At 43.1% G+C, this 121,896-nt stretch overlaps 1 protein-coding gene across 1 annotated transcript; it reads left to right on the forward strand.

Moving 5' to 3' along the window:
• Positions 1–23,832: 23,832 nt before the first annotated feature.
• npas2 (neuronal PAS domain protein 2) lies at positions 23,833–121,029 on the forward strand. The gene is made up of 19 exons (XM_072269775.1): positions 23,833–23,861; positions 24,299–24,355; positions 34,209–34,274; positions 34,401–34,549; positions 39,270–39,361; positions 42,776–42,865; positions 45,954–46,074; positions 55,312–55,425; positions 57,975–58,093; positions 60,600–60,682; positions 66,603–66,709; positions 75,182–75,329; positions 91,311–91,395; positions 93,267–93,408; positions 97,353–97,459; positions 110,385–110,543; positions 116,591–116,790; positions 119,075–119,264; positions 120,865–121,029. Exons 1-19 carry the CDS (start codon positions 23,833–23,835, stop codon positions 121,027–121,029), a joined length of 2,223 nt encoding a protein of 740 aa, XP_072125876.1.
• The last annotated feature ends 867 nt before the right edge of the window (positions 121,030–121,896 follow it).

A 121,896-nucleotide genomic window follows, 5' to 3' on the forward strand; every position in this document is an offset into this window, starting at 1 on the left:
TTCTATTTATGATTTATAACTTAAATTTTTAATACTTACTATCGATTTGTGCTCCAGGGAACGCAAAGCGCAGAATCAAATATCGCTGTGATGATTGTATGTTCTAGTATCAATTGTTTGGCAACAATGAAGTATAAAGTATATAAAGTATGAAGTATAATTAGACTCCATGTCCTGTCGTTATTCCCCTGAACGACTGGTGCTTCTTGGAGAGACCATTAGGCAATCGAGGTCAGGTGACCAAGCAGTTTGAAAAGCTCAAACAAATAAATAGAGGGGTAGCTCAAGCAGAGCGGCCAGCGAGTGAGTGGGCCAGTGAAGGAGTGGAGCTTTGAGGCTTTGACTCGAGAGGCTTCGACGAGAAGAGGCGGAGGACGAGCATGCTCCCAGTTAGGCTTTACGATGCCTCCTGAGATGGTGATGTGCCTCTCATGTGAGATGTGGCAGCTTTGGGGGAACTCGCCTCTCCCGCAGAGTCACATCTGCCAGAAGTGCATGCGGCTGGGCGATCTGGAAGACCATGTAAGGAATATGGAGCAGCAGCTGGATGATCTTCGACTCATAAGGGAGAATGAGGCAGCCATAGATGAGAGCTACGGGGAGGTAGTCACACCTAGACTGCTGGAAGCAGGTCGCTGGGTGACAGTCAGAGGGGGGAAAGGAAAGGTGAGTAGATAGGTAGTGCACAGCACCCCTGTAGCCATTCCCCTGAATAATAAGTATACCGTCCTAGATACTGTTGGCAGGGACGACCAACCAGGGGTGAGCCACGGTGGCAGGGCCTCCAGCATTGTGTCTGACCCTGTGGTGCAGAAGGGTGGGACGGAGAAGAGTTTAAGAGTCGTGAGGTAATGATGCAGCTCTATAAAACTCTGCTTCGTAAGGCCAGTGATGTTGTGGGGATGGAACTGGACTCTCTGATGGTGGTGTCTGAAAAGAGGATGCTGTCCAAGTTGCATGCCATCTTGGACAATGTCTCCCATCCACTACATAATGTACTGGGTGGGCACAGGGGTACATTTAGCCAGAGACTCATTCCACCGAGATGCAACACTGAGCGTCATAGGAAGTCATTCCTGCCTGTGGCTATCAAACTTTACAACTCCTCCCTTGGAAGGTCAGACACCCTGAGCCAATAGGCTGGTCCTGGACTTATTTCCATCTGGCATAATTTACATATCATTATTTAATTATTTATGGTTTTATATTGCTATATTTATACTCTATTCTTGGTTGGTGCAACTGTAACGAAATCCAATTTCTCTCGGGATCAATAAAGTATGACTATTAGGCCACACTTGGAGTACTGTCTCCAGTTCTGGTTGCCTCACTATAGGAAGGATGTGAAGCATTGGAAAGGGTACAGAGGAGATTTACCAGGATGCTGCCTGGTTTAGAGAGTGTGCATTATGATCAGAGATTAAGGGAGCTAGGGCTTTACTCTTTAGAGAGAAGGAGGATGAGAGGGGACATGATAGAGGTACACAAGATATTAAGAGGAATAGATAGAGTGGACAGCCAGCATCTCTTCCCCAGGGCACCACTGCTCAATACAAGAGGACATGGCTTTAAGGTAAGGGGTGGGAAGTTCAAGGGGGATATTAGAAGAAGGTTTTTTTACTCAGAGAGTGGTTGGTGCGTGGAATTCACAGCCTGAGTCAGTGGTGGAGGCAGATACACTAGTGAAATTTAAGAGACTATTAGACAGGTATATGGAGGAATTTAAGGTGGGGGGTTATATTGGAGGCGGTGTTTAAGGGTCGTCACAACATTGTGGGCCGAAGGGCCTGTACTGTGCTGTACTATTCTATGTTCTATGAGAAATAGGATAGCTATGCTACAAAAGGATGCCGTTGAGTCTGTGGTGGTCGGGAACCAGCTACCCAGCTAAATCCCACTTCACACAATGGATCTGTAGCCCTGCAGGTCAGAGCTCAACAAATACACAATCAAACACTTTAACTGTGATGGGGCTTTCTGCCTCAGCGAGTTCTAGATTTCCACTACACTGTTTGTAAAATAAGTTTTTCTTATCTCCCCTTCAATTAGACAATAAGGCATAGGAGCCGAATTAGGCCATTCGGCCCATCGAGTTTGCTCCACTATCTCATAACGGCTGATCTATTATCCCCCTCAACCCCATTTTTCTGCCTTCTCCCCATAACTTTTGACACCCTTACTCATTAACCGCTGCTTTACAAATACCCAACAGCCACCTCTAGCAATAAATTCCACAGGTTCACTACATTCTGGCTAAAGAAACTCCTCCTCATCTCCATTTTGGAGGAACATCCTTATATTCTGAGGCTGTGCACACTAGTCCTACATTCCCCTATGACAGGAAACTTCCTCTCCGTCAATTTTTCCATATATTACTTTAAACCCATACCTCTGTCAGTATCTGCAGTTGAATTCTGTCCTTCTGTGTGTTTCCCCCTAGCTGTCAGTCTGTGATTTTGTATTACCATGTGCTCCTGTCCCTGCTCCTGCTCTACTCTGGCCCCTGTATTACTGAGTACTCCGTCTCTCTTCTGTTTCTCATTATTACCTGTATTGCTGTCACCTGTGTCTCATTGTGCTCCACCTATCATCTGCCTCTCTGTTTATTGCTCAGTGTATTTCAGTCCTGTGTTTTCACCTATTTGTTGCCAGATTGTGTTAGTGAATTTTCCTGAGCCTTTCCAGCATTTCTGTCTGTCTGTCTGTCTGTCTGTCTGTCTGTCTGTCTGTATATTGACTCTGCCTGTTCCCTGATTCTGGTTTTTGGATTTCTCTGCATGTTTTGATCTCTGCCTGAACTTTGACACTGACTTTGTTTGTACCCTGGGATTTGTTACTCAATTAAAATCACTGTGTGCACAGTACTGGGTCTGCAATTAGATCCCTGCTCCAGTGTCCTGACAGTATAATCTGGCCAGAATGGATCCAGCAGACCCCAGTTGTCTGAGAGCTGTCCTGGAACAACAGGGAGTGATGCTGGGGAGACACCAGATCCAGCTGCACTCTGTGTTCAGGGCAGTGGAGTTGCTTTCTGCCAATGTCGCTGATCTTGTGGCCCAGACTCGGTCACTCCAGCTGCCCCAGAGCGCCCATCAACATTCTGTGACCGCACCTTCTGCCCTGCCCTCCATGTCCTCACATGCTCCTCCCGTCCAGGAGCCCCGTCTGTCTCCTCCAGAGAAGTACTCAGGTGAGCCCTGTACGTGCTGCTCTTTTCTTTCTCAGTGCACCCTCGTTTTTGAATTGCAACCAACAATATTTCTAACTGATCGAGCCAAGGTAGCCTACGTCATCACCCAACTGTCTGGTCAGGTGAGAGAATGGGGAATAGCTGTCTGGGAGGCAGGCTCCCCTTTCTGCAGTAGTTTTCAGTTATTTTCTGAGGCAATGAGAAAAGTGCTTGATCACTCCAAACAGGGGAGGGAGGCTGCCCATGGAAATGCTGCATGTGCACCAGGGGCACAGATCTGTGTCAGATTATGCCATAGAGTTCCGGACCCTAGCCACCTCCAGCGGCTGGAACTCAGAAGCACAGTACGACAGCTTCCTGAACAGCCTCTCCAAAGACATCAAAGATGAACTTGTCACCCAGGACCTTTCTGCCACCTTTGAAGCCCTGGTGAATTTGGCCATCTGTGTCCTGACATTTTTTTTTCTTTTTTCCCCTCCTTCCCCCTCAACTAAGGGAAATAAATCCTTTTTATTCCCTCAATAGTAAATAGTGTAATTACAGTAAATTCAGTTGTTTGCATCAATGCCCGACAAGTTCCAAGAATGCGCTGGAGGCAGCCTTTAAGTATTGCCATGTTTCCAGTGCCAAAATAACAAGCCCACACCTCGTTAAGCCTAACCGCCACATATTTGGTAAGAAGACGTGGAGGAAACCCACACTGTCACAGGGGGAATATGAAAATCGCTTACAGAAGGCAGTAGGAACTGAACGCTAGAAAGTGTGATGCTAACTGCTGCCGTGTCCCGCTCATTATTTCAGTTATGTTTTTATTCAGGCTCTTCTGCTCGAAAGAAAGGAGCTGATTTTTATCCAGTCCTTTCCCAAGATGAAAAAATTTTCAATAGGTCAGTAGTACTGAAGTCAGAGTGGAGAGATTGATGGAAGAATTAAAAGAAATGGAGAAAGATTAAATTTTATGAACCATGTGATCACTTTTTAAAAAAAAAAAATTCAGTTAAATGGTGAGCAGCTCGGCCTTTACAATGAGAATTTGAGCAATGTTGAGAGAACTTTGAACAGAATTTCAATCTGATTTTTCAATTGTTACTACGGCAACAAGTTTCTATCACGCAATAACCTTGCTTGTTAGTCTTTGTGTGTGGTTTTTCATAGACTGTATTGTATTTCTTTGTTCTACTGTGAATGCCTGCAAGAAAATAAATCTCAGGGTACCATATGGTGACACGTGTACTTTGATAATAAATTTACTTTGAACTTTGTACCTGTGACTTCTCTAATGAATAACAGTTCGATAGTGTAATTCTCAGCATTTCTTTCAAATCACTGCCTGATCTTCTCCTCCCCCTTACCTTTGTGACATCTGCAATCCTCTAAGGTATTTGTGCTCTAATTCTGTCCTCTTGACCATACTGAAAATTAATGACTCTAGTGCATCCAATGGTGTCAGTATTCAAAATGGTGGAGTTCCTTCTCTCGGCCTCTCTGCTCGTCTCCTTCATTGAGATGCATCCAAAGGTCTACCTCTCCAGTGATGGTCTTGATCATCAGCTTATGTGAGCCCGCCACACACTTTATGTGACAGCAACACACACAAAATGCTGGAGGAACTCAGCAGGCCAGGCAGCATCTATGGAAAAGAGTAAACGGTTGACATTTCGGGCCAAAACCCTTTGGCAGGACCTTTGTGTGCCAGCTCATTTGTGAAGTGCTCTCAGATGGTTTACAACTTTCTCTAAAGCCTTCGTCAGTCAGGGCTTTCTGTTTTTGCACATTTTTTAATAATCTATTCAATATACATAATTAATTTACTTGTTTATTATGTTTTTATTTTATTTATTATATTTTTTCTCTCTCTGCTGTTATGTATTGCATTGAACTGCTGCTGATAAATTAACAAATTTCACGTCACCTGCCAGTGATAATAAACCTGATTCTGATTCTGGATAAGTGCCTAAGTTGCAACAAAGCTCTCTGCGGTCCACTCTGCAATGTTATCTGTCCATTTTTTTCCTCTGCCTGCCCCTTTTTCTTTTTACTGCACTGCTCCCTGAAGAATAGTCTTTGAGAGTCCACTTCATCTTGTGAAGTGGCCATTACAATTTCCTCTCCTTTTCTGTGGACAGTAGATCTTCAAAGTGTCTCGTGCTGGGTGATGGTTCTTCACTCTTTGTCATTTGAGACATGGTCTGTATAGGAGATGCCGAGGAACCTTCTAAAGCATCTCATTTCAACTGCCTGGACATTTTTTTTTTTGCGGTTCTGCTGTCAAAGTCCGTGACTCGCATGCGTACAGGAAGATGGAGAGCACAGGTACATGCAGGAGTTTCAACTTGGATCTGAGAGTGTTGTTATTGTCTCTCCAGATCGGTTTTAGTTTAACCAGCGTTGCTGTTGTTTGGACTGTCCTTGCGAGGACTTCAGGCTTTGATCCTTAGGAACCTTTGCAACTTTAAAACTGCAATATAAATGCAATTTGCTGATGTTAACAATCTGAAATAATTAAAACAATCTTAACTTCTATTTTTTTCAAAGTGATTCCTGAATTTACATATTACGCTTGCTGTATGGTTACAGTTTCAGAGAAAGTGCAGACCAGTTAGACAAATACAGTGAAAAGACCTTAATGAGGTAGACTGAGGCTCAAGTCTTCACCTTCTTTGTATCAGAGCTCGGAAATCTGTTGTAGATAGAAGTTCTCTTTGAACCTGGTGGTATTTGTTCGCAAGCTTTTGTATCTTCTGCCCAATGATCTACGACTTTAAAACTATCATGCGAATGTGATTTACTGCAGTTATTAAGAACCTAAAATATCAAAAAGTCTGAAATATTTAAAACCACCTTAAATTCAAATTTTCAAAGCGATTCACGAATTTACTTAGATTGCACTTACAACACTGCTCTTCATAAAAGGCTGTCAGTCAAAGCCTCACAGAATAACGTGGAATCGATAAACAGCAGCAGATCCATGATTTAACAGCAGCGGCTTATTTTGTGTCAATGCTAATTAACAGAATAAATGAGCAAAATTTTTGTTTGCACTATCACAGGACTCAATTTGTGCGACCCCATGTTAAGTGAGCAGATACTGGATGTCTAAAATCAAAGCAGAAAATCCCAGAAACATTCAACAGGTTAGTGAGCATCCGTGGAGGGAGAAAGATCGCCTGAAACAACAGCCCAGTTTCTCCGTCCAGGCTGCAGTTGAGCTGTAGGTTGTGTCCAATGTTTTCATATTAATTAACTTGAATACAGGATCCAAGTGGTACTGCAGTGCAGCAATGAACAAGTGCTGTGGATAAGCTTTTCCACAGCTCTGGGCCTGCACTCAGTACAGTTCATAAGGATGCGAGGGGATCCCCTGCAGACCTAATGAACACTGAAAGGCCTGGATAGAGTAAATACAGAGAGGATGATTCCATTGGCAGGATGGTAGAGAATCCAAAGACACAACTTCAGAATAATAAGGCACCCTTTTAGGACTGAGATGACAAAAAAAATTCAGAGATTCACAATACAGTGCATCCCTGAATCCCTCTGTCACTACTAGTGTATTGTGAATCTCTGAACCCCTCTGTCATTACTATATTGTAAATTTCTCAATCCCTCTGCATTACTATTGTATTGTGAATCTCTCAGTCCCTCTGTCAGTACTACTTGGACCCTGTATAGATTACAGGGCAGGAGGTGTTTGCTACCCTAAGGCAAATCAGGGTGGATAAATCCACAGGGCCTGACAAAATGTTCCCTCAGATTCTATGGGAGGCAAGTGCAGAAATTTCCGTGGCCCTGGTAAATCTACTTAAAACATCCTTAGTGACAGGTGAGGTACCAGAGGACTGGAGGATAGCCAATGTTGTTCCACTCTAAGAAAGGCTCTAAACATAAACAGGAAATTATAGGCTAGTCGGTTGTGGGAAAGTTATTGGAAGTTATTCGAAGGGACCAGATATATCAGGATTTGGATAGACATGGACTGATTAAGGATAGTCAGCGTAGCTTCATGCATGGTAGGTCAAAGAAGTTACTAGAAAAGTGAATGAAGGAAAGGCAGTGGATGGAAACATAGAAAACTTGCAGCGCAGTACAGGCCCTTTGGCCCACAATGCTGTGCCAAACGTGTACTTACCTTAAAAATTACCAAGGGTCACCCATAGCCCTCCATTTTTCTAAGCTCCATGTACCTATCCAGGAGCCTCTTAAAAGACCCTATTGTATTCGCTTCCACCAGCGTTGCCGGCAGCCCATTCCACGCACTCACCATTACTACTATATTCTGCCATCATATTTGACCTACCAAAATGAACCACCTCACACCTATCTGGGTTGAACTTATCTGCCACTTCTTCTCTGCCCAGTTTTGCATTCTATCGATGCCCCATCTTAATCTCTGACAGCCCTCCACACTATCCACAACAGCTCCAACCTTTGTGTCATCAGCAAATTTACTAACCCATCCCTCCACTTCCTCATCCAAGTCACTTATAAAAATCACGAAGAGAAGGGGTCCCAGAACAGATCCCTGAAGCACACCACTGGTCACTGACCTGCATGCAGAATATGACCTGTCTACAACCAACCTTTGCCTTCTGTGAGCAAGCCAGTTCTGGATCAACAGAGCAATGTCCCCTTGGATCCCATGCCTCCTTACTTTCTCAATAAGCCTTGCATGGGGTACCTTATCAAATGCCTTGCTGAAATCCATATACACTACACCTACTGCTCTTCCTTCATCAATGTGTTTAGTCACATCCTCAAAAAATTCAGTCAGGCTTGTAAGGCACGACCTACCCTTGACAAAGCCATGCTGACTATTCCTAATTATATTATGTCTCTCCAAATGTTCATAAATCCTGCTTCGCAGGATCTTCTCCATCAACTTACCAACCACTGAAGTAAGACTCACTAGTCTATAATTTCCTGGGCTATCTCTACCCCCTTTCTTGATCAAGGGAACAACACCTGCAACCCTCCAATCCTCCGAAACCTCTCCCATCCCCATTGATGCAAAGATCATTGCCAGAGGCTTAGCAATCTCCTCCCTCGCGCCTCCCACAGTAGCCTGGGGTATATCTCGTCTGGTCCCAGTGACTTATCCAACTTGATGCTTTCCAAAAGCTCCAGCACATCCTCTTTCTTAATGTCTATATGCCCAAGCTTTTCAGTCTGCTGTAAGTCATCCCTACAATTGCCAAGGTCCTTTTCCATAGTGAATACTAAGGCAAAGTATTCATTAAGTACCACTGTAACCTCCTCCGGTTCCATACGCACTTTTCCACTGTCACACTTGATTGGTCCTATTCTCTCACGTCTTATGGAATGCACTGCCTGAGTCAGTGGTGGAGGCAGATACACTAGTGAAGTTTAAGAGACTACTAGACAGGTATATGGAGGAATCTAAGGTGGGGGCTTATATGGGAGGCAGGGTTTGAGGGTCGGCACAACATTGTGGGCCGAAGGGCCTGTACTGTGCTGTACTATTCTATGTTCTATGTATCCTCTTGCTCTTCACATACTTGTAGAATGCCTTGGGTTTTTCCTTAATCCTGCCCACCAAGGCCTTCTCATGGCCCCTTCTGGCTCTCCTAATTGCATTCTTAAGCTACTTCCTGCTAGCCTTATAATTTTCTAGATCTCTGTCATTATCTAGTTTTTTGAACCTTTTGTAAACTTTTCTCTTCTTCCTGATTAGATTTTCAACTGCCTTTGTAACACTATGGTTCCTGTACCCTACCATCCTTTCCGTCTCATGGGAATATACCTATGCAGAACGCCCTGCAAATATCCCCTGAACATTTGCCACATTTCTTCCTCACATTTCCCTGAGAATATCTGTTCCCAATTTATGCTTCCAAGTTCTTGCCTGAGAGCGTCATATTTCCCCTTCCTCCAATTAAATATTTCCCTAACTGGTCTGTTCTTATCCCTCTCCAATGTTATGGTAAAGGAAATAGAATTATGATTACTATCTTCAAAATGCTCTCCCACTGAGAGACCTGACACCTGACCAGGTTCATTTCCCAATACCAGATCAAGTGTAACCTCTCCTTCTGTAGGCTTATCTACATATTGTGTCAAGAAACCTTCTTGAACACACCTAACAAACTCCACCCCTCGCTCTGATGCAGTATTGGGGAAATTAAAATCCCCCATCACAACAACCCTGTTATTACTGCACCGTTCCAGATTCTGTCTCCCTATCTGCTCCTCAATATCCCCTTTTCTGTTGGGTGGTCTCTAAAAAAAAAAAACATCCATTAGAGTTATTGATCCCTTCCTGTTTCTAACTTCCACCCACAGATACTCAGTAGACAATCCCTCCATGTCTTCCTCCTTTCCTGCAGCCGTGACACTATCCTTGATAGCAGTGCCTCGCCCCCACCTCTTTTGCCTCCCTCCCTGTCCTTTCTGAAACATCTAAAGCCTGGCACTCTAAGTAGCCATTCCTGCCCCTGAGCCATCTAAGTCTCTGTAATGGCCACAACATCATAGCTCCAAGTACTGATCCACACTTTAAGCTCATCTGCTCTGTTCATGATGCTTCTTGCATTAAAATAGATGCATCTCAAACCATTGGTCTGAGTGCATCCCTTCTCCATCACCTGCCTATCCTCCCTCTCACACTGTCTACAAGCTTTCTCTATTTGTGCGCTAACTGCCCTTTCCTCCATCTCTTCAGTTCTGTTCCCATCCCCCAGCAATTCTAGTTTAAACTCTCCCTAACAGCGTTAGAAAACCTTCCTGCCAGGATATTGGTCCCCTTTGGATTCAGGTGCAACCTGTCCTTTTTGTACAGGTCGCGCCTACCCCAAAAGAGGTCCCAATGATGCGGAAATTTGAATCCCTGCCCCCTGCTCCAACCCCTCAACCATACATTTATCCTTCACCTCACTCTATTCCTATACTCACTGTCATGTGGCACAGGCAGTAATCGCGAGATTACTACTTTTGAGGTCCTGCTTCTCAGCATCTTTCCTAACTCCCTGTAGTCTGTTTTCAAGATCTCCTCACTTTTCTTGCCTATGTCGTTGGTACCAATATGTACTATGACCTCTGGCTATTCATCTTCCCACTTCAGGATATCATGGATGCGATCAGAAACATCCAGGATCCTGGCACCTGGGAGGCGAACTACCATCTGTGTTTCTTTCGTGCAGAATTACTATAGAGTCCCCTATCACTGCTGCCTTCCTCCTTTCCCTACCCTTCTGAGCCACAGGGCCAGACTCTGTGCCAGAGGCGTAGCCACTGTTGCTTCCCCCAATTAGGTCGTTCCCCCCAAACAAGAATACTTATTGTTAAGGGGGACAGCCACAAGGGTACTCTCTAGTATCTGACTCTTGCCCTTCTCTCTCCTGACTATTACCTACTTGTCTGTCTCCCGAGGCCCCGGTGTAGCTACTTGTCTATAGCTCCTCTCTATCACCTCCTCACTTGCCCTGACCAGATGAAGGTCATCTACCTGCATCTCCAGTGCCCTAACCCGGTCCTTTAGGATCTGCAGCTTGACGCACCTGGCACAGATGTGGCCATCCGTGAAGCTGGGAGTCTCTCGGGCATCCCACATCTGACACCCAGTACAGAACATCGTCCTCACAGACATACTTCCTATTCCTATTCTTCACAAGTAATTTACCTCGTCTCGACACGTTATTGCCAAAGCCCAGTTGAGCCAAAACCATCCTACTCTGACTCCCTCTACTCTGTTGCCTGCTCTATAAAGCTGTCTTCTTTTTAAGTCTTTCCTATAGGTCTAACTCGCTGACGTCCAAGCGCTTGTCCACATGGACTTTAGTAAGGCCTTTGACAAGGTCCCGCATGGGGGGGGGGCTGGTCAAGAAGATTCAGCCACTTAGCAGTCAGGATGAGGCAGTAAATTCAATTAGACATTGGCTTTGTGCGGGAAGCCAAAGAGTGATAGTAGAGGGTTGCCTCTCTGACTGGAGGCCTGTAACTAGTGGAGTGCCGCAGGGATCGGTGCTGGGTCCTTTGTTGTTTGTCATCTATATCAATGATCTGGATGATAATTGGATCAACGAATTTGCAGATGACACCAAGATTGTGGGTGTAGTGAACAGTGATGAAGGCTATCATGACTTGCAGAGGGATCTGCAACAGGGCTGAAAAATGGCAGATGGAATTTCATGCAGACAGATGTGAGGTTTTGCACTTCAGTAGGGCCAAGCAAGGTAGGTCTTATGGAGTGATCGGTAGGGCACTGAGGAGTGCAGTAGAACAAGGGGATCTGGGAATATAGGTATATAATTCTTTGAAAGTGTTATCACGGGTAGATAAGGTTGTAAAGAAAGCTTTTGGCACATTGGCCTTCATAAATCAATGTATTGAGTACAGAAGATGGGATATTATGTTGAAGTTGTGTAAGATGTTAGTGAAGCCTAATCTGGAGAACTGTGTGTAGCTTTGGTCATCTTCCTACAGGAAAGATGTAAACAAGGTTAAAAGAGTGCTGAGAAGATTTACAAAGATGTCGCGGAGTCTGGAGGACCTGAGTTAAAAGGAAAGATTTTATAAGTAAAATCTTATAAGTAAAAGATTTTATAAGTAAAATCTGTTTTCTTTTGAACGTAGAATATTAAGAGGAGATTTGATCAAAGTACACAAAATTATGAGGGGTACAGATAGGGTAAATGCAAGCAGGCTTTTTCCACTGAGGCAGAGTGGGACTACAACCAGAGGTCATGGGTTAAAGGTGAAAAGGGAAAAGTTTTAGGGGAACATTAGGGGAAACTTCTTCAATGAGAGGGACATGAGAGTGTGGAATGAGCTGAAAGCACAAGTGCCATGTGATTTCTACATTTAAGAGAAGTTAGGATAGATATACGGATAGTAGAGATATGGAGGGTTATAGTCCCACTGCAGGTCGAAAGCACTATGCAGTTTAAATGGGTTTTGACAAGGACTAGATGGGCTGAAGGGCCTTTTTTCTTTCGTACTTCTCTGTGGCTCCCTAACTACTGTGCTATGAATCTCTGAGTCCCTCTGTCATAACAGTGAATCTCTCAGTCCTGACAAAGGGTTCCGACCCGAAACGTTGACTGATCATATCCACGGATGCTGCCCGACCTGCTGAGTTCCTCCAGCGTGTTGTGAGTGTTGCCTCAATCTCTCAGTCCCTCTGTCACTACAGCCAATCTCTCAGTCCGTCTGTCACTACAGCCAATCTCTCAGTCCCGCTGTCACTACAGCCAATCTCTCAGTCCCTCTGTCACTACAGCCAATCTCTCAGTCCCTCTCTCATTCTTTACCTATTCTTATTCACAAATACAATCATACTTGTGTTGGTGTCCAAAACTCCAGTGTCTAAACTCTGCAATTCCGTCCTTAAACCTTTCAATGTCTGTTTTAAGATTTTGTTAAAATAACTGTTTGATCAAACTTATGGTCAGCTTTAGGTAGTTTGGTTGACATGTTCTAATTTTTGTATAGCGAAGGTAACAATTCATAACATGGCTCAGAACTGTATTCTATTTGGTAACTTTACAGTGAAGTGTTGGGGTGTTAAAGGGATAACTGTAAATAAAAAAATGGTCAAAAAAAGAGTAAAGTGAAAGGGAGAGAGAAGAGAAGGGATTAAGGGGAAGGGAGGAAGTGGAGGAGGGGTGAGAGCAAGGGACCGAGGCAGAGGGAGTGGGTAGAGGAGGGTAGAGAGAGAGAGTGTGTGTGAGAGAGAAAATGTTATGAATTACAAAATAAATACATAGTGTAAAGAAAAGGAATAACAAAGTAGTGCTCATGGGTTTATAGACTGTTCAGAAGTCTGATGTTGGAAGGGATGAAGCTGTTCCTGAATTAAGAAATATGAGTCTTCAGGCTCCTGCACTTCCTCCCTAATAGTAGTAACAAAAAGAGGGCATGTCCCAGACGGTGAGGGTCCTTAATGATGGATACAGCTTTCTTGAGTGAAGATGAAAATCTTTTGAAGGTGTCCCTGATGGTGGAAATGGTTATGCTCGTGATTCAGCTGAGTCTACAATTTCTGCAGCCTTTTGCAATCCTGTGCATTGGATACAACGATCAGAAAAATCTACGCTTAGGGAAATCTGCAGGAGTCTTTGGCGACATATCAATCTCTTCCAACTCGTAACAAAGTAGAGCTGTGAACATGCCTTCTTCACTGCATCAATGTGTTGGACCCTGGACAGATCATTAGAGATGTTGACGCTCAGGAACATAAAGCCACTCAGCCATTGACCTATCCATCCCTCAAAGAGCATCTCAGCAACTTAAACTTTTTGCATCTCTTTCCCAGTTCTGAGGAAGGGTCTTTCTCTGCTGAATGTTTGCAGTATACTTGGTCTTGTCTCCAGATTTGCAGCATCTGCAAGTTTTTTGGGGTTTTTATTCAAAATAAATGCACAATGTTGACACAAGAGACTGTGGAGACTAAAATGTGGAACTAAACAATTTTAAACTGCTGGAGAGAATCTGCAGGTCAGGCCACACTTGTGGAGGCAAAGGGGTCATCGACATCTTGGGTCATGATCTTTATCAGAAATGAGGCTGTGTAGGGTAGATAAGTGGTTTAATGAGGTTAGCGGGAGGTAAGGATAAGTCTAGCAGGTGATCAGTAACATGTTCCTGGCAGTCTGCATCTCTGAAGATCTATACTGGGCCAACATATTGAAGCAGTTCCAAAGACATGACAGTGGATATATTTAATTAAGAGCTTGAGGAGAATTAGTGTGCCACTAAAGACACTCCAAATTTCTACAGGAGAGCATTCTAACTGGTTGCATCACCATCTGGTCAGGAGGGGCCACTGCACAGGACTGGAAAAAGCTGCAGGCTGTTGTAAGCTCAGCCAGCTCCATTCTGATTCTGATTCGAACTGTGCTATGAAATCATCTTGTTGTTCAACTGTTTAGTCGAGTCCGACTCTACGTGACCTCATGGACCATAGGGTCCAAAGAGTTTTCATGGCAAGGTACAGAAGTAGATTGCCAGGCCTTTTTTCTGCGCAAATACTGCTGCTGCCCAGGTTGGGACCTGGCTGGGTTTGAACTCAGCACCATTAGCCTTGAAGTCCAGTGCTGATGCCACTACACCACCAGCCAGCCCACAAGATCATCTACCTGTTCCATATATATTGTGTGCATTCAAATATAACACCTTCAGTCCTGTATTCATCACCCTTTTCGATTTTGCCCCCATGTTACGCTTCAATTCATCCCACTGACTGAAATTTTGCCCGACCATCTGCCTATCCTCCCTCACAGTCTCACTACACATTGCATCTACTTGTATGCTAACTTCCCCATCCTCAGCCCTGCCACACTGGTTCCCATCCTCCTGTCAAGTTAGTTTAAACCACCCTCAACAGTTCTAGCAAAACTGTCTGCAAGAATATTGTTCCCCCTTGGGTTCTGGTGTAACCTGCCCTTCTTGTTCAGGTCAGACTTTCTCTAAAAAAGATCCCAATGATCCAGAAATCTGAAATCCTGCCCCCTGCACCAGTTCTTCAGTCACTCATTCATCCGCTGTATCATCCTATTTTTACCCCCACTGGCACCTGGCACAGGCAGCAATCCAGAGATTACTACCCTGGAGGTCCTGCTTTTCAGTTTTCTACATAACTCCCTACATTCTCTGTTCAGGACCTCCTCCCTTTTCCTACCAATGTTATTGGTACCAATATGTATCATGATGTTCACCCTTCTGCTTCAGAATGCTATGGATCTGATCTGAGACATCCCTGGCCCTGGTACCTGGAAGGCAGTATACCAGCCGGACACCTTTTTCACATCCACAGATCTGCCATCTGCTCCTCTTAATTATGGAATCCCCTAGCACTACGCCATTCATCTTGTCCCCCCTTCGATCTGAGCCATAGAGACAGAGTCAGTGTCAGAGATCAGGTGACTGATGCCTCCCCCTAGTAGGTTGTTTTCTCCAACAGTATCCAAAGCAGTGTACTTATTATTGAGGGGAACATCCATAGTGGTACTCTGTATTGGCTACCTATTCCTTTTCCCTTTCCCTTTCATGCAGATGTAGTTATCTGGGAGAATGGCGATCTCCCAGAGTTCCCATATCTCATACAAGGAACACACCACTAACTCTGGACCCATTCTCAGCACACTTACAATGTACTAACAGGGAAAAGAAACTTACTAGAAAAAATATCTCCTTCAGTGCTAGCCCAAGCCTGTTCTCACCGACACCTGTTGAGCTAAATCCTGACCACTCTACCAATGACCAGTCACACAATAGCCGCTCCCCTTACACCTTGCTTCTTTTTATTGGTCCCAGCTAAGTGCCTGATCAATCATTATGATTGCAGCCCAGCGAGAAGTCCCGAAAGCACCCGAGATCTTTTGAAGCTTACGCTGCATCACCACTGACAATCTCTGGTGCTGATTGCAGCCCAATGATTTAGGTACAATGTATTTGATACTGATTCCTAATAGGATTGTAAACACAACCTCCCTGCTATATCATAGTCACAATGTAACACAGCACAGAAACAGGCCATTTGGCCCAACTCATCCATACTGGGCAAAATGTTAACCTAAGATAATCCCATTTTGCCCATACCCCTCTAAACCAGGAGTTCCAAACCTGGGGTCTATAAACCACTCAGTTAATGGTAGGGGTCCATGGCATAAAAAATGTTGGGACCCCCCGCTCTAAACCTTTCCTATCCATGCTACCTGTCCTACTTACTTACTGCCCGTTTCGCCGCTGGGATTTAGGGCAGCAGTGAAGGTCATTGGAGAGAGTCCAGAGGAGGTTCATGAGGACAATTCTGGGAATGGAGGAGTTAACATATGAGTAGCGTTTGGCAGCTTTGGGCCTGTACTCACTGGAATTTAGAAGAATGCGTGGCAATCTCATTGGAACCTACCAAATGTTAAAAGGAGCAGATAACGTGGATGTGGAGAGGTTGTTTCCCCTGGTGAGGGTATCCAGAAAAAGAAGGCACAGCCTCAGAATTGAAGGATGACCTTTTGGAACAGAAGTAACGGGGAGTTTTTTCAGCGAAAGAGTAGTGAATCGGTGGAAGCCAAGTCCATGGTATATTCAAAGCGGAAGTTGATGGATTCTTGATTGGTTGGATCATCAAGGGAAATGGTGAGAGGGCAGGTGTATGGGTTTGAATGGGATCTGGGACCAGCCATGATGAAATGGTCCAGCAGACTCAATGAGTTGAATGGCCTAATTCTGCTTCTATGTCTTATGGCCTTATGGTTAAGGATTGACATCTTAAGCTTTTAAAATCATAGTTGAAATCACCTTATTTCAGGGAAGGATCTACTGAGAAAGGAAACATGCCCTCAGCCTGGTTTCAGCTGTCTGTAAGGTAACATGTTCCGTGTCTGATTTAATCACTTAGAACATCTATTTTTAAAAGTCTGAGAAGCATTTAAGGATGTTCTAACCAATTGAAGTGCCACATTTAAATTTTTTTTTTGAGCAACCATGTAATCTCACAGGACAAGAAAGCTCCCAGGCATAAGGTGGTTGAAATACTAATTGAATGTTCTTTTCCCCGCTGTTTGAGTAATGTTCAATTTGTCAGCTCTTTGCATTAACTGGAAAAAAATGTTTCACATTCATTAAAACTCTCTAAAAAGCACCTGAGAATATGAAGCAAAATTGTTGAAATAAGAGCAGAGAATACTGGAAACACTCAGCAGGTCAGGCAGCATCTGTGGGGGAAGAGAAACAGAGCTAATGTTACACATAAAGCAGAAGACATAGGAGCCCAATTAGGGCATTTGACCCATTGAATCTGCTCCATCATTCCATCATGTCTGATTTATTTATTTTTTAATTTTTTTGGTAATTGGTTTATTAATGTGACATATACCTTGATGCTGTATAAAATCTTGTTTTGTACGCCATCCATACAGATCATTTCAAAACATTAAGTACATCAAGGTTGTACAAGAAGAAAGCAATTGCAGAATGCATAATATAGTTTTACATTTACAATTACAGAGAAAATGCAGTGCAGATAAGCAATAAGACTCATTATGAGGTCAATTTTGAGGTCAAGAGTTCACCTTGAACTTTAACGTTGAAGCTTTACAAAATTGTGGTTAGATCACACTTAGAGTATTGTGTTCAAGTTATCTCAATAAGGTTCGTCCATCGTCATCAATGAAGACCTCAACACCATTAGTACTTCTTTTTTACGAGGTCGAGTTGCTAGCTCGATGCTCAACCCAGCACAGATGGAGACCGTGCAAGAGAGCCGGCCGGATTCAAACTCGGGACCTCTCACCCCGAAGTCCAGCACTGATGCCACTACGCCACCAGCTGGCTATTGATGGTGTCGAGACTAGCACTTGATTTGGATTTAAGTGAGGGAGAGTTGCGCAGCGTCAGCCTCACCCTCTTTTCACAATTCCCATCTGGATCCAGTGGCAAGCCAGGAGTCGAGACGGCTGGAGATGGGACTAGGTTCAGTAGATGACCAGGATGTCTTCTGTGTCTTGTCCTGTTCTATGTATTCCACGACACTTGCAGAGACCGTCTTCTTGCCCGTTGGACCTTCCATTGGTCTCGTCCACTCAGTCAGCCACAGTCTGGTCTTCATATGCTGGGATAGACAACTCCCTATCTCACCGAGGGTTTGAGACCTGTCGGCTACCCTCACCTGGTTTAGCCAGCTTGTCGAAGCTGTTGCCCAGGGTGTGGCCGCTGTCACATGCAAACAGCTACAGGGAGCCACAGGTGAGAGCTGAGTTCCAGCTGGGGACCAAAGGTGGACAAACCACCTTGAAAAGGACGCGACATGTTCCCCCACCAGAGATGCTACCCCTCCCCGACACCCCATATACCCCAAATCTCAATATAGAAAGGATGTGGACAATGTAGAGAGGGTGCAGAGGGTATTTGCCTGGATGCTGCCTGGATTAGAGATCATTTTTGTGTGGAAAGTTTGAGCAAGATAGAGCTTTTCTCTTTGGAGTGAAGGAGGATGAGAGAGGACTTGGTAGAATTGTACAAGATGATAAGAGGCATAAGTAGAGTGCACAGCTAGAGTCTGTTTTGATCTTCGGGCCTCAACGTCCTGACTCACTGACTTCAGTCTTTGACCTTTAATTTTGACATCCAGACTTGCCACTCCTTGGACGTCAACCTCTGGTTTACAAGCTACAGGCGGTACAAGCATCATGTACTTACCCCTCCCACCACACCCTAGCCTAACCCTTGTGGCTTTTCTCATTTCATTTCCCAAGGAGCAGCACCCTGCCTGGGCAGTGCAAAATAAGCATGGTAATGATGATGGAGATGATGTGTCGTCAACTGATTTCAAACTTACTGGGTAATTCACAGGCTAGCATAGAGCCATGATGGTGATGGGATGTCAGGAGCACAATTCCTGTGGCAGGTTCGAGGAAAGAAAAGGAGAAGTTAAAGAATAGCTTTATTTCTCAAAACATAGAGTGAAGTATATTATTTGCATCAACTACCAACATAGTTCGAGGATGTGCTGGGGGCCACCTGCATTTACTATCCCTCACCCATATGTCTTTGGAATGTGGGAGGAAACCCACACAATCATGGAAAGATCATACAAACTCCCTATAGACTATGGCGAAAATTGATCCCGGATCTTCCATGCACTGGTGCTGTAAAGCATGATGCTAAATACTGTGCCACATTAGCTTGTAAGTCTGAGCAAGCTCACAGGTTTTGCCGAAGCAACAATTAGATAATCCATCTCTGTTTCCTCCTGTAATCTCTGCCGTCTCCAGGCAATCAGTGCCACCCCGATGATACCAAGAATGGGCTAAGGGCACAAGATTCTGTAAAAGGTTCAGGAGCAGCCAACAATACGGCTGTGGTAATGTCGTTACAACACTGGCAATCTCTTGAACAATGTGGCAAATTGCCCAGAAACGCCCAGTTCACAAAATTCAGATCAAATCCAATCTGGTTAATTATTGCCCAATCATTCACAAAATGCTGGATGAACTCAACAGGTCAGACAGCGTCCATGGAGATGAATAAATAATCGATGTTTTGGGCTGAGACCCTTTATTAGGACTGAAAAAGGAGGAAGAAGCCAGAATATGAGGGTGGGTGGAGGGGAAAACACATCCCCACTTCCACCGGCAACTCGTTCCACCTTCTGAGTGAAGAAGTTCCCCTTAAATATCTCACCTTTCACCCTTAACCTATGACCTCTGGTTTTCATTATTTCCAAGTGATAGCTTAGTGATGGACGGTATAATTGGCATGGTAGCATAGTGGTTAACACATTTCCTTTACAGCGCCAGTGATCAGCGATTGGGGTTCAATTCCCACTGCTGTCTGTGAGGAGTTTGTATGTTCTCGCCATGATTGCATGGGTTTCTGGTTTCCTCTCACATTATGGTTAATAGTTAGTAAGTTGTGGGCATTCTATGTTGGCAGCAAATGCATGGCAACACTTACAGCGGCACCACCCCCTCCAGCACAATACTTGCTGATTTGATTTGACTTGACGCAAACGATGCATTTAATTGTAGGTCTCAATATTCCAATGTTCTTTTGACAAAGAAAGCTAATCTTTAATTGACATATAGGTCAATGGCATCTCACACACCATGAGCCTGTTCAGCAACATGCTAATTGGATCTCTCCAGTTCATTCAGTTTAACACCTCATCTTGGCCTTGATCCAGACAAGGACAAAGGGGCCGAATTCCATGGTGAGGTGAGGTTTTCTCCACCTGACTTCAAGGCAACATTTAACCAGGTGCGACGTCAAAGTCTGAGAAACAACAAATGTGCAAAAGGGGACAAATTGTACAAATAAAAAATAAATAATACTGAGAAGCATACACTCCGTGACCACTTTACTGGGTACACCTGTTCACCTGCTCATTAATGCAAATATATAATCACCAATCATGTGGCACTTTACTAGGTGCAGGAGGTAGCTCATAATGTGGCCACTGAGCACAAGTTATAGAGCCCTTGAAAGTGAGGCATTGATTGTGTGGATAGCCAGAGGCTTCTTCCCAGGGCTGAAATGGCTAATGTGAGGGGGCATAGTTTTAAGGTGCTTGGAAGTAGGTACAGAGGGGATGTCACAGATAAGTTGTCCACACAGAGAGTGGTGAGTGTGTGGAATGCACTACCGGTGACGGTGGTGGAGGCGGATACGATAGGATCTCTTAAGAGACTCCTAGATAGATACATGGAGCTTAGCAAGCTAGAGGACTATGCGGTAGGATAATTCTTGGCAGTTTTTAGAGTAGGTTACATGGTCGACACAACATTGTGGGCCAAAGGGCCTGTAATGTACTGTAGATTTCTATGTTCTTATGGAATCAGTTCAGAATTGAGATGAGTGAAGTTATCCACGTGAGAAGAGACCGTGACCTGCGTGATGGGGGTCCTTAATGATGGAAGTTGCTTTCTTGTGGCAGCGCTCAAAGTAAATGAGCTTCATGATGGGGAGGGTTTGCTTGTGATGGATTGAGCTGTATCCATAACGTTCTGTAGACTTTTCCGTTCCTGGGGATTGTGGTTTTCATATCAGACCATGATGCAGCCAGCTCGGATACTGTTATTCTATAGAAGTTTGTCAAGTGTTTGCTGCCATTGTGGCTGTGGCTTAGAGATTGAACCTCCAATGCTTCCCCAATCTCCCTCCCCTGATCTTGCTGTCCTAACAAGGTGGTGGTGTGGGGTTCTAAGTACTGCTTCCAAATCTTTAACCAACTGTTATCATGGGATACCCTCCATGTTGACTTCTGCAACTTGAAAGAGCTCTAAAAGGCAAAAAAAAAAACACTTGTGGCTTTCTAAGTCAAGGGAAACTATCCTGCAACTGATCTGTGAACTGTGGTGATCCCAGTCACCGCTCGGTGTGGGTGAGCACTGATCTGTGAACTGTGGTGATCCCAGTCACCGCTCGGTGTGGGTGAGCACTGAACTGTGAACTGTGGTGATCCCAGTCACCGCTCGGTGTGGATGAGCACTGAACTGTGAACTGTGGTGATCCCAGTCACCGCTCGGTGTGGGTGAGCACTGATCTGTGAACTGTGGTGATCCCAGTCACCGCTCGGTGTGGGTGAGCACTGATCTGTGAACTGTGGTGATCCCAGTCACCGCTCGGTGTGGGTGAGCTCTGATCTGTGAACTGTGGTGATCCCAGTCACCGCTCGGTGTGGGTGAGCTCTGATCTGTGAACTGTGGTGATCCCAGTCACCGCTCGGTGTGGGTGAGCTCTGATCTGTGAACTGTGGTGATCCCAGTCACCGCTCGGTGTGGGTGAGCTCTGATCTGTGAACTGTGGTGATCCCAGTCACCGCTCGGTGTGGGTGAGCTCTGATCCGTGAACTGTGGTGATCCCAGTCACCGCTCGGTGTGGGTGAGCACTGATCTGTGAACTGTGGTGATCCCAGTCACCGCTCGGTGTGGGTGAGCTCTGATCTGTGAACTGTGGGTGATATCAATCACTCCTTCTCTTTCACCAATCAACTTCCTAGCTCTTTGCTTCATTCCTCTCCCTCCAAGTTTCACCTATCGCTTGCCGGTTCTCTCTCCCCTCCTGTTACCTTTCAAATCTAATCCTCAGCTTTTACTCTTCAGTCCTGCTGAAGGATCTCGGCCCGAAACGTAGACTGTACTTTCTTCCATAGATGCTGCCTGTCCTGCTGACTTCCTCCAGCGTTTTGTGTTTGTTGCTCAAGGAAGCTTGAGATTGTTGTTTACATGCACTGGGCATTAATTTCGTTTGTTAGTATTGTTACTATGATGTACTGCTGTTATACCCATACACGTGTGCTATTAATCCATTGAACTGCTTCCACACTCTCATCCACAAGACCATAAGATATAGCGGCAGAATTAGGCCGTTCAGTCCACTGAGTCTTCTCTGCCATTCCATCATGGCTGATGTATTATCCCTCGGAACCCATTGTCCTGCCTTCTCCCCATAAACTTTGACATTCTAACTAATCAAGTACCTCCACTCTAAAATGTTCGCAATGACTTGGCCCTCACAGCTGTACGTGGCAATGAATTCCACAGATTCACCACCCTCTCACTAAAGGAATTCCACCTTATTTCTGTTCTAAAGGGACATCCTTCTATTCAGAGGCTGTGCCCTCTGGTGCTAGATTCCCCTACTATAGGAAACATCGTCTCCATGTCCACTCTGTTTAGCTCTTGCAGTATTCAATGGATTTCAATGAGATCACCCCTTCTTCTTCTAGACTCCAGTTTCCAAGAGATCAAACCCGCCTTGTATGTTAACCCTTTCATTTCTGGGATCGTTCCCGTGAGCCTCCTCTGGACCTTCTCCTGTGCCAGCATTCTTTCTCAGATGAGCCCCCAAAACTGCTCACAATACTCCAAATATGGTCTGATCAACACCTTACAAAACCTCAGCATTACCTCATTGCTCTTGTATTCTAGTCCTCTCAAAATGAATGCTGACATTTCATTTGCCTTCCTTACCATTGACTCATCCTGCAAGATAACCTTTAGGGAATCCTGCCCAAGAACTCCCAAATCCCTCTGCACCTCTGATTTCAGAATTTGTTCCCCATTTAGAAAATAGTCCACACCTTATCCAACTAATTAATGCCAACAATGTATTGTTATTTAGATTAGATTAGATTGAACTTTATTGTCATTGTGCTGAGTACAGATACAAAGCCAATGAAATGCAGTTAGCATCCCACCAGAACTGCAAAGAATAGTGTTATTTACAAAATAACTGCAAATAAAAAGTAAGTGCTACAGCACACAAATATAAAAGTACTGAGACAGTACAATATGGGTGCAATACTGCTTAGCACTGTGATGTGAGGTTCAGCAGGGTCACAGCCTCAGGGAAGAAGCTCTTCCTGAGCCTGCTGGTGCGGGAGTGGAGGCTCCTGTAGCACCTACCGAATGGGAGGAGAGTGAAAAGTCCATGGTTAGGGTGAGATGCATCCTTGATAATGCTTTTCGCCCTGCCCAGGCAGCTTTTATGGTAGATGTTCTCGATGGTGGACAGTTGGGTGCCGATAATCCACTGGGCAATTTTCACCACATGCTGGAGTGCTTTGCGGTCCAATACGGGACAATTGCCATACCACACTGAGATGCAGTTGGTGAGTATGCTCTCAGTGGTACAGCGGTAAAAGTCCGTCAGTATCCTGGGACAGAGGTGAGCTTTCTTCGTGCGCCACAGGAAATAACGGTGCTGTTGTGCCTTTTTGACCAGGATGGAGGAGTTCAGGGACCAGGTGAGATCCTTGGAAATGTGGTCACCAAGGAATTTGAAGCTTGATACATACTCTGCTACAGCTCCATTGATGTAGATGGGGACGTGAGTTGTGGCTCCTGGCATGCCTGAAGTCCACAACTGTAGTTGTTGAGTGGAACAGGCCCTTCCAGACCTTCCGTCCAGGCCACCATCAACCCCCGATTTAACCTCAGCTTAATCAGGGGAAACTTACAATGACCTACTTATCAGTACATCTTTGGACTGAGAGAGGAAACTAGAGCATCCAGAGGAAATCCACACAGACACAGGGAGAACATACAAGCTCCTTAAAGGCAGAGGCAGGAATTGAACCTGAGTTGCTGGTACTGTAAAGCCTTGTGCTAGCCACTATGCTACCAAGCCACCCCGAAACTAATATTTAAATCTTCAGCCAAAGGAAACCCACTCATTAGGGGAACATGCGGACTCCACACCAGCAACACCCAAGGTCAGGATTCAACCAGAATCTCTTGCAACTGTGCAACAGCACCTCTGCTAGCTGCACCACTGTGCCATTTTTGCAGGAATATGATTGCAATTTACACTCATGCATTATCCTGCTACACACAAACTGATAAAGGTAATTGAATGAAGTATCTTGATAAAACCATAAATCACTTTGAACCCTTGCACAAGGGTTGATCGTAAACCAATATTTCATTCTACTATCCAGGAACATCACTTATCAAGAAACAGCAATATCTAATTGACAATTGACACCCTTTCCCACTCTATCTGTAACAGTAATTAAGAACATATCATCCTTCTTCCTATCATTGGCTATCCCAGACCCAAATTCCAGATTATCAATGATTGTCTCTTTTCTCGGAACATTGATCCAGTGATGTAAATTTTGTTTACGCTTATTTCTGTTTTTTTTTGTAGAAATAGCAACTGTGGAGGTGATCTGATGGATGAGGATGAGAAGGACAGGGCAAAGAGGTGAGATGATTGAAAATGCAATAGTTCCAGCAACTGGGCCAATTAATCTAAAATGAGTCCACTTGCATCATGTTTGGAAAGGCCACAGAAGAAGCCAGAGAAAAGTCTTTATTTACTGTTGTTGATTGGGGAAGTCTAAAATCATGGTGCAGAGGTTGGAGGCCATCCTGTTCAGTGTGGTTGCAATGAGCAACTCCATCAGCTCTGAACCCAAACTTGCAGCACCAGCATGTTGCATCTTCCATTGTAGCTGGGTGTGAGCGCCACAGTCCTATAAACTCAGCCATTTACAGCAATGATGATGTGAACCGTGATCTATAACTTGAATACCATCAGCATTATGTGCTGTGTCATGTAGCATAGGTGATCATGGCCTCACAACCGCAATTGTTCTTTGCAATTTTTTTTTACAGAAGTGTTTTGCCATTGTCTTCTTCTGGGCAGTGTCTTTATAAGACGGGTGACCCCAGCCATTATAAATACTCTTCAGAGATTGTTTGCCTGGGGTCACATAACCAGGACTCATGATGTGCACCAGCTGCTCATATGACCATCCACCACCTTCTCCCGTGGCTTCATGCGACCCTGATTAGGGGGCTTAGGGGGGCTATACCCTGCAGGCTAGTGGAGGGAAGGAGTGCCTTTACTTCCTTTGGTAGGGATGTTTCTCCACTCTGCCACCCAAACTTGAATACCACCTGGGTCAAAGGATGTGTAACTACACCACATTTTCCAGAGGTTTGCAGGTTACATCCCCAGAGTTTGCTGAGTTCCTTAATTTTTTCCAAAAAGGAATTGCAGTGGCACAGTAGCAAAGCAGTTAGCATAGCATGAATACAGCAACAGTGACCTGTCTTCAAGTCCACCACTGCTTGTAAGAAGTTTGTACCTTCTCTCCATGACTGCATGTGTTTCCTCCGGGTGCTCTGATTTCCTCCCATATTCACAAAACATACGGTTTAGTAGGTTAATTGATCACTTAAGTGTACTTGGGCCATTAGGGCCTGTAACTGTGCTGTATCTCTAAATTTGCATCAAATTGCAGGATTCTAACAGGTTTGTCAGGTCTGAGAGTCTCGTTCTTGGAACCTTGGTGAGACATCCTTGTCCTAAGTTTAATAACTCACCATCTGCCATGGATAGTATGTTAACTAATATTTTTAACATAAAGACCACAAGATATTGGAGTAGAATTAGGCTATTCAGCCCATTGCGTCTGTTCCACCATTCCATCATAGCTTATTTATTATTCTAGTCAACCCCCTTCTCCTGCCTTCTCACCGTAACATTTGATGCCCTTATTAATCAAGAACTCACCAACCTCTGCATCAAATGTACCCAATGACTTGATCTCCGCAGCCATCTGTAGCAATGAATTCCATAGATTTATCATCCTCTGGCTAAAGAAATTCCTCCTCATCTCTGTTCTAAAGGGATGTCCTCGTACTCTGAGATTGTGCCCTCTGGTCCTAGACTCCCCCATTATAGGAAACATCCTCTCCACATCCACTCTACCTAGGCCTTTCAATATTTGATATGTTTCAGTAAGATCCCCTCATACTTCTCAAACATGTACAGGCTAGAGCCATCAGACGCTTCTTGCATATTAACCATTTCATACCGAGCCTATTCCCATGAACCTTCTCCAATGCAAGCACATCCTTTTTTAGATAAGGGGCCCACAGCTGTTCACCATATTCCAAGTGTGGTCTCACCAATGCTTTATAAATCTCACTTGGGATAATTGGTTGGGTAATTACCGAGGCCGCTGGCAGTTGGTACAGAATAACTAATGTGTAAAGGATATCAGCAGTTATTTATGATAATCCAGAAGTTTCATCCTCACCATCAATGATACCAGATTTTAATTCCAGGTAGTTAAATTTGAAGTCCCCAGTTGCTATGGTGGGATTTGAGCCTTTAATTGTGAATCATCACTAAGTAGCTGATCATGAATAGAATCACTATGCCACTGTGTCAAGTGAGGAAGTACAACGTTTGTATTATTGCACATTGCAAGGCAATCGCCTTCAGTGTAAATGGTAGGGGAGTTCCCGCAGTGAGGGAGTCTAGGACCAGAGGGCACAGCCTCAGAGTCGTAAGACATCCATTTAGAACAGAGATGAGAAGGAATTTCTTTAGCCAGAAGGTCATGAATCTGTGGAATTCATTGCCCCAGATGGCTGTGGAGTCCATATCATTGGATATATTTAAAGCAGAGGTTGATAGGTTTTTGATTAGTCAAGACATCAAGGTATATGAGGGCAAGGTGTTGAGAGGGATAATAAATCAGCCATGTTGGAATGGCAGACAAGAATTGCCTAATTCTGCTCCTACGTCTTATAATCTTAAAAAGAACTTTTCAAATAGGGAAAGGAATGCACCTAACACAGGAGTGTGTTGGTTCCTGCTCAAGACCCAGAGATGTCATCCAATCTTAAGTAGCATAGTTAAGAACTTTGACACCTGTCCAAGAAAATCTAAACTTGTATATGAAGCTGGTGGGAAATCAGTCCGTAATTTACCCCGATGTCTAACTGCCTGCCTTATTATTTGGTAAATTGGTTATATACTGAGTTACAGTGAAAAACCTTGCCTGTCATCTACACAGATCAACTCAGCACATCATGGATGAAGTACAAAGGAAAACAATAGAATGCAGAATCGTTACAGATTCAGTGAAAGTGCACTGCAGGTTAGCAATAAGCTGCAAGGCAAGGGGGTTAAGAGTCTATCATTGTATTCTGAATCAGAATCAGGTTTATAATCACTGACTTGTAAGACACAAAATTTGTCCTACAGCAGCAGAACAGTGGAAAGGCATGAAAAATACTTAATATACTAAGTCCAATGGTTTTTAAAACAGTCTTAAAACAATAACAATGCAGAATAAAGTGTAAAAGCTCCAGAGAAAGCGCAGTGCAAGTAAAAGGTAAAGTTGCAGAATCATAACCAGGTAGATTGTGAGGTCGAGTCCACCCTATTGTACAGGAGGTCATTTGAGATTCCGATAACAGAGGAATAGAAGCTGCCCTTAAGCCTGGTGATACATGCTTTCTTATCTTCTACCAAAACCTCTGAAGGAAACTTAGCTCTCGCAATTCTCTCTTGAAAAAATTAGCAGGCACGAAATGGGGAGCTAATGCTCACACACTTAGATCAACTGCCCTAGCACTCTGCTATGCACCTGCAGAATACTGTGCACCTGTGTGGGGCAGATCAGCCCGTGCAAAGAAAATAGACCCGTTGCTTAACGAACCCTGCCGAATAATCACGGGCACACTGAGCCCCAGATCCACTGACATCATTTACAGATTTGCAGGCATTGCTCCCCCAGAGATCCGAAGACACACTACAACAAAAATTGAAAAAGGTAAACAGAGCTCAGATTCACGACACCCACTACATCATCATGTGCCAGTTTCCAACCGCCTAAAATCGAGGAAAGGCTTTGCTACAGTGCAGGAACTACCGCACGGAACATCCCCCCAAACATACGGGATTGACCTCTGGCAACACACAGAAGCCAGAACCCCACCAAACAATACAGTGCCAGACCCCACAGAAATGTTACCAGACGGGGCACTGCTTGACAGACAGAAGTGGTGCACTCTCAACAGAGCGAGAGTGGGTGTTTGTAGGACGGGAGACAACATGGTGAAGTGGGGTTTAAAGACCAGCGAATCCCGTGAGTGTGGCGTAAGGGTGCAGAACATTGAACACGTTCTGCGCAACTGCCCACTCTCACCTGATTTCGCTGACGCCGACCTGCTCAACGTCAACCAAACAACGCTAGAGTGGTTGGCTGTCTGCTGTGACAAGCTACGATGATGATCTTCTACCAAATGGGAAAGGAAAGAGGAAAGAATGCCCGGGGTAGGTGGGACTGTATTAGTGCAATACCCAGGGCGTCAGCATTTGTAGTTTAATTCTGGTATCCTCTGTAAGCAAGTTTGTGTGCGTGGGTTTCTTTCGAGTGCTTCAGTTTCCTCCCACAGTCCAAAAACGTACTGGCTGGTAGGTTAATTAGTCATTGCAATTTGTCCTGTGATGGGTTAGGGTGGGTTTCTGGGTGGCACTGCTCGAAGGGCTGGAAGGAACTGTTCCATGCTGTATCTCTAAATAGATAAAAATGAAATTATGCTAGCTGCTTTACTGAAGCAGTGAGAAGTGCAGGCAGAGTCCATAGTGAGGAGGCTGGTTTCTTTGATGTGCTGAGCTGTGTCCATACTTCTCTGCATTTCTTTGCCGTTTTGGGCAGAGCAATTGCTTTATCAAGCTGTGATGCATCCGGATTGGATGCTTTCTATGGTGCATCCATAAAAATCAATGAGGGTCAACAGTATACAGTACAAGATGTAAAATTTACTATAGGTTACAAAAAAAATTACAAAAGAGGAATAGTGAGGTACTGTGGATAGGTTCATAGATTATTCAGAATTCTGCTGGCGGAGGGGAAGATAAAAGATTCTAAAGATTAGCTTTACTTGTCACATGTACACCGAAAAGTACAGTGAAATTGTTACTTGCGTCAAATCAAATCAGCAGGGATTGTGCTCAGCAGCCCACAAGTGTCGCCACACTTCTGGAGCCATCGTAGCATGCCCACAACTCACGGAACCCTAACAGGATGTCTTTGGAGGACACCCACAGAGTCACAGGGAGAAACTACTAACTCCTTAAAGATAATGGCGGGAATTGAATCTCAATCTTAATATAAAGCAATGGGGACTAACGTACCAACCACACTAGAGACCAGTTATTTCTGAATCATTGAGTATGGGTCTTCAAGCTCCTGTACCTCTCCCTGATGGTCCAAAGAGAAAAGGGCATGTCCTGAGTGGAGAAGGTCATTCATGTGTCGTACTTAAATAGTTGTATACCTGTTGAGAATAATACAGTTTATATCTTCATCTTTGTGTATTTTGGGGGGATAAATTGTATTGTATTTTTTGGGGGGATAAATGGCACTTGGTGCCTTTCCTCACAGATAAAGAGTAAACGGAACATTTTCTTTTCAATATTTTTATTAGTTTCTACATAGAAGAATACAGAGTAAAAGAAAGTATATATAAAGGTTGAAAAAAAAACAACATTATATCTAATCATAATAACAATCTCATTACCCCATATTCATGTAGGTTAGTCAAAGTTATACTGAAATGTACTAACTTATTACAAAAAAAAAAGAATCTAACCCCTACCAAGATCGAAGCTGTTTATTAAGGAGGAAAAAAAGGTAAAATACCTTCTCGTATAATAAAAATTAATAATAGCCAACATCTATATTTAAACAATGAATTGAGGGTTTTGAAAGTTTTGAAAATAAGTCAGAAAGGGTCCCCACAATGTTTGAAGGTCTTGAGATTCAGAAATTGAACAACAAATCTTCTCTAAATCTAAGCATGACATAACATCGCATAACCATTGAGCATGAGTAGGAGGAGAAATATCCTTCCATTTAAACAAAAGCACCCTCCCAGCTATAAGAGAGCTAAAGGCCAAAATATGTAAATCTGATTACTTCAACTTGATATCTTGTCCTGCAACAATACCAAGTAGGGCCATCAGAGGATTAGGCTTAAAATTGGCTTTTAAAAAGTTTGAAAAACTTCCCTCCAATATGTTTCAAGATATGGACAAGTCCAAAACATATGAATTAATGAAGCTTCTCCATTATTGCATCTGTCACAGTAGGGAGATATATCTGAATAAAAACGAGATAGCTTATCTTTAGTCATATGGACTCTATGTACCACCTTAAATTGTATGAAGGAATGGCGAGCACATAGCGATGACGTATTAACCAGTTTAAAAATTTCATTCCAAGTTTCCTCAGGTATTGACGTCTGTAAGTCTCGTTCCCAGAGATTCTTAATTTTGTCTAATGGAACATTCCTTGTCTCCAGTAAAATACCATAAATATTAGATACTGAACCATTATAAAAAGGTGTCAAATTAAAAATTACATCTAGTAAGTTCTTATCTGAGCTTATAGGAAATGTGCATAATTGAGATCTTAGAATGTCTCTAATTTGTAGATATCTAAAGAAGTGAGTTTTGGGTAAGCTATATTTAGCTGACTCTTGCTCAAATGAAAAAAAGATTTCCTCCAGCAAACAGATCCCAAAAACATTTAATACCCAACCTGCCCCATTCTTTAAAAACTAAATCAGTCATGGAGGGTTAAAAAAATAGAATAAATGGGACTAGGAAGGGAAAATCTAAATAAACCAAAATGTTTTCTAAACTGTATCCTGATCCTCAGTGTATGTTTAACTATTGAATTATCAGTTAGTTTACTTACAAATAAAGGAAGTGAGGATCCAAGAAGAGAAATAATAGAACACTTATTAACAGAATTAGCTTCTAAAGAAATATTTTAATTTAAACTCTCATATTTTATGGAGAACAAGATTTAGGAAGAAGAGGGTGGCAAATTGGTGCAGCTTGTAGAGAACCTGATGCACACTGCCAGCAACCCAGGTTCACTTCTGACTTTGGGTGTAGTGCATGTAGTTTGCTTATTCTTCATTTCACTATGAGTTCCCTCTGAGTGCTCTAGTTTCCTACCACAGCTCACAGGTTAATTGGCCATTATAATTGTCTCTAGTGTATAGGGGAGCGGTGGAATCTGAGTTGATCAGTGTGTGGGGTGAATAAAGAAACAGAATGAATGCAGGATTAGTGTAAATCGGTCAGTACAGACTCGATGGGCCAAAGGGCCTGCATCTATGTCAGTGATTCTTTGATCTTTGACATTTTTGCTGAGCTATAATGAGCAATTTCAAATTCCTGGATGCCAACATTTCGGATGATCTATCCTGGGTCCAACGTATTGATGAAAACTTGCCAGCGGCTATATTTCATTAGGAGTTTGAGAAGATTTAGTATGGCAGCAAGGACTGCAGCAAATTTCTACAGATTATCTGTAGAGAGCATTCTGACTGGTTATGTCACTGTAAAGTGGCCTATATGGAGGGACCACAACAGGATCGGAAAAAACTACAGAGAGTTGTAAACACGTTCAGCTCCATCATGGGTACTACCCTCCCCATGGTTAAGGGCATCTTTAAAAGGCAATGCATCAAAAAGGCAGCAGCCATTGTTAAGGATCCTTACCATCCAGGACATGTCCACTTCTCATGATTACCATCAGGAGCCTGAAGGCAAACACACAACATTTTACAAACAGCTTCTTCCCCTCCATGTTGAGATTTCTGAACGATCCATAAACCTATGAAGACTAACTCACTATTTTGCATTACTAATTTATAATATACAGTACTCTGCAAAAGTCTTAGGTGTGTGTATATGTATATATCTATATATACATACACACACACATATACGTAGATAGATATAGATATTTAATGTAACTTATTGTAATTGTGAGAACAAACAAAACAACAAATTTCACGACATATATCAGTGATGATAAATCTGATTCTGACACACTCTTAAATGTTGAAATCAGCTAGAATCCAACATGATTCAGCCCTCTCTGGATTCGATGTAATTCTTTTCCTCCTTGAAATTTTTGACTTGATGCATTTCTGTCCAGACACAATGGTACACTGGTAACGTTAATGGACAGGTAATTAAGAAGGATTCACAGGCACTTTTGTAATCTACTCAGAGCAGTTGAGAATTTAAATTTAGTTAATTAAATGATTTGCAATTAAAATAAAAGCTGGCAACATTGATGCTGAGTGTGAAGCTGATGGATTATCAAAAAAAAGACAACTTGGTTATTCCTATTCCTTTGACATGAGTTAGTGCATAATGGAGTGGATTTGGAGAGGATGGGGAAGTTGAGAACCAGAGGACAGAACCTCAGAATAAAAGGACATCCCTTTAGAACAGAGATGAGGGGTCATTTCTTTAGCCAGAGGATGGTGAATCTCTGCAATTTGTTGCCACAGACAGCTGTGGAGACAATTCATTGGGTATATTAAACCAGATGCTGATAGGTTCTTGATTAGTTAGGGTGTGAAAGGTTATCTGGATTATTGCATATAGTTCTGGTTACTCCATTATAGGAAGGATGTTGAGGCTTCGTAGAGGGTGCAACAAGAGGTTTACAAGGAAACTGCCTGGATTAGAGGGCATGTACAATAGCAACAGGTTGGACAAACTAGGGTTGTTTTCTCTGTAGTGGCAGAGGCTGACGGGAGATTTGATGGAGGTTTATAAGATTATGAGAGGCATAGACAGAATAGACAGGCAATATCTTTTTCCCCAGGGTTGAAATGTCTAATATCAGAGGGCATGCATTTAAGGTAAAAGCAGGCAATTTCAAAGGAGATGTGAGAGAGGTTTTTACACAGCGAGTGGTGGGTGCCTGGAATGCACTGCCTGGGGTGGTGATAGAGGCAGATACATTGGAGACTTTTAAGAGATGTTTAGATAGGCACTTGAGTGTGAGGAAAATGGAAAATTATGGACATTGTGTAGACAGAAGAGATTAGTTTAGTTAGCCATTTAATTGGTTCGGCATAACACGGGGCTGAAGTGCCAGTTCCTGCTGCGTATTATTCTACGTTCTATGTTGTGAGGAGGAGGTAGGTAACAGTGTTGAGAGGGATAGCAAATGAGCCATGATGGAATGGCAGAGCAGACTAGATGTGCTGAATGGCCTAGTTCTGCTCCTGTGTCTTAAGGTCTTACAAGTTAGCTATTCCAAGCCCATTGTGACTTTTTTGATTCCAAAAGAGGTTAATGAATGTGGAATAAAATGTGCATACATATAAAAATACTACTAAAATGGACCCTTTCCAGTTCACTCGTCTCTCAAATCAGTCCTCGGATGATGCCATAACATTTGTACTATACTCCATCCTGTCTCACCCGGAAAATGATGCCTGAAACGCCAAGATGCTGTTTATTGATATAAGCTCAGTATTTAATACGATCATCCCTCTGAAGCTGGTGGGTGAGCTGTCCCCATTGAGTCTCAACTCAGAAAGATCACTGTCTCTCCACGACGGCAGCAGCATCTCTAGGTTATCGACCATGTGCGCCGGTGGCCCCCAGAACTGTGTGCTCAGCCCACTGCTGTCCACACAGCAAATGCATGTCTGCACTGCTAGATCCATCTCAGAGCAAATAGTCAGGTTCGCTGGTGACACAATAGTGGTTGTCACATCGGCGACAATGTCAAGGTGGCTTACAGAGAGGAGGTTTAACAGCTGGTAGAACAGTGTGACCACAACAACTTGAACCTTACCATGGACAAGACCAATGAGAGTATTGTGAACTATAGAAAGTGCAGGCTGACCACTCCTCATTGCACATAAATGATCCTTTGTGGAGAGTTAAGATCACCAAGTTTCCAGGAGTGCACATAATGTTTGATCTCACCTGGTCTCTCAACTCCACCTCTCTAGTTGAGAAAGCACAGCAATTTCTCCACTTCCTGAAAAGTTTGAGGCCAGTGATGCTCCCCCACCCCCACCCTAACCAATTTTCACAGGAGTACCATCAAGATCGTCCTGACCAGCTGCATCACCGTCTGGTACAGGAATTGCAAGGCACCTGAACCCAGGTCCCTACAAAGGATTGTATGGACTTTTAAGAGGATCATTGGGGTATCTCCTCCAACAATCCAAGATATTTACCAGGAGCACTTCATATGCAGGGCCATAGCATTTACAATGATCCCTCTCATCCATCCAACAATATCTTTGACCCCCTACTATCAGGCAAGAGGTACTGTAGCATTAGCACAAGGACTGTTAGGATGGAAAACGGTTTCTTCCTCCAGACCATTAGACTACTGAACTCCCTGGCCACCACCCAGGTCTCATTGTGTATTACTGTATACTTTTTAATTTGTGTCATTCCATGTTAGCAGCAGCGTCTCTAGCTTAATCACACTGAGCGCTGGCGGCCCCCAGAACAGTCAGATTTGGGCAATGTAAGTTGGCCTTGATGTGATGCGCGTATCTCATCAAGGAATAAAAAGGAACTCCAATCACATTTTCTTGTGTCTTGTTTGAGTTTATAACCTCATGAGGGCTTAAGGAATCTTCTCCTATTGTAGGGCTTCACGTAACAAATCTGAGAAGAAGCGAAGAGACCAGTTCAATGTTCTCATCAAAGAACTCAGCACAATGCTCCAGGGCTCCACACACAAGATGGACAAGTCTACTGTGCTGCAGAGGACGATTGACTTCCTGCAGAAACAAAAAGGTTTTATACTCTGGCAAAGACTTCTAAACAAACTCCGCTTTAATGTATTCACAGTCATCTGATTTCTACCCATTAACTTACAGCATTTAAGCCTCAGGACTTCCTTGTGAAATTTTGACTTATTATGAGCTTGCTAGTTTGAACGAGATGATAAGATAATCAATTGGACAGCTGGAGACTTTTTTTGCCATGGTGGAAATGGTTGATACCTGAGGTTATAATTTTACGGTGAATGGAGGAAAGTTAAGTGAGTATGATTGTGTCACAGAGACATTGAACTCTACAGCACAGAAACAGGCTCTTCAGCCCATCTAGTCTGTGCCAAACTACTAATGTGCCTAGTCCCATTGAACTGCACCGGCAACATAACCCTCCGTACCTCTCTTAACCATGTACCTATCCAAATTTCTTTTAAATTCTGGAATCGACCCTGCATCCACCATTTGTGCTGGCAGCTTGTTCCACACTCTCACCATCCTCTGAGGGAATAAGTTCCCCTTCATGTTCCCTTAAACATTTCACCTTTCACCCTTGACCCACGAGCTCTAGTTGTAGTCTCACCCAACCTCAGTGGAAAAAGTCTGCTTGAGTTTGCCCAAACAACATGTGTCATAATTTTGTATACCTACATCAAAAGTCCTCTCAATCTTCGAGTTCTAGGGAATGAAGTCCCACTCTATTCAACCATCCCCTGTAACTCAGATCCTCAAGCCTAGCAACATTCTTGAAAATTTTCTCTGGACTCTATCAATCTTATTGCCATCTTTCCAGTAGGTAGGTAATGAAAAGTATATACAATGCTTCAAATTAGGCCTCACCAATGTCTTGTACAACTTCAACATAACATCCCAACTCCTGTACTCAATACATTGATTTACGAAGGCCAAGGTGCCAAAAGCTTTCTTTATGACTCCATCTACCTGTGACACTACTTTCAAGTAATTATGGATCTGTATTGCCAGATCCCTTTGTTCTATCGCACTCCTTAGTGCTCTACCACTTGCTTTGTAAGATCTACCCTGACTGGTTCTCCCAAAGTGCAACAGCTGACACTTGTCTGCATTATGTTCCATCTGACATTTTTCAGCCCATTTTTCCAGCTGGTCCAGAACCCACAGTAAGCTTTGATACTCTTCCTCGCTGTCCACTGCACCCCCAAACCTGGTGTCATCTGTAAATTTGCTGATCCCGTTTGCCACATTATCATCCAGCTCATTGATATAGGGTGACAAACAACATCAGACCAGGCACTGATCCCTTCAGCACACCACTAGTCATAGACCTCTAGCCAGAGAGGCAACCGTTTACAACCACTGTCTGGCTTCTTCCGCGAAGCCGGTGTCTAATCCACTATTCATCCTGACAGTTCGACATCCACCGGCTCTATCTCTCTCTCTCTCCCTCCCTTGTTAGAGTTGTTGGATGAACAGTGGTTTTCGATGGACACTAGATCAGGGTCTCTTTGGGGGGAACTTTGCTATTGCTTGCATGGTGAGTGATCAGGAGGAAAATGCTTTATTCTGGAATAAGTAGGGGGAAGGAGTTGAGGGGGAGGGTTGATGCTTTGCTACTGTTTGTGCGTGGAAGGGGGAGGGGGACTTTTGGGTTCTCATGTTTTTCTGTCATTCTTTGGGGTTTTCTTCTGTTGCATGGATGTCTGTGAAGAGTAAGAATTTCAGCTTGTATACTGTATACATTCGCTGATATTAAATTCAACATTGAACCTTTGAACCATCCAATTAACTACCTCATCTTGAATGCCGAGTGACTGAACCTTTTTGACCAACCTCCCATGCAGGACTTTGTCAAAGGCTTTGCTAAAGTCCATGTAGACACATCCACTGCCTTGTCTTCATCAACTTTCCTGGTAACTTCCTTGAAAAACAATATAAGATTGATTAGATATGACCTACCACACACAAAGCCATGTTGACTATTGCTAATCAGTTCCCTGAATATCCAAATACTTATATATCCGGTCCTTTCCAATAACTTTCCTAAACTACTGACGTCAGGGTCACAGGCTTATAATTTCCTGGCTTATTCTTAGAAACTTTCTTAAACAATGGAACAACATTAGCTATTTTCCAATCCTCCAGCACTTCACCTGTGGCTAAGGAGGTTTTAAATATCTCTGCTGGGACCCCTGCAATTTCTGTACTGGTATCCCACAAGTTTCGAGGGAACACCTTGTCAGGCCCTAGGGATCTATCCACCCTAATTTGCCTCAAGATAGCAAACACTTCCTCTTCTGTAATCTGTATTGGGTCCATGACCTCACTGCTGCATTTCTTCACATCTATAGACTCTGTGTCCATCTCCCAAAAATCCATCTCTTTCAGCTCCAAGCATAGGTGATCACTCTGGTCTTCCAGAGAACCAATTTTGTACCCTGCTATCCTTGTCTTCTTAACATACATGTAGAAGCCCCAGGATTCTCCTTCACCTTGTCTGCTAGAGCAACCTCATGTCTTCTTTTAGCCTTTCTGGTTTCCTCCTTAAGTGTTCTCTTGCATTTCTTCTACTCCTCAAGTATCTCATTTGTTCCTTCCTGCCTATACCTGCTATTTATCTCCTTTTTCTTAACCAGAGCCTCGATATCTCTCAAAAAAAGCTGTTATCCTTGCCTTTTATTTTGACTGGAACCCATAAACTCCACTCTCAAAATTTCAGTTTTGAATGCCTTCCACTTACCAAGCACATCTTTGCCAGAAAACAGCCCATCCCAATGCACACTTGCCAGATCCTTTTTGATACCATCAAAATTGGTTTTTCTCCAACTTTGAATCTCAACCTGAGGACCAGACCTATCCCTTTCTTGAATTAATAGCCTTATGATCATTAGATTCAAAGCATTCCCCTCCACAAACTTCTGACACCTACCCGGTCTCATCCCTGAATTGGACTCATAGTATCACGTTCTCTCTAGTTGTGACTTCTATGTACTGATTAAGGAAATTTTCCTGAACACATTTGACAAACACTATCCTATCCAGCTCTTTTATAGTGTGGAAGTCCCAGCCAATTTGTGGAAAGCTAAAATCATCTACTATCACAATGTTATGTTTTTCTACAACAGTCTGCGACCTCTCTACAAATTTGCTCCTCTAAATCCCACGGATTGTTCACTTGTCAATAATATAGTCTCATTAACATGGTTGTCCCTTTCTTATTCCTCAATTCTACCCATAAGGCCTCACTAGATGATCTTGGCAGTCTGTTCTGATTAAACACTGCTGTGACATTTTCCCTGACTAGTAATGCTACCCCTCCCACATCTAACACCTCTATCATCTCTAAAAGAACCCCAGTATATTGAGTTGCCAGTCCTACCCCCCGCCTGCAAACAAGTCTCACTAATGGCTACAATGTCATAATTCCACATGCTAATCCATGGCCTAAACTCAACCGCCTTCCCTACAATAGTCCTTGCATTGAAACATACACAGCTCAGAACATTAGTCCCACCTTGCTTCCTGACCCTGTGTGTAGGTTTAACAACATGTTTCTCCACAACCACTCCACTACCTGTTCTGGTGCTCTGGTTCCCAAACCCCACGCCACTATCAGAGGTAAGTATTTTACACAGAGTGGTGAGTGTGCTGGTACAAACTAGGGGCATAAGGATGATAAAAAAGTGGAGGGCAATGCAAGAGGGAAGGGTTAGATTGATGTTAGAGAAGGCTAAAAGGTTGGCACAACCTCATGGGCAAAAGGTTACACATTCGCCACTCTCAGGACATGGAGCTTAGAAAATTAGAGGGCTATGGGTAACCCTAGGTAATTTCTAAAGTAAGGACACGTTCAGCACAGCTTTGTGAGCTGAAGGGCCTGTATTGTGCTGTAGGTTTTCTGTTTCCATCTACGATTTTTTTCTGGGTGCTCCAGTTTCCTTCCACATTCCAAAGACATGCCAGTTAGGGTTCTTAAGTTGTGAGCATGCTATGTTGGTGCCGGAAGCACAGCGATACTTACAGGCCGCCCCCTGCACAATCTTTGGACTGTTGGTTGTTGACATGAATGACACATTTCACTGTATGTATGTTTCAATTTACATATGACAAATCAAGCTAATCTTAAAATTAAAGGCAATCTGTTTTGTATCATAAATCTGCATTTACTTTTATCTGTCACCGATAAAGTAGTTCTCATTCCATGTGTCCATCCCTTTATTCCCAAGATTTTTCAATCAGCCATCTGTACAATACTTAAAAACTAAATTTACTCATTTGTAAACCACCGGTGTAACACGCACAAAATGCTGGAGGAAGTCAGCAGCTCAGGAAGCATCTATGGAAATGAATAAACAGCTGATGTTTTGGGTCGAGACCCTTTATCTGGACTGGAAAGGAAGGGGGAGGAACCCAGAATAAGAAGGTGGTGGGGGGAGGAGGAGGAGGACAAGCTGGAAGGGTGATGAAGTAAGAAGCTGGGCGGTGATAGGTGGAGAAGGTAAAGGGCTGGAGAAGAAGGAATCTGATAGGACAGAAGGACCATGGGAGATAGGGAAAGAGGAGGGACACCAGGAGGAGGTGTAAACCACCAATACAGATTATACATTAGATCAGTGTAAAGAAGTCTAACCACATATTCTTAAGGTCAAACTAATTTTGTATTAACACCAAGCTACTTATAAAATTATAAAATATAACTCGGGACTCTTCTTGGAGCTGCATTTCCCAGTTCACAGAATGTTATTCAAACCTATTTTCCCTTTCAGAACTTTCCGCTCAGACAGATGCTTGTGAGATCAGACAGGACTGGAAGCCTTCTTTCCTTAGCAACGAAGAGTTCACACAGTTGATGTTGGAGGTGTGTTTCAGTATTCTTCATCACCAAGCTCAAATACCTCTTACATTTGGAAAATGTACTGATGACTGGGTCTGAGAAATGCCTCAAAACTCAAAAATCTATGATCATCTAAACAGTCTTTCTTTACTTCAATGGACCTATAAGATGATCATGCATTTATGAGCCAGTAAGCAAATAGCTCATACAGTACTGAGGGAGCACTTTCACCACAGGGTCTGTATCCATTTAAGAAGCCAAGTCATACAGAACAGTAACAGGCCATTCAGCCCAACATTTCTGTGCCAATTTTTGTTCGTCTGTGCGTATGCTACTTACCTGCATTATAACTATGTCCTTCTGTACCTTGCCTATTTAAGAGTCTCTCTAAATGCCTCTTACAAACAATGGTTGTCTCTGATTTCACCTTTGGCAGTATATTCCAGATAGCAACCATACTCTGTGAACTTATCCCTTAGATCCCCTATAATGCTTGTCTTAAATATGTGCCTCTTGCTTTTGATAGTCCTACCTTGGGAATAAAAATATTTGGTTTGTCTGCCTCTTATAATATTATAGTCTTCCAGTAGGTCTCCCATCAACCTCCTTCTGTCCATGAAAAGCAAGCCCCACCTAGTCATAGAGCGTAGCAACAAGCCATTCAGCCCATCTAGTCCATGCCAAACTATTAATCTGCCTAGTCCATCGATCTGTACTGGGACCATAGCCCTCCATACCCCTCCCATCCATGTACCTATCCAAACTTCTCTTAGATATTGCAATCGAATCTACATTCAGCACTTCTGCTGGAAGCTCGTTCCACACTCACACCACCCTCTGAATGAAGACGTTCCCCTCATGTTGCCCTTAAATATTTCACCTTTCACACTTAACCCATGACCCCTAGTTCTAGTCTCACCATATGACTATAAGACATAGGAGCAGAATAAGGCCATTCCGCCCATCAGGTCTGCTCCACCAATCCATTATATCCGATCCGGATCCCACTCAACCCCATACACCTGCCCTCTCACCATATCCTTTGATGCCCTGACCGATCAGGAAATGGTCATCTTCCGCCTTAAATATATGCATGGACTTGGCCTCCACCGCAGTCTGTGGCAGAGCATTACACAGATTCACTACTCCCTGGCTAAAAAAATTCCTCCTTATCTCTGTTCTAAAAGGTCACCCCTCAATTTTGAGACTGTGCCCTTTAGTTCTGGATACCCTCACCATAGGAAACATCCTCTCCACATTACCCTATCTAGTCCCTTCAACATTCAGTAGGTTTCAGTGAGTTCCTGCCCACACCCCACCCCTGCATTCTTCTAAATTCCAATGAGTACAGACCCAAAGCTGCCAAACACAACCTCAGTGGAAAAAGCCAGCTTGCATTTACCCTATCTATACTCCTCGTAATTTTATATAGCTCCGTCAACTTTTCCCTCATTCTCTTATATTCCAGGGAGTGAAGTCCTCTCCACTCCCCCATAAACAAATTCCTCCAATCCAGGCAACATCCTGGTGAATCTCCTCTGCACTCTCTAGTGCAATCATACCCTTCCTGCAATTTGATGACCAGTGCCCAAGTGTAGCCTGGCCAGTGTTTTATAAACTGAATCCTATCATCCCAGTTATAATATCCTATACCCTAACCTATAATGGCAGACAGACCATATATCCACTGAAGCTTTAACATTATAAAACTTTGCAGTTTGCAATACTAGCAGCATCTGTTGAACTAAACTTAAGCAGTACCTCATCATTGTCTTTGACCTTCAAGAACATTGGCTCTACTAAACCTATGCTTAAATTCACCAAACTTCAAAAAAGGAATGGGTTTTTCTAAACTGTATCTTGGACTGTATTTCTTTTTTCTCTTTCTCTGCATTAGTGTTGTTAGGTTTATTTTGTTGTTTATTTCTGAGCACATGTAAATTATTCATAATTGATGTTAATTTATGTTAATGTACACTCATAATGTTCTGTGCTGCTGCTGTATAAAGCTAATTGTCATGGCGTCTGTACCCTGTGAGTTTAAGCCTATGACAATAAACCTGAAGTTGGGATGTGAGAAGATTTAAAACTGGCAATGTGCTGGTCACACAGTTTGAAGACAGTTCAAGATTGTTTAATGTCATTTCCAGCACGCAAGTGTAAAGGAGAACAAAATAATTGTTATTCTGGATCCGATGCAGCACGAAAAAAGCACAATAAGATAAGGAACACAGTAATAATAAAAAAGACACATTAAATATAATGTGGCACCATAGCATAGTGGTTAGCACAAGACTTTACAGTAAAGGGGACTTCCATTCAATTCCCGTCACTGCCTGTAAGGAGTTTGTATGTTCTCCCTGCAACTGCATGGGTTTCCTACGGGTACTGCAGTTTTCTCCCACAGACCATAGACATACTAGTTGCCAGGTTAATTGGTCATTGTAAATTGCCCCGTGATTAGGTTAGGATTAAGTTGGGAGATTGCTAGCCGACACAGCTCGAACGGCCAGAAGGGCTTATTCCATGCTGAATGTCAACAAATTAGACAAATAAATGCATACATACATAAGATAACTTATATACATAGATTGATTAGTGTTAGCATGTGGCCAACTGGTTAAGGCGTCAGTCTAGTGATCTGAAGGTCGCTAGTTCAGCTGAGGCAGCGTGTTGTGTCCTTGAGCAAGGCACTTAACCACACATTGCTCTGTGACGACACCGGTGCCAAGCTGTATCGGCCCTAGTGCCCTTCCCTTGGACAACATTGGTGGCATGGAGAGGGGAGACTTGCAGCATAGGCAACTGCCAGTCTTCCATACAACCTTGCCGAGGCGCAAACCTTCCAAGGCACAAATCCATGGTCTCACGAGACTAACAGGTGCCCATTTATAGATTGATTACAGGTCCATAAAGTAGCACTAGGCACAAGAGTGTCTGTACATAAGGTGACTCTGACACAAAGTAGTGGTGGTTGGGTGCGTGGAAGGGTGGGTTAGTGGGTGAAGGTGTTGATCAGCCTTGCTGCTTGGGGAAAGTAACTGTTTTTGAGTCTGGTGGTCCTTACATGGATGCTACGTAGCCTCCTCTCTAATGAAGTGGGACAAACAGTCCATGAGCAGGGTGGATGGGATCCTGCAAGATGTTACTGGCCCTTATCCAACACTGTTCTGCATGTATGTCCTTGACGGTGGGTAGGCAATGTGGTGATGCATTGGAAAAGAAATATCATTGCATCACCTCAAGAATAAAAAAAGTAGAACTGGCCTGTTTTTGTCTCGTTGTGACTGTCATCTATCCACACTTAAGTGATGTCTGCAGCTTGGTACTGTCACGTATGAGTTATTTTCCAAGGGCTCTTCGTTCAAAACCTAAACTAGAAATGTGTATTGCACTTAAGTGGAGCAGCAATGGTTATTTCTTTCTATGTCCTTTCAGGCTTTAGATGGATTTCTCATAGCACTTAGTGTCGACGGAAACATTATTTATACCTCTGACAGTGTTTCTTCCCTGCTTGGACATTTACCGGTAAGAGTGATGCAATATTTTTTTTGATGACACTTTGGTCTAGCGATCTTACACGAATTGGACAAGTAAGGGACTACAGAATCATGCAAGACAAATTGAAAAGCAGATTCATTTCTGCCTGTGGATTTGAAGTCTAAATGTGTGTTAAATTGTGTTATTCTGTGCACATAGGTAAGTACCACTAAATGGCTGCAGGCAAGAAGGAGGTTATATCCAGTAAGAATTTTCAACACAAAAATCAAAGCAGTCTACATGTATGAATCTCAACTCTGAACTGTAATTACTCAATTGTGCCTTTGAACGTCTTTACCTTGAATTCTACTTTGCTAATCGTGCCTCAGTGGATATTAGTTTTGAAGGAAGACAGTGTATTTCTGGCTGTCTCTCCACACATCATTTTGGCTTGAACAAAGTCAATAAATCACTTGGAAATTTCAGCTTTCACTCACTTATAAAATGGGAGCAGAAACTCTATTTAAAATATCTTGCAATTTGTAGAACATAGAACATTACAGCACAGTGCAGTCTCTTTCACTCACGATGTTGTGCCAACCTTTTAACCTGCTCCAAGATCAACCCCACCCTTCCCCCTCATATAGCCCTCCATTTTTCTTTTATTTGTATCTCTATCTAAATTTCCCTGATGTATCTGTCTCTACCTCCACCCCCAACAGTGCATTACACACACCCAGCACTATGCAAAACATCTGTCTCAGGCATCCTTTCCTCAAATTACCTTACACTTTCCTTCAATCACCTTAAAATTCTTACCCCTTGTATTCCTGCCTCGGAGAAATATCTCTGCTGTCCACTCTATCTATGCCTCTTGTCGTCTTATCAAAGAGCTTCACAAAAATGCTTCTGGGATTGAAAGGTTTATCATATGAGGAGCACTTGATGGCTCTGAGCCTTTACTCGCTGGAAGTGAGGGAGGGATCTCATTGAAATGAATCAAATGTTGAAAGGCCTATATAGTGTGGATGTAGACATGGGGAGGATGTTTCCTATAGTGGGGGAGTCTAAGACCAGAGGACACAAACTCAAAATAGAGGGACGTCCATTTAGAATGGAAATGAGGAGTTTCTTTAGTCAGAGGGTGGTGAATCTATGGAATTTGTTGCCACAGGCATCTATGAAGGCCAAATCATTGAGTATATTTAAAGCGGAGTTTGCTAGATTCTTGATAAGTAAGGGTGAGAAAGGTTACAGGGAGAAAGCAAGAGAATGGGGTTGAGAGAGAAATGGATCAGCTATGATCAAATAGTGCAGGAAACCAAATGGACCGAATGGCCTAATTCTGCTTCAATGTCTTCTGGTCTTCTAAACCTCTATCAGTTCTCCTTTCATCTTCTTTCAATCCAAAGAGAGAAGCCTGAGCATGCTCAACCTCTCCTCATAAGGTGTGCTCTGTAATCCATGCAGTATTCTGGTGAATCTCTTCTGCACACTTCCAAGATCTTCCAAATCTTTCCATAATGAGGGGACCAGAACGGAACACGAAAAAACAAATGTGGTTTAATGAGGGTTTTATAAATCTGCAACATTACCTCCATAGTTCCTGATCTCAATTCCCCGACTAACGAAGGCCAGCACATTATACACTTCTTAGCCACCCTATCAACAACTTGCACAGCAACTTTGAGGTATCAGTGGACATGGACCCCAAGACCCTTCTGCTCCTCCATACTTCTAAGAATCCTGCCAGTAACCCCGTATTCTGCCTTCAAGTGTGACCTTCCAGAAGGAATCATTTCACACTCTTCCAGCTTGAACACCATCAGCCACTTCTTGTCCAAGCCTAATTAAGGAAATATGATAGCATAATCAAATAGAAAATCTCTTTCATACCGTGCTGCCTAGGATTCCCTAAAATTTCAATCTAAGGTTCCTCTCACTGATTCAACTAATGCACACTCCATTAGTGAAAGATAGCAAAATGCAGAAAGTGAGGAACAAGGGTAGAGCTGGGATACTGGTGCTATGGGTAGTGCTTTTCTCCCTTCTAACCCACAGGAAGGTTACGTTTTTGACATTGCTTTGGCCTCATTCAGTAAACTAACATTTTCTGCTAGCTTTCTCTGATGGGTTGGAAACTGACTGTTCATTCAATCGCTGCACCCAGCTCTTGAATTGGAAATTAGGCTGTCACTTGCCTGCACTAGAAGTCCTCACTGGCTGCAATGCATTGCACAATTGAGCAACCCACACAAAATGCAGGAGGAACTCAGCAGGTCAGATTGCGTCTATGGAGGGGAATAAGCAGTTGACGTCCTGGGTGGAGCAGAAGCTAGAATAAGATGGTAGGGTTGGGGAGGAGTACAAGTTAGCAGGTTCCTCCAGGAGCAACACAAAACATCGACTACTTATTCCCTCCATAGCTGCTGCCTGACCTGCTGAGTTCTTCCTGCATTTTGTGTGTGCTGCTAAAGATTTCCAGCATCTACAGAATTTCTTGTGTCACTGCACAATTGACTGCTTCATCTGTGTCTAACCTCTAATTTTCGGTTCCATTCTTAACCACATGCCAACCAGCCTTCTCTTTCTGAGATAATTAATCATTGCTGTGATAATTTAGCAATTGACTCATCTGACCTATTCAAACCTTTCTGTGGTCAGGACTTTACATGGTGCAAAGATCTCTACCTCAAGCCTGGTGTTGTTGGTTATACATGATGGGATTTAGGTCAGATATCAATACGTCCTCCAGCTCAGGTTCCAAATTGGCCATAAATATAATTGAGTTTTATAACCAAGCTGCTTGGTTGTAAAACTAGAATCCAACTCTGAGCACGTGGAATGACACTGTAAACCTACAACAAATCACATGTGGAACACCCGGAGGAAACCCACATGGTCACAGGGAGAACATACAAGCTCCTTGCAGACAGTGCAGAGAATTGAACCCTGGTCACTGGCACCATAAAGCATTACACTCCAGTGCCACCCAAAATCCAGAGAGGTTGTGATATACTATAATGTTGGCTATTACGGCTATTTTCAAGTCAACCTAAGACAAGGAATTGAATGGTTCTGTATGAAGAAATAGAGAAGGTTTTCCATTAAAAACTAACATTTTCTTTTGTACCAGTCAGATCTAGTGGACCAAAATATATTGAACTTCCTCCCAGAACAGGAGCATGCAGAAGTATTCAAGCTGCTATCAAACCAGATGCTGGTGACTGACCAGGTCTCTCATGACTACTCCAACAGTATGTACCTATCTTGTATCTGATTTCTTATTTCAGCAGATGAATTTAACAAAATAAACTTGCATTTACAGCATTTCTTTAAAATAGGATAACATCCCAAGGTGTTCATACAGGCTCTGTTGAAGAGAAGATGTTCCCAGGACAGGTGACAATGTGCTTGGTCAAAGACATGCTTGAAGGAGCATCTAAAAACATGAAAAAGAGGTGGAGAGGACATTCCAGAGCTTAGAGTCCATGCATGGGAGTGATCAGTCTCTGGAGTACAGGTCTGGAGGAAGGAATACAGTACCTCATAGGGCAGGGTACCTCTGTTGGAGAAAAAGTGGCAAGCATCTGGTTCAATACACAATGCGCTTGAGGAACCTGGCAGGGCAGGCAACATTTATGGATGGAAATAGACCATTGACATTTTGGATTGAGACCCTTTAATTGGACTAGAAAGAAAGGAGAGGTAGGTAGTACAAAAAGAGGTGAAGCAAGAGCTGGCAAGTAATAGGTGGACACGCAACCACGAGGAAATCTGCAGATGCTGGAATTTCAAGCAACACACAAAAAAGTTAGTCCTGACGAAGGGTCTCGGCCTGAAACGTCGACTGTACCTCTTCCTAGAGATGCTGCCTGGCCTGCTGCGTTCACCAGCAACTTTTTTGTGTGTTGCAAGTAATAGCTGGGTCCAGATGAGGGGAGTGACAGGCAGGTGAAGGAGGAAGAAGAGTGGTGATGAGGTCAGAAGATGACAGGTGGAATTGACAAAGGTGTGGTTCACTAGAATTTAAAAGAGTGAGGGAAATTTTAATGAAACATATAAATATATTTTACAGGGTGAAGTACATATATTCCCATAACTGTTCAACCTACTAAGTTCCTCCAGCTGACTGTTTGTTACTTTACAAGGTAGATGTTGAGATGATGGTTCTCTTGTGGGGAATCTAGAATTAGGAGAAATGTATAAAGACAGATTTATATCAGATTCAGATTCAGAATTATTTTAGATTTATTTATTTATTTATTTAGATTTACTTATTGCTGTTTAATACCACTAACATATGTCATGAAATTTGTTCAACAAAGCAACAAAAGCAAAATAAGCTCCATTCCTTCCTCCCTCCCTCCCTCCCACCCACCCATCAGCAAACATGCACGGTCCTTGAATCTTCAACCTCTGTCTCCAGCTGGTCATGATGAAAAGACAGGAAACCAGACTGAGACCGGGATCAGACAGCACTTATAGAATGGTCGTGTGTGCATGCATGTACTTGTGCACGTGACAATAAGCTTGACTTTTGTGTTTGACATCGTATACCTGAGGGGACACTTGATCTACACCTGCACCTAATATTCTCAGTGAGATCCCATAGTGTGAGCAGCTTTGGGCCCCTTATCTAAGAAAGGATGTGCTGGTATTAGTGAGTCCATAAGAGGTTCATGAGAATGATCCTAGGAATGAAAGGGTTAATGTACAAGGAGTGTTTGATGAAGAGGATGTTCCTATAGTGAGGATGTCCAGGACTAGAGGATGCAGCCTCCAAATAGCAGGATGTCCCTTTAGAACGGAGACGAGAAGTAATTCCTTTCACCGGAGTTGGCTGTGGAGCCAAGTAATTTGGTATGTTTAGAGAGGAGGTTCTTGATTAGTCAGCGTGTCAAAAGCTAAGGGGAGAAGGCAGGAGAATGGGGCTGAGAGGGATAATAAATCAGCCATAATGGAATGACAGAGCAAATTTGATCGGGTGAATGGCCTTATGTCTTCTGCTCTAATAGGCAGTCATTTGATCAACTGTTTTAGTGATATTGGATGAGAAATAAGTAGCCAGCCGCTTTGGGAGAATTCGCCAACAATGAGAAGAAAGCATCTCCTAGAGAAGATGTTTGTCTGTTTACAGACACAGCTGAGGGACAATACTCCACTGGAGTTGCACTGGGTTGTCAGCCTGGGTCTTGTGATAGCTCTCGAAACTGGAGGCACCTCCTAACCTGGAGATGCAAGAGTGAACCAGATGAGGAGCAGGTGATGTGCACTGGGCTGATCTACTGGTGCTTACTGTAAGAATGTAGCAAAGCTGAAAAATGCTGGAAATGATCAGCTGTTTAGGTGACACCAGTGGGAGTAGTGGGAGAGAGTAACAGGACAGAATCAGATCCAATATCACTAAGATACGTATATCATGAAATTTATTGTTTTGTGGCAGCAGTATGGTGCAATATATTTAAAAAAAGTACTATAAACTACAATAATATTTTTTTTTAATTAAATTAAAAAGTAAGTGCAGAAGAGTAAAAATAATGAGGTAGCTTTCATGGGTTGGTTCACTGTCCATTCAGAAATCTGATAGTTCTTCCTCCGGGTCAACTTTGTATCCAACTAGCCAACTCACCCTGCATCTCATATGATCCTACTTCCTTGATCAATCTATCATGTTGAAGTCCATGTAGGCAATGCCTACCTCCCTGCCCTTGTCAATACTCTTGGTCACCTCTTCAAAAAGTTCATGAGACACAGGTTCCCACACACAAAGCCAAACGCAAACTGAGTGGAAAGTATATAGAAATTAGCTGTAAATTTATTCCAAAAGTTAAAAAGTAGGACTGCAACAAGGAAATTGTAAGCACAATGGATTCTGCAGATGCTGGAAATCCAGAGAAACACACACAGAATGCTGGAGGAACTCAGCAGGTCAGGCAGCATCTATAGAGAGGACTAAACAGTTTCAGGCTGAGACCATTCATCAGGACTTTTTCAGCATTGCTGATAAAAGGTCTCGTCCCAAAAATCTCTACTGTTTAATCCTCTCCAAATAATTCTTTTATGGTTATAGATGTTAACTCTGAAGTTACAACAGGACCTAAATCAAATTGGAAAGTATTCAGAGAAATTGCAAATGAAATTTAGCTCAGACAAGAGTGAAATGAGGAACACTGGGAAGTTAAATGAGGGCAGGACTAACACATACTGCAAACACAAGAAATTTTGCAGGTGCTGGAAATCCAGAGTAACATACACAACATGCTAGAGGAACTCAGCAGGTCAGGCAACTTCTATGGTGAGGAATATAGAGCCAATGTTTCAGGCCGAGACCCTAAATCAAGACTAGGAAAGATGGGGGAAGAAGTTATACAGTGAGCAACAGGGCCCTGGAGAATGTAAAAGAGATTTAAGAGTACATTGCTCCCTGAAAGTAGTGATACAAAAAGATAAAGTGTTAAAAAAGGTCTTCATTGACTGGTCATCGAGTTGGGACATCATGTTACAGTTATAGAAGAAGTTGGTGAGACTGTACCTGCAATATTGTGTGCAGTTCTGACTGCTGTAATGTAGAGAGGCTGTGATTAATCTGGAGAGGAAAAGGACGTTGCAGGAACTGGAGAGTTTGAGTTATGAGGATAGACTGAGACTGCTTTCCATGGAGTGAAGGAGAGGTGACCTTCGGTTTGATGTGAGAGAGGACTGAGAGACAAAATTTTCACACAGAGGATTATGGGCATGAAATGAGTCACCAGAGGAAGTGGTAGAGGCAGGTACAATTCTAGTCATCCCATTATTGAAAGAGTGTTGAGCCTTTGGTGAGGGTACAGAAGAAGTTTACCAGGATACTGCCTGGATTAGAGGCCATGTGCTTTAATGAGAGGTTGGACAAGCTAGGCTTGTTTTCTCTGGAGCGGTGGTGGCTGTGGGGAGATCTGAAAGAGGTTTATAAGATTATGACATGGAACTCAGAAAAAGAGGGCTGTAGGTAACCCGAGGTAATTTCTAAGGTAAGGACATGTTTGGTGCAGCTTTGTGGGCTGAAGGGCCTGTATTGTGCTGTAGGTTTTCTTTGAGAGGCATAGATGGAGAAGACAGAGTATTTTTTCCCCAGGGTTGAAATGTCTAACAACAGAGGGCATGCATTTAACGTGAAAGGGGGTAAGTTCAAAGGATCGTGAGGGGCAATATTTTTTACACAACAAGTGGTGGATGCCTGAAGTGTGCCTGCTGAGATGGTGGTAGAGGCAGGAGCATCAGGGACTTTTAAGAGACACATGGATAGGCACAGGAATGTGAGAAAAATGGAGGGACATGCATATTGTATGGGCAGAGGGAATTAGTGTTGTTGGCCATTTGATTACTAATTGTGGGCTAAAGGGCCTGTTCTGTGCTGTACTGTTCTATATTCTAATTTATAACACTTAAAAGATATTTAAGTAGGTTTATAGATAGGAAAGGTCTAGGGCCCAGAGTCTGTAGACTTTAGAGAGATATGGGTCAAATGTAAGTAAAGGGAAGTAACTCAGGAAGATATCTTGGTGGGCATTCACAAAAATTGAGGTGAAGGGCTTTTCCCACACACTGTAACTTGACTCTATGGCTGATGTCAATTAAGTAGGTTTGTGCGTGTTTTTAATTGAGAACCTGGTGATGTTTTGATGGGTGAATCACACATTTCTGTGCCCTATTTTCACATGTATAACAGTTGAGAGTTTCGCACCAGGCCAAATCAAACAGATGAAGGATCTGCAACTGTTTTAGAGGTAGAAGAAAACAACAAGAATGAAAAACAAAACTAGAAAGATGAGTCATTAAATAAAATAAACCACAGCATAGAGAGTGTAACTGCAAAGCAAGCAGATTGTGGCATTTCCTTGGGTAGTCAGAGAGGCTTACAGTTAGACAATTCAACCCATTGTATCTAAGAGACCCATCCACTTTCTCCCTGACTTGGTCTCTGACACAGGAGTAGAATCATAATCAGGTTTAATATCACTGGCATATGTTGTGAAGTTTGTTGTTTTTTTGCAGCAGCAGTACATTGCAATACATAATAATAAAACTGAATTGCAGTATGTATAATAGTTAAATTGAATAAGTAGTGCAAAAATGCAGTGAGCGAGAGTTCATGCATTCTGGGTCCATTCAGAAATCAGTTGGCAAAGCTGTTCCTGAATTGCTAGAGTGTGTGCTTTTAGGGTCCAGTAACTTCTTCCTGACAGTAACAGTGAGAAGAGGGCATGTACAGTGTGATGGGGGTCCTTCATAATAGGTGCCATTTTTGAGGCATCGCTCCTTAAAGATGTCCTGGATTCTGTGGAGGGTAGTGCCCATGATAGAGCTGACATCATGGAATTCACAACTTTCTGCAGCTTATTTTGATCCTGTGCAGTAGACCCACCACTACATACCAGATGGTGATGCAGCCAGTTAGAATGTTTTCCATGGTGCATTTGTAGAAATCTGTGACTGTCTTTGATGGTGTACTAAATCTTCTCAAACTTGTCATGAAATATACCCATTACTGTGCCTTCTTTGTAACTGCACCCTTATGTTGGGTCCAGGATAGATCTTCAGAGATGTTGACACCCAGGCACTTGAAATTGCTCACTCTTTCCACTTCTGATCCCTCAATAGAGAACTGGTGTATGTTCTCTCATCTTATCCTTTTTGAAGTCTTACTGATGCTGATTGCAATGTTGTTGCTGTGACACCACTCAACTAGCTGATATTTTGCCAACAATAGCTGTGGTGTCAGCAAATTTATAGATGGCCTAGCCACATGGTCATTGGTGTAGAGAGAGTAGAGCAGTGGGTTGAGCACACATTCCTGAGGTGTGCCAGCGTTGATTGTCAGTGAGGTGGAGATGTTATTTCCAATCCACACATTCTGTGGTCTTCCGGTGATGAAGTTGAGGATGTGGTTGCTGAGGAAGGTACAAAGGCCGAGGTTTTGGAGCTTTTTGATCAGAACTGTGGGAATGATGGTGTTAAACACTGAGTTGGAGTCAATAAACAGCATCCCAACATAAGTACAAGTAAGGGTTTCAAGTACACAGTTCATTGAAAGCAGTGTTGCAGGTAGATAAGGTGATGAGGAAGTTACTTGGCATGTCGGCCTTCATCAGTCAGGGCACTGAGTATAGGGGTTGGGAAGTTGTATTGCGGTTATGTATCTATGCTGTAATGCTCCATGACTCTGTAACCTTAATACAAAACGTTAGTCAGAGAATTATAGAGCATTACAGCATAGACAAAGTTCATCTAGACCATGCCAACCTGGTCTTCTGAATAGTCCCACCTACCTAAACTCTATACTTTCCTCCAAACACCTTAAAAATATGCCCCTGGGTATTGACCATTTCCACCCTGGGGAAAAAGAAGCCTCTGGCTGTCCACTTGATAATGTCCCTTATCATCTTGTACACATCTATCAGGTCACCTCTCACCCTCTTTTGCTCCAAAGAGAAAAGCCATAGGTCACTCAACCTATCCTTGTAGGCCAATTTCATGTGGAACTCTCATGCAAACACAGAGTCTCTGTTGTTCTACTGAGGTCTGTAAATGGGTTCATTATTCCTTTCATATTTTTAAAGATTTATTGTTCATCCTTAACTGCCCTCAAGATAGTGATGATGAGTTACCTTGAATGTCCACAGTCTCCAGAGTGTTAAAGGCATATAGCATGTGGAACCACACCCTTCAGCCCAACTCTTCGATGCCAACCAAATGCCCAACTAAATGAGTCTTATTTGCTGACTATTGGCCCATATCCCTCAAAACTTTTCCAGTCCACGTACCTGCCCAAGTGCCTTTTAAATATTGCTAGTTCTCCTGACTCAACCACCTTCCATGGCAGCTCATTCCATAAATGCACCACCTTCTACTTGAAGAAGTTGCCCCTCAAATCCATTTTAAACTTTTCCCTTCTCACCTTAATCCTGTTCTCTGTAGGTTTTGATTCCTTATTCCTGGGGGAAAAAAGATTGCGCACATTCACCTTATCTATGCCCCTCGTGATCTTATACACATCTATAAGGTCAACCCTCAGTCTCCTATACTCCAAGAACTAAAGACCAAGCCTGTTCAAACTCTCCTTGTAATTCAACTGCAGGCAATATTCTCAAAACTTTGTACTCTTTCCACTTTAAATACATGAATCACATAACAGGGTAGACAAAACTATGCATAATAATCCAAGTCTGGCCTCACCAACACCTTGTCCATAATGTCTCAACTCCCGTATTCAATGCCCCTGACTGCAGAAAGCCAGCCTGCCAAATAATTCCCTCAGCACCTTCAGAGAACTATGTCCTTGTGCTCCTAGGCCCCTCTGTTCAAAAGCACTTCCCACCTTCTCTATGGGGCATTCCAGGATTTAGGCTCAAGTGTCGGTGAAGAATCAAGATATGTTCTGAGTTGCTATGGTATAGTTGGTGGAGGACCTGTAGATGATGATTTTCCCAGGCACATATCTGTCCTGGTAGTAGAGGGCTTGGGAGATGCTGTTCAAATTTGCTCAATAACTTTTAGTCCTTTTTGTAACTGGTGCACTCCACAACGACAATACACTGGTGACTGTGAAAGAGCAGTCAGGGTAACGTATCAACCAACTTCTTGAGAGTTGCTGGTACTCCACTGATGCAGGTCAGTGGGAAGTATTACAAATCAGAATATGGTTTAATATCTCCAACATAGGTCATGAAATTCATTGTTTTGCAGCAGCAGTGCAGAGCAATACTTTATTATAAAAAATATATATAAAAATAAATTAAATAAGTAGTGCAAAAAAAGAGCAAATATAGTGAATTCGTGTTCATGGGTTGGTTCATTGTCTGTTCAGAAATCTGATGGCGAAGGGAAAGAAACTGTTCCTAAAACATTGAATGTGCATCTTTAGATATCTGCACCACTTGTCTGATGGTAGTAATAAGAAGAGAACATGTCCTGGGTGATGGGGGTCATACCAGGCAAAGATCTAACCAGTTAGAATGCTCTTAGCCTTTCATCGGTAGAGTCCCGTTTGCTGGCATACAATATCTCCTCAAGCTTAGCCACCGATGTGCCTTCTACATACAGTAATTGCATCAATGTGTTGTACCTGGGATAAATCTTCAGAGATCTTCTGACTGCTCACCCTTTCCACTGCTGACCCCTCGAATGAAACGTAGTATGTGTTCTTCCGACTTCCCCTTCCTGAAGTCCACAATCAATTCCTTGGTCTTACTGACATCGAATGCAAGGCTGTTGTTATGACCCCACTCAACCAGCTGATTTATCTCACTCCTGTACCTCCTCGTTACAATCCTCATCCGTCTCTTGTAAACGATGGAAAGACCCGGGGTGTATGTGAGGCAGCCATCACAGTTTACCCAATCACTGTCTAACCTGATGATGTAGCTATATTATTTACATGACTGCTCCAGCATTGTCTGCTTTAGTTGTCTAAAAGATTTATGCACTTATAGACATTCAGAATTTGAAAAAGCTTCTTTCTTTCACTCTTACACTTTATTTTCATGCATGTTTGAAACCAAGAAATAGACACATTGTGCTGGAAATGAAGTTGTTCTCAGGGGGAATATTGAATCTATAATTTAATTCTGCCTTTTCACAGTGTGCAGTGAAACTTAATTCCAGGTTTTCGCACAGACAGCATACTTAGTTAGCGCACGTAATGTCCGGTCTCCTTTCACATCTCAATAATTCCCTTTATGTGAAGGAGCAAGATGTTGTCACATGCAATGATGCATAGTTTGCAGCAGAGATTATCAATGCCGAAACTCTTTGTTCCAATAACACCACTTTGATGTGGTCCTCAGCATGTTAACGTGGTCTTTCTGTGTTAATGATAATGTCAGTAAACCACTGGCTGAACACAGAATGTACTGATGACTTACTGCTGGTTGCTCAACTCCAACATGCAGGGCAAATGTTAAAACTCATTGATGGGTTGATTGCTTTAATGTTCTCAGAACTCTTGATCACAGACCTCCCATTGCTCCTTTGGCCATACTGGTTCCTAAGGGGTTCAAGCCATCTTAAGTCCTTGTTCACATCTACGTTCAGCAGGTCGGACAGAAGGTAACAAATCCAGAGACTGGGCAGGAAGATGTCTCGACTACTGCCAACCATCAATATGAAACAAGGGCACCAATAAATGATTCATCTCATCCAAATTCGATTCAGTCAGAACAAGAAGGCAAAGAAGGTGTCCAGCACACTGTGAAAATTAATTCCTACAGAACTTTCCCACAACCAAACCATACATTTACTTCGAGACAGAAGTTAGTGAATGACCTAAAATATATGCATAAAAGCTTAAGTTGGAGAATATGTTAAATTCTGAATTATATTATTTATTATGGACAGATTTGCTATATTTTGAAAACAAGATGCAACTGATTCACGTTTTAAGTTGTAAATATGTCTGAGTGTGTTCTGATAATGTAGCTCCATTGATAACAGCTGTTGTCCTTTTTATTTTCTAGATCAAAGTCACATTGAATTCTGCTGTCATTTATCAAGAGGGTCCTTGGATCCAAAAGACACCCCCATCTATGAATATGTAAAATTTGTGGGGAATTTTAAATTTTACAATCTGGGTGAGTTCACGTGACGATGCTTTGTACATTCTGTTCCTGGGTATGTTGTGCTGACATAGCAGTTAAGCTTTTCTGAAGGCAGCTGCTGATTTGAATCATTGATCCAAGGACACAAGTTCGAATCCCACCAGGGCAACAGAGGGATTTAAATTCAAGTAAATAAGTAAGCTGGAATCACAAAACGAGCCTCAGTAAAAATGAGCACTAAACTACCCAGCTGTTGTAGAAGTCAATAAAGTTAACTGATGTACTTCAGGGAAGGAAAACGGTCATTTTTACCATAGGAGCAGAACTAGGACTTTTGGCCCATTGAGTCTGCTCCGCCATTCCATCGTGACTTATTTATTATCCCTCTCAACCCCACTCTTCTGCCTCCTTCCCATAATCTTTGATGCTTTTATTAATCAAGAAACTATGAACCTCGGCTTAAATATACCCAGTGACCTGGCCTCCACAACCATCAGTGACAATGAATTCCACATATTCACCACCCTCTGGCTAAAGAAAATTTTCCTCATCTCTGTTCTAAATGGATATTCCTCTGTTCTGAGGCTATTCACTCTGTTCCTAGACTAATAGAAACATTCTCTCCCCATCCACTCTATCTTGGCCTTTCGATATTCGAAAGGATTCAATCTGATTCCTCCTCGTTCTTCTAAATCCCAGTGAGTACAGACCAGAGCCATCATATGTTAACCCTTTCATTCCCTGAATCATTCTAGTGAACTTCCCCTCAATCCTTTCCTTTCTTAGATAAGGAGCCCAAAACTCACAATACTCCAAATGTATTCTGTTAAATGCTTTATAAAGCCTCAGCATTGCATCCTTGCTTTTATATTCTAGTCTTTTCAAGACGGATGTTAACATTGCATTTGCCTTCATTACCAGCATCTCAGCCTGAAAATTAAGCTTTAGCAAATCTTGCACTCAGACTTCCATGTTCCTTTGCAACTTCAATTTCTGAATTTGCTCCCCACTTAGAGAACAGTTTATGCATTTGTTCCTTCTACCAAAGTACGTGACTATATACTTACAAGAAAATCCGCAGATGCTGGAAATCCAAAGCAACACGTGCAAAATGCTGGAGGAAATCCGCAGGCCAGGCAGCATCTACACTTTGCCCATTCTCTTAATCTGTCCAAATATTTCTGCAGACCTCCTGCTTCCTCAACACCACCTGCCCCTCCACCTATCTTTGTATTGTCCACAAACTTCGTTTGTTTAAAAACGCAAACACGAGGAAATCTACAGATGCTGGAAATTCAAGCAACACACACGAAATGCTGGTGGAACGCAGTAGGCCAGGCAGCACCTATAGGAAGAAGTACAGTCGACGTTTCGGGCCGAGACCCTTCGTCAGGACTAACTGAAAGAAGAGCTAGTAAGAGATTTGAAAGTGGGAGAGGGAGGGGGAGATCTGAAATGACAGGAGAAGACAGAAGGGGGAGGGATGAAGCTAAGAGCTGGAAAGTTGAATGGCAAAAGGGATACAAGGCTGGAGAAGGGAGAGGATCATGGGATGAGAGGCCTAGGGAGAAAGAAAGGGGGAGGGGAACACCAGAGGAAGATGGAGAGCAGGCAAGGAGTTATTGTGAGAGGGACAGAGAGAGAAAAAAGAGAGGAAAAAGGGGAAATAAATAAATAAATAAATGAGGGATGGGGTAATAAGGGGGAGGAGGACATTTCGGATCTCCCCCTCCCCCTCCCACTTTCAAATCTCTTACTATCTCTTCTTTCAGTTAGTCCTGACGAAGGGTCTCAGCCCGAAACGTGGACTGTACCTCTTCCTATAGGTGCTGCCTGGCCTGCTGCATTCACCAGCATTTTGTGTGTGTTGCTTTAAGTTTATTTATTGTCATTCAACCGTACACATGAATGCCACCAAGCCAAAGAATGTTCCTCCTGACCAAGCTGCATAAGACAGCAAACATAACTCATACACAACACATAAAGTAAGAGTAACAAATAATAAGGTGCATTTCTGACACAAAGTTAAAAGTAAATGATGTAATGTGACTGGGGCTTCGTGCGTGATCAGAGTTGGGTGATGGCAGGGAGTCTCAGCCTAGGGGAAGAAGCTGTTATCCTATCAGTCCTTGTCCTAATGCTACGGTACCTCCTGCCTGATGATAGGGTGTCAAAGAGATTGTTAGATGCGTGATTGTTGGGTGGATAGGGGGGATCATGGGACGGAACTTGGCTATCTGTCATCCAGCTCATTACCCAGTCCAGCCAATACACTCAGAGGCAATTAGAAATGAATAATAAAAGTTAACCTTACCAGCAATCCCCAAATGCTCCAACAGAATAATTTCAAAGAAATCAAGATTAAAAGGAGGTCAAGAATTGTTTAATGTTCGCCTCATGGGTCTTTGACCAAAAGTATTGATGTATAAACTCGTTGCAAGCAAGCAGAGTTTTATCAAACACTGTATTGGAAGATTATGTCCAATTTTAATATTTAGCTTTTACATTTTCTGTTAGTCTGTCTGCAGTTTTTGAAGCAAAACAGTTATTCACCTTCTGAAAAGACATTATTGTCGTTGCAGTGCCTGCATCATCCTGCAATGGTTTTGAATCGGCCATTTCAAGGTCATTTAGATCCACAGGAAAGGAACAAGTCTGCCTTGTGGCTACAGTACGTCTTGTTATCCCACAGTTTTTAAAGGTAAGGACAATGCAAGCACTGCTTTCTTCGATATTCTTCAGATCTCTGGATCTTGAATCAAACAAAAGCCCTGATGGTTCTTTAATTTAACCTCTCTCACTGATGTTCCTTTAAAGTGCTACGCATTATGTTCCCTCTACAATCCAGACTGACTAATTACAGTGCCTATTAAAAGTATTCACCGTCTCTTCCCCCCGCCCCCCAAAATGGAAGTTTTCATGTTTTATTGTTGTACAACATTGAATCACAGTGGATTTAATTTGGCTGTATTTTTGGCACAGATCAACAGAAAAAAAGAATCTTTTGTATCAAAGTGAAAACAGATCTCTACAAAGTGACAAAATCTTTCTTTCTAGACATAAACCCAGCTCAATTCTGTAACTTAATTTACCTCCATTACTAGTTCATTTCAGATTCTAAACACTCACTGTGTTAAGTTATTTTTCTCACATCATTCTTTGCCAAGCACTACCACTACGTAACCTATTTCTTACCTCTGCTGATGAGAATATTTTCTCTACGTCTGTTCTGTGTCTACCTTCATACTTTTAAATACCTTTACCATATCTCCTTGCAACCTTCTGCATTCCAAGAACAAGGAAGTGTCCACAGCCTATCCAGGGAATAATTTAGTAAATTTATTCTGCACCTTCAACAAAGCTTTGTATCTTTTCTAAGTGTGGCTTATAGAAATGGTCACCATTTTCCAATTAATGAAGAACCAGCACTTTAAAAAGCTTCATTATTGTGCATTTACTCATCCTTTTGTAAAGGCTCCATCAAACGAATATTGATGGTGAGCCTGTGAAATGAGCCAAGGGAGAAGTGGTCAGAGATGGAAAGCTGAATGGCTTTCCATTAGGTCCAAAGCTAGTGATTAAGTTGGAAATAAACGTGAATCGGAATCAGATTTACCATCACTGGCATGCCATGAAATTTGTTGTTTTATGGCAGCAGTACAGTGCAATACATAAAATAAACTATAAGTTACTAAATTACTATGTGCAAGGAACAGAGATATCTTAGGTGACTGGCCGATGGGAAATAGAGCTTTGTAGAGTATAAATATAGCAATATAAAACCATAAATAATTAAATAATAATATGTAAATTATGCCAGATGGAAATAAGTCCAGGACCAGCCTATTGGCTCAGGGTGTCTGACCCTCCAAGGGAGGAGTTGTAAAGTTTGATGGCCACAGGCAGGAATGACTTCCTATGACGTTCTGTGTTGCATCTCGGTGGAATGAGTCTCTGGCTGAATGTACTCCTGTGCCCACCCAGTACATTATGTAGTGGATGGGAGATATTGTCCAAGATGGCATGCAACTTGGACAGCATCCTCTTTTCAGACACCACTGTCAGAGAGTCCAGTTCCATCCCCACAACGTCACTGGCCTTACGAATGAGTTTGTTGATTCTGTTGGTGTCTGCCGCCCTCAGCCTGCTGCCCCAGCACACAACAGCAAACATGATCGCACTGGCCACCACAGACTCGTAGAACATCAATGCAATACATAATCTAGCACAGAAAAAAAAAAAAAATAAAATAAAAAATAATAAACAAATAAATCAATTATGTATATTGAATAGACTTTAAAAAGTGCAAAAACAGAAATACTGTAATTTCATTGGAAAAATTACAGCTAGAGGCATGTACAAGGATTTGTATCTCCTGAGACAGGCCTTGGGATACTAGTCCAGTTATTTACCCACCATGCTGACAATATATCTAACATAACATAATCAAATACACCTCACACCCCTGACATTCTCTCTTCTCTACACTCCCGTCTGCAAGAAGATACAAACATCTGCAAGCTCCTACCACCAGGCTCAAGGACAAATTCTATCCTATTGCTGTAAGGCTAGTATGATGAGATGGACTCTCGATCTCACAGACTACGTTGCTATGGTAGCATGTTATTGTCTGCCTGCAATGCCCTCTCTCTGTAACTGTAACACTTTACTCTGCATTCTGTTGTTGCTTTCCCCTTGTATTACCTTAATGTACTGATGTGGAGATTAAAATGGGGCAGCACGGTAGCATAGTGGCTGGTGTAACTATTACAATGCGGTGACCTGGGATCAATTCTGCCGCTGTAAGGAATTTGTATGGTTTGCCCACGATCGAGTGAGTTTCCTCTGGGTACTCCAGTTTCTTCGCACATTTCCTCCCATATTCCTATAGGTTAGTAGGTTAATTGGTCACTTGGGTATCCTTGGGCAACACAGCCTTGATGGGCCACTAAAGCCTGTAACCATGCCATTTCTCAAAAAAAAATGTTTTCCACTGTACCTCAGTACATGTGACAACACTAAAACTTCTGCTCTTTACATTCTAATCATCAAATCTTCTGAAAAGTTTTAAATTTCTTGAAAGTAAAATTTGCAGATCTTCACCATAGTAAACACTCGTCTCGTGAACGGCAGAAAATTCATCGTCATGGTGCTCCTTTGCTTGGAGGCAATCATTTCTGACTTTGGATATTCTTGTTGTCATGCAGGAATTGTGCAATGTTGAGGAGCCATGTGAAGAATTTACATCCCGGCATAGCTTAGAGTGGAAATTTCTGTTTCTGGATCACAGGTAATGCAACACAACTATTCACATCTGTTACCTAATGTCCCTCTGAGTGAACAATATTGTGCTGGCCATATGCTCAAACTTAAGGTTCCACTGCTCATTTCAGTCACAATCAGTAGAAGGGAGTATGTGGATTAAGTACTCGTAAGAAACGAATAAATATTTGCCAAGGAATAAATGAAGGTACAAATGTATGGAGCTAATTAAATGTTTTGTGTTTGTAGATGGTTCATACTGCAGTCACTGTGTTTTGGTAGTGGGGAGAGTCAATATTGGTATTGGTTTATTATTGTCTCATGTACAAGGCACAGTGAAAAGCTTGTCTTGTGTACTGTTCATGAAGATCAAATCATTCTAGTGTACAGCGAGTTAGAATAAGGGAAAACAATAAGAATGCAGAATGAAGTGTAAAAGCTACTGAAAATGTGCAGGTAAACAGTAAAGTTTCTGTTTTCTGAACCATAGGAGAAAGAGATAGAGAGGAAAGAAGAATGCATACAGGTATAAGAGCATAAAACCATAAAATATAGAAGCATAATGAGGCCATTCAGCCCATCAAGTCTGCTCCACCATTCAATCATGGCTGATTTATTATACCCCTCAAATTCATTCTCCTGCCTTCTCCCCATATTCTTCAATGCCCTGACTAATCAAGAACCTATCGACCTCAGGTATCCACAGAGAAGACTGACACAAAATACCTATTAAGTTGATCCACCATTTCTTTGTTCCCTGGTACTACCTCTCCAGCGTAATTTTTCAGTTGTCCAATATCCACTCTTGACCCAGTATCTACTGGAAGACCTCTTCAGGTCAGGTGGAGTTTGTGGAGGGTGAAATGGAGATAGTATTCCTGATTGGTGACCTTCCATCAGAATGTGAAGAAGGGGAAGTTTATGGGGTGGGTAGACCTGACCTGTATTTCTTCTTGATCACAAGAGATTTTACAGATGCTGGAAATCCAGAGCAACAGACACAAAATGCAGGAGGAAATCATTGGGTCAGACAGCATCTGTGAAGAGGAATGAACAGTCATTATTTCAGGCTGAAACCCTTCAGTAAGATTGGAACGGAAGGGAAAAGCAGCCAAAATCAGAACAAGGGAGCAGGGGAAGGAGTACAAATCGGCAGGCAATCAGTGAAGCCAGGTGACAGGAAGATGGTTGGGTGGTGGACTAGAGTATAATCTTAGAGAATTAATTAAGACATTACCTGCAAAATATTGGAGAGCAAGGGAAAGTTCAGTGGCCAGGATTTTCCTAAAACTTTGTGGATCAGAAGATATGAGGAGCTTCAAGCGTCAGCACTAGAGGGTGGCTCAATATGGGTGCCCAGATAACATGGTGGTTGGTGCAAGCCTATTACAGCTTGGGGCGTCAAAGTGTGTACTTCAACTCCCGTGCCATCGGTAAGGAGTTTGTACATTCTCCCCATGACCGCACGGGTTTCCTCGGGTACTCTGCATTCTCTCTCAGTCCAAGGATGTCCCGATTATCCCAAGGCAGCGTCCATTATTAAAGGCCTGCAAGCACCCAGGCCATGGCCTTTTCTCACTGTTACCATCAGGTGGGAGGTACAGAAGCCTGAAGGCACACACTCAGCGATTCAGGAACAGCTTCTTCCCCTCTGCCATCGGATTCCTAAATGGACATTGAATCTTTCGATACAACCTCACTTTTCTCTTAATATACAGTAAATTTATGCACGTTTTTTAATCTATTCAATATATGCAATTGATTTACTTGTTTTTTTTTCTTCTCCGCTAGATTATGTATTGCATTGAACTGCTGCTGCTAAATTAACAAATTTCATGTCCCGTGCCAGTGATAATAAACCTGATTCTGATTCAGACTAGGAGGTTAATTGGTCAGTGTAAATTATTCTGTGCTTTGGCTAATGGGTGGTGGTGTGGAGATACAAAGTAGGTGTAAGGCGCTCCTTCCTTCCTAGCCTACAACTCACCCTTGGGCAAAGTGTAGCAACTGCTTAGCCCCCCCCCCCAACAATTAGGGTCACATGAAGCCATGGGAGCAGGTAGTGGATGGTCGTATGAGTACCTGGTGTATATCACACGTCCCAGTTAAGCGACCACTAACGCCAGGCAGACGGTCTCTGAAGAATATTGATAATGGCTGGGTTCTTTCATCTTATAAAGGCATTGCCCAGAAGAAGACATTGGCAAACCAATTCTGTAGAATTTGTCAAGAACAATAGACCCTGATCACCCATGACATGTGACATGGCTCAAAATGATGATGATTATGCTAGTGTTAAATAGGTGAGCTGCGGGGTGATGCGTGTCAGTTATGTATTTATTTATTTATTAAGATATATCGTGGAACAGGCCCTTCTGGCCTTCAAGCCATGCCATCCCACAACCCCTAATTTAACCCTAGCCTAATCACTGGTCAAGTTACAATGACCAATTAACCTACCAAATGATATGTCTTTGGACTGTGAAAGGAACTTGGAGCACCCAGAGGAAAGCCTCGCAGTCAGGGGGAGAACGTACAAACTCCTTACTGACAGTGGCAGGAATTGAACCTGGGTCACTAGTACCATTACACTACTGTGCATTTTCTACATGGAAGTGTCTGAGTAAAATGAGATGAAAATATGATTCCTACTTGACAGTCGGACAGATTCTTGTACCACAAGGTGGGAACACTGACATCTTGGCCAAGACTTTGCCAGGAAGAGTACTCTGCCCACAATTGCCGCTCACATTCCCATTCCAGATCTATGCGGTCAACCTTGCTTCCGTGTTTTGACCTGAAAGCAGACAGTGAGAATTTCTGTGACGTTTGGGCCTCGAGAAACAAAATGGGGAAGACGGCAGGCCAATACAAAACATGCCTTTACAACTCCTCTGAGCATCTTTGACAAATACTATCTATCAAAACTATCATCTTTTTTCTATATATATATATATATTTTATCAGAATGTATATATATATTATATATATATATATATATATATATATAGAGAGAGAGAGTTCAAAGAACAACTTAATATATAAACTTGATATTAATCTGAAAACATTTAAAAAATATTAAAGAAATAATGAATTCATCTCCAGAAGTCAGTAGAACAACTGAGACTTCGTGTTTGCCCGAGAATTCCAGGTGCAATTGTCTTATGAGGATAGGTTGAGTGAGCACGGGCTTTTTGCTTTGGAACAAAGGAGGATGAAAGGTGAATGATAGACATGTACAAGATATAAGAGGCCTAGCTCAAGTGGACAGCCAGAGGCTTTTTCCCAGGGCAGAAATGGCTGATACGAGAGGGCATAATTGACAGAGTGGTGAATCTGTGGAATTCGTTGCCACAGGCGGCTGTGAGGGCCAATTCATTGGGAACATATAGGGCAGAGTTTGATAGATTCTTGAGTGGTCAGGGCACGAAGGGATATGGGGAGGATGCAGGAGATTGGGGCTGAGAGGAAAATTGGATCAGCCGTGATGAAATGGTGGAGCAGATTGGATGGGCCAAATGGCCGAATTCTGCTCCTATATCGTATGGTACTATGGTCTTATCATCTTATAATTTTAAGGTATTTGGAGGGAAGTAGAGGGGGATGTCAGAGGTAAGTTTTTTTACGCAGAGGTGGGTGCAGGGAACGTGCCACCAGGGGGCGCCACAATAGAGTAGCGATTAGCACGACACTATTAGAGTTCGAATTGAGGGAGATCAGAGTTCAGTTCCGATGCCATCGGTAAGGAGTTTGGAAGTTCCTCCCTGTGAACGTGTGGGTTTCTTCCAGGTGCTCCAGTTTCCTCCCATATTCCAAAGATATACCGTATACTCTGATAAAATATCAGAGGCATTTGGATATCAAAGTAGGTTAATTGCTTATTGTAAAATGTCCTGTAATTAATCTACAGTTAAATATGTGGGTTGTTGGGTGGTGTGGGCTTGATGGGCTGGAAGGCCCTATGCAGTCTAAATACATAAAAAAAATTTTTAAAAATATTCGGGGCATTTATGAAACTCTTGGATAGGCACAAGGATGTAGCAGGGAAGGGTTAGATTGATCTTAGAGTGGGTTAACTAGTCGGCCAAAGGGCCTGTACTGTGTTGCAATATTTTGTGTTCTATGTCCTAAACTGCCTGTAAAACCTGGCAAAATCCAAGTGACGTGAGCCCAGATATAAACCCCGCTTCTGAAATGATTGTTTGCAGCAAAGGTCAGTCGCATGTTCAGATCAGGGCTGCTGCCCCTGCACCATGCTTGATCCACTTGGGCAGCCCATCAAAATAGTTGGACTTTATTCAGGAAAATTAGTCTGACAAACCTGAAGGGAAGGTGCTTGAAGAATGGAAATGCTCGTGCAATCAGAAAGGGCAGCTCTGTGCTACCATCCATTGACCTGTGCGTTCCCCAGCCAGGGAGGCTCAAGTCGAACAATGATTCATTTCATAAAGGGCATATGAACTAACAAATGATGCATCTCGTGGGAGGATTTTAGTAGCGAAGAGAGCCATCAGTCCACATTGCTAACCCTCAGAACGACTAACCCCTTTCATTACCTCAGTGTCTGTGAAGCCCTTTATGGCAACTGAAGTATTTTTTGCAAAGTAGTCACTTGTAACATACATCAGCAAGAAATGAATTAGCCTTCTGTTGCAAACTGAAGCTGTCTGCAATTGTCCCCATCACACATACGGTAGTACAATCACTCACTCTAGTCGAGTATGATGTTCTCTTAAGGAGCTGTCAATTGTTGGGTCCTCAGGTATGATTCAGGATCCACATATTCTGACGCAGTGTGGGCAAGAGTAAGCAGTGACCATGGTGAGTGGTCGGGTCTTTTAGTTGTTCAGCCTCTCCTTTTGTGGCTGCCACTTGTTCTGTGTGGCAGAGTGGAGATCATCTCAAGTAGCGCAGCTCGATCTTGAACAGATGTCCTCCGGGTGTATCTATTGAGTGTAATGTCTTCCCAGTTTTTAGATGTACATGCAGTAATTGTGAAATGTCTCGGTTATATTAGATTACTGTCTTCAAAAGGGAATACTTTCATTCACACAGTGATTTTCGCGACCTCAAGCCATTCTGAAGGAGAGTGGGGTGTGTGTGCAAGTGGGTCAGATTACAGGTTGAGGTACTGACTGCCAGCTGTAGAAATGTAACAAATGTCAGGTGAGGTCAGTGTGAACCTTGCGTTGAAGCTCCTTACAGGCTCCAAACACAGGTGACACACAAGGCACACCCCACACATCCATTCTGCTCACTCTGCTTTTGAATGTACGTAGAACAGTCCAGCACAGTATGGACACTTCGGCCCACAGTGTTGTGTTGAGCTTGATCACTCCATGATCAAACTAACCCTTCCCTCCTACATGGCCTATAACCCTGCATTTCCCTACATCCACAAGCCTATCTATGAGCCTCGTAAATGTCCCTAATATATCACATTCAGATGAATCTATTTCTCACGTGTATATCGAAACATACAGTGAAGTGTGTTCGTGTTAACAACCAAGACAACCCAATGATGTGCTTGAGCCAGCCCAGAAATGTCACCACACATTCTGGCACCAACATAACATGCCCACAATGTTCAGCGGAACAACAAGAACGCAACAATAGCAACAAAACAGAACAGCAGAAATCATCATCATCATCCTCCTCTACCACTACCCCGGCAATGTGGTCCAAGCACCTATACTCTGTGTAAATATACTATCTCTGCTCTGGCCAGTATAGCATTCAGTGCAAGTATAGTGTGGGAATATGAAGGGAAATTGAACAGATATTTGAGTAAATGGTGATTGAGAAATCCTCCATCATCCAGGTGAAATCTATTGGCTATCTTCACTTTGTTTGTTGCTGTTCCATGTACTGTGAATGAAGATTCCAGAAACTGATAGCGCAACATTCCAGAACTAACAATATTGATATCCCTTCCTTTTCTTTATCAGGGCTCCTCCTATTATAGGTTACCTCCCATTCGAAGTGCTGGGGACGTCTGGCTATGATTACTACCATGTTGACGACCTGGGACTTCTAGCAAGGTGCCATGAACACCGTAGGTGACCATTTATATTGGCATAGCTCGGGGGCAGGCTAGAGGGACAGTGACAGAAATAAGTCAGCTGTGGTGACAACACAGCCTCTACAACCTGTAAGGTGACAGGTGCATGGTTCCTTTCCTAGTCACACACGATTCACTCTCGTAGAAGGGGGCTATTTTGGCCCATTCAGAGGGTGCCAGCTCACTGAGCAATCTCATGCACCCAATCATTTCCCAACAACCTATTTTCCCCAGCTTCTCACCAACTGCTGCCAGGTAAACCCGATCACCTACACACTAGGATCTATTTATGAGGCCATTTAACTTGGTGGCCTACACAGCTTTGGGACGTGGACCGAGACCAGATGTCCTGATGAACCTAAACCATAGCATTGGTGTTGCAACCGGTCAGGATACTTTCCATTGTGCATCTATAGAAGGCTGTCAAAGGTTTCGCTTAATCTGTGCAAACTTCCAAGAAAGTAGAGGTGTTGCTGTGGCTTCTTTGTAATGGCAGTTATCAGCTGGTCCCAGGACAGTTCCTCTGAAATGAAAATGCCGAGGAATTTAATGTTACCAGCCAACTACAACTCCAGTCTCCGAATGAGGGCTGGCTCATGGACCTCCGGTTTCTTCCTCCAGCTGTCGATAATAGGCTCTTGGTTTTGCTGACACTGAGTGAGAAGTTGTTGTGGCACCATTCAACCAGATTTTCAATCTCCCTCCGATATGCCAATTTGTCACAACCTTTAATTTGGCCAACAAACAGTGGTGTCATCAGCAAACTTAAATATGGTGTTGGAGCTGTACTCTTCATCACTGTCGTAAGTATAAGGCGAGAAGAGCAGTAAGAAAATGCGTACTCCACAAAGACAGTACCGAAGATCGGAATTGAACCAAGGTTACTTGGAGGTATGAGGCAACGGCTCTACTAGCTGCAAGAGCAATAGAGTCACAGAGCACAGAAACAGGCCCCTTAGCCCAACTGAACCAACCATATAGAAACTAACCAACCTTATAGAACTTTTCGAAGATGTTATCACACAGGTTAACGAAGGAAAGATATGGACGTTATCAATATGGACTTTAGCAAGACCAAAGTCCGTGAGACCACAAGACATAGAAGCAGAACTAGGCTATTCGGCCCATCAAGTCTGTCCACTATTCCATTAAGGCTGATATATTATCTCTCTCAACTCCAGTCTCCCCTACCTTCTCCCTATAACCTTTGACACCCTGACTAATCAAGAACCTAACAATATTACCAATTACTTGGCCTCCGCAGCTGTCTGTGGCAATGAATTCCACAGATTTGTCATCCTCTTGCTAAAGAAATTTCTCTTTATCTCTGTTCTAAATGGACATCCCTCTATTGTGAGGCTGTGCTGATTGATCCTAGATTCCTGCTCTGTAGGAAACATCTTGTCTACATCCACTTTATTCAGGCCTTTCAATATTCAATCCCCCACCCCGTCTCATTTTTCTAAACTCCAATGAGTACAGCCACAGAACTAACAAATGCAATATGTGTGTTAACCCTTTCATTCCTGTGATCATTCTTGTGAAATTCCTCTGGACCCTCTCCAAAGCCAGCACATCTTTTTTTTTAGATAAGGGGACCAAAAGTGCTCACGCTATTCCAAGAGCAGTCTGACCAATGCCTTATAAAGCCTGAGCAATACATCCTTGCTTCTATATTCTAGTCCTCTCAAAATGAATGCTAATGTTGCATTTGCCTTCCTTACCACCGACTCAACCCACAAGTTAACCTTTAGGGAATCCTGCAGTAGGACCCCCAGGTCCCTTTGAACCTCAGATTTTTTGAATTTACTTCCCGTTTAGAAAATAGTCTAAGCTTTTATTTCTTCTACCAAAATGCATGACCATACACTTCTGTACACTGTATTCCATCTGCCACTTCTTTGCCAATTCTCCCACTTTGTTTAAGTCTTTCTGCAGACTCATTTGTTCCTCAGCACAACCTGCCCCAACCTATCTTCAGACTATCTACAATACTTAGCTATAACATCATCAGTTCCATCATCCAAGTCCAGCACATGAAGCTGGTCGGGAAGGTTCAGGTCAAGAGGATAGTCCATACTTACCAAGGTACTCTTCTAAGCCAGTCCCATTTTTTTGCAATTGGCACATATGCGAGGGGAAGCATGGTAGCTTAGTAGTTAGTGCCTCTCTATTAGGGTGCTGAGACCACCAGTCGGGGTTCAACTTGTGTCATTGCCTTTAAGGAGTTTGTTCGTTCTCCCTGTGACCACATGGGTTTCCTCCAGGTGCTCTGGTTTCCTCCCACACTCCAAAGGCATATGAGTTGGGGTTAGTAAGTTGTGGGCATGCTATGTTGGTGTCCGAAGCGTGGTGACGCTTGCAGGCTCCTTCAGCACCTCCTCGGACCATGTTGGCATTGACGTAGAAGATGCATTTCACTCTATGTTTCGATGGAAGTGTGACAAATAAAGCTAATCTTGTTATCTTTCTAAACCCTTCCTGTGTATCGACCTGTCCGAGTACCTTTTGTGTGTTATTACTGTGCTTATTTCAACCATTTCCTCTGACAGCCCATTCCATATAATATCCCTCACACTCCTATTAAATCTCTCCCCTCTCAGTTCAACATGTGGCCACTAGTTCATTATTCCCCCACCCTGGAATGAAGATTATATGCATTGTCCCTTTTCACACCCCTCATGATTTCATACATCTGTATAAGATCATTTTTCATTCTCCTATGCTCCAATGGGAAAAGTTCCAACCTGCTGAACCTCTTTTCATAACTCAGTCCCTCTGAGTGCCCACAGCCTCCTCGTAAATCTCCTCTGCAATCTTTACAGCGTGATAACATTTTCCCTATAGCAGATGACCATAACTGAACACCATAGTCCAAGTACAGCCTCACAAACGTCTTGTACAAATCCATTGTAAAATTGACAGGGCAGCATAGCAGTTAGTGTTACACTCCCACAGGGTCAGCACCCAGAGCCGATTCCCACCACTGCCTGTACATTCTCCCTGTGACCATGTGCATGCTCTAGTTTCATTGCACATTCCAAAGACGTAGGTTAGGGTTAGTAAGTTGTGGGCATGCTATGTTGTCACTTTAAGCATGGTAACACTTGCAGGTTGTACCCAGCATATCCTTGAACTGTTGACAACACAGTTCATCGTATACTGTATTTCAATGTTCTGATGTACATGTGACAAATAAAGCTAATTCTTATCTATATGTTTAAATACAACATAAAGTCTCCACTTCCTTACTCAATGCCCTGACTCATGAAGGCTGATGTGACTAAAGCCTTCCTCACCGCCCTGTCTAGGAACCATGTACTTGTAGTTAACCGATACATATCCCGTCATTAGCAACCCTAATAATCTATCAACTTATAAGCAATCAATTTAAGGATATTTTTAGCTGCAATGTCATTAACTGTTTATTGGCAAAACAGATTTACGAATCTATTTATTGGTGTGATGAACTGTGTGTCATTTTCCCCATGTACAAGTTCAAGTTTATTGTCATCTGATTGCACACATATACAAACAAAACAAGGTTCCTCCTATATCATACATCAACCAAAATATTGCCATAAATAAGTTAATAAAATATAATTCAAAATGTGTGCAGCACAGGTAAACAGTACAGTATACAGTAAACAACACGATGACCGAGTGATGAGATTTGCTGATGGCAAGGTATTCATTAATCTCACAGTCTGGGGGAAGAAGCTGTTAGACGATCTGACATTCCTAGGCTTGTGCCTTCGTCCTGATACTAGTGGGTCAAAGAGATTGTGGGATGGGTGGTGGGATCCCCAACAATGCTTTGGGCCCTTTGTATGCAACACGCCCAGTAAATGTCACAAATAACAGGGGAGCGAGACCCTGGTGACCCTCTCAGCAGTTTTAACTGTCCTCTGTAGGATCTTACGGTCTGACACCTTGCAACCTCCATATCTCATAATGATGCATGTAAGATTACTGGGCTAACATTCTCATGATGAGCTGTGTCCATTCATTTCATTTACGGAATTCCACTTGGCCAAATGCTCTGTGGGAGCATAGCCCTTTCATAAGACAAGTAATGGCTGTAATATCCAATTAGAGACAAATGCACAAAATTCTCCTGTATTTTCAGCTAAATGCCTTCCTTTTACGATCCTATGTGCAGCTGGTTGGTTGGTTGGGAGGGAGGGAGGAACGGGACTTGTTTTGCCATTATAGTTTTGTTGCTTGTTGTGATCTGTGTTGTTCTGCCGAGCATTATGGACATATTACGTTGGTGGCGACACTTACAGACTGCCCCCAGTGTCATCGCTGGCTAACTGGATTCTGACAACTTGCACTCATTCCTTAATCAGATTTCATTTACTTGTGCATTAGGAGAAGAGTCTGGTCCCTGTCACCATACTGCTCTGATATTAGAACAAAGAAATGTCATTTTTATACAGAGATTGACCAGTTGGAAACAAATACTGATCCATTAGAAACTCTGTGCAAATCTGAATCCCATTATTTGTATATTGGAACCAAACATAAAACGTATTTCAGGCATTAATAGCCAGTTAAATCCATATGTTAAAGGCCAATAATACTTGAGAACTATGAAACTAACTGTCCAATATTAAAAGTTTCTCTAGATTCCTCTGTTTGCATCTTTATCTTGTCTTGCTAGGATCAGTAACCATGGTTCCCAGTCTTGAATGGAAAGGCTGTTCACCAGTTAGGCTTTCAAGGGCCGTGTTCAGCCTGGATGGCTGCAATACATCTACATATTTCCTTTGTCAGCTTATCATCTTGACTTATTGCCCGCAGCATAAGGCTGTACAAATTGTTTGCTCTATTCAGTAGGCACACATTTTAACCCTTTCTTGGCTGCAGTTTCCATGCCTCCCGTGGTGTGCTGCTTGTTGATGCCAATGATGCATTTCACTCAATGTTTCAAAGTTCAGAGTAAATTTATTATCAAAGTACATATATGTCACCATCTACAACCCTGAGATTCATTTTCCATGAAGTACACGTGATAAATAAATCTGACTTTGAATCTGAATCTTACGGCTGCATCTATCAGCCTTTGGTTTAACTGCTTAATCAGAGGTTTTGTGTGAACTTGTTTACTATTCTCACGTATACTGAGATACAGTGATAATCTTTGTTTTGCACACCATCCATACAGATCATTTCATTACCACAGTGCATGAGGGATATAAGGGAAAATAATAACCAAAACAGAATAAATTTTTACAGAGTGCAGACAGACAATAAGGTGCAATACCATAACAAGATAGATTGTGAGGTCGAGAGTCCTTCTCATCATACTAGGGACCATATAGAGAATGATTGACGTTGTCTTTGAGCCTGGTGGTAAATACTTTCAGGCTTTTGTATCTGCTGCCAGATAGGAGAGGGGAAAAGAGTGGGACTGCTGTTAGGGCTTACACAGAAGTATTAATATTTTAATTAACTATTAATGCATCAATAAAATCTGATCATGTTATAAAGCTCAGAAAGATTTTCCGCTGCGGGATTATTTATTTATTGGCACACAGCTCAGAATAGGCCCTTCCGACCATACAGTCCAGTAACCTCTGATTTAATCTTAGTCTAATCCTGGGACAATTTGCAATGTCCAATTAACCTATCAATCAGTATGTCTTTGGACGTTTTTTAGGCCATGGATCCTTACCATTAACTGAGGGAGCCCATGACCTAGAAGAACACTTAAATCACTAGGGCAGAGAAGGCTTCAGTACATGTGATGGCAAATAAGATTCATCTAGAATCTAGATTCTACATGGGACTTAATGACTCTATTAGCAGAACTAACAGGGAGGAGACTACGTAGCATCCACGCCACAACTACCTGACTGAAACACAGTGACTTTCCCCAAGCAGTAAGGCTGATTAACACCACCCACTAAACCCACCTTTCAACACCCCCCTCCACCACTACTTTATCATTTCCTGTCAATCATCTTATGTACAGACACTCCTGGACTTAGCATCACTTTTTGAATATACAATGAATCTATGTATATAAGCTATCTTAAAGTAAAGGCATCCGTTAGTCTTGCAAGACCATGGATCTGTGCCTGGAAAGTCTTCACCCTCCAGGGCACAGGCCTGGGCAAGGTTATATGGAAGACCAGCAGTTGCCCATGCTGCAAGTCTCCTCTCTCCACGAGACCAATGTTGTCCAAGGGAAGGGCATTAGGACCCATACAGCTTGGCACCAGTGTCGTCACAGAGCAATGTGTGATTAAGTGCCTTGCTCAAGGACACAACACGTTCCCTCGGCTGGGGCTCGAACTCATGACCTTCAGATCGCTAGTCGAATGCCTTAACCACTTGGCCACATGCCCACATCTAAACACTTAAGCTATCTTTATTGTGTTATTTTTATTATTATTGTGTTCTTTATCTTATTGTTTTTTAATGCTGCATTGGATCCAGAGAAACAAACATTTTATCTCCTTTGCACTGGAAAATGACATTATGCAATCTTGAATCTTGAAGGGTGGAACTGTCTTAACAACCTAGATGTCCCCCGCTGTTCTTGTGTTCTTAAGTTTGCTCAAAATATCGCAACACACATCAAAGTTGCTGGTGAACGCAGCAGGCCAGGCAGCATCTCTAGGAAGAGGTGCAGTCGACGTTTCAGGCCGCGACCCTTCGACAGGACTAACTGAAGGAAGAGTTTCGGCTCTTCAGAATATCACAGCCCATTTTCATCTCTCCTTATTGGAAATCAATGTGTGTGACCACGGGGGAGAAGGAAGCAAGCACTTGCTGACTCACTCCTTCCCCTTCCGTGGATCTGCCCCACAGGAACCGGTTAGTGAGCTTCTGAACTGAGCTTTGTCGAAGAGATTTCCTTGTGTCGAGAGAAGTGCTAAATGAACTGAAGGCAGTTGACGAGCTTCTTTATTTCTTCTATCCACTCTGACTTGTTTGATTTTTTTGATGTACACTCAGTGGCCACTTTATTAGGCACAGGAATGGAACTTGGGAATTCTCCAACTTCCGGTAATTCACTCACCCTCCCTGTCTCTATCCTTATGTCACTCTGCCCCCTCCCCCAGCTGCCTACCACCTCCCTCTTGTTTCCGCCTCCTTCTACTACCCATTGTGTTTTCCCCTATTCTTTCTTCACCTTTCCTGCCTATCCCCTCCCTGCCTCCCCTCCCCCACCCCTTTATCTTTCCCCTTACTGGTTTTTCACCTGGAACCCACCAGCCTTCTCCTTCCCACCCTTCCCCCACCTTCTTTATAGGGCCTCTTCCCCTTCCCTCTTCAGTCCTGACGAAGGGTTCCGGCCCGAAACGTCGACCGATCTTTTCCACGGATGCTGCCCAACCTGCTGAGTTCCTCCAGCGTGTTGTGAGTGTTGCTTGGAGTGGTCGTCTGCTGCTGTAGCCCATCCACTTCAAGGCTAGATATGAAATACATTAACCCTGATCAAATGGCAAAGCAGACTTGATGGGCCGAATGGCCTGATTCTACTCCTATTTATCATGTTCTTATGGAGAGAAAGGGGACGTTCTTGAGGAGCACAAGCTGACACAGATAAATGAGCAAGGATGGACAGAGATTCATCTCAAGTTCAAGTTTAATTGTCATTCAACCATACACATGAATACAGCCGAACGAAACAGTGGTCCTAGGTGGCCAAGGTGCAAAATACAGTACCAACAGTCACACACAACACTAGGCACATATAGCATATATAATTATGATAGCAGGAAAACATACAGTCACAATAAGAAAATAATATAGCCCAAGTTCCTGAGTGTCATGGCCTGTAGATTGATGGTGTATGGGACTCGGGTTGGAGGAGCAACACCTCATATACTGTCTAGGTAGTCTCCAGCCCCTTGGTATGAACATAGAATTCTCCAACTTCTGGTAATTCCCTCCCCCTCCCTTCCCTATTTCACTCTACCCCCTCCCCCAGCTCCCTCATGGTTCCGCCTCCTTCTTCTACCACCCATTGTTTTCAAGGGCTATGACGTCAATGCGTCCCCTCCCCCACCTCTTTGTCTTTCAAATTACTGGTCTTTCAACTGAAGCTACAAGTATTCTTCAAATCCTTCCCCATCTTTCATTCTTCAGTCCTGACGAAGGGTTCCGGCCCGAAACTTCGACTCATCGTTTCTAACTGATGCTGCCCAACCTGCTGAGTTCCTCCAGCGTACTGAAAGTGTTGCTTTGATCTTCTACAGCATCTGCAGATTATTTTGTATTTATGATGTATGGAATGTTGTCCAGGAGCCACATTTTTGCAAGAGCAAGCATGCAGCAGTTCCTTATCACTTTGGACATAAAAGCCAGGGAGGATGTGGTCAATTTCTGTTGATTCAATTAACCTGAACATTGGACATGACTACGAACTTAACAGGAACTAAAATGTTCTTGAAACCTACAGTTACGTATTAAAAAGATTACCACTAATGTGCTATTTCTTCTTTGCAGTGATGCAGTTCGGGAAGGGCAAGTCTTGCTACTATCGTTTCCTAACAAAGGGACAACAGTGGATTTGGCTACAGACTCAGTATTACATCACCTTTCACCAGTGGAACTCCAAGCCTGAGTTCATCGTTTGCACTCACAGCGTCGTCAGGTATGTATGTCCATGTAGTTAGTAACATGGCACAGGTCAGCTGGGACCACAGCATCAGAATCTGTCTAACATCACTGGCATTTGTCATGAAAGTTGTTGTTTTTGGTAGAAATACCATGCAATACATAATAATAAATCTATAAATTACAATAAGAAATATATATAATAAATTACGGAAACAGTGCAAAAAGAGAGCAAAGGAAGTAATGAGGTAGTGTTCGTGCATTCATTGTCCAGTCAGAAATCTGACAGCAGAGAGGAAGAAGGTGTTCCTGAAACATTGTGTGTGTGGCTTCCTCTGCCTCCTCCTTGACGGCAGCAATGGGACGAAGGCATGTCCTGGGTAATGAGGTTCCTCAATATTGAGGCATCGCCTTTTGAAGGTGTCCCCTGCAAGTCTGAGAGTCGGTGACAAAGACTGAAGGTCTGGAAGAGGCCTTTCCTGGGGTTGGAGGCGTGTGTGTGTGTGTGTGTGTGTAAGGGACAGTGGGAAAGGTGCTCACTTTGCTGTTGCTTTGTTTTATCCTGTTGTTGCTACTGCTTGTCCTGTGTTGTGTTTTTATTGTGTTGAACACTGTGGGCATGCTATGTTAGTGCCAGAATGGGAAGTTGCTCAAGGCAGAATGAGGTAAAAAAATTGGATTTGGCATTGGTTTCACTGGAGAATCCAGAGAGTGGTTGTAGATACTTGCCTCTCTGACTGGAGACTTGTGACTAGTGGAGAGATACCCATTGTTGCCTGCCATCTTTATCAACAATCTGGATGATAATGTGGTTAACTGAATCAACAAATTTGTAGATGACACCATGATATGGGGCATAGTGGACAGTGAGGACAACTATCAGAGCTTGCAGTGGAATCTGGCCCAGCTGCAAAATGGCAGATGGAATTTAATAAATACAAGTGTGAAGTGTTACACTTTGGGAGAGCAAACCAGGGTAGGTTAGTAGGGCACTGAGGAGTGCAGTAGAACAGAGAGATCTGGGAATATAGATCCATAATTCCTTGAAAGAAGTGTCACCTGTAGATAGGATCATAAAGAGAGCTATTGGCACATTGGCCTACATAAAACAAAACATTGGTACAGGAGTTGAGACATTGGTGAGGCCTAATTTGGAGTATTATGTGCAGGTCTGGTCACCTATCTACAGGGAAGATTTCAGTAAGATTTAAAGGGTACATTGTGAACGTAGGTTTGATTTCAACATTTAAGAGAAGTTTGGATAAGTACATGGATGGGAGGAGTATGGAGAGCGATGGTCCAGGTCCAGGGCGATGGGACTAGGTGGAATAATAATATGCCATGGAGTAGATGGGCTGAAGGGCCTGTTTCTGTGCTGGTGTACTCTACAACTCTACGAGGGAGATCCTCAAGGCTTACATGGTAGTGAACTATTTGGCATACACTATTATGCACTAGAGACCCAAGTTCAATTCTGCTGCTGTTTGTAAGGAGTTTGTACATTCTCCCTGTGACTGCATGGGTTTCCTCCGGGTGTTCCAATTTCCTCCCACATTCCAAAGATGACAAGTTAGGGTTAGCAAGTTGTGGGCATGCTCTGTTGATGCCACTTGTGGGCTGCCCCCAGCACATCCTCGGCTGTGTTGATCATTGACACAACTTTCAGTGTATGTTTCAATGTACACGTGACAAATAAAGCAAGCTTTGTATCTTAATATTTTTATGTACCCTATCACTGCCCTCCCATGCCAGATCCATTGTATTTGCAGTGTGTCTTCTAATGGACAGAGTTTGCACAGTTTTGGCATAAGTATTAAAGTCTTATTTATTATATATTCAAAATATACAAACTTTTCAGTTTAATACAAACAACTCTTTGTCTGCCGTGCACAGGCAGGCAGCTTCTAGTCTTCAGCCAGCTAACAAGAATCACCTGCCTCTCTTTTCCAATCATTACCTGCAGCCTATTTAAACCATGCTCTCCTCCACAATCCTTGTTCACTCATACGAACCAGCCAGCCTCAACCAGTTGTTCCTAGCCTTCAATTACCTTGTTGCCATGTCTTGCTTTGTATCCATTCTCTCTTGTTTCGTGGCCCCCTTGTGGCTTGTTATTTTGCAGTTTATTATTAATTCTCACCACTAAATCCTCTCCACTGCTTTGCATTTGGGTCAAGCCTCCTCTACATACCTAGACACTCTGGTCCAAACATATTTATTTTCAAACCCTTGAGAATATTCCCATCAAGAGAATCGTGAGGTCATCAGAAGTGTAATATTTATATTCTGCTTCCTCTCAATGGAGATACACTGCACAGTCAAAGTCAAAATAATATTTATTATCAAAGTTTGTATATGTTACCATATGTGTACCTTAAGATTCATTATTTTGCAGGCATTTACTGGAAAATAAATACAGTAGAATTCATGAAATATATATACGTATGAACAAAGACCGACAAACTCAGTTAGCAACATGTCAATACATATCACAATGGCACCTGTCTCTGTGTCAGAGTGATTGGGAAAATAGCAGATGCACCCATCAGTCCTGAAAATGCTACCATATTATTCAAAGCAAAGATGGTGGTTTTCCCCAGCATCGTGACGTTCATTAATCACCTGATTACTTAGGTGATGAGCTGTGTCCCCTTCACTCCCCAAGCTGTTCAGTTCTTGAAGAGATCGTTAATGGGTTTATTTATCAACAAGATGATTTAGGGATTCTTTGAATATTAAGTAAACATGCACAAAGGTGCATTTAATGAGGTATTCAAAAATAAATGCACTGGTGTTTGTAGGTTCTTTGAAGGTTGGATATTTTGAGGGTCAAAAGATGTGTGCTGTGTCATCTGACATTAGCAATCATGGTCTTTCCACAACCATGATTTTTCTTGGCAAATTTTTCTACAGAATTGGTTTCCCATTGCCTTCTTCTGGGCAATGTCTTCACAAGACGGGTAACCCCTGCCATTATCAATATTCTTCAGAGATTATCTGCTTGGTGTCAGTGGTCGCATAACCAGGTCTTGTGATATGCACCAGCTGCTCATATGGCCATCCACCACCTGCTCCTGTGGCTTCATTTGACACTGATCAGGGGCTAAGCAGGTACATCACCTTGCCCAAGGGTGGCCTGCAGGCTAGCGGAGGGAAGAAATACCTTACACCTCCTTTTGGTAGACACATATCTCCATCCTGCCACCCGCAAAAGATATAACAGACCTTTAATAACATTGCTGATTTTGCTAGTTCACTGAATGCTGTTGGTTTTGTCTGATTCACTTCAGTCATAGCAAAAAGGTGTTGGCATTTCGTTCATTTTCCACGTGTGTTACCTTGTACTCAGCTGCCAAGGTCATAAACACAAGAGAATCTGCAGATGCTGGAAATCCAGAGCAATACACACAAAATAGTGGAAGAACTCAGTGGGCCAGGCAGTATCTAGGGAGGTGTACAAACAGATGATATTGCAGGCTGAGAGCTTTCATCAGGATTGAAAAAGAAGGGGGAGGAAGCGAGAATGAGAGAATGGGGGAGATGGGAAGGAGTACGAGCTGGCAGCTGGGAGATGAGACCACGTGAGGAGCAAGGTGGGGGGTGAAAAGTGGAAAAGGCAAAGTGCCGAAGAAGAAGGAATCAGATTGGAATGTTGCCCGACCTGCTGAGATCCTCAAGCATTTTGTGTGTGTTGACAAGTTTGTGTTTTTCACATGTGTGTGAAACAGAATGCACTTGAGCAGGAAGGACTAGAAGTAGCAGTGAGACCAGTGATTCACCATTCCCTTCTGTTCACAGGGAATGCAGTACATACACTGGCCCAGCACTTTGGAGATACAGGAGTGGATTTTTAACCTGTGATTCAGATTAAAAGCCCCAAAGAACTGTATCAGCATGATCACAGCTGATCTATCCATGCGAAGAATATTGGTGCCCAAACTCACAGCTTGTTCTATCTATAAAGAGTAAAAGAGAGATGAGAGTGGATATTGGTCCACTGAAAAATGACATTGGAGAGGGGGTAATGGGGACAAACAAATGGCAGATGAATTTAATAAGAATATTGTGTCAGTCTTCACTGTGGAAGACACTAGCAGAATTGCAGAAATGTGAGACTGTCAGGGGGCGGAGTGAGTGTTTTTGCTCTTACTGAGGAGAAGGTGCTTGTGAAGCTGAAGTGTCTGAAGGTAGATAAGTCACTTAGACCAGATGGACTACACACTTCTGAAAAAGGTGGCCAAAGAGATTGTGGAGGCACTATTAATTATCTTTCAAGAATCACTAGATTCTGGAATGGTTCTAGAAGTCTGGAAAATTGACAATGTCACTCCACTCTTCAAGAAGGGAAGGAGACAGAAAAAAAGAAATTGTTGGCCAGTTAGCCTGATCTTTGGTTGGGAAGATGTCACAGTCCTTTGTTAAAGATGAGGTTTTTGGGTATGTGGAGACATGGCAAAATCAGCCAAATTCAGCCTGGTTTCCTTAAGGAAAATCTTGCCTGACAAATTTGTTAGAATTCTTTGAGGAAATAACAGATAGGATTGACAAAGGAAAATCAGTGATGTTGTTCACTTGGAGTATCAGAAGGCCTTTGACAAGTTGCCACATATGAGGCTGTTTAACAAGATAAGGATCTATGGTATTACAGGAAAGATACTAGCATGGATAGAAGATTGGCTGAGAGGCAGGAGGCAAATAGTGGGAATAAAGGTGGCCTTTTCTGGTTGGCTGCTGGTGACTGATGGTGTTCCATAGGAATCAGTGTTCAGATAATTTCTTTTCATGTTATGTGTCAATGACTTGAATAAAAGAATTGATGCTGTGGTCATGTTTGCGGACAATGTGAAGTAGTAGTAGTGTTCAGAAAGCAGAAGGAGAGACAGATTAGGAGAATGAGCAAAGAAGTGGCAGTGAAGGGAAGAAATAAAGGTGTAGACTATTTTCTAAACGGAGAAAATTCATAAATTAGACCTGCAGAGGGACTTGGCAGTCCTCTTAAAGGTTAACTTGCAGGCTGAGTAGGTAGTAAGAAAGACAAATGCAATGTTAACATTCATATCGAGAGGGCTAGAATATAAAAGCAAAGATATGATGCTGGGGCTTTATAAGGCATTGGTCAGACTGCACTTGGAGTATTGCCCAGTCTCTCGGACAGCCACATCTGCACCAGTTGCGTCGAGCTGCAGCTCCTAAGGGACCGGGTTAGGGAACTGGAGCTGCAGCTCGATGACCTTCAACTGGTCAGGGAAAGTGAAGAGGTGATAGAGAGGAGCTACAGGCAGGTAGTCACACCAGGGCCTCGGGAGACAGACAAGTAGGTAACAGTCAGGAGAGGGAAGGGCAAGAGTGAAATACTAGAGAGTACCCCTGTGGCTGTCCCCCTTAACAATAAGTACTCCTGTTTGAGTACTGTTGGGGGCGGGACCTACCTGGGGGAAGCAACAGTGGCCGCACCTCTGGCCCTGTGGCTCAGAAGGGTAGGGAAAGGAAGAGGATGGCAGCAGTGATAGGGGACTCTATAGTTAGGGGGTCTGACAGGCGATTCTGTGGATGCAGAAAAGAAACACGGATAGTAGTTTCCCAGGTGCCAGGGTCCGGGATGTTTCTGATCGCGTCTCCAATATCTTGAAGTGGGAAGGAGAACAGCCAGAGGTCGTGGTACATATTGATACCAACAACATAGGTAGGAAAAGGGAGGAGGTCCTGAAAACAGACTACAGGGAGTTAGGAAGGAAGTTGAGAAGCAGGACCTCAAAGGTAGTAAACTCAGGATTACTGCCTGTACCACATAACAGTGAGTATAGGAATAGAATGAGGTGGAGGATAAATGTGTGGCTGAAGGATTGGAGCGGGGGCAGGGATTCAGATTTCTGGATCATTGGGACCTCTTTTGGGGCAGGTGTGAACTGTACTAAAAGGACAGGTTACACTTGAATCCAAGGGGAACCAATATCCTGGCAGGGAGGTTTGCTAAGGCTATTGGGGAGAGTTTAAACTAGAATTTCTGGGGGTTGGGAACTGAACTGAAGAGACAGAGGAAGTGGTAGTTGGCTCACAAATAGAGAAAGCTTGTAGGCAGTGTGAGAGGGAGGATAGACAGGTGATAGAGAAGGGATGCACTCAGACCGATGGTTTGAGATGTGTCTATTTTGATGCAAGGAGTATTATGAACGAAGCAGGTGAGCTTAGAGCATGGATCAGTTCTTGGAGCTATGATGTTGTAGCCATTACAGACTTAGAAGGCTCGGGGAGGAATGGTTACTTAGAAAGGACAGGGAAGAAGGCAAGAGAGGTGGGGGCGTGGCACTGCTGATCAGAGATAGTGTCATGCCTGCAGAAAAGGAGGAAGTCATGGAGGGATTGTCTACTGAGTCTCTATGGGTGGAAGTTAGGAACAGGAAGGAGTCAATAACTCTACTGGATGTTTTTTATGGACCACCCAATAGTAACAGGGACATTGAGGAGCAGATAGGGAGACAGATTCTGGAAAGGTGTAATAATAACAGGGTTGTCGTGTTAGGAGATTTTAATTTCCCAAATATTGATTGGCATCTCCCAAGAGCAAGAGGTTTAGATGGGGTGGAGTTTGTTAGGTGTGTTCAGGAAGATTTCCTGACACAGTATGTAGTTAAGCTTACAGGAAGAGAGGCTGTACTTGATCTGATTTTGGAAAATGAACCTGGTCAGGTGTCAGATTTCTCAGTGGGAGAGAATTTTGGAGATAGTGATCACAACTCTATTGTCCTTTACCAGAGCATTGGAGAGGGATAGGAACAGACAAGTCAGGAAAATGTTTAATTGGAGGAAAGGGAAATATGAAGATATCAGGCAGGAACTTGGAAGCATAAATTGGGAATAGATGTTCTCAGGGAAGTGTACGGCAGAGATGTGGCAAATGTTCAGGGGATATTTGTGTGGTGTTCTGCATAGGTACATTCCAATGAGACAGGGAAAAGATGGTAGGGTACAGGAACCATGGTGTACAAAGGCTGCTGAAAATCTAGTCAAGAAGAAAAGAAAAACCTATGAAAGGTTCAAAACACTATGTAATTATTGAGATCTAGAAGATTATAAGGCTAGCAGGAAGGAGCTTAAGTATGAAATTAGGAGAGCCAGAAGGGACCATGAGAAGACTTTGGCAGGCAGGATGAAGGAAAACGCCAAGGCATTCTACAAGTATGTGAAGAGCAAGAGGATAAGACATGAGAGAATAGGACCAATCAAGTGTGACAGTGGAAAAGTGTGTATGGAACCAGAGAAGATAGCAGAGGTACTTAATGAAAACTTTGCTTCAGTATTCACTAAGGAAAAGGATCCTGGTGATTGTAGGAATGACTTACAGCGGACTGAAAAACTTGAGCATATAGACATTAAGAAAGAGGATGTGTTGGAGCTTTTGGAAAGCATCAAGTTGGATAAGACACTGGGACTAGACAAGATGTACCCCAGGCTACTGTGGGAGGCGAGGGAGGAGATTGCTGAGCCTCTGACGATGATCTTTGCATCATCAATGGGGACGGGAGAGGTTCCGGAGGATTGGGGGGTTGCGGATGTTGTTCCCTTATTCAAGAAACGGAGTAGAGATAGCCCAGGAAATTATAGACCAGTGATTCTTACTTTAGTGGTTGGTAAGTTGATGGAGAAGATCCTGAGAGGCAGTATTTATGAACATTTGGAGAGGTATAATATGATTAGGAATAGTCAGCATGACTTTGTCAAAGGCAGATCATGGCTTATGAGCCTGAATGAATTTTTTGAGGATGTGACTAAACACATTGATGAAGGTAGAGCAGTAGATGTAGTGTATATGGATTTCAGCAAGCCATTTGATAAGGTACCCCATGCAAGGCTTATTGAGAAAGTAAGGAGGCATGGGATCCAAGAGGACATTGCTTTGTGGATCCAGAACTGACTTGCCCACAGAAGGCAAAGAGTGGTTGTAGATGGGTCACAATCTGCATGGAGGTCAGTGACCAGTGGTGTGCCTCAGGGATCTGTTCTGGGACCCCTTCTCTTTGTGATTTTTATAAATGACCTGGATGTGGAGTGGAGGGATGGGTTAGTAAATTTGCTGATGACAAAAAGGTTGGGGGTGTTGTGGATAGTGTGAAGGGCTGTCAGAGGTTACAACGGGACATCGATAGGATGCAAAACTGGGCTGAGAAGTGGCAGATGGAGTTCAACCCAGATAAGTGTGAGGTGCTTCATTTTGGTAGGCCAAATATGGTGACAGAATACAGCATTAATGGTGAGACTCTTGGCAGTGTGGAGGATCAGAGGGATCTTGGGGTCCAAGTCCATAGGACACTCAAAGCTGCTGCACAGGTTGACTCTGTGGTTAAGAAGGCATACGGAGCATTGGCCTTCATCAATTGTGGGATTGAGTTTAAGAGCCGAGAGGTAATGTTACAGCTATATAGGGCCCGGGTCAGACCCCATTTGGAGTACTGTGCTCAGTTCTGGTCACCTCACTACAGGAAAAATGTCGAAACTATAGAAAGGGTGCAGAGGAGATTTACGAGGATGTTGCCTGGATTGGGGAGCATGCTTTATGCGAATAGATTGAGTGAACTCGGCCTTTTCTCCTTAGAGCGACAGAAGATGAGAAGTGACCTGATAGAGATGTATAAGATGATGAGAGGCATTGATCGTGTCGATAATCAGAGGCTTTTTTCCAGGGCTGAAGTGGCTAACACAAGAGGGCACAGTTTTATGGTGCTTGGAAGTAGGTACAGATGAGATGTCAGGGGTAAGTTTTTATAGGCAGAGATTGATGAGTGCGTGGAATGGGCTGCCGGCGACGGTGGTGGAGGCAGATATGATAGTGTCTTTTAAGAGACTCCTGGATATGTACATGGAGCTTAGAAAAATAGAGGGCTATGGATAACCCTGGGTAATTACTAAATGTTTGGCACAGCATTGTGGGCCAAAGGGCCTGTACTGTGCTGTCAGCTTTCTGTTTCTATTGTGAGCACTTTTGGGCTCCTTATCTAAGAAAGATGTGCTGGCATTGCAGTGGGTCCAGAGGAGGTCCACAAAAATTATCCCAGCAAAGATAGGGTTAACATATAAAGAGCATTTAATGGCTCTGGACCTGTATTCACTGGAGTTTAGAAGAATGAGGGGGAATCTCATTGAAACATATTGAATATTGAAAGGGTGACGTAGACTGGATATGGAGAGGATGCAGCCTGAAGTGGGGGAGCCTAGGACCAGAGGGCACAGCCACAGAATAGAGGGACGTCCATTTAAAACAAAGATGAGGAGGAATTTCTTTAGCCAGAGGGTAGTTAATCTGTGGAATTCATTGCCACAAGCAGCTGTGCAGGCCATGTCATTGGGTATACAATATTTAAGTTGGAGTCCATAATTAATGAGGCTGTCAAACATTATTGGGAGAAGGTGGGAGAATGGTATTGAGAGGGATAGTAAATTAACCATGATGGATTAGCTGAACAGACTTGATGGGCCAAATGGCCTATTTCTGCTCCTCTTAGTCATACATAGCTATAATATTAGTTTCCCCTTGCTACCTGGTTCTAGGCACCTACCGCTCCGTGTAAAACAAAATCTATATCATAGATCTCCTTCAAACTTTCCCCTCTCACCTTAAGTCTTTGTCCCCGACTACTTACAGCCATCTATTCCTCTCGCCATTTTATAGAATTCTATCATCCCTCACCCAATGGTCGCAAGAAAATTATTCAAGTTTTCGGTGGGGACACATTCTTAACATTTTGTACTCTATCACCAAAACTTAGTTCCAACGTGATAGATAAGAACCTAGAACATAATCTCAAACACAAGAGACTCTGCAAATGCTAGAAATCCAGAGTAACACACAGAAAATGAACGCTGGAGGAACTTAGCAAGTCAGGCAGCATCGATAGAGAAGAATAAACGGTTGACATTTCAGGCTGAGATCTTTCTTCAAGACTGGAAAGGAAAGGGAAAGAAGTCAGATTACGAAGGTGGGGAGAGTGGAAGGAGTACAAGCCAGGTGGTAAGTGAAGCCAGGTGAGTGGGGCAGGAGGGATGAAGTAAGAGGCTGGGAGGTGACAGGTAGAAAAGGTGAAGGGCTGGAGAAGAAGGAATCTGATAGGAGGGGAGACTAGACCATGGGAGAAAAGGAAGGAGGAGGGGCACCAAGGGGAGGTGACGAGAAGCGGTAAGAGGCCAGAGTGGGGAATTGAAGAGAGAAGGGGGAGGGTGTAAGTTACCAGAAGTTGAACATAATCTTTATTTAGTAGTAACACATAGAACATATAATAGTACAGCACAGGCCCTTCAATTCACAGTGTTGTAACGACAGACATCCCACCTTGCAAAAACTCATTTCAGGGAGGTCTCAACCTCATAGCAGTCTGCGTCAATGAATTTGTTAATTTTGCAAGACATCAGACTCACAAGTGTTTTATGAGACAGCTGACTTCTGAATTCTGTCTTAAAGTGCCATGTTCACAATAGCTGCTGTCTTGGTTGATGAGCAGACATAGTTTGTTGCTATTTCTGAATCAGGAAACATTTTCCTGAGTAGCTTGCCTGTGTGCTTACACACCTGGAATGGCAAGTTATGCTCAATGATGAAAGATGTAAAGTACACCTCAGCTCGAGCGTCCTTCTCTGTCAGACTTTGGTTTTCTGCTGAAAAGAACTGTGAAATACTTGAGCAGCCTTCCCTGCGCTTAGCCTCCCTAATATGTTGTGATCCCTAAAAGAAATAAAAGCATAAGGTGTATCCTTATTGCAGGTGTGCACCGCTTAACGTCCGATCGCAGATACGTCCGTAGTCACACACACACACACACATTGCCTGCAATTGTCAGGATAGAACTTACTTTTTCACATCGAAATGGGGGATTTTAAATGAGTGATTTAGAAGTTCTCTATCTTCAAGTTCAAGGTTATTGTCATCTGGCTGATTGTCCACAAACGAAACAACCTCTGTCCGGACCGCGATGTAGCCACAATACATATATCACGCACACCACATAAAACAATATAATACCATATTATTTAATAAAGTGTAATTCAAAATGCATATAAAGTGCGCAGCACAGGTAAACAGTTCGCTGTCCTAATGACGAGACCTCGGTGGGGGCCGGGTGTTTATCAAAATCGTTTTTTCTTCTGAAAACGGCTGCGCTTAAACCCAGCCCATCACGGGCTTCGATGTACCCGTAAGTGGAAGTGTTTCAGGAAAAAAACCCCGAAGGATTTGCTTGCTGCAAGCGTGTTTTTAAAGATGTCTTAGCTGATGATTTTGGAATTTCTCTCCAATTTAAACCCCACTCTAATCCCCTTTAAGACGCCAACGTGCCCCGCCCATATAGGACAGCCGTGCGTAGTCAGGTTGTCACTGCCAGCCTTGGGAATTTCTTCACCAGGCTTTTGTATTTCATCACCGACAGTTGTCCGGATGATTTCAGCGCCATTACAGACGGCAGTAACTGAACTGATGGAGTATGGAAGAGAGAGAGAGAGGTCGACTGTAAAGCCCGCCCACAGAGAAAACTGATAGGTTTACTTAGCACAAAGAGAGATCCCTCTCCCTCTCTAAAAAATCGATTTCCAGGATATTGTACATAATTTGCGGGCATCACAGAGCCACTGTCGATATGCGGGAGACTCCCAGAACTCCCGGGAGAGGTGGGATGTCTGTAATGACCATATATACCACCTGGGATGAATTTATAGACTTTAGCTCTCTAAACAACAATGAATCTTACTCAAACAGTGATTAGTTAACTGGTGACTCCATTGACCTTTAGCAAATTAACAAAATTATTAATACAAACAACAAGTACTTTTTCCAAGAAAGATCAATCAATCATGCATCTATTCATGAAACAATAGGCCGAGACCACCCTCTTGTGGCAGGCTAGCTCACTGCAATCTCAAGCACTCATCAATGGCATTATTCTCAAGAGGTTTGCGGACTCCTTTGAGAATATCCTTTTGAAACTGAAGAAAACAGCCTTGAAGTTAAAGAGCAAAGTAGTATAGTACCACAATACCTTTCCCTCCCTCTGGTTGCCTTCCTCCTTCCCTTTCTCCCATGGTCCACTGACCTCTCCTATCAGATTCCTTCCTTTTCAGCTCTTTGCCTCTTCCTCCCATCACCTCCCAGCTTCTTACTTCATCCCCTTCCCCCATCCACCTGCCTACCACCTCATCTGGTCTCACTTATGTCTTCCAGCTTGTACTTCTCCCTACCCCCAACTTCCTTATTCTGCCTTCTGCCCTTTTCCTGATAAAGAGGCCCAGCCTGAAACGTCAACTGTTTATTCCCTTCCATAGATGCTGCCTGGCCTGCTGAGTTCCTCCAGCATTTTGTGTGTGTTACCCTGGATTTCCAGCATCTGCAGAACCTCTTGTGTTTGTAACTTTTAACTTATAACTTTTACAAGTGGTATATGGAATCATCATCGTTCCCCATCAACTTATGATCCTTTCTGCATACACTAAACATCACCATGAAGATTTGCCAGTAACATTAAACATGCTTAACATGATATCAAAAGGTGTTGATATTAAATTTTAACCCATGGTAGACTCATGTTGCACCTGTAAGTATCTGAGACCCTCACAATATGTTAATGTACTTTCTGTACCTAATAAAGTGGTCACTGTGTGTATGTTCATGGTCTTCTGCTGCTGTAGCCCATCCACTTCAAAGGTTTGACGTGTTGTACATTCAGAAATGCTCTTCTGCACCCTTATTGTAACTCATGGTTATTTGAGTTACTGTCGCCTTCCTGTCAGTTTGAACCTGTCTGGCCGTTCTCCTCTCACCTTTCTGGTGTTCACTGAATGCTTTTATTTCTTTTTCCCACCATTCTCTGTAAAGTATAGAGACTGTTGTGTGTGAAAATCCCATGAAATCAGCAGTTTCTGAGATACCCCATCAGGCAACAACAACCATTCCACAGTCAAAGTCACTCTGATCACGTTTCTTCCCCATTCTGATCTTTGGTTCGAACAACAACTGAACCTCTTGACCATGTCTGCATGCAGGAAGTTGTTGCCACATGATAGGCTGATTAGATATTTGTATTATTTATTTATTTATTGAGCTACAGCACAGAATAGTCCCTCCCAGCCCTTTGAGGCACGTTATCCAGCAACACCTGATTTAACTTTAACCTTAGCCTCATCACAGGACAACTTATAATGACCAATTAACCTACCAACCAATACATCTTTGGACTGTGGGAGGAAACTATAACACCCAGAGGAAACCCACGGCAGTCACAGGGAGGACGTACAAATTCATTACGGACAGCAGCAGGAATTAAATCTGGGGCACTGGTATTGTAAAGCATTGTGTTAACCACTACACTACCATGCCACCCACAACGAGCAGGTGTACGTAATGAAGAGGCCACTGAGTGTAGATTTTAAAGTCAAGGGTTCATTTATCATACAAGGAAACCATTCAATAGGCTCCTAACAGTAGGATAGAAACTGCCCTTGAACCTGGTACTACATGCTATCAAGTTTTAGTATCTTCTGCCCGATGGAAGAGAGAGAGAGAGAATTTTTTGAGGAAATTACCAGTAGGCTAGACAAGGAAGATGCAGTAGATGTTGAATATTTGGATTTTCAGAAAGCCTTTGATAAGGTGCCACACATGAGGCTACTTAACAAGATAAGAGCCCATGCAATTACGGGAAAGTTACATACGTGGATAGAGCGTTGGCTGATTGTCAGGAAACAGAAAGTGGGAATAAAGGGATCCTTTTCTGGTTGGTTGCTGGTTTCCAGTGGTGTTCCACAAGGGTCCATATTGGGGCCACTTCTTTTTACATTGTACATCAACGATTTGGATTATGGAATAGATGGCTTTGTGGCTAAGTTTGCTGACGATACGAAGATAGGTAGAGGGGCCAGTAGTGCTGAGGAAATGGAGAGTCTGCAGAGAGACTTGGATAGATTGGAAGAATGGGCAAAGAAGTGGCAAATGAAATACAATGTTGGAAAGTGTATGGTTATGCACTTTGGCAGAAGAAACAAACTGGTAGACTATTATTTAAATGGGGAGAGAATTCGAAGTTCTGAGATGCAACGGGACTTGGGAGACCTCGTACAGGATACCATTAAGGTTAACCACCGGGTTGAGTCGGTGGTGAAGAAGGTGAATGCAATGTTGGCATTCACTTCTAGAGGAATAGAGTATAGGAACAAGGATGTGATGTAGAGGCTCTATAAGGCACTGGTGAGACCTCACTTGGAGTACTGTGGGCAGTTTTGGTCTCCTTATTTAAGAAAGGATGTGCTGACATTGGAGAGGGTACAAAGAAGATTCACTAGAATGATTCCAGGAATGAGAGGGTTAACATATGAGGAACGTTTGTCTGCTCTTGGACTGGATTCCTTGGAGTTTAGAAGAATGAGGGGAGACCTCATAGAAACATTTCAAATGTTGAAAGGCATGGACAGACTGGATGTGGCAAAGTTGTTTCCCATGATGGGGGAGTCTAGTACGAGAGGGCATGACTTAAGGATTGAAGGGCGCCCACTCAGAACAGAGATGCAAAGAAATTTTTTTAGCCAGAGGGTGGTGAATCTATGGAATTTGTTGCCACGGGCGGCAGTGGAGGCCAAGTCATTGGGTGTATTTAAGGCAGAGATTGATAGGTATCTGCGTAGCCAGGGCATCAAAGGTTATGGTGAGAAGGCAGGGGAGTGGGACTAAATGGGAGAATGGATCAGCTCATGATAAAATGGTGGAGCAGACTCGATGGGCCAAATGGCCGACTTCTGCGCCTTTGTTTTATGGTCTTATGGAGAAGTCAGAAAGTCTGGGGTGGGAAGAGATTTGATTATGTGAAACTAGACCCAGAGAATGTGTTTGCCTTTGCAAAGGTCTAGCAAGCCATTCTGTCTGGGAACAACTCAGGACAGGTAAGAAAAACTTGCCTGGCTAATGATGCCAGCATTCTGAAAAGAAAAAATGAGAGAAAAGAGAAACTCAAAACCAATTCCAGAACCGTGGTAGTTGTCAAAATGCAGTGAAGGTCAAGGTGAAGTGGACAATAGTGGAACATGTAAGTTTTCAAAAACTTAACCCCCTTCGATGAATCTATTAACTTATTTGTGGTAATATTTTGTTCTATGTGTTGTGTGAGAAATGTGTTTTGTGGGCGCACATTAGTCCGGAGGAATGTTGGTTGGTTCGGTTCTAACTATGTACAGTCAGATGACAATGAATTTTAAATGGCATGGTTTGGAGCGATGGGCATTATCAATCTCAGCCCACTCGACAGAATTGTCAGAGTAAGTCATAAAATCATTGGCCAGGAACACAAATCACTAAACAGCATCCATAAGAGACAGACAATAAAGAAGGCTGAACAAATAAAAGAGGACATTACACATACACTTCACACGTTCTCCACTCTCATGCAGTCTGGACACCACTACAGGTCCCTACCCATCAGCAGCAGAAGAACCTTATCCATTTTTGTACCTTCCTCCATTCTCCTCCTCAACACCCGATTTTGAATATATGGTATGCTTAGCACCTTTGATAGTAAAAGCAGTCAGTTTTATTGTGTGCATTTCTATTTTAAATCATGTGCATTAATTTTTAGTATTTATTATCTATTGTGAGTATTGTATATTGTGTTTAACTATATGTAGTGTGGTGTTGTGTATCTTAAGTTCTGTGATGTTGTCCTTACCTCTGCACAAACGAAGTTCCTCACGGAAAATAAAGTGAATTGAACTTGAGCTATTAGGTTCATGTTTGACAGGACCGATTGTGTGTGTGCATGTGGTTCAGGCATAACTTTAGTTGGTTCAATTTGTCCTGTAATGGTCGTTTCTTTATTCTTTGACAAATTAGAAGGATTTATCTATTACACTGGCTAGTTTTGAATTCCTGTTTATTGTACATCTTAACTAAAGCATTAAACTAATATCGCTACTGTGGTTGATGTCACCACAGTCATCTTTTCTGTGTGTTATGCACATTAAGCCCAAATTTCATCTGCCTTCATCTTTTGATTTGCAGCTACGCCGAAGTCCGTGCAGAGAGACGGCGAGAACTGGGCCTCAAGGAAACTTCACCTGAGATCCTGACTCCACCCGTCCTAAAGGTAGCAATAACTGCCAAATCTGTTGGCTGAAGGTAGCAATAACCGTCAAAGTTATCGATTTCCTGAACCAGTTACTATAATGATCAGAATTCTTTAAGTCATGAGAGCAAGAATGGGAGGAAGGCAGGGGCTGATCTTTAGCTCCTTACACCATTCAATGGTGAGACTGAACCTCAGTCATGTCCCTTGGTAGCGCAGTAGTTAGCATAACACTTTACAAAGCCGGTGACCGAGGTTCAATTCTAGCTGCTGTCTATAAGGAGTTTGCATGTTCTCCCTGTTACTGCTTGGGTTTCCTTCAGGTGCTCTGCTTTCCTCCCACATTCCAAAGACATACATTTTGGGTTAGTAAGTTGTGAACATGATATGTTGGTGCCAGAAACATACAGGCTGCCCCCAGCACATCCTTGACTATGTTGGTCTTTGACACAAGTAGTACATTTCACTGTATGTTTTGATGCACACAACAAATAAAGCTAATCCTAGACTCACCCACAGAAGGAAGCATCCTGTCTATGTCCACTTTATCCGGGCCTGTCAATATTTGATATGTTTCAAAGATATTTCCCCTCATTTTTCTAAACTACGAGTATAGGCCCATGGCCATCAAATTCTCCTCATATATTATCCTCCTCTGGATCCTCTCCAATGCCAGCACATCCTTTCTTAGATAAGACATAGTGGTCTTCAGTGTGGGCACGTGGCCAAGTGGTTAAGGCATTCGACTGGTGACCTGAAGGTCGTGAGTTCGATCCCCAGCCAAGGCAGCGTGTTGTGTCCTTGAGCAAGGCACTTAACCACACATTGCTCTACAACGACACTGGTGCCAAGCTGTGTCGGCCCTAATGCCCTTCCCTTGGACAACATCGTTGGCGTGGAGAGGGGGAACTCGCAGCGTGGGCAACTGCCGGTCTTCCATACAACCTTGCCCAGGCCTGCGCCCTGGAGAGTGAAATCTTTCCAGGTGCAGATCCATGGTCTCGCAAGACTAACGGGTGCCTTTATTTATAGTGGTCTCCAAGCTTCAAAGTGACACATTTTATAGACTGGTGACTTTCTGGTGTGGATCTCTAGTTTAGCTGTGAATGGTCAGACACAATGGCTCTCTTATCTGCATACCATTTATTCAAGTGCCTCTGTCTACCGCAAATAACCTTATGTTCTTACAAAAGTTGAAGGCCACGAGGTTAGTTTGCATGCCATAGCTTACTGAGCTAGAATCAGAGAGCCAATGAAGGATAGCGCTCCAGGGCAGCCTGATAGTGTAGCCATGAGTGGAATGCTTTACAGTACCAGATGTAATTGTCTTTCCTTTTCTCGCCTTGTGGTGCTTCGGCAGCATTTTGGCCATTTCCGTAGTATTTGTCTGATTTTTTCCGAGCCCGAGTTGCTAGCTCAACGCTCAGCTCAGCTCGATGGAAAGTGCACAAGGAACCAGCCAGATTCCAGAGCATTTGCCTCGAAGTCCGCTGCTGATGTCACTACACCACAGGCCAGCAGCAGCTGTAAAATCAGGGTTCAATTCCAACCACTGCCTGTAAGGAGTTTGTATGTTCTCCCTGTGACCACGTGGGTAACCTCCGGGTGCTCCAGTTCCTTCCCACATTCCAAAGACGTGCAGGTCAGGGTTCGTGAGTTGTGGGCATGCTTCGTTGGCGCCGGAAGTGTAGCGGGCTATCCCTGGTATGTCCTCAGACTGTGTTGGTCACTGATGCAAGCAACACGTTTCACTGTATGTTTCAATGTACATGTGACAAATAAAGCACCTCGAAAAAGTTTCCTAAATTGGATATGTTTACTGAACACACGTCGCTGTAATCTTCTCAGTGTTGTGACTGTCACCTTCGTTCCACCTCTCCCCCGTGTTACAGATTCAGGACTGCCACATGGAGAGCAGGCAATGTGAGTGTGTCCAGGACGTTTCCACAGAGAAGCTCAGTAGCAGTCGACCATGCTCAGTGTCATCTCCAAGTTCGTTCAAGTCCTCTCACGATGCATTGTCCGACACTCCTTGTAAGTGAAAGTTACTGGATTTATCTACAGTATGTTTGTGCTCATTTTGTTTCCATTCAAGGGGACTGAATCAGAACCAGGTTTATCTTTAACGTACGTTTGTCATGAAATTGTCCTGAGGAAGTGTCCTGATGAAGGGTCTCAGCCTGTTCATGCCTCTCCATATATGCTGCCAGACTTGCTGAGTTCCTCCATCATTTAGTGTGCGTTGCTCAAGGTTTCAGCTCTCTTATGTATAAGACCATAAGACATTGGAACAGAATTAGGTCATTCAGCCCATTGAATCAGCTTCACCATTTGATCATGGCTGATCCATCTCCTTCTCAACTCCATTCTCCTGCCTTCTTCCCATAATCTTTCACGCCCTGACTTATTAAGGATCTATCAACCTCCACCTTAAATACCAGTGACCTGGCCTCCAAAGCTGCTTGTGACAACGATTTCCATAGATTTACCACTCTCTGGCTAAAGAAATTCCACCTCATCTCCATTCTAAATGGACATGCCTCAATTCTGAGATTGTGTCTTCTAGTCCTAGTTTCCCCCACTATAGGAAACATCTTCCCCACATCCACTCTATCGAGGACTCTATCAGCAATACAGTGCAATACATAAAATGTTCCAGTCTACATTAACAGAGACATAGTGGAGAGAGTGTCCAGTTTCAGGTTTCTGGGAATACATATCTCAAAAGACCTTACATGGCCCACTAACACCACAATAATAGTTAAGAAAGCACAGCAAGGCTTGTTTTCCCTCAGGACGCTGAAGAAAGCTGGTCTACCTGAACAGATGCCGGTGACCTTTAACCGCTGCACCATAGAGAGCATCTTAACATACTGCATCTCTGTGTGGTGTCTCAGTTGTACAGCAGCTGATAGGAAAGCACTTCAGCTGGTCATCTCCAGCGCACAGAAGATCATCGGGACACAGCTCCCAGCCCTGGAGGACACCTACAATTCACGCTGCCTAAGGAAAGCTACAAGCATCTGTAAGGACAATACACGCCCATGCAATCATCTGTTTGAACTTCTTCCATCTGGCAGACGTTGTAAGACGTTATATGCCCGCACTTCCAGACTGAAAAATAGCTTTCTCCCCAGAGCTATGATTGCTCTGAACCAATCGATCAAACATCATCCATAAAATTTGTCATATTGCTACTTTTAATTCTGGTTTTATGGCTGTCATGCATCTGAGTTGCGTTTTTGTACTGCTGGACATTGCTTGTACTGGCTGGTTACTTGATTTTATTTATTGTTTATTTATTTTAGTTGTTGTTTTATAGCACTGTGTATGAGAGTTGCAAACTCATTTTCGCTGTATTGGTGCATGACAAATTGTACTACGCAATGACAATAAAGATATTTTATTTCATTTCATTCATTCATTTAAAAATGCTATAAGCTACTAGAAAAAGATAGTTAAATAAATAAATAGCACAAAAGAGGAATAGCAAGGTCGGTTTCATTGAACATTCAGAAATACGATAGCTGTGAAGAAGCTGCTGTTTCTAAATCATTCAGTGCGAATCTTCAGTCTCCTGTACCTCCTTTCTGATGGGAGTAATAAGAAGTGGGCATGTCCTGCGTAGTGAGGGTCCATAATGACGGATGCTGCCTTCTTAAGCCATTTCCTTTTGAAGATGTTCTTGATGGTGTGGAGGCTTGTGCCAGTGATAGAACTGGCTGAGTCTACAACCTTCTGCAGTGTCCTCCGATCCTGCGCTTTGGAGACTCCGTACCAGACGATGATGCAACCCTCCAGAAAGCCCTCCGTGGTACTTCTGTAGAGATTTGGTAGAGTCTTTGGTTACATACCAAACCTCAAATACCTGGAGCCGCTGGTGTGCCTCCTTTGTGATCGCATCGATGAGTTGGACCCAGGATAGATCGTCCAAGATGGTGCCAGACAGTGGTGACTTTGTGTGTCACTCCCAAGAGAATCATCACGTATTTTTGTTCAAAACCTCTACCGTTAAAATCTTCAGCCACCAACTGTAAAATAGAGAGGTACTGGTATTTTCAGACAAACTAAAGCAACGTCCATCCTGAATTCCTCCTTTAGAATTGACTACAATGATGAACGAAAAATGGAGGCTATGTAGGAGGGAAAAGTTAGATTGATCCTAGAGTAAGTTGAAAGGTCAGCAAAACATCATGGGCTGAAAGGCCTGTACTGTGCTGAACTGTTCAATGTTCTAAAATCTAATTATAGCATTATATACATAAGCCTCAACCTACAGACTCACTTTTAGAGTCTCTCCAACTCATGATCTCAGTATTATTTATTTACTATTATCATTGTTTTACTTGCACAGTTTGTCTTTTGTACCTTGGGTTGTTTGGCACTCTGTGTGTGTAGATTTTCATTGATTCTATTGTATTCTTTTGTTTTCCTGTGAATGCCTGCAAGGTGATTCTTAACCCTAGCGCTCTCAGTTATTCCATTATTGCTACTTAAGCGTTTTTTTCTGTATTACCTCAGACTGCACAATAATTTTTGCACATTCTTTTGTTTTGTATCCTTCTTGTATTCTTTGTCATATCTTTTACTACCACTTGTCTTGTGTACTCTGTGAGCTTCAGACGAGCAGGGAGTTTCATTGCACCCTGGTGTATATGACAGTAAACTAATCGGTAAGCTGGTCAGTGGTAATGACCTTTGGAAATAGCACAGTGAGCTGACACTCTCTGGTTACACGTTAACCCCAGTGACCAGTGATGAACTTTGCAGTAACAACTACGCATTCCGTATACAACAAGATGCCTGTCACGTTCCCATCGTGAAAAAAAATTGAAGTTTGTGATGAAGATGGTGGTGTTTCTGGATTTTTTATTATTTATAGGGTCATAGAGCTCTACAGCACAGTACCAGGCCCTTCAGCCCATCTAGTCCATGCCAAATTGTTATTCTGCCTAGTAGCACCTGCACCATCGCCCTCCGTACCCCTTCCATCCACGTACTTATCCAAACTTCACTTAAACGTTGAACTCCACCGCTTCATTCCACACTCCCACCACTTTCTGAGTGAAGACATTCCCCCTCAGGTTCCCCTTAAAAATTTCACCTTTCACCCCTAACCTATAACCTCTAGTTGTAGTTTCACCCAACCTCAGTGGGAAAAAAAACTGCTTATATTTACCCAATCTAAATTTACAGAGAAAGGTTGAACAAGTTAGGTGTTTATTCTTTGGAGTGTAGAAGGTTGAGAGGGGACTTGATAGAGATGTTTAAAATTATGAGGGGGATTGATAGAGTTGATGTAGATAGGCTTTTTCCATTGAGAGTGAGGGAGATTCAAACAAGAGGACATGAGTTAAGAGTTAAAGGGCAAAAGTTTAGGGGTAACATGGGGGAGAAATTTTGTACTCAGAGAGTGGTAGCTGTGTGGAACGAGCTTCCAGCAGAAGTGGTTGAGGCAGGTTCAATGTTGACATTTAAAGTTAAATTGGATAGATATATGGACAGGAAGGGAATAGAGGGTTATGGACCGAGTGCAGGTCAGTGGGACTAGGTGAGAGTTGGAGTTCGGCACGGACTAGAGGGGCCAAGGTGGCCTGTTTCCGTGCTGTAATTGTTATATGGTTAATCTAAACCCCTCATAATTTTGTACACCTCTATCAAATCTCCCTCATTCTCCTACACTCCAGGGAATAAAGTCCTCACCTGTTCAACCTTTCCCTACAACTCAGATCCTCGAGTCCCAACAACATCCTTGTTAATTTTCTCTGTGATCTTTCAATCTCATTAATATCGTTCCTGTAGCAGTTGAGCAGAAATGAACACAGTACTCCAAAACAGGCCTCGCCAATGCCTTATGTAACTTCAACATATCATCTCAATTTTGAAACATGTCTGAAATCAATCTCTGCTGGCAAATATTTTAAGCCTGAGAGAACATCGGAATGTATTTGATAGAGTGAATGTTTCCCATTTTTCAGCAACAGCATCCAAGATACTCACTGAAGCAAGCACGCCATCCAGGCAATCAGTGAACACCAGTTTACAGGACAAGCTTGTGCAGAGGTCACAGCCAATCAGCACTCAGGTGAGATATTGCATCATTTTCACTTTCAACAGGATTGGTCAATGTCTGCCTCAGATACTACACAGGCGTAATGAAAATTATTTTAAAAATTCATTCTGTGTTCTTTCCTGGTTCAGCTCAGGGCATTCGCAAACAAAGGGAGCCCACGTGTCAAAGACCACGAGAAATCACTTTATTAGAACTAGCATTAATTTAATACAGAGAGGAAAAACAAATGATTACTGATGTAGTGGTACAGAAAATAACATAATACTTATCATCCACTTAATAAACTGATTTCTGCAATGTTGCAGATCCCACAGCCTTTCATGCAACCTTTTCTCTCTCGTTCCAACACTTTCACCGGCCTTGTTATACCCTTTAAGGTTCTTTCAAAACTACAACATAATTAATCAGCCCATTAGTAGTATCAGCTGCTCCCTCTTATCTCTCACAACCTTCTGCCTAGGCGCATAACTTAGAAAAACAGAGACAACTGATTTGTAAGGAAGAAAACATTATTCACCAGTATCTCATCTTAATGATGTGTATTCAAATAGAGACAGAACATTGGCCCAATAAGTAGGAAAACAGGCCATTACCACATTCCAAGCTGACACCATTTAGCCTTTAAATTTCCATTTTATATTGGTATCCACCATTGGTGCTGCCCTCCAGTGTTCAATCAGTGGAATGACAAGTTAGATTGCATGCATGTTTGCGTTCATCTGCGGACTGTCAGGAACTGCACATTACAGGGACCTGGGCTATATATATTTCTTTTGGGTAGTGACTATATGTTTGCTTGCTACCTTGAATGTGTGTGTGTGCCTTGTGGTATGTTGTGCTGAGTATGTTTTGCAACTTGGCCTCAGAGGAAAGCTGCTTCATTCAGCTGTATTCATGTATGGTTGAGTGATAATTAAACATGAACTTGGACTTGAAAAGGGATGAATCACATTTCGCTCTCTCCTCACATCAGGGCAGTTCAAAATCAACTTTGAATCTCAGGGTGCTTTAATCCACAACAGCAAAGATCCTTTTGATTAGATCAGTCAGTTGCATCTTCTAGCATGACTTTACTTTCATATTACCCTCGATGGGAATATCTATCCGCTCAAGAAAAAAAAGCCTTCTTCAAAAGTAAAAAAGATAGCTCCCTTTCTTAGAATGTGTTTCAGCAAGGGAACCTATCCCAAGGTACTCAATATCATCACAAAGTTTTCTGAACACTGCTGCATTTTAAGAAATCTCAGGCAGGGATTGACAAGACTGAATGCCCCTGACAGTATAACCTATCATTTAAAAGATAGCCAAATGCACCATCTAAGTGGGAAATGATTAAAAAGATTGCCAGAAGCAGGTTTGATGAAATTTGAATGAAGCACAAGCACAATGAGAATGCGTATATTTCTGCCTTGTATTCTCTGTTATTAGAATGAACTATAGTGTTTAAATTTTCATTATTAACCACAAGAAAACTGCTCCAGGCCATGCCGTTTTCTCACCGCTGCCATCAGGAAGGAGGTACAGGAGACGTGGGTCCCACACCACCAGGTTCAGGAACAGCAATTGCCTTTCATCCATCAGGCTCCTGAACCAAGGTTGATAACTTCTCTCACCACAACTCTGAACTATTCCACAACCGATGTATTCCAAAGATGCGACAACTCATGTTCTCAGTATTATTTATTTATTTTATAATTCCATAGTTCACTTTCTTATGCAAATTGGTTGTTTTTCTGTCTCTGCTTTCATTGACTATTGTATTTCTTTGTCCTACTGTGAATGCCTGCAAGAAAATCAATCGCAGAATAATATATGCTGACATATACTGTGCGTACAGTACTTAGATAATAAATTTACTTTGGGCTTTGAAAATGTCACCTGATTAAAATACTGTTAGCACTTTTACTGGAGGCCGTCTTTCTTCAGCCATGGGTGCTTTGATTATGGACTTTGGTTTGTTTTCTCAGGTTTTGATGACAGAGACACCACTGACCGAAGCACATCATCTGCAGTCCGTGCCTCCACCCACCGTCTCCACTCAACAGCCTTCTGTGGTACAAATTTACTTATTTAGAGATACTGCACGGTAATGGGCCCTTTCAGTCGAATGAGCCCACCCCGTCCAATTACATCCAATTAACCTACTACCCCGTACATCTTTGGGGGCAGCCTGCGCACATCTCCGGCACCAACAGAGCATGCTGCGACTTACTAGCCCTAACCCATACGTCTTTGGAAATTGGGGGGAATCTGGAGCAGCCAGAGGAAATCCTTGCAGTCACAGGGAGAATATGCAAACTCCTCACAGACAGTGGCAGGAATTAAACCGTGGTCACTGGCACGGTAATAATGTTACGCTAACTGCTACACTACTGTGACACTCCACAGACTGGCTGTAACTACAATCACAAAGTGGCAAGTCTTTCAGCAGCTGGACTGAATCCAGTAAAATAGAGAATTTACTGATTTACCCATTAAAATTCAGCAATGTCAGTCAAACCTTAATCCATACCACAAGCTCTAATTCCAACTCCCATCTTCATTAGAGTTAATATAATGATACCACTTAACTTAATTGATGATTGAAAACACTTAATTATAACAAGGGCCTTGAATGTGGTATACAATTTTATGTGTTTATTTGTTGAGACCTGATGCACTCACCAGCCACTTTATTAGGTACAACTGTACACCTGCTTGTTAATGCAAGTATCTAATTAGCCAATAGCAGTGAAGGACAGCCAAAGAGCAGTGAAAGAAGTGCATGGAGTAAAGCCAGATCTAACATACAGAGAGGCTTTGAGGAAAGAGAGAGAGAGAGAGACGCGGAATAAACGGTGTAAAGACAGTAAGGTAGAAGGGCTGAAGTGTGTGTACCTCAATGCAAGAAGCATCAGGAACAAAGGTGATGAACTGAGAGCTTGGATACATACATGGAATTGTGATGTAGTGGCCATTACAGAGACTTGGCTGGCACCAGGGCAGGAATGGATTCTCAATATTCCTGGATTTCAGTGCTTTAAAAGAGATGGGACGGGGGGAAGGGGAGGAGGAGTACTAGGGGTATTACTGGTCAGGGATACTATTACAGCTACAGAAAGGGTGGGTAATGTAGCAGGATCCTCTTTTGAGTCAATATGGGTGGAAGTCAGGAACAGGAAAGGAGCAGTTACTCTATTGGGGGTATTCTATAGGCCACCTGGTAGCAGCAGAGATACAGAGGAGCAGATTGGGAGGCAGATTTTGGAAAGGTGCAAAAATAACAGGGTTGTTATCATGGGAGACTTGAACTTCCCTAATATTGATTGGCACCTGATTACTTCCAAAGGTTTAGATGGGGCAGAGTTTGTTAAGTGTGTCCAGGACGGATTCCTGTCACAGTATGTGGACAGGCCGACAAGGGGGAATGCCATACTAGATCTAGTACTAGGTAGTGAACCGGGTCAGGTCACAGATCTCTCAGTAGGTGAGCATCTGGGGGACAGTGACCACCGCTCCCTGGCCTTTAGCATTATCATGGAAAAGGATAGAATCAGAGAGGACAGGAAAATTTTTAATTGGGGAAGTGCAAATTATGAGGCTATAAGGCTAGAACTTGCGGGTGTGAATTGGGATGATGTTTTTGCAGGGAAATGTACTATGGACATGTGGTTGATGTTTAGAGATCTCTTGCAGGATGTTAGGGATAAATTTGTCCCGGTGAGGAAGATAAAGAATGGTAGGGTGAAGGAACCATGGGTGACAAGTGAAGTGGAAAATCTAGTCAGGTGGAAGAATGAGGTTTAGAAGCAAGGATCAGATGGGTCTATTGAGGAATATAGGGAAGCAAGAAAGGAGCTTAAGAAGGGGCTGGGAAGAGCAAGAAGGGGGCATGAAAAGGCCTTGGTGAGTAGGGTAAAGGAAAATCCCAAGGCATTCTTCAATTATGTTAAGAAAAAAAGGATGATAGGATTGAAGATAGGACCGATTAGAGATAAAGGTAGGAAGATGTGCCTGGAGGCTGTGGAAGTGAGCGAGGTCCTCAATGAATACTTCTCTTCGGTATTCACCAATGAGAGGGAACTTGATGATGGTGAGGACAATATGAGTGAGGTTGATGTTCTGGAGCATGTTGATATTAAGGGAGAGGAGGTGTTGGAGTTGTTAAAATACATTAGGACGGAAAAGTCCCCAGGACCTGACGGAATATTCCCCAGGCTACCCCATGAGGCGAGGGAAGAGATTGCTGAGCCTCTGGCTAGGATCTTTATGTCCTCGTTGTCTACGGGAATGGTACAGGATTGGAGGGAGGTGAATGTTGTCCCCTTGTTCAAAAAAGGTAGTAGGAATAGTCCGGGTAATTATAGACCAGTGAGCCTTGCATCTGTGGTGGGAAAGCTGTTGGAAAAGATTCTTAGAGATAGGATCTCTGGGCATTTAGGGAATCATGGTCTGATCAGGGACAGTCAGCATGGCTTTGTGAAGGGCAGAACGTGTCTAACAAGCCTGATAAAGTTCTTTGAGGAGGTAACCAGGCATATAGATGAGGGTAGTGCAGTGGATGTGATCTATATGGATTTTAGTAAGGCACTTGACAAGGTTCCACATGGTAGGCTTATTCAGAAAGTCAGAAGGCATGGGATCCAGGGAAGTTTGGCCAGGTGGATTCAGAATTGGCTTGCCTGCAGAAGGCAAGAGGGTGGTGGTGGAGGGAGTACATTCAGATTGCAGAATTGTGACTAGTGGTGTCCCACAAGGATCTGTTCTGGGACCTCTACTTTTCGTGATTTTTATTAACGACCTGGATGTGCGGGTAGAAGGGTGTGTTGGCAAGTTTGCAGATGACACAAAGGTTGGTGGTGTAGATAGTGTAGAGGATTGTCGAAGATTGCAGAGAGACGTTGATAGGATGCAGAAGTGGGCTGAGAAGTGGCAGATGGAATTCAACCCGGAGAAGTGTGAGGTGGTACACTTTGGAAGGACAAACTTCAAGGCAGAGTACAAAGTAAATGGCAGGATACTTGGTAGTGTGGAGGAGCAGAGGGATCTGGGGGTACATGTCCACAGATCCCTGAAAGTTGCCTCACAGGTGGATAGGGTAGTTAAGAAAGCTTATGGGGTGTTAGCTTTCATAAGTCGAGAGATAGAGTTTAAGAGTCACGATGTAATGATGCAGCTCTATAAAACTCTGGTTAGGCCACACTTGGAGTACTGTGTCCAGTTCTGGTCGCCTCACTATAGGAAGGATGTGGAAGCATTGGAAAGGGTACAGAGGAGATTTACCAGGATGCTGCCTGGTTTAGAGAGTATGTATTATGATCAGAGATTAAGGGAGCTAGGGCTTTACTCTTTGGAGAGGAGCAGGATGAGAGGAGACATGATAGAGGTGTACAAGATAATAAGAGGAATAGATAGTGGATAGCCAGCGCCTCTTGCCCAGGGCAGCACTGCTCAATACAAGAGGACATGGCTTTAAGGTAAGGGGTGGGAAGTTCAAGGGGGATATAAGAGGAAGGCTTTTTACTCAGAGAATGGTTGGTGCGTGGAATGCACTGCCTGAGTCAGTGGTGGAGGCGGATACACTAGTGAAGTTTAAGAGACTACTAGACAGGTATATGGAGGAATTTAAGGTGGAGGGTTATATGGGAGGCAGGGTTTGAGGGTCAGCACAACATTGTGGGCCAAAGGGCCTGTAATGTGCTGTACTATTCTATGTTCTATGTTCAATACTGTGGCAACAACTCAATGCATAAAAGCATGCAGACACAGTGAAAAGGTTCAGTTGTTGTTCAGACCAAACATCAGAATGGGGGAAGAAATGTGATCTAAGTGGCTTTGACCATGGAGGATTATTGGTGCCAGATAGGGTGGTTTGAGTATCTCAGAAAATGCTGATGCTCTGGGATTTTCACACACAACAATCTCTAGAGCTTACAGAGAATGATGCAAAAAAAAAAACACAAAAAATCCAGTGAGCAGCTGTTCTGTGGACGAAAACACCTTGTTAATGAGAGAGGTCAGAGGAGAATGGCCAGACTGGCTCAAGCTGACAGTAACTCAAATAACCACACGTTACGACAGTATCTCTGAATGCACAACATATCGAACCTTGAAGTGGATGAGCTACAGCAGCAGAAGACCATGAATGTACACTCAGTGGCCATCTTATTAGCTACCTCCTATCTCTAACCATAAGAGATTCTACAAATGCTGGAAATCTTGAGCAACACACACAAAAAATATTGAAGGAACTCAGAAAGCCAAGCAACATCAATGGAAAGGAATAAACAGTCGATATTTCTGACTGAGACCCTGCATCAGAACTGGTTTGTCCCGATGACCAGTCCAAATTTTTTTTTATTTATTCATTTACGGGATGTGGGCATCGCCAGCTAAGCCAGCTTTTATTGAGTATCTCTAGTTGCCCTTGAGAAGGTGGTGATAAGCTGCCTTCTTGAACCGCTGCAGTTGCTAATAAAGGGACTTGGCCCAAAGCAATGACTGTTTATTTCCCTTCAAAGATTCTCCTTGGCTTGCTAAGTTCCTCCAGTACTTCTGCGTGTGTTGCTCAGTTCTAACTGTCCCTGAGATGCTGAAACATTTTGGGATATCTATAATAGTTCTGATGAAATTACACCCATGCCACCCACCCTGCTCACGGACTGTTTGTCCCATTTCCCATCAGGGAGGAAGATACATAGCCAGGACCACCAGACTCATAGATAGTCACTTCCCTGAAGCTGTTAGGCTGATCAACACCTCCGCATATGAACCACCCCAGCAGCCCACCATCAGCGCTACATACACAGTACCTTACCTACATGCAGTCAGTCTATGTACATTACAATTACTTGTCCCTTGTGTTTATTAGGATTGCTTTTATATTTAATGTTTTTTTTGCTTTTTATTGTGTTCTTTATGCTTACTTTGTTTTTTGTGCTGCACCCACATCCAGAGTAACAATCATTTCATTCTCCTTTACACTTATGTACTGAAGAATGATGATAAACAATCTCGAATCTTTGATCTTGAATCTCCAATTTGAGTAGCCATGACAAGATTTTGACCCAGAGACAAAAAACACCCAATGATATATCTCCAAGTCTCAGTGATTTGACGCCTGAAAGACAACCAGCAAAGGGTGATGTTCCTGACCATCATCTTCCCTCATGCTTCCTGGTGGTAAAGGGTGTAGTTTCAGAGCGACAGGCACAAAATGCTTGAGGAACTCAGCAGGTCAGGCAACATCTCTGGAAATGGATAGATAGTCGACATTTCCGGCTGAGACCCTTCTTCGGAACATAGCTTCAGGGTGCTGTCAGAATAGCCAGGCAAGTAATAGAGTGTTTGTTTGTAAATGGTTCATATTGTATTCACCGTGTATTGGCAATGGAGTAGTTAATACTGGAAGTGGTATTGGTATTGGGGTCACCCGTTTTGTGACACTGCCCAGAAAGCGGCAGTGGCAAACCATTTCTGTTGAAAAATCGGCCAAGAACAATCATGGTCATGGAAAGACCATGATCACCCATGTCATACGCCACAGCATATAAGAAACGAACAAATGATTGGTGTTGGTTTATTAATGTCACATGCACCAAGATGCAATGAAAAGCTCGTCTTGCATACCAATTATACAGATTACATCATTGAGGTAGAATAAGGGTAAAGAATAACAATGCAGAATAAAGTGTAAAAGTTATCATAAAAGTGCAGAGCAGGTAAATGATAAAGTGCAAGATCATAACGAGATGGATTTAGGTCAAGATTGCATCTTATTGTAATATTTAGACTGGACGATGAGTGTCAACGATGGGCAGTTTTGACCTGAATGGTGTTGAGCTTCCTGAGAATTGTTGAAATTCTTGAAGTAGAGAGCAATCTTACACATTCCTAACCTGTATCTCTTGGAGCAATAGTTTTCCTTGTGGCCATTACAGATGGGTTTCGTGAATTGCGGCCATCACAAGATATTCACGGTGGGGATACAGCAATGACAAAGCCACTGAATGTCAGGGACAAGGCCCTTGTGCACAAAAGTCTCAGCTGAACCTTCAATGCATTTCTGAAGTGGCATGCTTCAGATGAGATGAGGCCATGCCTGCCGTCTCAGTTGGTTGCCATGGTAGTGTAATGGTTAGCTCAGGGCATCGCAGATCATGTTCATTTCAGACGTCACCTCTAAGGAGTCTGTACGTCCTCCCCGTGGAATGTGTGTGTTTTCTCCGGGTCCCCTCAGTTTCCTTCCACAGCCCAAAGATGACTGGTTAGTAGTTTGATTCATCATTGTAAATTGACCCATGATCAGGCTTGGATTAATCAGAGATTGCTGGGTGCTGGAAGGACCTATTCCACGCTGTTTATCGAAACAAATAAATCACAGATGATCATACAGTAAATGATCCACTATTATGAGAGAGTATATGTTCCCCCCGTTACCCCTCCCATCTCCACCTTCAGGAAAACCTCACCACAGAAAAGGTGCAAGACATGAATGAGAAAGAGACAAAAAGACAGAATGAATGGGAGTGTGATTAAAAAAAAGAGAGACAAACAGTGACAGAGGGAGAGGAAAAAATGAGAGAGAGTGGGGAAAAAAGAGAGGAGAGGGAGACAAAAACAGTCTGACATCCAGAGACAGAGATACAGTTCAAGTTTATTGTCATCTGACTGTCCAACCAAACTAAACAACCTTCCTCTGGACCAGGGTGCACACACACAATATATGTCATACACATCACATAAACCAAAATATTACCATAAACAAGTTAATAAAATATAATTCAAAATGCATGCAGCGCAGATAAACAGAAAAAAGCACGCTGACCTAGTGATGGTTTCTCAGTGGTGGCAGGCTACTCATTAGTCTCACAGCCTGAGGGAAGTAGCTGTTACCGAGTCTAGCAGTCCGAGTCCTGATGCTCCTGTATCTCCTTCCTGACAGTAGTGGGTCAAAGAGATTGTGGGATGGGTGGTAGGGATCCTCAACAATGCATTGGTCCCTTCGTCTGTAACACTCCCGGTAAATGTCACAAATAGGAAAAAGGAAACCCTGATGATCTTCTCGGTAGTTTTTACCATACTTTGTAAGATCTTGCAGTCGGAAGCCTTGCAACCTCCATGACACCCAATGATGCAGCCAGACAGGACATTCTTGATGTGCTCCTGTAGAAAGTTGTTACAAATAGGGTTGGGGAACCTTGCATGCCTCGATCTCCTCAGAAAGTGTAGATATTTCTGTGCCTTCTTGACTGGTGGGGAAATGTTGTGGGTCCAAGTTATATCATCCGTTATGTGCACACCAAGGAACTTTGTGCTCTTCACTGTCTCCGCAGCAGATCCTTTGATGTGCAGTGGAGAATGGTTAGCCTGTGCCTTCTGGAAGTCCTTAATCATCTTTTTTTGTCTTGTCCACGTTAAACTCAGGTTGTTGTTCTCGCACCATCTGACAAACCTCTCTCCCTCCTCTCTGCATGCCAGCTCATCACTGTTGCTGATGAGGCCCACCACTGACGATGCAGTTTGAGCTGAATCTGGCCGTGCAGACGTGAGATAGCAGTGTGAACAGCATCAGGCTGAGCACATAGCCCCGGGGGGCACCACAGTGATGAAGCTTGAGATGTTGCTGCTAATGCAGACTGACTGCGGTCTTTCCGTTAAGAAGTCCAAGATCCAGATAAAAAGAAGGGAGTGGAGTCTCATTGAGGACAGTTTATTCACCAGCCTGTGAGGGATGATTGTGTTAAACACTGACCTGAAGTTGATTGACAACATCCTGCCTTTCTAGGTGGGACAGGACAGAGTGAGGGTCGAGGCTATGGACCTGTTTGAGCAGTGGGCAAACTGGAAAACGTCCAATGTAGCTAGAAGTAGCATTTTATATGATCCATTACCAGCCGCTCAAAGCACTTCATGATTGTTAAAGTCAGTGGCACTGGGTGGTAATCGTTTAGGCCAGTTACCATTGCTCTCTTGGGCACTAGAATGATGGTAGCTGCCTTGAAACCTGCAGGGACAGTGGACAGTTTCAGGGAGATGTTTAAGACCTCTGTTAGCTGGGCCAGACTATCCCTCTGCACCTGACCAGATATGCTGTCTGCCCCACAGCTTTGTTTGGGTCTACCTTGGCTAGGATCTTCTTCACATAGGCTATGGTCAGAGAGGGTGCCTGTTCCTCAGGGGAAGAGCGGGCTTTCCTCGATGTCACATTATTGAATGCATCAAATCGAGCAGAGAAGGCACTCAGCCTATCAGGAAGGGAAGCATCACTGTTGTTGACGTGCAGGGTGGACTTGCAATGTGTTGTGCCTTGAATACTCTGCCACGTGCTGTTGTCACAAAGGTGTCTGTGGATTTTCTGTGCATACACATGCTTTGCATGGTTTTTGCTGATTGTAGAGATGTCCTGTCCCCTGATCTGAGGGCAGTGTCCCACTCCCTAAGCAATGCACAAATCTCTGCGGTCAGACATGGTTTCTGGTTTTCCTGGCAGTGTAGCATTTAATCACAGTAATGGTCTCGATGCATTTTCCTATGTAGCCGGTCACCGATCCCACACAATCATCAATGTTGACGTGATGATTGTAGGTAGCTTCCTCCCTGAATATGCTCTAGTCTGTGTTTTCGAAGCAGTCCCGCAGCACTGAGGTGGCACTTCCTGGCCAGGTCCTGATCTCCCTGTAAATTGATCTGACTCATTTAACCAGTGGTCTGTATGCAGGGATTAGCAAAATGGAAATGCGGTCTGTGTACCTGAGGTGAGGGTGAGGGACAGGTGCGTAGGCTCCACAAACGTTGGTATAAACCAGGTCTAATGTATTCTCTGGGTCGTGGGTAGTGGCTCCATATGTCACTACTACAGGGCGTGACAACCCTGCCTTACACGAGTCCCGGGCTCAGCTGGCTCTGGCTGACAGTACCCAGTCTGGGCCCCTATCCAGGGTTACGGATCCCACTGCCTTGTGGGTATCTTCGGGAGAAGAGAAGGCTACGGAGTAAACCCTACACAAATCCGGAGTGGAGCCCCTAAGGGGGTTGGATGACGTATCACGTCACCTCCCAGCAGCTCCTGCAGCCAAGCTGATGCCAAATGTACTGCTTCACATTCCTTTGGACCACATCCGCGAGGCCGAGAGGGGGATCTTGATGTCTGGGCAGCCCAGAATCTCCATATTCATCGCCCAGGTCTGCGCCCTGGAACGGGCGCATCTTTTGTCTACTTAGACAAGACGGAGCCATTATTATTATTAATGTATTGTCTCCTCTGGTTGTGAAGTTAACATGCTGGTAGAACTTTGGCAGAGCTGTTTTTAAGTTGGCATAATTGAAGTCACCTGCAATGGTGAAGACACCACTGGGGTGAGTGGCTTCAAGGTTGCAGATGTCTCTGAAGGGCTCCTGAAGTGCTTCCCCAGCACCAGCACAGGGGAGGATGTAAACAGCAATAATCACAATGGCAGTGAACTCCCTTGGTAAGTAGAAGGGCCTGCACTTCACCATTCAAAGCTCTATCTGTGGTGAACATTGGGCTGTTACTACCGAGGCGTTCACATGCCAGTTCTTATCGATGTAGACACACACACCTCCTCCATGGGTCTTGCTGGAAGTTGCAGCATTTCTGTCTGCCCGAAAGGAGATTAGGCCTACTCCCTGGATGGTAAGTCTGAAGCCTCGTTTCTGTCAGGAAGAGTGTGCAACAATCCCTCGTTTCCCACTGGTTCAGATGTGGACGTAGGTAATCCAGTTTATTTTCCAGCCACAGGCTGTCAGCGAGCAAAATGGACAGGAGCACAGGCCCGCAGGGATCCGCTTTAAGACTCACTTTAACACCAGCACACTTACCGCACTTCTGCATTCGAGTGCACGGCTCCCCCAAGTAGCCTCAGTAGACTGGCACAGAGTGAGAGCCCACACCCCGCCTTGGTCGTAATTGCACAGCACCTTTTTCATTCACTAGTGAGGTAAACATTCTGTTCCTAAAATTCAGCAGCGTTTTGTGAGCATAGAAAGATGAACAGGACAAGAAATTTCTCCATTAGTTGGAGCAAGAGTGGCCTCTGCATCATTTTATGACCAGACAGTGAGAGAAAGATATACAGATAGATTAGATTAGAGCTTTATTGTCAAAGCTGAGATTGCAGTGATGGTCCATTCAGTGCAAAACAGCACACTGGCTATTCAATGACTAAAAACAGACTGACATTTAAAATAGTGCCCGAGTTATTTAGAGTGACATTTAAGTTACAGCCGAATTGAAAGCAAACAACTCTTAACAATTAAAAGAAGTAGTGGCTGCCCCAGTCAAGTACTGCACGTGCCCATTTTATCAAGTACAATCAGTAAATATAAAATAACATTAAGAACTAAAGCTGAAATTTCAGAAACAAAGAGCTCTGCAATCAAAAGAAGGTAGTTACCCCATTTAAATGCAAATATTGCACCTGTCTGTGTATTGCACTTAGAGATTGTCCATAGTGCCTATGGACTATGGGTGGAGGGGAGGGGGATTGTTCAGTTGCACGACAGCCCTGGGGAGAAATCTGTTTTTCACTCTGGATGTCTGTGCAGAGATGTTTCTGTATCTCCTGCCAGATGGTGGGAGATTGGACAGGTGATTTCTGCGGTGGGGTTAGAGTATGTGAGAGAGTGTGTAAAAAAAAGAGGAGAGAGAGAAACAGACTGAGAGGCAGAGAGCTAAAGTGAGAGACAGCGATACAGTAAAAGAGAGACAGAAATAGAAAATAATATGTGTAATCAAGAATGGTTTCACTTTGGCAATAGCGAGAGAGAGAGTATAATAAAGACAGGAGGGACAGAGAAAGAGTGAGAGGCAGAGATACAGTGAGTGCGAAGTATATGGTAAGTGAAACAGAGAGAAAATGCATGATTATGGGTAAGCAAGGATATGCATTTGTTCTGCAATCTGTTTCACTGAAGCCTACGTATTTTCCCTCTGCAGACCATGTACCCATGCTCTGTACAGCTGGGTGTGATGCACCAGCTGAAGGAGCAGCTGGAGGAGAGGACGCGGATCCTACAGGCGAATATCCAGACCCAGCAGGAGGAGCTCCACCACATCAAGGAGCAGCTGCAGCTCGTGCATGATTCCAACCTCCAGGTATGGTCCTGCTGGAGACTCGGTTCAGTTTGTGATTTGTTTCCTTGCTAGTTTCTGGTGTGGCCCCACAGCTCGTTTCTGATTTTGCTTTATTGCAATTTGAGAAGAACACAGTAGTGCAGTCACTTGAGTCCAGTACGATGTTCTCCAAAGGGGTTGTCTATTGGTGGGCCCTCTGATGGCTGTAGAGGCCAGTACGGGATCTACATAACCAAGAAGTTAGAATGGATTCCCTTAATGGAGAATGAATGTACGTGACTTTGATTAACGTGAGGAGGTTGATGTATATAGGAAGCCACCACACTGTCCTTAACAGATAAGAGTCAGGGTCCAGTGACAAAATGACTGGGGACTCTGCACTGCTGCAGTCTTCCTCCACCTTCGCTGTCATTGTGATGTGTCATCATCTTTCACCATCTCCATCTTCGAGGTCTTGATTGGATCACTCTTTATCTGGAACCTCATCCTTGACCTTACCACCACGGGTGACCCTACCAGGAGCTAAGTGCCTCATGGCTAAACCTCAGAATGCATCTCTCTCAGGATCTCAGGACTGACAAGTCTCTCCACCGTGAAAAGATGACAATTCTCAGAGAAGAGCAGAGCACAACTTCTAAGCTATCAAGATGACATATTGCACAAAATGAGATGCTCTAGCATCTTTATATTTAGTAGAGTCCTTCCACTGGGGACACTGATGATGCCACACTGAAACTACAACTACCATGGTCAAGGGAGATCACAGTTTCTAAACTTTATCTTGCTTCATAGTCACTACCTCGAAGTTCAAAGTAAATTTATTATCAATATGTAAACGTTACCATATGCTACATTAAGATTTATTTTTTTGCCTTTGATTATGCCCTTCCTTTCATGCAAGGTCAGCCTGCCTGAGTCTATGCCAATGTCCCTTATTAATATATTCAATCAATTCAAGCTTGAGATCACTAGATTTAAGATTATTAGATGAACAGCCTTGAGGATCAAGGACTGAGGGGGAATTGAACTTCAGGAAGACTATCTATTATGATGGAATAGAACTTGAGGAGCTCTGTTTCTCCTCCTGTACGGCTAGAGTAACGCTTTACAAGGGTCAATTCCCATCACAATCTGTAAGGCATTTGTACATTATCCCTGTAACCACTTGGGTTTCCTCCGGGTGCTTGGTTTCCTCCCACATTCCAATATATACTGTACAGAGTAGTATGGGGTAGTAAATTGTTGACATGCTATGTTGGCACTGGAAGCACGGCAAGACTTGCGGGCAGCCCCCAGCTCACGTTCAGTCTGTGTTGGTCATTGATGTAAATGACACATTTCACTGCATGCTTTGATGTTTCATGTATAGATGACAATGTGACAAATAAAACTACTCTAACCTAATCTGTTTTTTTTTCCTGTGTGTAGAGGAAGTAAACTGGATGACATGTCCTGTTAAAAATAAAGTTCTCACCAACGTTCCCTCTAAATTTTTTTTACAGCAGTGCAGACCGTCCATTGCTCTGTGCAGGAAATTTTTACATGGCCTGGAAACTGAGCGGCGCTTTAATAAAACATTATATAAAAGAAAATTCCAGCTGTGTTACAACAAAGGCTATGTGCGTGGGAGCATTTCTGTTACAGCGCAGCCATGCACCCACGCAGCTTAAAGGGAACGGCGGTTCTCATTTAGAAAGCGTGCCAAGAGCCTCCGTATCTCCATTTGTTGTCATTTGGTGAACTGCATTAACTATCTGTGAACATATACTTTATGCTGAGAAAATTTTTGGTTTAATTTCACACTGTGCAAGAGATTGGTCTTTGTTTCTGTTATTACCATGCGAAGTTAGCTTAGAAGTGAATCATGAACTTAATAGAAATTCCTGTTTGTTTCAACTTAATAAGGGCGCAAGTCAGATTGATAAATCATGCTCTGAATGTGCCTCTACAGAGTAGTGGAGGTGGGAATGTCAGAGAAACCATTATTCATCTTTTCAGTAACCGGTGCTAATACAACCTTGTCCAACAGTACCCCAGGAGGAGTGTTGGTGACTCTAGGCCTGTACTAACTGGAATTTAAATGAATGAGGGGGGATCTCATTGAAATCTATCGAATATTAAAGGGCCTAGATAGAATGGACGTGGAGAGGATGTTCCCTATAGTGGGAAAAGTGTAGGATCTGAAGACATAGCCTCAGAATAGAACGTCTCTTTAGAAAAGAGATGAGAAGGAACTTATTTAGCCATAGGCTAATGAATCTGTGGAATTCATTGCCAAAGACAGCCATGGAGGTCTATTTAAAATTGAGTATATTTAAAGCAGAAATTGATAGATTCTTGATTACTAAAGGCGTCAAAGGTTTCTGGGAGAAAAGAGGAGTTGAGAGGGATACTAAATCAGCCATAATGGAATGGAGGAGCAGACTCAATGGGCTAATTCTGCTCCCATGTGCTATGGCCCTATGGTCTAGTTACAGATCTTTTCTTTAAATTTGTGCTCTCCATTTTTCCATAGATGCTGTTTCAAGAGCCCATTTCCCTCGGGATGAGCACATCAGAGCACCAAGTTCAAGGGCAGCAGCAGCAGCCGCCGCCGCCGGATATCATCATGCAGAATTCGTTCCTACCCAACAGAACTGAATCTGATGTTCATGGCCAGCAGTTATCTTCATCCCAACAACTCCTCAGGGAACCCAGTATGAAATCAGTACCGGTAATGTCTTGGTTACTTATTATTATTATTTATTATTTACTGTTTATTTATGTGTCGAGGTGGGGATAGGTCTCTATCAAAGGAGGTGTAAGGCACTCCTTCCCTCCGCTAGCCTACAGGTCACCCTTGGGCAAGGTGTAGCACCTGCTTAGGCCCCTGATTAGGATCAAGTGAAGCCATAGGGACAGGCACATCTATGGAGAGGAATAAACAGTCAACGCTTTGGACCTGATTGAAGGGTCTTGGTCCAAACCACCAACTGTTTATTCCCCTCCATAGATATGCCTGACTTTTTGGTTCCTCCAGCATCTTGTGAGGGATAAGTCTGTTCTATTGTACAGGTAAGCTGTGTCTCAGGGATCAGTACAGGAACCTCAGCTATTAGGGGAGAAAGCCAGTTATCAAAAATGCAAAGAGTCTACGAAGAGATACAAATGGGTTAAATGAGTGGGAAAATGATGAGTGTGAGGAAATGTTAGATGACCTACATCAATAGAAAGAATGTATATGGTGTGTTGAAAATGGAGGTTGATAGGTTCTTAATTAGTAAAGGCATCAAAGGTTTCGTGGAGAATGGGGTTGAAGGGCATAATGTATCAGCCATGATCGAATGGTGGAGCAGACTTGATAGGCTGCAAAGCCCAACTCTGTTTCTGTACTTTATAGTCTTATGGTTGGTGTTCATTCATAATCATCATTACGTGCCATGTCGTATGACGTGGGTGATCATGGTCTTTCCATAACCATGATTGCTCTTGGCAAATTTTTCCACAAGTGTGGTTTGCCATTGCCTTCTGGGCAGTGTCCTTACAAGTTGGTGATCCCAGCATTATCAATTGTCTTCAGAGGCTATCTGCCTGTCTTCTATGGTCACATAACCAGGACTTCTGATATGTACCAGCTGCTCATATGACCATCCACCACCTGCTCCCATAGCTTCATATGACCCCAAATGGGGGGGCTAAACAAGTGCTACACCTTCCCCAAGAGTGACCTGCAGGCCAGCAGAGGGAAGGAGCACCTTACACCTCCTTAGGTAGAGATGTTATCTCCATCCTGCCACCCAGGCATTCATTAGTCAGGGGATTAAGTTCAAGAGTTAAAAAGGTAATGTTGCAGATCTATAAAACTCTGGTTAGACCATACATGGAGTATTGTGTTCAGTTCTGGTCGTCTCCCTATAGGAAGGATGTGGAAGCTTTAGAGAGGCTGCAGAGATGTTTACCAGTGTGCTTCCTTGATTAAGGTGCATATCTTATGAGGATAAGTTGAGGGAGCTAGTACTTTTCAATTTGGAGCAAAGGAGGATGAGAGGTGTACAAGATGATAAGAGGCATTGATAAAGTGGACAGCCAGTGATCTTTTCCAGAGTGGAAATGGCTAGTACACGGGGGCATAACTTTAATGTGATTGGAGGAAAGCGTAGGTAGCTTTTTTTAAACACACAGAGTGTGATGGTGCATGCAATGTGAAACCAGGGGTGCTGGTGGAGGTAGATACATTAGGGACATTTACGAGACTATTAGATATTCTTCTTTCATTCATGTGCCTATGTGGGAAGGAGGGGTTGGATTGATCTCATGTAGATCAAAATATCTACTCTCTGGAAGTGTGTTATATTAGAGGTAGGTGTATTGTATGAGGTCTGAATGTGGACATGCGATATTGGCACCAGAAGCATGGCAATACTTGCGGGCTGCTCTCCGCAGATCCTCAGACTGTGTCGGCTGTTGACGCAAAACAACACATTTCACTGTATCTTTTAATGTACATGTGATAAGTAAAACCAATCTTTAAAAATCTGGACATAAGGATTGGTGGATAGCTTATGGTGTTCTGCCATTTAAGAAAAGCTCTAAAAATATACCAGGAAATTATCAGCCTGACATTAGTAGTGGGAAAGTTATTGGAAGGTATTCTAATGGACTGGATATATGAGTATTTGGATAGACATGGATTGATTAGAGATAGTTAGCATGGCTTTGTGCATTGTAAGTCATGTCTAACCCATCTTATAGAGTTTTTCAAGGAAGTTACCAGGAAAGATGATGAAGGCAAGGCAGTGGATGTTGTCTCCGTGGACTTTAGCAAGGTATTTGACAAGACCCCATGTGGGAGATTGGTCAAGAAGGTTGAGTCACTTGGCATTCAAGATGAGGTTGGATTAGACATTGGCTTTGTGGGAAAACTCAAAGAATCATAATAAATGGTTGCCTATTTGACTGGAGACCCATGACTAGTGGAGTACCACAGGGTTCATTGTTGTTGGTCATCTATATCAATGATCTGGATGATAATGTGATTAACTGGGTCAGTAAAGACTGGGGGCAGGGTGTAGGGAAAGCGAGAAAGACTATCAGAATTTGCAGTGGGATCTGGACCAGCAGGAAAAATGGCAAATGGAATTTAATGCAGACAAGTACAAGGTTTTGCAAACAAGGGTAGGTCTTACACAGTGAGACTGTAGTAGAACAAAGGGATCTGTGAATACAAGCCCATAATTTGTTGAAAATAATGGCACAGGCAGATAGAATCGTAAGGAAAGCTTTTGGCTCATTGGTCTTCATTAATCAAACCATTGAGAGCAGGAGATTGGATGTAATGCTGAAGTTGTATAAGAGGTTGGTGAGACCTAATTTGGAGTAGTGTGTGCAGTTGTGGTCACTTACCTACAGGAAAGAAGAAACTAAGTTTGAAAGAGTACAGAGAAAATTTACAATGATGTTGCAGGGACTTGAGGACCTGAGTTATTAGGGAAGATTGAATAGGTTAGGACTTTATTCCTTGGAATATAGGAGATTGAGCAGAGATTTGATGGAGGTATACAAAATTATGAGGGGTATAGATAGGGTAAATGCAAACAGGCTTTTTCCACTGAGGTTGGGTGAGACTACAACTAGAGGTTATAGGTTAAGGGTGAAAGGTGAAAAGTTTAAGGGTAACTTGAGGGGAAACTTCTTCACTCAGTGAGTTGTGAGAGTGCAGAATGAGCTGCCAGTACAAGAGCTCAATTTCAATGTTTAAGAGAAGTTTGAATAGGTACATGGATGGTAGTGATATGGAGGGCTACAGTCCCAGAGCAGGTCGGTGGGAGCAGGCAGCTTAAAGGTCAATTCTGTGCTGTATTTTTCTATGACTATATGATTCTTGTGTATTGTGTGAGGATTAGGCGTGGGCACAGTAGGCTGGCACTGAAAGTGTGACGACGTTGCAGGCTGACCCAGCACATCTTCAGCCGCTTGACACATACAATGCATTTTTGTGTATGTTTGGATATACATGTGACAAATAAAGCTAATCTTTAAAAATCTGGAATGTGTCATATGAGGGTTAAATGTGTGTTCTCTTTTTGCAGGGAAAGCAGCAGTTCATGAAAGAAGGGCAATTTCAGCGAGCCAGTGTGCAAATTCAGTCACCAAACAACCTGGTTGCACCACTCTTCAGTAATCCCATGATGTTTACTCAGACTACGACAGGGACTTTCCCAGTGTCACTGCCATCTGACACCAGCCGAAGCCACTCATATGCTGGCAATGGGTCTGACCGACAGCTAAGGTAAGACCAAGCATAGACTAAGTGGCACTTAAAATGCTGGAGGAACTCAGCAGGCCAAACAGTATCTATGGAAAAGAGTAAACAGTCAATGATTTGGGCCGAAACCCTTCATCAGGACTCATGGATGCTGCCTGGCCTGCTGAGTTCCTCCAGCATTTTATGTGTGTTGCTTTGGATTTCCAGAATCTGCAGATTTTTTCGTGACTAAGTGGTGCTTGTCGGCTGCCCCCGCACAATCTTTGCTGATTTGATTTGAAACCACGCATTTAGAAATATAGAAAACCTACAGCACAATACAGGCCCTTTGGCCCACAAAGCTGTGCCAAACATGTCCTTATCTAAGAAATTACATAGGGTTACCCATCACCCTCTAGTTTTCTAAGCTACAGGAACTATAGGCCGGTGAGTCTTACGTCGGTGGTCTGCAAACTATTGGAAAGGATTCTTAAGAATAGGATCTACGAGCATTTGAAGTAGTACAGTCTACTCAAGGATAGTCAACATTTCTTTGTGAAGGGAAGGTTATGCCTCACGAGCCTAATTGAGTTTTTTGAAGAGGTAACAAAAGAAATTGATGACGGTAGGGAGGTAGATGTGGTCTACGTGGATTTTAGCAAGGCATTTGACAAGGTCCCCCATGAGAGACTCATCCAGAAAGTCATGAGGCATGGGATCAGTGGAACCTTGACTGTTTGGATAAAACATTGGCTTACAGGAAGAAAGCAGAGGGTAGAAGTGGAAGGAAAGTATTCTGCCTGGAGGTCAATGACTAGTGGAGTGCCGCAAGGATCTGTCCTGGGACCCCAGCTCTTTGTGATTTTTATAAATGACCTGGATGAAGAGGCAGAAGGATGGGGTGAGTAAGTTTGTGGATGACACGAAGATTGGAGGAGTTGTGGATGGAGCTGTAGGTTGTCGAAGATTACAAGAGGATATAGACAGGATGCAGAGTTGGGCAAAAAAGTGGCAGATGGAGTTCAATCCAGAAAAGTGTGAGGTGATGCATTTTGGAAGGACAAAGCAGAAGGCTGAATACAGGGTTAATGGTCGGTTACTTAAGAGGGGTTCAAATCCGTACATCCCTCAAGCTCGCTGCACAGGTTGATAGGATAGTTAAGAAGGCCTTTGGGATGCTAGGCTTCATTAATAGGGGCATTGAGTTCAAGAGTAGAGAGGTCATGTTGCAACTCTACAAATTTCTGGTGAGACCACACTTAGAGTATTGTGTTCAGTTCTGGTCACCTCATTATAGGAAGGATGTGGAAGCTATGGAGAGGGTGCAGAGGAGATTTACCAGGATGTTGCCTGGATTGGAAAACGAGTCTTATGAGGCAAGGTTCGCAGAGTTGGGACTTTTCTCTTTGGAGCGTAGAAGGATGAGAGGGAACTTGATAGAGGTCTACAAGATTATGAGAGGCATAGATAGGGTGGATTGCCAGTACCTGTTTTACAGGGCATGAATAGCAGACACCAGAGGGCATATGTACAAAGTTAAGGGAGGGAAGTTTAGGGGAGATATCAGGGGTAAGTTTTTTTACACAGAGGGTTGTGGGTGCCTGGAATGACTTGCCAGGGATGGGGGTGTAGGCTAAAACATCAGGGGTATTTAAGAGCCTCTTGGACAGGCACATGGATGAAAGAAAAATAGAGAGTTACGGGGTAGTGTGGGTTTAGTACTTTTTTTTTAGGAATTATATGGGTCGGCACAACATCGAGGGCTGAAGGGCTTGTACTGTGCTGTAGTATTCTAGTGTCTAGTGTCTCTTAAAAGACCCTATTGTATCTGCCTCCACTACCATCGCTGGCAGCCCATTCCACGCTCTCACCACTCTCTGTGTAAAAAACTTACCCCTGACATCTCCTCTGTACCTGCTTCCAAGCACCTTAAAACTGTGCCCTTTCGTGCTAGCCATTTCAGTCCTGGGAAAAAGTCTCTGACTATCCATGCGATCAATGCCTCTCATCATCTCATACACTGTATTTCACTGTATGTTTCTTTGTTTTGAGGTATATGTGACAAATAAAGCTAATCTTCATCTTTAATCTATTTTTTAATCTAACATTTCCCGTTCTTATTGCAGAATTTTTAATACTGTTTTTCTATTACTGTCTTGTTTTCATCTACCACTTTATTTAATTGCCTGAGAAGAAGCCAAACAGAGTTTCATTGTACCTATGTATAATAATAATCATTCAATTCAATTCAATTCTTTACAGTTTTTTTTGCTTTTCAGAGTTTTCAGAGAAACCTAACTTGTGCTTTTTTGCTCTCCTGGTTTTTCAGATATATCCAAGATCAGCAGATGCTGACAGCACTAACAATGCAGCCAATTAACTGTAGCACAGTCATTTTGCCATCTCCAAATTCCATGGCTCTGCAGTACCAAGGGTTCCCTCAACACCAGCAAGGCTCCATTCCACAGCAGCATGGCCATCATTCCATGACAGTCCAACAACACCACCATTACCTTCAGGTAAGGTACAACCTGCAGGCTCAGGGTAACACCATCCTCCGCGGTCCACGTTGCAAACTGTGGTTTTAACATCTGAATGTAGTTATTTCTCAGATCAAGTAAAAGGGCAATAAGATGGTTAGGAATTCAGCAGGTCAGGCAGCATCAGTGGAGAGGAATAAACAGTCAACATTTTGGACCAAGACCTTTCTTCAGGACTGGAAAGGAAGGGAGAAGTCTTTATTTCTTCTATGCCTGCTGAGTATTTTAAGTGTTTTCTCTTTTCAATGTAGATTTCCAGTAACTGCAGCGTTCTTTTTTTGCTTTCCAATAAATAACATCACCAATTTAATAAAACACAGGCTGCTAAATCGGGTCCTGGCTGCACAATTTGTGAGCGTTATGGTAGTGTAGCGGTTGGCATAATGTTATTACAGCACCAGCAACCTGGGTTTAATCCCCACCACTGACTATTAGGAGTCCGTATGTTCTCCCCGTGATCGTGTGGGTTTCCTACAGGGGCTCCATAGTCCAAAGATGAATAGGTCAGTAAATTAATTGGACACATGAGTGTAATTAGGCGGCATAGGTTCATTGGACAAGAACTTAATGGGTCTGTAGATAGATGGATAAATATAATAGATAGAATTAGCAAGATAGCTGTAGAGACAGATAAACAATAAAATGCTGACCACACAGTCACAGGGAGAGCGCAACACACATATTCCACCAAGAGCACTAGAAGTCAGCACTGAACCCTGGTTGCCCCAGCTGTCAGAAGAGCAGTCCAACTAGCTGTGCCAAACCTGAGTCTTTTGAGTAGGCTTTTTTTTTTTTATCCTTGGAAATGGGACTGAGAAACACTATGGTGTATAGTTTTGGGGAGTGACAGGGGCAGGATGAAAAGAGGTGTACAGTTGGTTGCAGAGTATGCTGGCAGGGCTTTGGAGAAAGATGGACAAAGTGCTGACTGAGGTGGGAAGCCTTAGGTTGAGGAAAAGCAGTACACGAAATGCTGGAGGAACTCAGCAAATCAGGCAGAAATACTTCACCTGCTTCAGTGCATTTACACGTTTAATTTTATATGCCATAACATTTAACTCCTGTGTACGCAGCATTTTTAAATATTTGAGAATCTGCTGCATCACAAAATATCATAACTTAAGTTGCTCTTTTGGAAGAAATGTGACTTACCAAGGGAAAAAAAATAATGCCTCATTGGACTTCATTAAATTATTTTGCAGTTATTTATCCTTGTGTGCATTGTCAACTCCTAACTTGTCCCTGTGCAATAAACAGCAGAGATTCTGCAGTTGCTGGAAACTGAGGGAAACACACACAAAATGCTGAAGAAACGCAGTAGGTCAGGCAGAATCTAGGGAGGGGAATAATCAGCAGACTCTTTGGACCAAGACCTTTATCAGGACTGGAAAGGAAGGGGCAGAAATTTGAATGAGTTGAGGGAGGAGAAGTACAAGCTGGCAAGAGATAGGTGAGACCAGGTGTGGGAGGATGGAGTGAAGAGGTGTGATTATCATTAAAAATTACAAGCTCTTTTCAGCACAAGTGAAATTTTTAATGGCATGAATTGACAGATAATAAAATCCTTTTGGTTCTTTAGCAAGTGGTGCCAAGTAGGATGACGCAGGGCTGCCAATCCCAGCCACTCTTCCTGCCCTCAACTCAGCATGTGAACCTGGAATACCTCTCGCAACACCATACCCGTGGAACACAGAGCAGCGTGGGCACCCGCTCGGACTTGTCCCATATCCAGCTGCCGCGGTAACTGCAGATGCGCCACAGGTGGACGATGAGCAAGAGCGTGAGGGCACATCCGGGGGCAGAGACGGCCATTCAACAAGTGGTTCGTCTTGGAGGCTGGCCACAAGCTGGTGGGAAACTGAGGCCAATCAGGTGACCAGGCTTGGGCAGTGGGTCCCTCCCTTAAAGGCTACAAGCTTGGTTTTTTTGCGTCAAGCAGCAAGTTTTGTGCTCCATTGTCATCCTCATGACAAATCACCCCAACATCCAACAGTTAGAAAACAAAACACATTCTACAACACCGTTCCGAGTGCAGGTATTGAAACGATTTAGTCGTCGGAAGATATGCGTCTCTTTTTAAAACCACTGTCAATTTTGACTAAATTGGCACAAATTAAAACAATCAGTAAAATAACGTTACTGGTAAAGCAATGGCAAAAGTGACCTTGTTTAAAAGCTGTGTTAACTGTACAGTTGATTTTGTCAGATGTCACGTTACATAATCTGTGCTTTTAATCAATACAAATAGTTACTGTTGGCAGGAAGTCAGGTGTGATGCTGTGAAATATCTGTTTTTACTTCACTCATTTATGTATAGCTAGAGTTGCAAAACAAAGGTAAATATTTCATATTCTAAATAACTTTCCTATTTTATATTTTAAAAAATATTTAAATCTGACTGCCACTAAATGAAAAACGTATTTCTTCTCCTGGTTCTGAACCAAATATTTCACTGTGGAATCCACTAAAAAACTTAATGCATTGAACCTCTCTGCTGGTAAACTGTACACTGTGTGTAACACTAGTTAGTGCATTATTAATTTTCAATTCAGGTCTAGTGATAATTGAACCAAGAGTCAAAAGCTCCCTGATTTTACAGCAGTTTTATATT

This window comes from Mobula birostris, chromosome 10 (assembly GCF_030028105.1).
Source record: "Mobula birostris isolate sMobBir1 chromosome 10, sMobBir1.hap1, whole genome shotgun sequence".
Classification (NCBI taxonomy): domain Eukaryota; kingdom Metazoa; phylum Chordata; class Chondrichthyes; order Myliobatiformes; family Myliobatidae; genus Mobula; species Mobula birostris.

What these genes read in the sequence shown, in the direction of transcription:
- npas2 (XM_072269775.1), top strand. Translation starts at nt 23,833, where the DNA reads ATGCGGACTCCACACCAGCAACACCCAAG. An exon ending in CTTCCTGCAGAAACAAAAAG is followed by an intron (nt 34,550 to 39,269) that starts GTTTTATACTCT and finishes TTTCCCTTTCAG; the next exon opens with AACTTTCCGCTCAGACAGAT. An exon ending in TTTTAAATTTTACAATCTGG is followed by an intron (nt 55,426 to 57,974) that starts GTGAGTTCACGT and finishes TTGTCGTTGCAG; the next exon opens with TGCCTGCATCATCCTGCAAT.